Source organism: Somniosus microcephalus, unplaced genomic scaffold (assembly GCF_052327205.1).
Source record: "Somniosus microcephalus isolate GS21.2 unplaced genomic scaffold, FLI_Smic_1.0 unresolved_chr6, whole genome shotgun sequence".
Lineage (NCBI taxonomy): Eukaryota > Metazoa > Chordata > Chondrichthyes > Squaliformes > Somniosidae > Somniosus > Somniosus microcephalus.
Window position 1 is genome coordinate 48,487,771 of NW_028225184.1, and position 129,366 is coordinate 48,617,136.

General features: G+C 45.1%; 1 protein-coding gene across 1 annotated transcript; it reads left to right on the forward strand.

Annotated features, from left to right (window-relative positions):
• Window positions 1-10,291: 10,291 nt before the first annotated feature.
• LOC147087278 (putative G protein-coupled receptor 139) lies at window positions 10,292-113,214 on the forward strand. Its single transcript, XM_085978141.1, has 3 exons — window positions 10,292-10,376; window positions 17,365-17,461; window positions 112,251-113,214. Exons 1-3 carry the CDS (start codon window positions 10,292-10,294, stop codon window positions 113,182-113,184), a joined length of 1,116 nt encoding a protein of 371 aa, XP_085834267.1. The 3' UTR covers window positions 113,185-113,214.
• The last annotated feature ends 16,152 nt before the right edge of the window (window positions 113,215-129,366 follow it).

Below are 129,366 nucleotides of genomic sequence, written 5' to 3' on the forward strand. Positions count from 1 at the left end.
ATTTCAAAGCTGTCATATCATGTCGTGAATGGTAGTGAAAAATTGAGTCGTATCCACATAGCCCTGATGTCTCATTTTCAAGTATATATCCAATTACCTTTTGTAACTTACAGTTAAGAAAGAAAGAGAAAAATTGCATTTATGTAGCGTTTTTCAAGATCTTAGGATGTCCCAAAACGCTTTACAGCCAATGAAGTGCTTTTGAAGTGTAGCCACTGCTGCAGGAGACGTAGCAGCCAAATTGTGCACAGCAAGCTCTTACGAATAACAATGTGATAATGACCAGATAATCTCCTTTGGTGATGTTGATTGAGATAAATATTTGTCAGAGCACTGGGTTAACTCTGCTGCTCTGCTTCGATATGTTTCAGTGGGAGCTTTTACGTTCACCTTAGAGAACAGACGGCTCCTCGGTTTATCATCACATCCAAAAAACGTCCCTTCCGACAATGCACTGCTCCCTCAATACTGCCTCTTCAACACTGCAGCGATCCCTCAGCACTGCATTGCAGTGTTAGCCTCGATTTTTGTGTTCAATTCGCTGGAGTCGGACTTCAACCCACAACCTTCTGACTTTGAGTTGAGAGTGCTATGACCTGAGCCGACTGAATCTGATTCCACCAGACTTTCAGAGTTCATTCCAGATCATAAAAACTCACTGTGACCAAAGTTCTCTTTCTGCTCTCTGTTTCTTTCACCGATTAATTTTTTCTGTGTCCTTTTTGGTAATGACAAGGCAAGTAGTGGAAACAGTTTCTCCATGCTTACTGTATCAAAACCCCTCATCATTTTGAACACTATTCAAATCTCCCACTAAACCTCTCTGCTATAAGGAGAACAATCCGAGCATTTCTTGTCTCCCCACCCCCCACTCCCTAAGTAATTGAAATCCCTCATCCCTGGTGTCATTACGGTAAATTCTCCCCACACAAGTGGCGGACAATGACCACCTCCAACAAGAGGGAATCTAACCTCTTCCACTTGACAGTCAATGGCATTTCTACCATCGAGACCTGGGGAGGCTGAGTCATTGAATATATTTAGGGTGGAGAGAGACACATTTTTGAAGGATAAGGGAGTCAAGAGTTATTTGGAGCAGAAAATGAAGTGATGTTGAGACCAAGATCAGTTCAGCCAGGATTTCATTGAATGGCGGAGCAGGCTCGAGGGGCCAAATGACCCACTCCTGCTCCTACATCTTATATTCTTATGAATCCTCCAACATCAAAATCCTAGGAGTCGCCATTGAACAAAGACTCACTGGACCAGCCACATAAATGCCGTGGCTACTACAGCAGGTCAGAGGCTGGGAATTCTGCGGTGAGTAACTCCCCTGCTGACTCCCCAAATTATCTCAAACTCCTATAAGGCACAAGTCAAAAGTGTAATGCATTAATATCTGTAGACATAGGGATGACATGTGGGCAAGAACCTACTAATTACACTAACTTTATTAAACATTTCTCTATATTAAGGACAAGTACATATATTACGAATAACTGTCTGCAAAATAAGTAGGTTCTAAGGGGCCTTATTCAGTTCAATATTAGAACCTGTGAATGAACATTAATGGACTGATAATCTGTAAAGACAGATCTGATGGCAAATAAATTCAATCGGAATTTCGGAACTGATAGCGCCTGTTTTACAACACCGCCCGAGAGTAATTTCGAGGCACTTTTGTTTGCAGCGTTTGTTTCTTTAAAATGTCTGTGTGACTGGTCCTGTCTCTTTATAAAGCCTGTGTTTCTGGTCCTGTCTATTTAAAAAGCCTGTGTGACTGGTGCTGTCTCTTTAAAATGTCTGTGTGACTGGTCCTGTCTCTCTCTAAATCCTGTGTTTCTGGTCCTGTCTATTTAAAAAGCCTGTGGGACTGGTCCTGTCTCTTTAAAAAGCCTGTGTGACTGGTCCTGTCTCTTTATAAAGCCTGTGTGACTGCTCCTGTCTCTTTAAAAAGCCTGTTTGTCTGGTCCTGTCTCTTTAAAAAGCCTGTGCTTCTGGTCTTGTCTATTTAAAAAGCCTGTGTGACTGGTCCAGTCTCTTTATAAAGCCTGTGTGACTGGTCCTGTCTCTTTATAAAGCCTGTGTGACTGGTCCTGTCTCTTTATAAAGCCTGTGTGACTGGTCCTGTCTCTTTAAAAAGCCTGTGTGACTGGTCCTGTCATTTTCAAAAGACCGTTTGACTGGTTCGGTCTCTTTATAAAGCCTGTGTGTCTGGCCCTGTCTCTTCATAAATATTGTGTGACTGGTCCTGTCTCTTTATAAAGCCTGTGTGACGGGTCCTGCCTCTTTATAAAGCATGTGTGTCTGGTCCTGCCTCTTCATAAAGCCTGTGTGACTGGCCTTTCTCTATATAAAGCCTGTGTGACTGGTCCTGTCTCTTTATAAAGCCTGTGTGACTGGTCCTGTCTCTTTAAAAAGCCTGTGTGACTGGTCCTGTCTCTTTAAAATGTCTGTGTGACTTGTCCTGTCTCTTTAAAAAGCCTATGTGATTGCTCCTGTCTCTTTAAAATGTCGGTGTGACTGGTCCTGTCAATTTCAAAAGACTGTGTGACTGGTTCTGTCTCTTTAAAAAGCCTGTGTGTCTGGTCCTGTCTCTTTATAAAGCCTGTGTGACTGGTCCTGTCTCTTTATAAAGCCTGTGTGACTGGTCCTGTCTGTATAACAAGATTGTGAGACTGGTCCTGTCTCTATAATAAGACTGTGTGACTGGTCCTGTCTCTTTATAAAGCCTGCGTCTAGGGTCCTGTCTCTTTATAAAGCCTGTGTGTCTGGTCCTGTCTCTTTATAAAGCCTGTGTGTCTGGTCCTGTCTCTTTATAAAGCCTGTGTGTCTGGTCCAGTCTCTTTAAAAAGCCTGTGTGATTGGTCCTGTCAATTTGAAAAGACTGTGTGACTGGTTCGGTCTCTTTATAAAGCCTGTGTGCCTGGTCCTGTCTCTTTATAAACACTGTGTGACTGATCCTGTCTCTTTATAAAGCCAGTGTATCTGGTCCTGTCTCTTTATAAAGCCTGTGTGACTCGTCCTGTCTCTTTATAAAGCCAGTGTGACTGGCCCTGTCTCTTTATAAAGCCTGTGTGACTGGTCCTGTCTCTTTATGAAGCCTGTGTGACTGGTCCTGTCTCTTTATAAAGCAGGTGTGACTGGTCCTGTCTCTTTATAGAGCCTGTGTGACGGGTTCTGTCTCTTTACAAAGCCTTTGTGACTGGCCCTGCCTCTTTTAAAACCAGTGTGGCTGGTCCTGTCTCTTTATAAAGCCTGTGTGACTGGTCGTGTCTCTTTAACAAGCCTGTGTGACTGGTCCTGTCTCTTTAAAATGTCTGTGTGACTTGTCCTATCTCTTGAAAAAGCCTGTGTGATTGGTCCTGTCTCTTTAAAGTGTCGGTGTGACTGATCCTGTCAATTTCAAAAGACTGTGTGACTGGTTCGGTCTCTTTATAAAGCCTGTGTGTCTGGTCCTGTCTCTTTATAAAGCCTGTGTGACTGGTCCTGGCTATTTAAAAAGCCTGTGTGCCTGGTCCTGTCTCTTTACAAAGCCTGTGTGATTGGTCCTGTCTCTTTATAAAGCCTGTGTGATTGGTCCTGTCTCTTTACAAAGCCTGTGTGACTGGACTTGTCTCTTTATAAAGCCTGTGTGACTGGTCCTGTCTGTATAACAAGATTGTGAGACTGGTCCTGTCTCTTTATAAAGACCGTGTGACTGGTCCTGTCTCTTTAAAAAGCCTGTGTCTATGGTCCTGTCTCTTTATAAAGCCTGTGTGTCTGGTCCTGTCTCTTTATAAAGCCTGTGTGTCTGGTTCTGTCTCTTTATAAAGCCTGTGTGACTGGTCCTGTCTCTTTATAAAGCCTGTGTGACTGGCCCTGTCTCTTTATAAAGCCTGTGTGACTGGTCCTGTCTCTTTATAGAGCTGGTGTGACGGGTTCTGTCTCTTTATAAAGCCTGTTTGACTGATCCTGCCTCTTTAAAAAGCCAGTCTGTCTGGTCCAGTCTCTTTATAAAGCCTGTGTGACTGGTCCTGTCTCTTTACAAAGCCTGTGTGACTGGTCCGGTCTCTTTATAAAGCCTGTGTGACTGGTCCTGTCCCTTTATAAAGCCTGTGTGACTGGTCCTGTCTGTATAAAAAGACTGCGTGACTGGTCCTGCCTCTATAAATACCCTGTGTGACTGGTCCTGTCCCTTTATAAAGCCTGTGTGACTGGTCCTGTCTGTATAAAAAGACTGTGTGACTGGTCCTGCCTCTATAAATACCCTGTGAGACTGGTCCTGTCTCTTTAAAAAGACTGTGTGACTGGTCGTGTCTCTATATAAAGCCTGTGTATCTGGGCCTGTCCGTTTACAAAACCTGTGACTGGTCCTGTCTCTTTATAAAGCCTGTGTGACAGGTCCTGTCACTTTAAAATGTCTGTGTGACTGGTCTTGTCTCTTTAAAAAGTCTGTGTGACTGGTCCTGTCCCATAAAAGACTGTATGACTATTCCTGTCACTTTATAAAGCCTGTGTGACTGGTCTTGTCTCTTTCAAAAGACTGTGTGACTGGTCCTGTCTCTTTAAAAACACTGTGAAAATGTTCCTGTCTCTATAAAATGCCTGTGTGACTGCTCTTGGCTCTTTAAAAAGACTGTGTGATGGGTCCTGTCTCTATAAAAAGACTGTGTGACTAGTCCTGTTTCCATAAAAACTGTGTGACTGGTCCTGTCTCTTTAAAAAACCTGTGTGACTAGTCTTGTCCCCTTAAAAAGCTTGTGTGAGTGCTTCTGTGTCACTGGCTGTGGCTCTGCCCTCTTGTTTAGGTGTTCATTGAATTTAATCTTCTTAATTGGATAATATTCAATGATTTTGTTATTCACTGATGAACCCAGGTGAGGCCTGTGATCAGAGCGGGGCGGCAGCACAACTTGGCACACCCATTCTATGATTCTATGATGCTATGGTTGCTACTGCCTATACATTCTCAATTTGCCTATCCATCAAAAGGCGTCTGATAAAGTACCACACAGTACCAACATTGAAGCCAATGGGATTAAAAGTTCAGTGTCAACATGTCTTGTAAATTGGATTTAAAGCGACAGAAATCAGAGAGTAGTGTTAAATTAAATAACAACAGTAAAATGCTGGAAACACTCAGCAGGTCAGGCAGCATGGAGTGAGAGAGAAATAGTCAACATTTCGGGTCGAACCCTTCGTCAGAACTGGAAAATGATGGGAAGATAGATTTTAAGCAGGGGCAGGGAGGAGGGTCGGAAAGAACAAAGGGAATGTCGGTGATAGGATGGAAGGCAGGAGTGATTGACTGACAAAAGGGATGATGGTGCTAGGAAAAAGGAAAGGTAATGGGACAAGATAAGATACAAAATATAGCTCTAGACGATGTGCAAATGATGATTGCAGCAACATTAAAAGCTGCCATGTGAGCAAACAAGAGAAATAAATATAAAGAAATACAGGGTCCGCTTTAGAGTGTGAAATTGTTGAACTCGATGTTAAGTCCAGAAGGCTGTAAAGTGCCTAATAAAAAGAGGAGGTGCTGTTCCTCGAGCTTAAGTTGAACATCATTGGAATCGTGTAAGAGTCCGAGGATGGAGAGATCAGGGTGGGCGTGGAGCGGTGAATTAAAGTGGCAGGCGACAGGAAGCTCGGGGTCACCCTTACGGACTGAACGGAGGTGTTCGGCAAAGCAGTCACCCAATCTGTGTTTGGTCTCCCCAATGTAGAGGAGACCGCATCGTGAGCAGTGAATACCGTAAACTAAATTGTAAGAAGTACTATTAAATCGCTGCTTACACTGGAGGAATGTATAGGGCCCTGGACAGTTGGAGGGAGGAGATAAAAGGGCAGGTATTGCATCACCTGCGCTTTCATGGGAAGGTGCCCGGCAAAGGGGAAGGGGTGTTGTGTGTGATAGAGGAGTGGACCAGGGTGTCATGGAGGGTGTGGTCCCTTCGGAATGCCGAAAGGGGAGGTGAGGGGAAGATGTGTTTGGTGGTGGAATCACGCTGGAGGTGGCGGAAATGGAGGAGGATGATCCGCACAATGTGCAGCCTGGTGGGGTGAAAGCTGAGGGGAAGGGTCGCTCTGTCGTGCTTGTGGGAGGGAGGGGAAGGGGTGAGAGCAGAAGTGTGGGAAATGGACCGCTCACGGTCAAGGGCTGTGTCAACCACAGTAAGCTCAAGTAACAGCACCTCATCATTCTATTAGGCACTTTGCAGCCTTCTGGACCTAACATCGACTTCAACAATTTCAGACTATAAATTGGCCCCTGTATTTCTTGATATAGATTTTTTCCTTTTGTTTCCTCACAAGAAATCTGCTAATGTTGCAGCCTGCATCATTCACACATCATCTAGAGCCTCCTTTTGTTTCCTAACTTGTCCCATTTCCTCTCCTTTTGCCTTACACAATCATCCCTTTTGTAGGTCAATCTCTCCTGTCTTCCATCCGATCACAGACCTCCCCTTTGTTCCTTCTGCCCCTCCTCCCTGCCCCTGCTTAAAATATCTCTTCCTTAACTTTTTCCAGTTCTGTCGAAAGGTTCATCGTGAAGCGTTGATCCTGTTTCTCATTCGATGCAGACTGACCTGCTGAGTGTTTCCAGCATTTTCTATTGTTATTTCAGATTTCCAACATCTGCAGTATTTTGCTATTGTAATAGTGTCAAATGGTTGTTTTTCAGTAGCTGGGAAGCATACAGTGGTGTCCACCAGGGGTGCATGTTCGGACCACGGTTCTGTTATCTACATCAATGACAAAGATTTGGGTACACACCACAGAATTTCAAAGTTTGCAGATGTCAGGAAACGCATAAATGTTAATAAACGGTGAGAAGGGCAGTCAAATATTCAGGAGGGCACAGACAGTCTTGTGAAACGGGCAGAATAATGACAGATACAATTAAACACAGAAGGGTGAAGTGATACATTTTGGCAGGAATTATGAGCAGCGGCAATATAAACTAAACTGCACAATTTTAAAGCGAGTGCACGATCAGAGAGACCTGGGGTGTACTTATTCCAATCTTTGAGGGTGGCAGGACAATTTGCGACATGTGTTCATAAATGCAGGCTTTGGCTTTACAAACTGAGGGAAAGATAACAAAATTCTGGAAGAAAGGCTAACCTTTTCTAAATCACTGGTTAGGCCCCTGCTTTAATATTGTGTCCAGTTCTAAGAAACACACTTTAGCCAACAGTTCAAGGATTGGAGAAGGTGTCGAGGAGATTTACCCGAATGGTACCAAGGATATGGGATTTCAGTTACCAGGAGAGACTGGAGAAGCTGGGATTGTTCTTTTTTAGAGCAGCGAAGGTTAAGAATCATAGACCTTTACAGCACAGATGGAGGCCAATCAACCCATCGTGTTCACGATGGCTGCAAAAGAGCTATCCAGCCTAATGCCACTTTCTAGCTCTTGTTCCATAGCTTTGCAGCTGACAGCCCTTCAAGTGCATATCCAGGTACTATCCAATCTTCCTCTTAACTAAAATTCTCCAGTCCTGGCAACAATGTCGTAAATCTCCTCTGTAGCCTCTCCAGTGGAATCACATCGTTCCTGTAATGTGATGACCAGAACTGTAATGAATACTCTAGCTATTACCTAACTGGTGTTTTATACAATTCTTGCATAACCTCCCTTCTGTTATATTCTATGCATCGGTTAATAAAGCAAAGTATCCAGTATACATTCTTACCCACCCTGTTTAAATGGTCTGCTACTTTCAGAGATCTGTGGAGATGCGCTTCAAGGTCCCTCTGTTCCTTTACACTTCTCAGTATCCTACCATTTATTGTTGATTATCTTGTGCTATTAGACCTCCCCAAATGTATTACCTCTCACATATCCAAATTGAATTCCATTTGCCAAGTTTCTGCCCACCTGACCAGACCAATGATATCTTCCTGCCGGCTACAGCTTTCTTCCACACTATCAACAACACAGCCAATTTTTGTATTATCTGCAAACTTCTTAAAGGTGCGCCCTACATTGAAGTCTAAATCATTGATATATAACACAAAAAGTATGGGAGCCAGTACTGAGCTTTGTGTAACTCAACTGGAAACAGCCTTCGAGTCACAAAATCACCCGTCTACCATTACCCTTTGATTCCTGCCAATGAGCCAATATTTGTACCCAACTTGCCACATTCCTTTGGATGCCATGGGCTTTTATATTTTTGTCCAACCTGTCATTCGGGCTCTTGTCAAAGGCCTTGCTAATATCTATACAGACTACGGCAAATAGAATGCCCTCATCGACCCTCCTCGTTACTTCCTCGAAAAATTCAATCAAGTTACTCAACAAGACCCTCCCTTAACAAATCCATACTGACAGTCCTTGATTTTACCATGCCTTTCTAAATGCCGATTTATACTGACTGTCAGGTTTTTCCAATAATTTTTCCTGCACCGAATCCAGGCTGACTGGACTGTAATTGGTCTATCCCTTTCTCCCGTTTTAAACCACTGTAGAGAGTAAGAATTACTCCATTCCTCTGGCGGCATGCCAGTAGCCACAGAGGATTAGAAAATAATGGTCTGACCCTACACTGTTTCATCTGTTGCCGGTCTTAACAGTCTGTGAGACATTTCACCCGGGCCTGGAAATTATCTACTTTCAAAGCTGGTAAGCTGTTTTACATTTCTTCTTTCACTATATTTATATCATCTAATATTTCAGACTTCTCCTCCTTAACAACAATGTCAGCATTAGCCCTTCTGCTGTGAAGTCAGACACAATGTATTTATTAAGGATGAATCCCACGACTCCTGCCTCCACCTTTTTGGTCTCTAATAGCCCGTAATCTGTCTTCAGTTATCTTCATGATCTTTATTCATTGGTAAAACATCTCTGGGTTTTCCATGATTTTACTTGTCAATATCTTTGATGCCCTCTCTGTGCTTTCCTAATTTCATTATTTAATTGAAACCCTGCGATCTCTGTACTCCTCTGGGCTTTCTGTCTTATTTTGCTCCTGGATACAGTCAAACTCTTCCCTTTCCCCCTTATCCTGCCCTGTATGCCTCGTGACATCCAGGGGACTCTGGATTTGGGAGGCTCGCCCTGTTGCCATGAACCCTCACTAACTCCTCGTTGAATGCCTCCCACTGCTCAGGCACTGATTTCACGTCAAGTAGCAGTTTCCAGTTCACTTTTGCTAATCACATCTCAGCTTAGTAAAATTATCCTTTCCCCAACTGAGAACTTTTTCCTCGTCTATCCTTGTCCTTTTTCATAAAGGGAGATTCAGTACAGATGTTCAATATCATGAAGGGTTTTGATAGAGTAAGTAAGTCTGTTTCCAGTGGAAGAATGGTGGGTAAACAGAGGACACAGAATAAAAATATTTGGAAAGGAACCACAGGAGAGATGAGAAGAACTTTCTTTACGCAGTGAGTTGTTGTGATCTGAAATGCACTGTCTGAGAACGTGATTGAAGCAAATTCAGCAGCAACTTTTGAAAGGGAATTTGATATTTAGTTGAAGGGAAAGTGATTTACAGGGCTCTGGCTAAAGAGTAGGACTAATTAGATAGCACATTCAAAGTGACAGCAGGGACACGATGTGTCGAATGGCCTCTTTCTGTGCTGTACTATTCTAAGATACTATGAGCAAGAGACAGAGAGAGACAAGAGGGAGAGAGATAGAGTGAAGGATAGAAGTAAAAAATAGAGACAAAGACTGGGAGAGGTAGAGAGGGAAAGAAATTAAATTTTAAAGGGGAATTGGATAAATACTTGAAGGGGAGCACTTTGCAGGACTATGGGGAAAAGAGCAGGGAATGGGACTAATTGGAGGGGTGAGGCCATTGTTGGCGTTGAACACATGGATTAGAATATTAAAATCGAGGTATTGCCGGATCGGGAACCAATGTAGATCAGTGATCACAGGGGTGATGGGTGAACGGGACTTATGCTAGTTAGGATATGGGCAGCAGAGTTTTGGATGAGCCCTAGCTTATGGATGCTTGTAACTGGGAGGCCGGTTAGTGGAGCATTGGAATAGTCGAGTCAGGATTTAACACAGGCACAGATGAGGGTTTATGCAGTGGAAGCACGGAGACAGATGATATTATGGAGGTGGTAGTTGGCTGGTCTGGTGATTCATAGGATATCAAGTCGGAGCTCATCTCAGCTTCAAAGAGAATGGCAAGGTTGCGAACTGTCTGGTTCACCCTCAGACATTGGCCAGGGAAGGGGACTGAGTTGGTAGATAGAGGAAGGAGTTTATGGCGAGGACCGAAGAAAATGGCTTCTTTCTTCCCAAGATTTAAATAACAAAACAGTAATTCAGTAAAACATGGTTTACAGATCAAATTGCTGGATATGGAGAATTACCAGGGAGACCAACAGCAGCAAAGATGAGAGAGTAGCTTACAAGACCAGTAAGACAGTTGGCAAAGCTTTATAGAGTTAATAGCTGAATTCGGAGACTTACCTGGAATAATAGTCGCAGCAAGGAGAGAGTGTAAATGACATGAACATTAATACAGTAAAATATGGTTAATAGAATAGCTGGATAGAGAGACTTACCAGGAACAACAAAAGAAGCAAGGAGTGGATAGTAAATATATTGAATAACCTTAAGTGCCAACTGTATCCGAAATTCTAATGGTAGTCCATCAGAATATGCAGCAAGAATGTCAAACTCCCAAATAAAACTCCTGCCGATTGTTGTAACATTCCAATTTACTGCTCTCAGATTCTGACCCATTGTTGCAACATTCCAATATACTATTCTCAGATTCCGAGTCCCTCTCTGTGGAGCAGCGTGCTGATCACTGTTAGCGCTGGAGGTAATGCTCTCACTGGCACTATAGGATAACACATTGTAAGGAGACCCTTATTAATAGAAGAGGGAAACCCTGCACTGATAAAATTTGAGTCCACAGAGACTGGCATTCATTGCAGTCACTGAACAAACACCTTGAGTTAGCCCTTGGAGACTAACATTAATTACAATCACTGAACAAACAGCTTCAATTAACCCCTGTCCATCCCGCAATTCTTATACCACAGCAAAGTAGAACATTTCCCTGGCCCAGATGGGATGTATGAGAGTTGATGAGGGAAGGAACGGTGGAAATTGCGCAGGATCTGGCCAGAGTCTTTGAAGCCTCCTTGGATATGGGAGTGGTGCCAGAGGAATGGAGTGTTGCAAATGTTACACCTTGTTAAAAAAGGAGTGCGATGAACGCTTTTACTACAGGCCAGTCCCCCTTACATCGGTGGTGGGGAGCCTTCTAGAGGCCATACTCCTGGAGAAAATTAAATGACACTTGGAAAAATCATAGGATAATAAATGACAACCAACATAGATATGTTAACAGAGATGTGTCTGGCAAACCTGATTGAGTTATTTGATGAAGTAATGGAAATGGATGAAGGGTGTAGCGTGGTTGTTGTTGTGTATAAGGAATTTAAAAATGGGGTTGATAATGTGCCATTGAATAAAGTTGTTAGGACCAAAGGGGAAATGGTAGCGCTGATCTGACATTGGCTAATGGACTGAAAACAAGAGCAGTGGTGAAAAGCTCTTGTTCAGACTGGGAGGAAGTACACTGTTGCACCCTCCTGGCGTCGCTATTCGGACCACTGCTCTTTTTGATATATATTAATGATATAGACATATATATATATAAGAGCATAATTTGAACATTTGCCGATGAAACTGAGGGGATCGAATTAGGCTTCAGGAGGGCATAGATAGACTGGTGAAATTAGCAAACTGATTAAAGGTGTCACTGACAGCGCTAGTAAATGGCACTGACTCATCAGTAACCTGCTCACTGCAGCTGACTTTGCATTCCACCAGGACCACTGGGCTCCATGTCATTACAAACATGGACAAAGAGCTGAATTTCAGAGGCGAATTTAGAGTGGCTGCCCTCGACATTAAGCCATAATTTGAACGAATGTCGCATTAAGGAGCCCTCCTAAAACTGAAGTCAGTGGGAATCACGGGGAAATCTCTCCACTGGCTGGAGTCATACATATCAAAAAGGAAGATGGTTGTGATTGTTGTTGGTCAATAATCTCAGCCCCTGGACATCACTGCTGGAGTTCCTCAGGGCATTGTTCTCGTCCAACCATCTTCAGCTGCTTCATTAATGATCTTCCTTCCATCACCAGGTCAGAAGTGGGGATGTTTGCTGATGACTGCACAGTGTTTAGTTCCATTCGGAAATCCTTAGATGATGAAGCATTCCATGCCCGCATGCAACAAGACCTGGCCGAATTTCAGGCTTGTGCTGAAAGGTGGCAAGTGACACAAACATCGCACAAGTGCCAGGCAATGACTACCTCTAACAAGCGAGAGTCTAGCGACTGCCGCTTGACAATCAATGCCATCACCATCGCCAATTCCACCTCCATCAATATACTGGAGGTCACCATTCACCAGAAAATTAACTGGACCAGCTGCATAAATATTGTGGCTACAAGAGCAGGACAGATGTTGGTATTCTGAAGCGAGTGTCTCAGCTCCTGCCTCCCCAAATACTTTCCAACATCTACAAGGCACAAGTAAGGAGTGTGTTGGAATACTCTCCACTTGCCTGAAAGAGTTCAGCTCCAACAACACTCAAGAAGCTCGATGCCATTCAGGACAAAGCAGCCCACTTCCTCGGCACCCCATCCACCACCTTAAACGTCCACTCCCTCCACCACCAGCCTATCGTGGCTGCAGTGTTTACCATCTAAAATAAGCACTGCAGCAACTCGCTCAGGTTTCTTCCCAGCACTTCACAAATCCGTGAACTCTTCCACCTAGAAGGACAAGGGCAGGAGTCGCATATGAACCCCAGCAACTACAAGTTCCCCTCCAACGCACATGCCATCTTGACTTGGAAAAATATTGCCGTTTCTTCATCATCGCTCGGTCAGAATTCTGCAAATCCCTCTAACAGCACTGTGGGAGTACCTTCATGGACTGGAGCTGTTCAAGAATGCTGCTCACCACAAGCTTCCAAATGGCAAAGAGGGATAGGCAATCAATGCTGGCCATGCCAGCTGTGGCCACATCCCATGAAGGATTTAAAATAATTTAAAAATGTCAGAAGGCTGATTAAAATTAATGTAGAGGAGTGAGAAAGATAAACCTGGAGGGAAAATTATGAGAGGCAATATAAACTAAACTGTACAATTTTAAAGGGGGTGCAGGAAAAGAGAGACATGGAAGTTTACATACACAAGCCTTAGAAGATGGCAGGACAAGGTGATACGTTTTTAATAAAGCGCATTGGCTCCTTAGTATTCTAAACCGAGGCAGACAACAATAGCAACAAAGTTATGCTGAATCTTTATAAATCACTGGTTAGGCCCCGGCTGGAGTATTGTGTTCAATTCTGGTCACGATGGAGACTTGCCATGGCGCCTCCCAACGGTTCAATAGCAACACACAGCACTGACCCGTGAAGGAACTGCCTGAGGAACCCAGAGAGCAGCGAGACACACAACATTCCGGTGTAAACAGACAGAGAATATTAATAACAGGATTGATAAAACCAAACAGTGTATCTGGGTTTAAATCTTAAGAATGTGAAGCATGGAGAATGGCAACCATTTAAGTTTAAACTGCTGCCCCGGCAGTTACAGCACGATTAGATACAGAATAAGTTCCATCTACACTGTCCCAACAAATATTCACAGGGCAGGTACAGCACGCGATAGATGCAGTGTAAAGCTGCCACTACAATGTCCCGTCAAACACTCCCAAGGCAGGTACAACACGGGTTAGATACAGAGTAAAGCTCCCTCTACACTGTCCCATCAAACACCCACAGGGCAGGTACAGCACAGGTTAGATACAGAGTAAATTTCCCTCCACACTGTCCCATCAAACACTCCCAGCACAGGTACTGCACAGATTGGATACAGAGAAAATCTCCCTCTCCACACTCCCATCAAACACTCCCAGGGCGGGTACAGCACAGGTTAGATACAGAGTAAAGCTCCCACTACACTGTCCCATCAAACACTCCCAGGGCAGGTACAGCACGGGTTAGATACAGATTAAAGCTCCCATTACACTGTCCCATCAAACACTCCCAGGGCGGGTACAGCACATGTTAGATACAGATTAAAGCTCCCACTACACTGTCCCATCAAACACTCCCAGGGCGGGTACAGCACATGTTAGATACAGAGTAAAACCTACAGTACACTGTCCTATCAAAAGCTCCCAGGGCAGGTACAGCACAGATTAGATACAGAGTAATGCTCCCTCTACACTCTCCCATCAAGCACTCCCAGCGTAGGTAACGCACAGATTAGATAGAGAGTAAAACTCGCTCTACACTCTCCCATCAAACACTCCCAGGGCAGGTACAGCACGGGTTAGATACAGAGTAAAGCTCCCTCTACACTGTCCCATCAAACGCTCCCAGGGCAGGTACAGCACGGGTTAGATACAGAGTATAGCTCCCTCTACACTGTCCCATTAAACACTCCCAGGGCAGGTACAGCACGGGTTAGATACAGAGTATTGCTCCCTCGACACTTTCCCATCCTCTGAGTGGGGCTCAGTACCACTGCCGATATGAGGTCGGGTAACACAGCAGGCCGGGGATGGGGCATGGGCTTTTCCTACTCTGTGTGTGGGGCTCAATACCACACCGGGTGTGTGATCAGGTAAACTCAGCACAGAACGGGGACGGAGCCTGTGCCTTTCCCAATGGTCACTGCATCCCCTCTCTCAGTGAAGCCGCTCCCTGGGATGCTCTGCTCAAGTCTCTGATATGGATCAGTTTTGAGATATCAATTCCTGTTTCTGTCGTCCCAGTGTATTTAAAGTAATCAATTTTCTTCCTGGAACAACTCATTTGATTTTCCAACAAATGGCTTCTGTTTTGCTGTCAACAGCTCAGCTCTGTGCTATTATTGGAGATAAAAAAAAGTGTGATCACACCCAGTATTTAAGCACATTCTGTCAAAGGATAATTAACTGCTCAAATGACCACAGCACATCGGAATTTACAGAACAAAGAGAGAGTCACATCTCCCTCTGTCTATAATCTGCTACGCACTCTTGTTTGTCTGCTATCATCTCTTTCTTCACTATCTCTGTCACCCCCTCTCTCTCCCTATCTATATCTAATAAACGTGCCTATCTCTCTATTTCCATCTATCTCTCTTCTATCCCTATAACCCTCCCTCTCGCCCTATCTGTATCTAATAATCTCTCCTCTCTCGATCAGCATCCGTCTCTCCTCTATATCTGTCATCCCTCTCTCTTCCTATCTATATCTAATAATATTTCTTCTCTCTAGACCTATCTATATCTCCTCTATCCCTATCACACTTCTACTTATCTATATCTAATAATCTCTCCTCTCTCGATCACCATCCATCGCTCCTCTATATCTGTCAACCGATCTCTCTCCCTATCTAGTAAGATTATAAGCACATAAGGACATACAAAATAAGAGCAGGAGTAGGCCATACGGCCAGTCGAGCCTTCTTGACCATTCAATAAGGTCATGGCAGATCATCGACCTCAACTCCACTCTACCGCCGGATCTTCATGTCCATTGATTCCGCTAGTATTTAAAAATCAAACTATCTCAGCCTTGAATATACTCAGAGGCCCAGCATCAGCCCACTGGGGCAGAACATTCCAAAGATTCACAACCCTCTGAGTGAGATATTCCTCCTCATCTCGATCTTAAATGGTCTGCCCCTTATCCTGAGACTATGCCCGCTACTTCTAGACACTCCAGCCAGGGGATGCAACGTCTCAGCGCCTAACCCTGTCATTCCTTCCAGAATCCTCTATATTTCAATGAGATCACCTCTCATTCTTCTACACTCCAGAGAGTATCGGCCCATTCTACACAATCTCTCGTCATAGAACAGCCCTCTCATCCCAGGATCTCTCCGCTCTCTATCACCATCTATATCTCCTCTATCTCTGTCAACCTATTTCTCTCTTTCTATATCTAATAATCTCTCCCCTCTGTCTCTCCATATATCTCTCTCTGTTTCTGTCAATCTGTCCCTCATCCTCACTCTGTCTGTCGCACCCTCTCTCTCTCTCTGTTGCACCCTGTCTCTCTGTTGTCTGTCTCTCTCTCAGTCTCTATTACTCTTTCTCAGACTCTTTGATTCTAACTCTCTGTCTGTCTCTCTAACTTTCTGTTTCTCTCCGTCTCTCTAACTGTCTCTTCCTCTCTCTGTCGCTGCCTCTTTCTCTGCTTCTCCCTCTCTCTCTGTCTCTCTGGGTCTTTCTCTCTTTGTCTCTCTTTCTTTAGCTCTCTCTCTCTGTCCATCTGACTATAGGTCTCTCTGACTATCTCTCTCTCTCTCTCTCTATCGCTATCTCTCTCTCTCTCCCTCTGTCCCTCTCTGTCTCTGGTAGTCTATTACTCAGCACATAATCTCTGTTTATATGTCTGTATCTGTCTCGTTTTGTCTCCCCATCTCACTCTTTCATTCTTGTCTCGGATTCTGGCTCTCTCAGCATCTCTGTGTCGCTCGATCTTGTCTGCCCAGTCCTCTTTAGCTCTGCCTACCTCTAACACTATTTCTATTCCTCTCTCTTACAGTCTGTCTATGTCACTCTCCGGTTTTCACTCTCATTATGCGTCTCTCTTTCCCTCTGTCTCTTTCCACCTGTATCTCGGTCGGTATCTCCCCATCTCTCCTTGTCTTCCCATCTCTATGTCTCTCCTTCTCTGTCTCTCTTTATCTCGATCTTTCGCTCCCCCATCCTCTCTATCTCTCAACCTCCCCTGTCTCTCCCCATATCAGTCTGGCTCTGTTCACCTCTCTACCTCTCTCTCCCTGTCTCCTTCACTCTCTCAGTCCCACTCTTTATTCCTCTATCGCTCTTTATCTATTACTTTATCTATGTCTCGCACACTGCGTATTTCCTCTATTCTCACCCCGGCTGCCTCTCTCTCCCATTCTCTATCTCACTCTCCCTATTGTCATAGTGAAGGAGGAGATAGTTGAGATATTGGATGGGATAAAAATTGCCAAACAGGAGCTACTAGGAAGGCTGACTGTACTTAAAGCAGATAAGTCACCAGGACTGGACGGGACACATTATAGGAAGCTGAGGGAAATAAAGGTGGAAATTGCGGAGGTACTGTGGCCATAATCTTTCAATCCTCCTGGGATACATGGGTGGTGCCAGACGGCTGGAGATTTGCAAATGTTACACCCGTGTTCAAAAAAGGGTGTAAGGATAAAGCAGCAACTACAGGCCAGTCAGTTTAATCCCGGTAGTGGGTAAGATTTCAGAAACAGTAAACAGGGATAAAATGAACAATCACTTTCACAAGTGTGGATTAATTAAGGGAAGCCAGCACGGATTTGTTAAAAACATTTTGTGTTTAACCAACTTGATTGAAATTTCTGATTAATTAACAGACAAGGATGATGAGGGCAATGCAGTTGACGTGGTGTACGTGGATTTCATAAAGGCTTTGATAAAGGGTGCAAGTGTAAACCCAGCAATTAAAGGCATGTCAGTTTAATCTCGGTAGTGGGGAAGCTTTTAGGAACAATAAACAGGAATATAATGAACAGTCACTTGGACAAGTGTAGATTAATTAAGGGAAGCCAGCACGGATTTTTTAAAGACAAATCTTGCGAAACCAATGTGTTTGAATTTTCTGATGAAGTAAAAGACAGGGTTGATGAGGGCAATGCGGTTGACTTGGTTTACATGGATTTTGATAAGGTGCCACATAATAGGCTTGGCAGCAAATTTGAAGCCCATGGGCTAAAAGGGACAGCGGCAACAAGGATACAAATTTGGCAAAGTGACATGAAGCAGAGAATAGTGGTGAATGGCTGTTCTTCTGACTGGAGGTGTTCCCCAGGGGGTCGGTACTAGGACCACTGCTTTTCATGATAGAGAGAGAAAATATGCTGTCGGATTGGCAGACAGAGAGAAAAATGCTGTCGGATTGGCAGACAGAGAGAAAAGATGACGTCGGATTGGCAGACAGAGAGAAAAGATGCTGTCGGATTGGCAGTAGAGAGGGAAAAGATGCTGTCGGATTGTCAGAGAGAGAGAGAAAAATGCTGTCGGATTGGCAGACAGAGAGAAAAGATGATGTCGGATTGGCAGACAGAGAGAAAAGATGCTGTCGGATTGGCAGTGGAGAGGGAAAAGATGCTGTCGGATTGTCAGAGAGAGAGAGAAAAGATGCTGTCGGATTGGCAGACAGAGAGAGAAAATATGCTGTCGGATTGGCACACAGTGAGAAAAGATGCTGTCGGATTGGCAGACAGAGAGAAAAGATGCTGTCGGATTGGCAGACAGAGAGAGAAAAGATGCTGTCGAATTGGCAGACAGAGAGAGAAAAGATGCTGTCGAATTGGCAGACAGAGAGCGAAAAGATGCTGTCGAATTGGCAGACAGAGAGCGAAAAGATGCTGTCGGATTGGCAGACAGAGAGAGAAAAGATGCTGTCGGATTGGCAGACAGGGAGGGAAAAAATGCTGTCGGATTGGCAGACAGGGTGAGAAAAGATGCTGTCGGACTGGCAGACAGAGAGAGAAAAGATGTTCTCGGTTTGGCAGACAGGGAGAGAAAAGATGCTGTCTGATTGGCAGACAGGGAGAGAAAAGATGCTGTTGGATTGGCAGAAAGGAAAATAAAAGATGCTGTCGGACTGGCAGACAGAGAGAAAAAATGCTGTCAGATTGGCAGACAGAGAGAGAAAAAATGCTGCCAGATTGGCAGACAGAGGGAGAAAAGATGCTGTCGGATTGGCAGACAGGGTGAGAAAAGATGCTGTCGAATTGGTAGACAGAGAGAAAAGTTGCTGTCGGATTGGCAGACAGAGAGAAAAGATGCTGCCGGATTGGCAGAAAGAGTGAGAAAAGATGCTGTCGGATTGGCAGAAAGAGAGAGAAAAGATGCTGACGGATTGGCAGACAGAGAGAGAAAAGATGCTTTTGGATTGGCCGACAGAGAGAAAAGATGCTGTCGGATTGGCAGACAGAGAGGGAAAAGATTCTGTTGGATTGGCAGAGAGAGAGAGTAAAGCTGCTTTCGGATTGGCAGACAGAGAGAGAAAAGATGCTGTCGGATTGGCAGACAGAGAGAGAATAAATGCTGTCGGATTCGCTGATAGAGAGAGAAAATATGCTGTCGGATTGGCAGACAGATGGAGAAAAGATGCTGTCGGATTGGCAGACAGGGTGAGAAAAGATGCTGTCGAATTGGTAGACAGAGACAGAAAAGATGCTGTCGGATTGGTAGACAGAGAGAAAAGATGCAGTCGGATTGGTCGACAGAGAGAGAAAAGATGCTGTCGGATTTGCAGACAGAGAGAGAGAAGATGCTGTCGGATTGGCAGACAGAGAGTGAAAAGATGCTGTCGGATTGGCAGACAGAGAGAGAAAAGATGCTGTCGGATTGGCAGACAGAGAGAGAAAAGATGATGTCGGATTGGCAGACAGAGAGAGAAAAGATGCTGACGGATTGGCAGACAGAGAAAAAAATGCTGTCGGATTGGCAGAGAGAAAGAGTAAAGCTGCTGTCGGATTGGCAGACATAGAGAGAAGATGCTGTCGGATTGGCAGACAGAGAGAGAAAAGATGCTGTCGGATTGGCAGGCGGAGAGAGAAAAGATGCTGTCGGATTGGCAGACAGAGGGAAAAGATGCTGTCGGATTGTCAGACAGAGAGAAAAGATGCTGTCGGATTGGCAGACAGATAGAAAAGCTGCTGTCGGAATGGCAGATAGAGAGAGAAATGATGCTGTCGGAGTGGCAGACAGGGCGAGAAAAATGCTGTCGGATTGGCAGACAGAGAAAAGATGCTGTGGAATTGGCAGACAGAGAGAGATAAGGTACTATCGGATTGTCAGACAGAGAGAGAAAAAATGCTGTCGGATTGGTAGTCAGAGATTAAAGATGCTGTCGGATTGGCAGACAGAGTGAGAAAAGATGCTGTCGGATTGGCAGACAGGGAGGGAAAAAATGCTGTCGGATTGGCAGACAGGGTGAGAAAAGATGCTGTCGGACTGGCAGACAGAGAGAGAAAAGATGTTCTCGGTTTGGCAGACAGGGAGAGAAAAGATGCTGTCTGATTGGCAGACAGGGAGAGAAAAGATGCTGTTGGATTGGCAGAAAGGAAAATAAAAGATGCTGTCGGACTGGCAGACAGAGAGAAAAAATGCTGTCAGATTGGCAGACAGAGAGAGAAAAAATGCTGCCAGATTGGCAGACAGAGGGAGAAAAGATGCTGTCGGATTGGCAGACAGGGTGAGAAAAGATGCTGTCGAATTGGTAGACAGAGAGAAAAGTTGCTGTCGGATTGGCAGACAGAGAGAAAAGATGCTGTCGGATTGGCAGAAAGAGTGAGAAAAGATGCTGTCGGATTGGCAGACAGAGAGAGAAAAGATGCTGACGGATTGGCAGACAGAGAGAGAAAAGATGCTTTTGGATTGGCCGACAGAGAGAAAAGATGCTGTCGGATTGGCAGACAGAGAGGGAAAAGATTCTGTTGGATTGGCAGAGAGAGAGAGTAAAGCTGCTTTCGGATTGGCAGACAGAGAGAGAAAAGATGCTGTCGGATTGGCAGACAGAGAGAGAATAAATGCTGTCGGATTCGCTGATAGAGAGAGAAAATATGCTGTCGGATTGGCAGACAGATGGAGAAAAGATGCTGTCGGATTGGCAGACAGGGTGAGAAAAGATGCTGTCGAATTGGTAGACAGAGACAGAAAAGATGCTGTCGGATTGGTAGACAGAGAGAAAAGATGCAGTCGGATTGGTCGACAGAGAGAGAAAAGATGCTGTCGGATTTGCAGACAGAGAGAGAGAAGATGCTGTCGGATTGGCAGACAGAGAGTGAAAAGATGCTGTCGGATTGGCAGACAGAGAGAGAAAAGATGCTGTCGGATTGGCAGACAGAGAGAGAAAAGATGATGTCGGATTGGCAGACAGAGAGAGAAAAGATGCTGACGGATTGGCAGACAGAGAAAAAAATGCTGTCGGATTGGCAGAGAGAAAGAGTAAAGCTGCTGTCGGATTGGCAGACATAGAGAGAAGATGCTGTCGGATTGGCAGACAGAGAGAGAAAAGATGCTGTCGGATTGGCAGGCGGAGAGAGAAAAGATGCTGTCGGATTGGCAGACAGAGGGAAAAGATGCTGTCGGATTGTCAGACAGAGAGAAAAGATGCTGTCGGATTGGCAGACAGATAGAAAAGATGCTGTCGGAATGGCAGATAGAGAGAGAAATGATGCTGTCGGATTGGCAGACAGGGCGAGAAAAATGCTGTCGGATTGGCAGACAGAGAAAAGATGCTGTGGAATTGGCAGACAGAGAGAGATAAGGTACTATCGGATTGTCAGACAGAGAGAGAAAAAATGCTGTCGGATTGGTAGTCAGAGATTAAAGATGCTGTCGGATTGGCAGACAGAGTGAGAAAAGATGCTGTCGGATTGGCAGAGAGTGAGAGAAAAGATGCTGTCGGATTGGCAGACAGAGAGAGAAAAGATGCTGTCGGATTCACAGACAGAGAGGGAAAAGACGCTGTCGGATTGGCAGACAGAGTGAGAAAATATGCTGTCGGATTGGCAGACAGAGAGAAAAGATACTGTCGGATTGGCAGACAGAGAGAGAAAAGATGCTGTCGGATTGTCAGAGAGAGAGAAAAATGATGCTGTCGGATTGGCAGACAGAGAGAGAAAAGATGCTGTCGGATTGCAGACAGAGTGAGAAAAGATGCTGTCGGATTGTCAGACAGAGAGAGAAAAGATGCTGTCTGATTTGCAGACAGGGTGAGAAAAGATGCTGTCGAATTGGTAGACAGAGAGAAAAGATGCTGTCGGATTGGCAGACAGAGAGAAAAGATGCTGTCGGATTGGCAGACAGAGTGAGAAAAGATGCTGTCGAATTGGCAGACAGAGAGAGAAAAGATGCTGACGGATTGGCAGACAGAGAGAGAAAAGATGCTGTCGGATTGGCAGACAGAGAGGGAAAAGATTCTGTTGGATTGGCAGAGAGAGAGAGTAAAGCTGCTTTCGGATTAGCAGACAGAGAGAGAAAAGATGCTGTCGGATTGGCAGACACAGAGAGAAAAAATGCTGTCGGATTCGCTGACAGAGAGAGAAAATATGCTGTCGGATTGGCAGACAGATGGAGAAAAGATGCTGTCGGATTGGCAGACAGGGTGAGAAAAGATGCTGTCGAATTGGTAGACAGAGACAGAAAAGATGCTGTCGGATTGGTAGACAGAGAGAGAGAAGATGCTGTCGGATTGGCAGACAGAAAGTGAAAAGATGCTGTCGGATTAGCAGACAGAGAGAGAAAAGATGCTGTCGGATTGGCAGAGAGAGAGAGAAAAGGTGCTGTCGGATTGGCAGACAGAGAGAGAAAAGATGCTGTCGGATTGGCAGACAGAAAGTGAAAAGATGCTGTCGGATTAGCAGACAGAGAGAGAAAAGATGATGTCGGATTGGCAGACAGAGAGAGAAAAAATGCGGTCGGATTGGCAGACAGAGAAAAAAATGCTGTCGGATTGGCAGAGAGAGAGAGTAAAGCTGCTGTCGGATTGGCAGACATAGAGAGAAGATGCTGTCTGATTGGCAGACAGAGAGAGAAAAGATGCTGTCGGATTGGCAGGCGGAGAGAGAAAAGATGCTGTCGGATTGGCAGACAGAGGGAAAAGATGCTGTCGGATTGTCAGACAGAGAGAAAAGATGCTGTTGGATTGGCAGACAGATAGAAAAGATGCTGTCGGAATGGCAGATAGAGAGAGAAATGATGCTGTCGGATTGGCAAAGAGAGAGACAAAAGATGCTGTCGGATTGGCAGACAGGGCGAGAAAAATGCTGTCGGATTGCCAGACAGAGAAATGATGCTGTCGAATTGGCAGACAGAGAGAGATAAGGTACTATCGGATTGTCAGACAGAGTGAGAAAAGATGCTGTCGGATTGGCAGAGAGTGAGAGAAAAGATGCTGTCGGATTGGCAGACAGAGAGAGAAAAGATGCTGTCGGATTCACAGACAGAGAGTGAAAAGACGCTGTCGGATTGGCAGACAGAGTGAGAAAATATGCTGTCGGATTGGCAGACAGAGAGAAAAGATGCTGGCGGATTGCCAGACAGAGATTAAAGATGCTGTCGGATTGTCAGAGAGAGAGAAAAATGATGCTGTCGGATTGGCAGACAGAGAGAGAAAAGATGCTGTCGGATTGGCAGACAGAGTGAGAAAAGATGCTGTCGGATTGGCAGACAGAGAGAGAAAAGATGCTGTCGGATTGGCAGACAGGGTGAGAGAAGATGCTGTCGAATTGGTAGACAGAGAGAAAAGATGCTGTCGGATTGGCAGACAGAGGGAAAAGATTCTGTCGGATTGGCAGAGAGAGAGAGTAAAGCTGCTGTCAGATTGGCAGACAGAGAGAGAAAAGTTGCTGTCGGATTTGCAGACAGAGAGAGAAAAGATGCTGTCGAATTGGCAGACAGAGAGAGAAAAGATGCTGTCGAATTGGCAGACAGAGAGCGAAAAGATGCTGTCGAATTGGCAGACAGAGAGCGAAAAGATGCTGTCGGATTGGCAGACAGAGAGAGAAAAGATGCTGTCGGATTGGCAGACAGGGAGGGCAAAAATGCTGTCGGATTGGCAGACAGGGTGAGAAAAGATGCTGTCGGACTGGCAGACAGAGAGAGAAAAGATGTTCTCGGTTTGGCAGACAGGGAGAGAAAAGATGCTGTCTGATTGGCAGACAGGGAGAGAAAAGATGCTGTTGGATTGGCAGAAAGGAAAATAAAAGATGCTGTCGGACTGGCAGACAGAGAGAAAAAATGCTGTCAGATTGGCAGACAGAGAGAGAAAAAATGCTGCCAGATTGGCAGACAGAGGGAGAAAAGATGCTGTCGGATTGGCAGACAGGGTGAGAAAAGATGCTGTCGAATTGGTAGACAGAGAGAAAAGATGCTGTCGGATTGGCAGACAGAGAGAAAAGATGCTGTCGGATTGGCAGAAAGAGTGAGAAAAGATGCTGTCGGATTGGCAGACAGAGAGAGAAAAGATGCTGACGGATTGGCAGACAGAGAGAGAAAAGATGCTTTTGGATTGGCCGACAGAGAGAAAAGATGCTGTCGGATTGGCAGACAGAGAGGAAAAAGATTCTGTTGGATTGGCAGAGAGAGAGAGTAAAGCTGCTTTCGGATTGGCAGACAGAGAGAGAAAAGATGCTGTCGGATTGGCAGACAGATGGAGAAAAGATGCTGTCGGATTGGCAGACAGGGTGAGAAAAGATGCTGTCGAATTGGTAGACAGAGAGAGAAAAGATGCAGTCGGATTGGTAGACAGAGAGAGAAAAGATGCTGTCGGATTTGCAGACAGAGAGAGAGAAGATGCTGTCGGATTGGCAGACAGAGAGTGAAAAGATGCTGTCGGATTGGCAGACAGAGAGAGAAAAGATGCTGTCGGATTGGCAGACAGAGAGAGAAAAGATGATGTCGGATTGGCAGACAGAGAGAGAAAAGAAGCTGTCGGATTGGCAGACAGAGAAAAAAATGCTGTCGGATTGGCAGAGAGAAAGAGTAAAGCTGCTGTCGGATTGGCAGACATAGAGAGAAGATGCTGTCGGATTGGCAGGCAGAGAGAGAGAAGATGCTGTCGGATTGGCAGACAGAGAGAAAAGATGCTGTCGGATTGGCAGACAGATAGAAAAGATGCTGTCGGAATGGCAGATAGAGAGAGAAATGATGCTGTTGGATTGGCAGAGAGAGAGAGAAAAATGCTGTCGGATTGGCAGACAGAGACAAAAGAAGCTGTCGGATTGGCAGACAGGGCGAGAAAAATGCTGTCGGATTGGCAGACAGAGAAAAGATGCTGTCGAATTCGCAAACAGAGAGAGATAAGGTACCATCGGATTTTCAGACAGAGAGAGAAAAAATGCTGTCGGTTTGGTAGACAGAGTGAGAAAAGATGCTGTCGGATTGGCAGAGAGTGAGAGAAAAGATGCTGTCGGATTGGCAGACAGAGAGAGAAAAGATGCTGTCGGATTCACAGACAGAGAGGGAAAAGACGCTGTCGGATTGGCAGACAGAGTGAGAAAATATGCTGTCGGATTGTCAGAGAGAGAGAAAAATGATGCTGTCGGATTGGCAGATAGAGAGAAAAGATACTGTCGGATTGGCAGACAGAGAGAGAAAAGATGCTGTCGGATTGTCAGAGAGAGAGAAAAATTATGCTGTCGGATTGGCAGACAGAGAGAGAAAAGATGCTGTCGGATTGGCAGACAGAGTGAGAAAAGATGCTGTCGGATTGGCAGACAGAGAGAGAAAAGATGCTGTCGGATTGGCAGACAGGGTGAGAAAAGATGCTGTCGAATTGTTAGACAGAGAGAAAAGATGCTGTCGGATTGGCAGACAGAGAGAAAAGATGCTGTCGGATTGGCAGACAGAGTGTGAAAAGATGCTGTCGGATTGGCAGACAGAGAGAGAAAAGATGCTGACGGATTGGCAGACAGAGAGAGAAAAGATGCTTTTGGATTGGCCGACAGAGAGAAAAGATGCTGTCGGATTGGCAGACAGAGAGGGAAAAGATTCTGTTGGATTGGCAGAGAGAGAGAGTAAAGCTGCTTTCGGATTAGCAGACAGAGAGAAAAAAGATGCTGTCGGATTGGCAGACAGAGAGAGAAAAAATGCTGTCGGATTCGCTGACAGAGAGAGAAAACATGCTGTCGGATTGGCAGACAGATGGAGAAAATATGCTGTCGGATTGGCAGACAGATGGAGAAAAGATGCTGTCGGATTGGCAGACAGGGTGAGAAAAGATGCTGTCGAATTGGTAGACAGAGACAGAAAAGATGCTGTCGGATTTGTAGACAGAGAGAGAAAAGATGCAGTCGGATTGGTAGACAGAGAGAGAAAAGATGCTGTCGGATTTGCAGACAGAGAGAGAGAAGATGCTGTCGGATTGGCAGACAGAGAGTGAAAAGATGCTGTCGGATTGGCAGACAGAGAGAGAAAAGATGCTGTCGGATTGGCAGACAGAGAGAGAAAAGATGATGTCGGATTGGCAGACAGAGAGAGAAAAGATGCGGTCGGATTGGCAGACAGAGAAAAAAATGCTGTCGGATTGGCAGAGAGAGAGAGTAAAGCTGCTGTCGGATTGGCAGACATAGAGAGAAGATGCTGTCGGATTGGCAGACAGAGAGAGAAAAGATGCTGTCGGATTGGCAGGCGGAGAGAGAAAAGATGCTGTCGGATTGGCAGACAGAGGGAAAAGATGCTGTCGGATTGTCAGACAGAGAGAAAAGATGCTGTTGGATTGGCAGACAGATAGAAAAGATGCTGTCGGAATGGCAGATAGAGAGAGAAATGATGCTGTCGGATTGGCAGAGAGAGAGAGAAAAATGCTGTCGGATTGGCAGACAGAGACAAAAGATGCTGTCGGATTGGCAGACAGGGCGAGAAAAATGCTGTCGGATTGCCAGACAGAGAAAAGATGCTGTCGAATTGGCAGACAGAGAGAGATAAGGTACTATCGGATTGTCAGACAGAGTGAGAAAAGATGCTGTCGGATTGGCAGAGAGTGAGAGAAAAGATGCTGTCGGATTGGCAGACAGAGAGAGGAAAGATGCTGTCGGATTCACAGACAGAGAGTGAAAAGACGCTGACGGATTGGCAGACAGAGTGAGAAAATATGCTGTCGGATTGGCAGACAGAGAGAAAAGATGCTGTCGGATTGGCAGACAGAGAGAGAAAAGATGCTGTCGGATTGTCAGAGAGAGAGAAAAATGATGCTGTCGGATTGGCAGACAGAGAGAGAAAAGATGCTGTCGGATTGGCAGACAGAGTGAGAAAAGATGCTGTCGGATTGGCAGACAGAGAGAGAAAAGATGCTGTCGGATTTGCAGACAGAGAGAAATGAGGCTATCGGATTGGCAGACAGAGAGAGAAAAGATGCTGTCGGATTGGCAGACAGAGTGAGAAAAGATGCTGTCGGATTGGCAGACAGCGAGAGAAAAGATGCTGTCGGATTGGCAGACAGGGGGAGAAAAGATACTGTCGGATTGGCAGACAGTGAGAGAAAAGATGATGTCGGATTGGCAGACAGAGAGAGAAAAGATGCTGTCGGATAGGCAGACAGAGAGAGAAAAGATGCTGTCGGATTGGCAGACAGAGAGAGAAAAGATGCTGTCGGATTGGCAGACAGAGAGAGAAAAGATGCTTTCGGATTGGCCGACAGAGAGAGAAAAGATGCTGTCGGATAGGCAGACAGAGAGAGAAAAGATGCTGTCGGATTGGCAGACAGAGAGAGTAATGCTGCTGTCGGATTTGCAGACAGAGAGAGAAGATGCTGTCGGATTGGCAGACAGAGAGAAAAGATGCTGTCGGATTGGCAGACAGGGAGAGAAAAGATGCTGTCGGATTGTCAGACAGAGAGAGAAAAGATGCGGTCGAATTGGCAGACAGAGGTAGAAAAGATGCTGTCGGATTGGCAGATAGAGAGAGAAATGATGCTGTCGGATTGGCATACAGAGAGAGAAAAGATGCAGTCGGATTGGCAGACAGAGGGAGAAAAATGCTGTCGGATTGGCAGACAGAGAGCGAAAAGATGCTGTCGGATTGGCAGACAGGGTGAGAAAAATGCTGTCGGATTGGTAGACAGAGACAGAAAAGATGCTGTCGGATTTGTAGACAGAGAGAGAAAAGATGCAGTCGGATTGGTAGACAGAGAGAGAAAAGATGCTGTCGGATTTGCAGACAGAGAGAGAGAAGATGCTGTCGGATTGGCAGACAGAGAGTGAAAAGATGCTGTCGGATTGGCAGACAGAGAGAGAAAAGATGCTGTCGGATTGGCAGACAGAGAGAGAAAAGATGATGTCGGATTGGCAGACAGAGAGAGAAAAGATGCGGTCGGATTGGCAGACAGAGAAAAAAATGCTGTCGGATTGGCAGAGAGAGGGAGTAAAGCTGCTGTCGGATTGGCAGACATAGAGAGAAGATGCTGTCGGATTGGCAGACAGAGAGAGAAAAGATGCTGTCGGATTGGCAGGCGGAGAGAGAAAAGATGCTGTCGGATTGGCAGACAGAGGGAAAAGATGCTGTCGGATTGTCAGACAGAGAGAAAAGATGCTGTTGGATTGGCAGACAGATAGAAAAGATGCTGTCGGAATGGCAGATAGAGAGAGAAATGATGCTGTCGGATTGGCAGAGAGAGAGAGAAAAATGCTGTCGGATTGGCAGACAGAGACAAAAGATGCTGTCGGATTGGCAGACAGGGCGAGAAAAATGCTGTCGGATTGCCAGACAGAGAAAAGATGCTGTCGAATTGGCAGACAGAGAGAGATAAGGTACTATCGGATTGTCAGACAGAGTGAGAAAAGATGCTGTCGGATTGGCAGAGAGTGAGAGAAAAGATGCTGTCGGATTGGCAGACAGAGAGAGGAAAGATGCTGTCGGATTCACAGACAGAGAGTGAAAAGACGCTGACGGATTGGCAGACAGAGTGAGAAAATATGCTGTCGGATTGGCAGACAGAGAGAAAAGATGCTGTCGGATTGGCAGACAGAGAGAGAAAAGATGCTGTCGGATTGTCAGAGAGAGAGAAAAATGATGCTGTCGGATTGGCAGACAGAGAGAGAAAAGATGCTGTCGGATTGGCAGACAGAGTGAGAAAAGATGCTGTCGGATTGGCAGACAGAGAGAGAAAAGATGCTGTCGGATTGGCAGACAGGGTGGGAAAAGATGCTGTCGAATTGGTAGACAGAGAGAAAAGATGCTGTCGGATTGGCAGACAGAGAGAAAAGATGCTGTCGGATTGGCAGACAGAGTGAGAAAAGATGCTGTCGGATTGGCAGTCAGAGAGAGAAAAGATGCTGACGGATTGGCAGACAGAGAGAGAAAAGATGCTTTTGGATTGGCCGACAGAGAGAAAAGATGCTGTCGGATTGGCAGACAGAGAGGGAAAAGATTCTGTTGGATTGGCAGAGAGAGAGAGTAAAGCTGCTTTCGGATTGGCAGACAGAGAGAGAAAAGATGCTGTCGGATTGGCAGACAGAGAGAGAAAAAATGCTGTCGGATTCGCTGACAGAGAGAGAAAATATGCTGTCGGATTGGCAGACAGATGGAGAAAAGATGCTGTCGGATTGGCAGACAGGGTGAGAAAAGATGCTGTCGAATTGGTAGACAGAGACAGAAAAGATGCTGTCGGATTGGTAGACAGAGAGAGAAAAGATGCAGTCGGATTGGTAGACAGAGAGAGAAAAGATGCTGTCGGATTTGCAGACAGAGAGAGAGAAGATGCTGTCAGATTGGCAGGCAGAGAGTGAAAAGATGCTGTCGGATTGGCAGACAGAGAGAGAAAAGATGCTGTCCGATTGGCAGACAGAGAGAGAAAAGATGATGTCGGATTGGCAGACAGAGAGAGAAAAGATGCTGTCGGATTGGCAGACAGAGAAAAAAATGCTGTCGGATTGACAGAGAGAGAGAGTAAAGCTGCTGTCGGATTGGCAGACATAGAGAAAAGATGCTGTCGGATTGGCAGACAGAGAGAGAAAAGATGCTGTCGGATTCGCAGGCGGAGAGAGAAAAGGTGCTGTCGGATTGGCAGACAGAGGGAAAAGATGCTGTCGGATTGTCAGACAGAGAGAAAAGATGCTGTCGGATTGGCAGACAGATAGAAAAGATGCTGTCGGAATGGCAGATAGAGAGAGAAATGATGCTGTCGGATTGGCAGAGAGAGAGAGAAAAATGCTGTCGGATTGGCAGACAGAGACAAAAGATGCTGTCGGATTGGCAGACAGGGCGAGAAAAATGCTGTCGGATTGGCAGACAGAGAAAAGATGCTGTCGAATTGGCAGACAGAGAGAGATAAGGTACTATCGGACTGTCAGACAGAGAGAGAAAAAATGCTGTCGGATTGGTAGTCAGAAATTAAAGATGCTGTCGGATTGGCAGACAGAGTGAGAAAAGATGCTGTCGGATTGGCAGAGAGTGAGAGAAATGATGCTGTCGGATTGGCAGACAGAGAGAGAAAAGATGCTGTCGGATTCACAGACAGAGAGGGAAAAGACGCTGTCGGATTGGCAGACAGAGTGAGAAAATATGCTGTCGGATTGGCAGACAGAGAGAAAAGATGCTGTCGGATTGGCAGACAGAGAGAGAAAAGATGCTGTCGGATTGTCAGAGAGAGAGAAAAATGATGCTGTCGGATTGGGAGACAGAGAGAGAAAAGATGCTGTCGGATTGGCAGACAGAGTGAGAAAAGATGCTGTCGGATTGGCAGACAGAGAGAGAAAAGATGCTGTCGGATTTGCAGACAGAGAGAAATGAGGCTATCGGATTGGCAGACAGAGAGAGAAAAGATGCTGTCGGATTGGCAGACAGAGTGAGAAAAGATGCTGTCGGATTGGCAGACAGCGAGAGAAAAGATGCTGTCGGATTGGCAGACAGGGGGAGAAAAGATACTGTCGGATTGGCAGACAGTGAGAGAAAAGATGATGTCGGATTGGCAGACAGAGAGAGAAAAGATGCTGTCGGATAGGCAGACAGAGAGAGAAAAGATGCTGTCGGATTGGCAGACAGAGAGAGAAAAGATGCTGTCGGATTGGCAGACAGAGAGAGAAAAGATGCTTTCGGATTGGCCGACAGAGAGAGAAAAGATGCTGTCGGATAGGCAGACAGAGAGAGAAAAGATGCTGTCGGATTGGCAGACAGAGAGAGTAATGCTGCTGTCGGATTGGCAGACAGAGAGAGAAGATGCTGTCGGATTGGCAGACAGAGAGAAAAGATGCTGTCGGATTGGCAGACAGGGAGAGAAAAGATGCTGTCGGATTGTCAGACAGAGAGAGAAAAGATGCGGTCGAATTGGCAGACAGAGGTAGAAAAGATGCTGTCGGATTGGCAGATAGAGAGAGAAATGATGCTGTCGGATTGGCATACAGAGAGAGAAAAGATGCAGTCGGATTGGCAGACAGAGGGAGAAAAATGCTGTCGGATTGGCAGACAGAGAGCGAAAAGATGCTGTCGGATTGGCAGACAGGGTGAGAAAAATGCTGTCGGATTGGTAGACAGAGACAGAAAAGATGCTGTCGGATTTGTAGACAGAGAGAGAAAAGATGCAGTCGGATTGGTAGACAGAGAGAGAAAAGATGCTGTCGGATTTGCAGACAGAGAGAGAGAAGATGCTGTCGGATTGGCAGACAGAGAGTGAAAAGATGCTGTCGGATTGGCAGACAGAGAGAGAAAAGATGCTGTCGGATTGGCAGACAGAGAGAGAAAAGATGATGTCGGATTGGCAGACAGAGAGAGAAAAGATGCGGTCGGATTGGCAGACAGAGAAAAAAATGCTGTCGGATTGGCAGAGAGAGAGAGTAAAGCTGCTGTCGGATTGGCAGACATAGAGAGAAGATGCTGTCGGATTGGCAGACAGAGAGAGAAAAGATGCTGTCGGATTGGCAGGCGGAGAGAGAAAAGATGCTGTCGGATTGGCAGACAGAGGGAAAAGATGCTGTCGGATTGTCAGACAGAGAGAAAAGATGCTGTTGGATTGGCAGACAGATAGAAAAGATGCTGTTGGATTGGCAGACAGATAGAAAAGATGCTGTCGGAATGGCAGATAGAGAGAGAAATGATGCTGTCGGATTGGCAGAGAGAGAGAGAAAAATGCTGTCGGATTGGCAGACAGAGACAAAAGATGCTGTCGGATTGGCAGACAGGGCGAGAAAAATGCTGTCGGATTGCCAGACAGAGAAAAGATGCTGTCGAATTGGCAGACAGAGAGAGATAAGGTACTATCGGATTGTCAGACAGAGTGAGAAAAGATGCTGTCGGATTGGCAGAGAGTGAGAGAAAAGATGCTGTCGGATTGGCAGACAGAGAGAGGAAAGATGCTGTCGGATTCACAGACAGAGAGTGAAAAGACGCTGACGGATTGGCAGACAGAGTGAGAAAATATGCTGTCGGATTGGCAGACAGAGAGAAAAGATGCTGTCGGATTGGCAGACAGAGAGAGAAAAGATGCTGTCGGATTGTCAGAGAGAGAGAAAAATGATGCTGTCGGATTGGCAGACAGAGAGAGAAAAGATGCTGTCGGATTGGCAGACAGAGTGAGAAAAGATGCTGTCGGATTGGCAGACAGAGAGAGAAAAGATGCTGTCGGATTGGCAGACAGGGTGGGAAAAGATGCTGTCGAATTGGTAGACAGAGAGAAAAGATGCTGTCGGATTGGCAGACAGAGAGAAAAGATGCTGTCGGATTGGCAGACAGAGTGAGAAAAGATGCTGTCGGATTGGCAGTCAGAGAGAGAAAAGATGCTGACGGATTGGCAGACAGAGAGAGAAAAGATGCTTTTGGATTGGCCGACAGAGAGAAAAGATGCTGTCGGATTGGCAGACAGAGAGGGAAAAGATTCTGTTGGATTGGCAGAGAGAGAGAGTAAAGCTGCTTTCGGATTGGCAGACAGAGAGAGAAAAGATGCTGTCGGATTGGCAGACAGAGAGAGAAAAAATGCTGTCGGATTCGCTGACAGAGAGAGAAAATATGCTGTCGGATTGGCAGACAGATGGAGAAAAGATGCTGTCGGATTGGCAGACAGGGTGAGAAAAGATGCTGTCGAATTGGTAGACAGAGACAGAAAAGATGCTGTCGGATTGGTAGACAGAGAGAGAAAAGATGCAGTCGGATTGGTAGACAGAGAGAGAAAAGATGCTGTCGGATTTGCAGACAGAGAGAGAGAAGATGCTGTCAGATTGGCAGGCAGAGAGTGAAAAGATGCTGTCGGATTGGCAGACAGAGAGAGAAAAGATGCTGTCCGATTGGCAGACAGAGAGAGAAAAGATGATGTCGGATTGGCAGACAGAGAGAGAAAAGATGCTGTCGGATTGGCAGACAGAGAAAAAAATGCTGTCGGATTGACAGAGAGAGAGAGTAAAGCTGCTGTCGGATTGGCAGACATAGAGAAAAGATGCTGTCGGATTGGCAGACAGAGAGAGAAAAGATGCTGTCGGATTCGCAGGCGGAGAGAGAAAAGGTGCTGTCGGATTGGCAGACAGAGGGAAAAGATGCTGTCGGATTGTCAGACAGAGAGAAAAGATGCTGTCGGATTGGCAGACAGATAGAAAAGATGCTGTCGGAATGGCAGATAGAGAGAGAAATGATGCTGTCGGATTGGCAGAGAGAGAGAGAAAAATGCTGTCGGATTGGCAGACAGAGACAAAAGATGCTGTCGGATTGGCAGACAGGGCGAGAAAAATGCTGTCGGATTGGCAGACAGAGAAAAGATGCTGTCGAATTGGCAGACAGAGAGAGATAAGGTACTATCGGACTGTCAGACAGAGAGAGAAAAAATGCTGTCGGATTGGTAGTCAGAAATTAAAGATGCTGTCGGATTGGCAGACAGAGTGAGAAAAGATGCTGTCGGATTGGCAGAGAGTGAGAGAAATGATGCTGTCGGATTGGCAGACAGAGAGAGAAAAGATGCTGTCGGATTCACAGACAGAGAGGGAAAAGACGCTGTCGGATTGGCAGACAGAGTGAGAAAATATGCTGTCGGATTGGCAGACAGAGAGAAAAGATGCTGTCGGATTGGCAGACAGAGAGAGAAAAGATGCTGTCGGATTGTCAGAGAGAGAGAAAAATGATGCTGTCGGATTGGCAGACAGAGAGAGAAAAGATGCTGTCGGATTGGCAGACAGAGTGAGAAAAGATGCTGTCGGATTGGCAGACAGAGAGAGAAAAGATGCTGTCGGATTTGCAGACAGAGAGAAATGAGGCTATCGGATTGGCAGACAGAGAGAGAAAAGATGCTGTCGGATTGGCAGACAGAGTGAGAAAAGATGCTGTCGGATTGGCAGACAGCGAGAGAAAAGATGCTGTCGGATTGGCAGACAGGGGGAGAAAAGATACTGTCGGATTGGCAGACAGTGAGAGAAAAGATGATGTCGGATTGGCAGACAGAGAGAGAAAAGATGCTGTCGGATAGGCAGACAGAGAGAAAAAAGATGCTGTCGGATTGGCAGACAGAGAGAGAAAAGATGCTGTCGGATTGGCAGACAGAGAGAGAAAAGATGCTTTCGGATTGGCCGACAGAGAGAGAAAAGATGCTGTCGGATAGGCAGACAGAGAGAGAAAAGATGCTGTCGGATTGGCAGACAGAGAGAGTAATGCTGCTGTCGGATTGGCAGACAGAGAGAGAAGATGCTGTCGGATTGGCAGACAGAGAGAAAAGATGCTGTCGGATTGGCAGACAGGGAGAGAAAAGATGCTGTCGGATTGTCAGACAGAGAGAGAAAAGATGCGGTCGAATTGGCAGACAGAGGTAGAAAAGATGCTGTCGGATTGGCAGATAGAGAGAGAAATGATGCTGTCGGATTGGCATACAGAGAGAGAAAAGATGCAGTCGGATTGGCAGACAGAGGGAGAAAAATGCTGTCGGATTGGCAGACAGAGAGCGAAAAGATGCTGTCGGATTGGCAGACAGGGTGAGAAAAATGCTGTCGGATTGGTAGACAGAGACAGAAAAGATGCTGTCGGATTTGTAGACAGAGAGAGAAAAGATGCAGTCGGATTGGTAGACAGAGAGAGAAAAGATGCTGTCGGATTTGCAGACAGAGAGAGAGAAGATGCTGTCGGATTGGCAGACAGAGAGTGAAAAGATGCTGTCGGATTGGCAGACAGAGAGAGAAAAGATGCTGTCGGATTGGCAGACAGAGAGAGAAAAGATGATGTCGGATTGGCAGACAGAGAGAGAAAAGATGCGGTCGGATTGGCAGACAGAGAAAAAAATGCTGTCGGATTGGCAGAGAGAGAGAGTAAAGCTGCTGTCGGATTGGCAGACATAGAGAGAAGATGCTGTCGGATTGGCAGACAGAGAGAGAAAAGATGCTGTCGGATTGGCAGGCGGAGAGAGAAAAGATGCTGTCGGATTGGCAGACAGAGGGAAAAGATGCTGTCGGATTGTCAGACAGAGAGAAAAGATGCTGTTGGATTGGCAGACAGATAGAAAAGATGCTGTCGGAATGGCAGATAGAGAGAGAAATGATGCTGTCGGATTGGCAGAGAGAGAGAGAAAAATGCTGTCGGATTGGCAGACAGAGACAAAAGATGCTGTCCGATTGGCAGACAGGGCGAGAAAAATGCTGTCGGATTGCCAGACAGAGAAAAGATGCTGTCGAATTGGCAGACAGAGAGAGATAAGGTACTATCGGATTGTCAGACAGAGTGAGAAAAGATGCTGTCGGATTGGCAGAGAGTGAGAGAAAAGATGCTGTCGGATTGGCAGACAGAGAGAGGAAAGATGCTGTCGGATTCACAGACAGAGAGTGAAAAGACGCTGACGGATTGGCAGACAGAGTGCGAAAATATGCTGTCGGATTGGCAGACAGAGAGAAAAGATGCTGTCGGATTGGCAGACAGAGAGAGAAAAGATGCTGTCGGATTGTCAGAGAGAGAGAAAAATGATGCTGTCGGATTGGCAGACAGAGAGAGAAAAGATGCTGTCGGATTGGCAGACAGAGTGAGAAAAGATGCTGTCGGATTGGCAGACAGAGAGAGAAAAGATGCTGTCGGATTGGCAGACAGGGTGGGAAAAGATGCTGTCGAATTGGTAGACAGAGAGAAAAGATGCTGTCGGATTGGCAGACAGAGAGAAAAGATGCTGTCGGATTGGCAGACAGAGTGAGAAAAGATGCTGTCGGATTGGCAGTCAGAGAGAGAAAAGATGCTGACGGATTGGCAGACAGAGAGAGAAAAGATGCTTTTGGATTGGCCGACAGAGATAAAGATGCTGTCGGATTGGCAGACAGAGAGGGAAAAGATTCTGTTGGATTGGCAGAGAGAGAGAGTAAAGCTGCTTTCGGATTGGCAGACAGAGAGAGAAAAGATGCTGTCGGATTGGCAGACAGAGAGAGAAAAAATGCTGTCGGATTCGCTGACAGAGAGAGAAAATATGCTGTCGGATTGGCAGACAGATGGAGAAAAGATGCTGTCGGATTGGCAGACAGAGAGAGAAAAGATGCTGTCGGATTGGTAGACAGAGAGAGAAAAGATGCAGTCGGATTGGTAGACAGAGAGAGAAAAGATGCTGTCGGATTTGCAGACAGAGAGAGAGAAGATGCTGTCAGATTGGCAGACAGAGAGTGAAAAGATGCTGTCGGATTGGCAGACAGAGAGAGAAAAGATGCTGTCCGATTGGCAGACAGAGAGAGAAAAGATGATGTCGGATTGGCAGACAGAGAGAGAAAAGATGCTGTCGGATTGGCAGACAGAGAAAAAAATGCTGTCGGATTGACAGAGAGAGAGAGTAAAGCTGCTGTCGGATTGGCAGACATAGAGAAAAGATGCTGTCGGATTGGCAGACAGAGAGAGAAAAGATGCTGTCGGATTCGCAGGCGGAGAGAGAAAAGGTGCTGTCGGATTGGCAGACAGAGGGAAAAGATGCTGTCGGATTGTCAGACAGAGAGAAAAGATGCTGTCGGATTGGCAGACAGATAGAAAAGATGCTGTCGGAATGGCAGATAGAGAGAGAAATGATGCTGTCGGATTGGCAGAGAGAGAGAGAAAAATGCTGTCGGATTGGCAGACAGAGACAAAAGATGCTGTCGGATTGGCAGACAGGGCGAGAAAAATGCTGTCGGATTGGCAGACAGAGAAATGATGCTGTCGAATTGGCAGACAGAGAGAGATAAGGTAGTATCGGACTGTCAGACAGAGAGAGAAAAAATGCTGTCGGATTGGTAGTCAGAAATTAAAGATGCTGTCGGATTGGCAGACAGAGTGAGAAAAGATGCTGTCGGATTGGCAGAGAGTGAGAGAAAAGATGCTGTCGGATTGGCAGACAGAGAGAGAAAAGATGCTGTCGGATTCACAGACAGAGAGGGAAAAGACGCTGTCGGATTGGCAGACAGAGTGAGAAAATATGCTGTCGGATTGGCAGACAGAGAGAAAAGATGCTGTCGGATTGGCAGACAGAGAGAGAAAAGATGCTGTCGGATTGTCAGAGAGAGAGAAAAATGAGGCTATCGGATTGGCAGACAGAGAGAGAAAAGATGCTGTCGGATTGGCAGACAGAGTGAGAAAAGATGCTGTCGGATTGGCAGACAGCGAGAGAAAAGATGCTGTCGGATTGGCAGACAGGGGGAGAAAAGATACTGTCGGATTGGCAGACAGGGAGAGAAAAGATGATGTCGGATTGGCAGACAGAGAGAGAAAAGATGCTGTCGGATAGGCAGACAGAGAGAGAAAAGATGCTGTCGGATTGGCAGACAGAGAGAGAAAAGATGCTGTCGGATTGGCAGACAGAGAGAGAAAAGATGCTTTCGGATTGGCCGACAGAGAGAGAAAAGATGCTGTCGGATAGGCAGACAGAGAGAGAAAAGATGCTGTCGGATTGGCAGACAGAGAGAGTAATGCTGCTGTCGGATTGGCAGACAGAGAGAGAAGATGCTGTCGGATTGGCAGACAGAGAGAAAAGATGCTGTCGGATTGGCAGACAGGGAGAGAAAAGATGCTGTCGGATTGTCAGACAGAGAGAGAAAAGATGCGGTCGAATTGGCAGACAGAGGTAGAAAAGATGCTGTCGGATTGGCAGATAGAGAGAGAAATGATGCTGTCGGATTGGCATACAGAGAGAGAAAAGATGCAGTCGGATTGGCAGACAGAGGGAGAAAAATGCTGTCGGATTGGCAGACAGAGAGCGAAAAGATGCTGTCGGATTGGCAGACAGGGTGAGAAAAATGCTGTCGGATTGGTAGACAGAGACAGAAAAGATGCTGTCGGATTTGTAGACAGAGAGAGAAAAGATGCAGTCGGATTGGTAGACAGAGAGAGAAAAGATGCTGTCGGATTTGCAGACAGAGAGAGAGAAGATGCTGTCGGATTGGCAGACAGAGAGTGAAAAGATGCTGTCGGATTGGCAGACAGAGAGAGAAAAGATGCTGTCGGATTGGCAGACAGAGAGAGAAAAGATGATGTCGGATTGGCAGACAGAGAGAGAAAAGATGCGGTCGGATTGGCAGACAGAGAAAAAAATGCTGTCGGATTGGCAGAGAGAGAGAGTAAAGCTGCTGTCGGATTGGCAGACATAGAGAGAAGATGCTGTCGGATTGGCAGACAGAGAGAGAAAAGATGCTGTCGGATTGGCAGGCGGAGAGAGAAAAGATGCTGTCGGATTGGCAGACAGAGGGAAAAGATGCTGTCGGATTGTCAGACAGAGAGAAAAGATGCTGTTGGATTGGCAGACAGATAGAAAAGATGCTGTCGGAATGGCAGATAGAGAGAGAAATGATGCTGTCGGATTGGCAGAGAGAGAGAGAAAAATGCTGTCGGATTGGCAGACAGAGACAAAAGATGCTGTCGGATTGGCAGACAGGGCGAGAAAAATGCTGTCGGATTGCCAGACAGAGAAAACATGCTGTCGAATTGGCAGACAGAGAGAGATAAGGTACTATCGGATTGTCAGACAGAGTGAGAAAAGATGCTGTCGGATTGGCAGAGAGTGAGAGAAAAGATGCTGTCGGATTGGCAGACAGAGAGAGGAAAGATGCTGTCGGATTCACAGACAGAGAGTGAAAAGACGCTGACGGATTGGCAGACAGAGTGAGAAAATATGCTGTCGGATTGGCAGACAGAGAGAAAAGATGCTGTCGGATTGGCAGACAGAGAGAGAAAAGATGCTGTCGGATTGTCAGAGAGAGAGAAAAATGATGCTGTCGGATTGGCAGACAGAGAGAGAAAAGATGCTGTCGGATTGGCAGACAGAGTGAGAAAAGATGCTGTCGGATTGGCAGACAGAGAGAGAAAAGATGCTGTCGGATTGGCAGACAGGGTGGGAAAAGATGCTGTCGAATTGGTAGACAGAGAGAAAAGATGCTGTCGGATTGGCAGACAGAGAGAAAAGATGCTGTCGGATTGGCAGACAGAGTGAGAAAAGATGCTGTCGGATTGGCAGTCAGAGAGAGAAAAGATGCTGACGGATTGGCAGACAGAGAGAGAAAAGATGCTTTTGGATTGGCCGAAAGAGAGAAAAGATGCTGTCGGATTGGCAGACAGAGAGGGAAAAGATTCTGTTGGATTGGCAGAGAGAGAGAGTAAAGCTGCTTTCGGATTGGCAGACAGAGAGAGAAAAGATGCTGTCGGATTGGCAGACAGAGAGAGAAAAAATGCTGTCGGATTCGCTGACAGAGAGAGAAAATATGCTGTCGGATTGGCAGACAGATGGAGAAAAGATGCTGTCGGATTGGCAGACAGGGTGAGAAAAGATGCTGTCGAATTGGTCGACAGAGACAGAAAAGATGCTGTCGGATTGGTAGACAGAGAGAGAAAAGATGCAGTCGGATTGGTAGACAGAGAGAGAAAAGATGCTGTCGGATTTGCAGACAGAGAGAGAGAAGATGCTGTCAGATTGGCAGACAGAGAGTGAAAAGATGCTGTCGGATTGGCAGACAGAGAGAGAAAAGATGCTGTCCGATTGGCAGACAGAGAGAGAAAAGATGATGTCGGATTGGCAGACAGAGAGAGAAAAGATGCTGTCGGATTGGCAGACAGAGAAAAAAATGCTGTCGGATTGACAGAGAGAGAGAGTAAAGCTGCTGTCGGATTGGCAGACATAGAGAAAAGATGCTGTCGGATTGGCAGACAGAGAGAGAAAAGATGCTGTCGGATTCGCAGGCGGAGAGAGAAAAGGTGCTGTCGGATTGGCAGACAGAGGGAAAAGATGCTGTCGGATTGTCAGACAGAGAGAAAAGATGCTGTCGGATTGGCAGACAGATAGAAAAGATGCTGTCGGAATGGCAGATAGAGAGAGAAATGATGCTGTCGGATTGGCAGAGAGAGAGAGAAAAATGCTGTCGGATTGGCAGACAGAGACAAAAGATGCTGTCGGATTGGCAGACAGGGCGGGAAAAATGCTGTCGGATTGGCAGACAGAGAAAAGATGCTGTCGAATTGGCAGACAGAGAGAGATAAGGTACTATCGGACTGTCAGACAGAGAGAGAAAAAATGCTGTCGGATTGGTAGTCAGAAATTAAAGATGCTGTCGGATTGGCAGACAGAGTGAGAAAAGATGCTGTCGGATTGGCAGAGAGTGAGAGAAAAGATGCTGTCGGATTGGCAGACAGAGAGAGAAAAGATGCTGTCGGATTCACAGACAGAGAGGGAAAAGACGCTGTCGGATTGGCAGACAGAGTGAGAAAATATGCTGTCGGATTGGCAGACAGAGAGAAAAGATGCTGTCGGATTGGCAGACAGAGAGAGAAAAGATGCTGTCGGATTGTCAGAGAGAGAGAAAAATGATGCTGTCGGATTGGCAGACAGAGAGAGAAAAGATGCTGTCGGATTGGCAGACAGAGTGAGAAAAGATGCTGTCGGATTGGCAGACAGAGAGAGAAAAGATGCTGTCGGATTTGCAGACAGAGAGAAATGAGGCTATCGGATTGGCAGACAGAGAGAGAAAAGATGCTGTCGGATTGGCAGACAGAGTGAGAAAAGATGCTGTCGGATTGGCAGACAGCGAGAGAAAAGATGCTGTCGGATTGGCAGACAGGGGGAGAAAAGATACTGTCGGATTGGCAGACAGTGAGAGAAAAGATGATGTCGGATTGGCAGACAGAGAGAGAAAAGATGCTGTCGGATAGGCAGACAGAGAGAGAAAAGATGCTGTCGGATTGGCAGACAGAGAGAGAAAAGATGCTGTCGGATTGGCAGACAGAGAGAGAAAAGATGCTTTCGGATTGGCCGACAGAGAGAGAAAAGATGCTGTCGGATAGGCAGACAGAGAGAGAAAAGATGCTGTCGGATTGGCAGACAGAGAGAGTAATGCTGCTGTCGGATTGGCAGACAGAGAGAGAAGATGCTGTCGGATTGGCAGACAGAGAGAAAAGATGCTGTCGGATTGGCAGACAGGGAGAGAAAAGATGCTGTCGGATTGTCAGACAGAGAGAGAAAAGATGCGGTCGAATTGGCAGACAGAGGTAGAAAAGATGCTGTCGGATTGGCAGATAGAGAGAGAAATGATGCTGTCGGATTGGCATACAGAGAGAGAAAAGATGCAGTCGGATTGGCAGACAGAGGGAGAAAAATGCTGTCGGATTGGCAGACAGAGAGCGAAAAGATGCTGTCGGATTGGCAGACAGGGTGAGAAAAATGCTGTCGGATTGCTAGAAAGAGACAGAAAAGATGCTGTCGGATTTGTAGACAGAGAGAGAAAAGATGCAGTCGGATTGGTAGACAGAGAGAGAAAAGATGCTGTCGGATTTGCAGACAGAGAGAGAGAAGATGCTGTCGGATTGGCAGACAGAGAGTGAAAAGATGCTGTCGGAATAGCAGACAGAGAGAGAAAAGATGCTGTCGGATTGGCAGACAGAGAGAGAAAAGATGATGTCGGATTGGCAGACAGAGAGAGAAAAGATGCGGTCGGATTGGCAGACAGAGAAAAAAATGCTGTCGGATTGGCAGAGAGAGAGAGTAAAGCTGCTGTCGGATTGGCAGACATAGAGAGAAGATGCTGTCGGATTGGCAGACAGAGAGAGAAAAGATGCTGTCGGATTGGCAGGCGGAGAGAGAAAAGATGCTGTCGGATTGGCAGACAGAGGGAAAAGATGCTGTCGGATTGTCAGACAGAGAGAAAAGATGCTGTTGGATTGGCAGACAGATAGAAAAGATGCTGTCGGAATGGCAGATAGAGAGAGAAATGATGCTGTCGGATTGGCAGAGAGAGAGAGAAAAATGCTGTCGGATTGGCAGCCAGAGACAAAAGATGCTGTCGGATTGGCAGACAGGGCGAGAAAAATGCTGTCGGATTGCCAGACAGAGAAAAGATGCTGTCGAATTGGCAGACAGAGAGAGATAAGGTACTATCGGATTGTCAGACAGAGTGAGAAAAGATGCTGTCGGATTGGCAGAGAGTGAGAGAAAAGATGCTGTCGGATTGGCAGACAGAGAGAGGAAAGATGCTGTCGGATTCACAGACAGAGAGTGAAAAGACGCTGACGGATTGGCAGACAGAGTGAGAAAATATGCTGTCGGATTGGCAGACAGAGAGAAAAGATGCTGTCGGATTGGCAGACAGAGAGAGAAAAGATGCTGTCGGATTGTCAGAGAGAGAGAAAAATGATGCTGTCGGATTGGCAGACAGAGAGAGAAAAGATGCTGTCGGATTGGCAGACAGAGTGAGAAAAGATGCTGTCGGATTGGCAGACAGAGAGAGAAAAGATGCTGTCGGATTGGCAGACAGGGTGGGAAAAGATGCTGTCGAATTGGTAGACAGAGAGAAAAGATGCTGTCGGATTGGCAGACAGAGAGAAAAGATGCTGTCGGATTGGCAGACAGAGTGAGAAAAGATGCTGTCGGATTGGCAGTCAGAGAGAGAAAAGATGCTGACGGATTGGCAGACAGAGAGAGAAAAGATGCTTTTGGATTGGCCGACAGAGAGAAAAGATGCTGTCGGATTGGCAGACAGAGAGGGAAAAGATTCTGTTGGATTGGCAGAGAGAGAGAGTAAAGCTGCTTTCGGATTGGCGGACAGAGAGAGAAAAGATGCTGTCGGATTGGCAGACAGAGAGAGAAAAAATGCTGTCGGATTCGCTGACAGAGAGAGAAAATATGCTGTCGGATTGGCAGACAGATGGAGAAAAGATGCTGTCGGATTGGCAGACAGGGTGAGAAAAGATGCTGTCGAATTGGTAGACAGAGACAGAAAAGATGCTGTCGGATTGGTAGACAGAGAGAGAAAAGATGCAGTCGGATTGGTAGACAGAGAGAGAAAAGATGCTGTCGGATTTGCAGACAGAGAGAGAGAAGATGCTGTCAGATTGGCAGACAGAGAGTGAAAAGATGCTGTCGGATTGGCAGACAGAGAGAGAAAAGATGCTGTCCGATTGGCAGACAGAGAGAGAAAAGATGATGTCGGATTGGCAGACAGAGAGAGAAAAGATGCTGTCGGATTGGCAGACAGAGAAAAAAATGCTGTCGGATTGACAGAGAGAGAGAGTAAAGCTGCTGTCGGATTGGCAGACATAGAGAAAAGATGCTGTCGGATTGGCAGACAGAGAGAGAAAAGATGCTGTCGGATTCGCAGGCGGAGAGAGAAAAGGTGCTGTCGGATTGGCAGACAGAGGGAAAAGATGCTGTCGGATTGTCAGACAGAGAGAAAAGATGCTGTCGGATTGGCAGACAGATAGAAAAGATGCTGTCGGAATGGCAGATAGAGAGAGAAATGATGCTGTCGGATTGGCAGAGAGAGAGAGAAAAATGCTGTCGGATTGGCAGACAGAGACAAAAGATGCTGTCGGATTGGCAGACAGGGCGAGAAAAATGCTGTCGGATTGGCAGAGAGTGAGAGAAAAGATGCTGTCGGATTGGCAGACAGAGAGAGAAAAGATGCTGTCGGATTCACAGACAGAGAGGGAAAAGACGCTGTCGGATTGGCAGACAGAGTGAGAAAATATGCTGTCGGATTGGCAGACAGAGAGAAAAGATGCTGTCGGATTGGCAGACAGAGAGAGAAAAGATGCTGTCGGATTGTCAGAGAGAGAGAAAAATGATGCTGTCGGATTGGCAGACAGAGAGAGAAAAGATGCTGTCGGATTGGCAGACAGAGTGAGAAAAGATGCTGTCGGATTGGCAGACAGAGAGAGAAAAGATGCTGTCGGATTTGCAGACAGAGAGAAATGAGGCTATCAGATTGGCAGACAGAGAGAGAAAAGATGCTGTCGGATTGGCAGACAGAGTGAGAAAAGATGCTGTCGGATTGGCAGACAGCGAGAGAAAAGATGCTGTCGGATTGGCAGACAGGGGGAGAAAAGATACTGTCGGATTGGCAGACAGTGAGAGAAAAGATGATGTCGGATTGGCAGACAGAGAGAGAAAAGATGCTGTCGGATAGGCAGACAGAGAGAGAAAAGATGCTGTCGGATTGGCAGACAGAGAGAGAAAAGATGCTGTCGGATTGGCAGACAGAGAGAGAAAAGATGCTTTCGGATTGGCAGACAGAGAGAGAAAAGATGCTGTCGGATAGGCAGACAGAGAGAGTAATGCTGCTGTCGGATTGGCAGACAGAGAGAGAAGATGCTGTCGGATTGGCAGACAGAGAGAAAAGATGCTGTCGGATTGGCAGACAGGGAGAGAAAAGATGCTGTCGGATTGTCAGACAGAGAGAGAAAAGATGCGGTCGAATTGGCAGACAGAGGTAGAAAAGATGCTGTCGGATTGGCAGATAGAGAGAGAAATGATGCTGTCGGATTGGCATACAGAGAGAGAAAAGATGCAGTCGGATTGGCAGACAGAGGGAGAAAAATGCTGTCGGATTGGCAGACAGAGAGCGAAAAGATGCTGTCGGATTGGCAGACAGGGTGAGAAAAATGCTGTCGGATTGGCAGACAGAGAGAAAAGATGCTGTCGAATTGGCAGACAGAGAGAGAAAAGATGCTGTCGGATTGGCAGACAGAGAGAAAAGATGCTGTCGGATTGGCAGACAGGGAGGGAAAAGATGCTGTCGGATTGGCAGACAGTGTGAGAAAAGATGCTGTCGGATTGGCAGACAGAGAGAGAAAAGATGCTCTCGGTTTGGCAGACGGAGAGAAAAGATGCTGTCTGATTGGCGGACAGGGAGAGAAAAGATGCTGTCGGAATGGCAGAAAGGAAAATAAAAGATGCTGTCGGATTGACAGGCAGAGAGGGAAAAGATGCTGTCGGATTGGCAGACAGAGAGAAAAGATGCTGTCGGATTGGAAGACAGGGAGGGAAAAGATGCTTTCGGATTGGCAGACAAAGAGAGAAAAGATACTGTTGGATTGGCAGACAGAGAAAAGATACTGTCGGATTGGCAGACAGAGAGAAAAGATGCTGTCGGATTGGAAGACAGGGAGGGAAAAGATGCTTTCGGATTGGCAGACAAAGAGAGAAAAGATACTGCTGGATTGGCAGACAGAGAAAAGATGCTGTCGGATTGGCAGACAGAGAGAGAAAAGATGCTGTCGGATTGGCAGACAGAGAGAGAAAAAATGCTGTCAGATTGGCAGACAGAGAGAGAAAAGATGCTGTCGGATTGGCAGACAGAGGGAGAAAAGATGCTGTCGGATTCGCAGACAGGGTGAGAAAAGATGCTGTCGAATTGGTAGACAGAGAGAGAAAAGATGCAGTCGGATTGGTAGACAGAGAGAGAAAAGATGCTGTCGGATTTGCAGACAGAGAGAGAAGATGCTGTCGGATTGGCAGGCAGAGTGAGAAAAGATGCTGTCGGATTGGCAGACAGAGAGAGAAAAGATGCTGTCGGATTGGCAGACAGGGTGAGAAAAGATGCTGTCGAATTGGTAGACAGAGAGAAAAGATGCTGTCGGATTGGCAGACAGAGAGAAAAAATGCTGTCGGATTGGCAGACAGAGTGAGAAAAGATGCTGTCGGATTGGCAGACAGAGAGAGAAAAGATGCTGACGGATTGGCAGAGAGAGAGAGAAAAGATGCTTTTGGATTGGCCGACAGAGAGAAAAGATGCTGTCGGATTGGCAGACAGAGAGGGAAAAGATTCTGTTGGATTGGCAGAGAGAGAGAGTAAAGCTGCTTTCGGATTAGCAGACAGAGAGAGAAAAGATGCTGTCGGATTGGCAGACAGAGAGAGAAAAAATGCTGTTGGATTCGCTGACAGAGAGAGAAAATATGCTGTCGGATTGGCAGACAGATGGAGAAAAGATGCTGTCGGATTGGCAGACAGGGTGAGAAAAGATGCTGTCGAATTGGTAGACAGAGACAGAAAAGATGCTGTCGGATTGGTAGACAGAGAGAGAAAAGGTGCAGTCGGATTGGTAGACAGAGAGAGAAAAGATGCTGTCGGATTTGCAGACAGAGAGAGAGAAGATGCTGTCGGATTGGCAGACAGAGAGTGAAAAGGTGCTGTCGGATTGGCAGACAGAGAGAGAAGATGCTGTCGGATTGGCAGGCGGAGAGAGAAAAGTTGCTGTTGGATTGGCAGACAGAGGGAAAAGATGCTGTCGGATTGTCAGACAGAGAGAAAAGATGCTGTCGGATTGGCAGACAGATAGAAAAGATGCTGTCGGAATGGCAGATAGAGAGAGAAATGATGCTGTCGGATTGGCAGAGAGAGAGAGAAAAATGATGCTGTCGGATTGGCAGACAGAGAGAGAAAAGATGCTGTCGGATTGGCAGACAGAGTGAGAAAAGATGCTGTCGGATTGGCAGACAGAGAGAGAAAAGATGCTGTCGGATTGGCAGACAGGGTGAGAAAAGATGCTGTCGAATTGTTAGACAGAGAGAAAAGATGCTGTCGGATTGGCAGACAGAGAGAAAAGATGCTGTCGGATTGGCAGACAGAGTGAGAAAAGATGCTGTCGGATTGGCAGACAGAGAGAGAAAAGATGCTGACGGATTGGCAGACAGAGAGAGAAAAGATGCTTTTGGATTGGCCGACAGAGAGAAAAGATGCTGTCGGATTGGCAGACAGAGAGGGGAAAGATTCTGTTGGATTGGCAGAGAGAGAGAGTACAGCTGCTTTCGGATTAGCAGACAGAGAGAAAAAAGATGCTGTCGGATTGGCAGACAGAGAGAGAAAAAATGCTGTCGGATTCGCTGACAGAGAGAGAAAATATGCTGTCGGATTGGCAGACAGATGGAGAAAAGATGCTGTCGGATTGGCAGACAGGGTGAGAAAAGATGCTGTCGAATTGGTAGACAGAGACAGAAAAGATGCTGTCGGATTTGTAGACAGAGAGAGAAAAGATGCAGTCGGATTGGTAGACAGAGAGAGAAAAGATGCTGTCGGATTTGCAGACAGAGAGAGAGAAGATGCTGTCGGATTGGCAGACAGAGAGTGAAAAGATGCTGTCGGATTGGCAGACAGAGAGAGAAAAGATGCTGTCGGATTGGCAGACAGAGAGAGAAAAGATGATGTCGGATTGGCAGACAGAGAGAGAAAAGATGCTGTCGGATTGGCAGACAGAGAAAAAAATGCTGTCGGATTGGCAGAGAGAGAGAGTAAAGCTGCTGTCGGATTGGCAGACATAGAGAGAAGATGCTGTCGGATTGGCAGACAGAGAGAGAAAAGATGCTGTCGGATTGGCAGGCGGAGAGAGAAAAGATGCTGTCGGATTGGCAGACAGAGGGAAAAGATGCTGTCGGATTGTCAGACAGAGAGAAAAGATGCTGTTGGATTGGCAGACAGATAGAAAAGATGCTGTCGGAATGGCAGATAGAGAGAGAAATGATGCTGTCGGATTGGCAGAGAGAGAGAGAAAAGATGCTGTCGGATTGGCAGACAGAGAGAAAAGATGCTGTCCGATTGGCAGACAGGGCGAGAAAAATGCTGTCGGATTGCCAGACAGAGAAAAGATGCTGTCGAATTGGCAGACAGAGAGAGATAAGGTACTATCGGATTGTCAGACAGAGTGAGAAAAGATGCTGTCGGATTGGCAGAGAGTGAGAGAAAAGATGCTGTCGGATTGGCAGACAGAGAGAGGAAAGATGCTGTCGGATTCACAGACAGAGAGTGAAAAGACGCTGACGGATTGGCAGACAGAGTGAGAAAATATGCTGTCGGATTGGCAGACAGAGAGAAAAGATGCTGTCGGATTGGCAGACAGAGAGAGAAAAGATGCTGTCGGATTGTCAGAGAGAGAGAAAAATGATGCTGTCGGATTGGCAGACAGAGAGAGAAAAGATGCTGTCGGATTGGCAGACAGGGTGAGAAAAGATGCTGTCGGATTGGCAGACAGAGAGAGAAAAGATGCTGTCGGATTGGCAGACAGGGTGGGAAAAGATGCTGTCGAATTGGTAGACAGAGAGAAAAGATGCTGTCGGATTGGCAGACAGAGAGAAAAGATGCTGTCGGATTGGCAGACAGAGTGAGAAAAGATGCTGTCGGATTGGCAGTCAGAGAGAGAAAAGATGCTGACGGATTGGCAGACAGAGAGAGAAAAGATGCTTTTGGATTGGCCGACAGAGAGAAAAGATGCTGTCGGATTGGCAGACAGAGAGGGAAAAGATTCTGTTGGATTGGCAGAGAGAGAGAGTAAAGCTGCTTTCGGATTGGCAGACAGAGAGAGAAAAGATGCTGTCGGATTGGCAGACAGAGAGAGAAAAAATGCTGTCGGATTCGCAGACAGAGAGAGAAAAGATGCGGTCGAATTGGCAGACAGAGGTAGAAAAGATGCTGTCGGATTGGCAGACAGAGAGAGAAGATGCTGTCGGATTGGCAGGCAGAGTGAGAAAAGATGCTGTCGGATTGGCAGACAGAGAGAGAAAAGATGCTGTCGGATTGGCAGACAGGGTGAGAAAAGATGCTGTCGAATTGGTAGACAGAGAGAAAAGATGCTGTCGGATTGGCAGACAGAGAGAAAAAATGCTGTCGGATTGGCAGACAGAGTGAGAAAAGATGCTGTCGGATTGGCAGACAGAGAGAGAAAAGATGCTGACGGATTGGCAGAGAGAGAGAGAAAAGATGCTTTTGGATTGGCCGACAGAGAGAAAAGATGCTGTCGGATTGGCAGACAGAGAGGGAAAAGATTCTGTTGGATTGGCAGAGAGAGAGAGTAAAGCTGCTTTCGGATTAGCAGACAGAGAGAGAAAAGATGCTGTCGGATTGGCAGACAGAGAGAGAAAAAATGCTGTTGGATTCGCTGACAGAGAGAGAAAATATGCTGTCGGATTGGCAGACAGATGGAGAAAAGATGCTGTCGGATTGGCAGACAGGGTGAGAAAAGATGCTGTCGAATTGGTAGACAGAGACAGAAAAGATGCTGTCGGATTGGTAGACAGAGAGAGAAAAGGTGCAGTCGGATTGGTAGACAGAGAGAGAAAAGATGCTGTCGGATTTGCAGACAGAGAGAGAGAAGATGCTGTCGGATTGGCAGACAGAGAGTGAAAAGGTGCTGTCGGATTGGCAGACAGAGAGAGAAAAGATGCTTTCGGATTGGCAGACAGAGAGAGAAAAGATGATGTCGGATTGGCAAACAGAGAGAGAAAAGATGCTGTCGGATTGTCAGAGAGAGAGAGTAAAGCTGCTGTCGGATTGGCAGACATAGAGAGAAGATGCTGTCGGATTGGCAGACAGAGAGAGAAAAGATGCTGTCGGATTGGCAGGCGGAGAGAGAAAAGTTGCTGTTGGATTGGCAGACAGAGGGAAAAGATGCTGTCGGATTGTCAGACAGAGAGAAAAGATGCTGTCGGATTGGCAGACAGATAGAAAAGATGCTGTCGGAATGGCAGATAGAGAGAGAAATGATGCTGTCGGATTGGCAGAGAGAGAGAGAAAAATGCTGTCGGATTGGCAGACAGAGACAAAAGATGCTGTCGGATTGGCAGACAGGGCGAGAAAAATGCTGTCGGATTGGCAGACAGAGAAAAGATGCTGTCGAATTGGCAGACAGAGAGAGATAAGGTACTATTGGATTGTCAGACAGAGAGAGAAAAAATGCTGTCGGATTGGTAGTCAGAGATTAAAGATGCTGTCGGATTGGCAGAAAGAGTGAGAAAAGATGCTGTCGGATTGGCAGAGAGAGAGAGAAAAGATGCGGTCGAATTGGCAGACAGAGGTAGAAAAGATGCTGTCGGATTGGCAGATAGAGAGAGAAATGATGCTGTCGGATTGGCATACAGAGAGAGAAAAGATGCAGTCGGATTGGCAGACAGAGGGAGAAAAATGCTGTCGGATTGGCAGACAGAGAGAGAAAAAATGCTGTCGGATTGGCAGACAGAGTGAGAAAAGATGCTGTCGGATTGGCAGACAGAGAGAGAAAAGATGCTGACGGATTGGCAGAGAGAGAGAGAAAAGATGCTTTTGGATTGGCCGACAGAGAGAAAAGATGCTGTCGGATTGGCAGACAGAGAGGGAAAAGATTCTGTTGGATTGGCAGAGAGAGAGAGTAAAGCTGCTTTCGGATTAGCAGACAGAGAGAGAAAAGATGCTGTCGGATTGGCAGACAGAGAGAGAAAAAATGCTGTTGGATTCGCTGACAGAGAGAGAAAATATGCTGTCGGATTGGCAGACAGATGGAGAAAAGATGCTGTCGGATTGGCAGACAGGGTGAGAAAAGATGCTGTCGAATTGGTAGACAGAGACAGAAAAGATGCTGTCGGATTGGTAGACAGAGAGAGAAAAGGTGCAGTCGGATTGGTAGACAGAGAGAGAAAAGATGCTGTCGGATTTGCAGACAGAGAGAGAGAAGATGCTGTCGGATTGGCAGACAGAGAGTGAAAAGGTGCTGTCGGATTGGCAGACAGAGAGAGAAAAGATGCTTTCGGATTGGCAGACAGAGAGAGAAAAGATGATGTCGGATTGGCAAACAGAGAGAGAAAAGATGCTGTCGGATTGTCAGAGAGAGAGAGTAAAGCTGCTGTCGGATTGGCAGACATAGAGAGAAGATGCTGTCGGATTGGCAGACAGAGAGAGAAAAGATGCTGTCGGATTGGCAGGCGGAGAGAGAAAAGTTGCTGTTGGATTGGCAGACAGAGGGAAAAGATGCTGTCGGATTGTCAGACAGAGAGAAAAGATGCTGTCGGATTGGCAGACAGATAGAAAAGATGCTGTCGGAATGGCAGATAGAGAGAGAAATGATGCTGTCGGATTGGCAGAGAGAGAGAGAAAAATGCTGTCGGATTGGCAGACAGAGACAAAAGATGCTGTCGGATTGGCAGACAGGGCGAGAAAAATGCTGTCGGATTGGCAGACAGAGAAAAGATGCTGTCGAATTGGCAGACAGAGAGAGATAAGGTACTATTGGATTGTCAGACAGAGAGAGAAAAAATGCTGTCGGATTGGTAGTCAGAGATTAAAGATGCTGTCGGATTGGCAGAAAGAGTGAGAAAAGATGCTGTCGGATTGGCAGAGAGTGAGAGAAAAGATGCTGTCGGATTGGCAGACAGAGAGAGAAAAGATGCGGTCGAATTGGCAGACAGAGGTAGAAAAGATGCTGTCGGATTGGCAGATAGAGAGAGAAATGATGCTGTCGGATTGGCATACAGAGAGAGAAAAGATGCAGTCGGATTGGCAGACAGAGGGAGAAAAATGCTGTCGGATTGGCAGACAGAGAGCGAAAAGATGCTGTCGGATTGGCAGACAGGGTGAGAAAAATGCTGTCGGATTGGCAGACAGAGAGAAAAGATGCTGTCGAATTGGCAGACAGGGAGAGAAAAGATGCTGTCGGATTGGCAGACAGAGAGAAAAGATGCTGTCGGATTGGCAGACAGGGAGGGAAAAGATGCTGTCGGATTGGCAGACAGGGTGAGAAAAGATGCTGTCGGATTGGCAGACAGAGAGAGAAAAGATGCTCTCGGTTTGGCAGACGGAGAGAAAAGATGCTGTCTGATTGGCGGACAGGGAGAGAAAAGATGCTGTCGGAATGGCAGAAAGGAAAATAAAAGATGCTGTCGGATTGACAGGCAGAGAGGGAAAAGATGCTGTCGGATTGGCAGACAGAGAGAAAAGATGCTGTCGGATTGGAAGACAGGGAGGGAAAAGATGCTTTCGGATTGGCAGACAACGAGAGAAAAGATACTGTTGGATTGGCAGACAGAGAAAAGATACTGTCGGATTGGCAGACAGAGAGAAAAGATGCTGTCGGATTGGAAGACAGGGAGGGAAAAGATGCTTTCGGATTGGCAGACAAAGAGAGAAAAGATACTGTTGGATTGGCAGACAGAGAAAAGATGCTGTCGGATTGGCAGACAGAGAGAGAAAAGATGCTGTCGGATTGGCAGACAGAGAGAGAAAAAATGCTGTCAGATTGGCAGACAGAGAGAGAAAAGATGCTGTCGGATTGGCAGACAGAGGGAGAAAAGATGCTGTCGGATTCGCAGACAGGGTGAGAAAAGATGCTGTCGAATTGGTAGACAGAGAGAGAAAAGATGCAGTCGGATTGGTAGACAGAGAGAGAAAAGATGCTGTCGGATTTGCAGACAGAGAGAGAAGATGCTGTCGGATTGGCAGGCAGAGTGAGAAAAGATGCTGTCGGATTGGCAGACAGAGAGAGAAAAGATGCTGTCGGATTGGCAGACAGGGTGAGAAAAGATGCTGTCGAATTGGTAGACAGAGAGAAAAGATGCTGTCGGATTGGCAGACAGAGAGAAAAAATGCTGTCGGATTGGCAGACAGAGTGAGAAAAGATGCTGTCGGATTGGCAGACAGAGAGAGAAAAGATGCTGACGGATTGGCAGAGAGAGAGAGAAAAGATGCTTTTGGATTGGCCGACAGAGAGAAAAGATGCTGTCGGATTGGCAGACAGAGAGGGAAAAGATTCTGTTGGATTGGCAGAGAGAGAGAGTAAAGCTGCTTTCGGATTAGCAGACAGAGAGAGAAAAGATGCTGTCGGATTGGCAGACAGAGAGAGAAAAAATGCTGTTGGATTCGCTGACAGAGAGAGAAAATATGCTGTCGGATTGGCAGACAGATGGAGAAAAGATGCTGTCGGATTGGCAGACAGGGTGAGAAAAGATGCTGTCGAATTGGTAGACAGAGACAGAAAAGATGCTGTCGGATTGGTAGACAGAGAGAGAAGATGCTGTCGGATTGGCAGACAGAGAGTGAAAAGGTGCTGTCGGATTGGCAGACAGAGAGAGAAAAGATGCTTTCGGATTGGCAGACAGAGAGAGAAAAGATGATGTCGGATTGGCAAACAGAGAGAGAAAAGATGCTGTCGGATTGTCAGAGAGAGAGAGTAAAGCTGCTGTCGGATTGGCAGACATAGAGAGAAGATGCTGTCGGATTGGCAGACAGAGAGAGAAAAGATGCTGTCGGATTGGCAGGCGGAGAGAGAAAAGTTGCTGTTGGATTGGCAGACAGAGGGAAAAGATGCTGTCGGATTGTCAGACAGAGAGAAAAGATGCTGTCGGATTGGCAGACAGATAGAAAAGATGCTGTCGGAATGGCAGATAGAGAGAGAAATGATGCTGTCGGATTGGCAGAGAGAGAGAGAAAAATGCTGTCGGATTGGCAGACAGAGACAAAAGATGCTGTCGGATTGGCAGACAGGGCGAGAAAAATGCTGTCGGATTGGCAGACAGAGAAAAGATGCTGTCGAATTGGCAGACAGAGAGAGATAAGGTACTATTGGATTGTCAGACAGAGAGAGAAAAAATGCTGTCGGATTGGTAGTCAGAGATTAAAGATGCTGTCGGATTGGCAGACAGAGTGAGAAAAGATGCTGTCGGATTGGCAGAGAGTGAGAGAAAAGATGCTGTCGGATTGGCAGACAGAGAGAGAAAAGATGCTGTCAGATTCACAGACAGAGAGTGAAAAGACGCTGTCGGATTGGCAGACAGAGTGAGAAAATATGCTGTCGGATTGGCAGACAGAGAGAAAAGATGCTGTAGGATTGGCAGACAGAGAGAGAAAAGATGCTGTCGGATTGTCAGAGAGAGAGAAAAATGATGCTGTCGGATTCGCAGACAGAGAGAGTAAAGATGCTGTCGGATTGGCAGACAGAGTGAGAAAAGATGCTGTCGGATTGGCAGAGAGAGAGAGAAAAGATGCTGTCGGATTGGCAGACAGGTTGAGAAAAGATGCTGTCGAATTGGTCGACAGAGAGAAAAGATGCTGTCGGATTGGCAGACAGAGAGAAAAGATGCTGTCGGATTGGCAGACAGAGTGAGAAAAGATGCTGTCGGATTGGCAGTCAGAGAGAGAAAAGATGCTGACGGATTGGCAGACAAAGAGAGAAAAGATGCTTTTGGATTGGCCGACAGAGAGAAAAGATGCTGTCGGATTGGCAGACAGAGAGGGAAAAGATGCTGTCGGATTGGCAGACAGAGAGAGAAAAGATGCTGTCGGATTGGCAGACAGAGAGAGAAAAAATGCTGTCGGATTCGCTGACAGAGAGAGAAAATATGCTGTCGGATTGGCAGACAGATGGAGAAAAGATGCTGTCGGATTGGCAGACAGGGTGAGAAAAGATGCTGTCGAATTGGTAGACAGAGACAGAAAAGATGCTGTCGGATTGGTAGACAGAGAGAGAAAAGATGCAGTCGGATTGGTAGACAGAGAGAGAAAAGATGCTGTCGGATTTGCAGACAGAGAGAGAGAAGATGCTGTCGGATTGGCAGACAGAGAGTGAAAAGATGCTGTCGGATTGGCAGACAGAGAGAGAAAAGATGCTGTCGGATTGGCAGACAGAGAGAGAAAAGATGATGTCGGATTGGCAGACAGAGAGAGAAAAGATGCTGTCGGATTGGCAGACAGAGAGAGACAAGGTGCTGTCGGATTGGCAGACAGAGGGAAAAGATGCTGTCGGATTGGCAGGCGGAGAGAGACAAGGTGCTGTCGGATTGGCAGACAGAGGGAAAAGATGCTGTCGGATTGTCAGACAGAGAGATAAGATGCTGTCGGATTGGCAGACAGAAAGAAAAGATGCTGTCGGAATGGCAGATAGAGAAAGAAATGATGCTGTCGGATTGGCAGAGAGAGAGAGAGAAAAATGCTGTCGGATTGGCAGACAGAGAAAAGATGCTGTCGAATTGGCAGACAGGGCGAGATAATGTACTATCGGATTGTCAGACAGAGAGAGAAAAAATGCTGTCGGATTGGTAGTCAGAGATTAAAGATGCTGTCGGATTGGCAGAGAGTGAGAGAAAAGATGCTGTCGGATTGGCAGACAGAGAGAGAAAAGATGCTGTCGGATTCACAGACAGAGAGGGAAAAGACGCTGTCGGATTGGCAGACAGAGTGAGAAAATATGCTGTCGGATTGGCAGACGGAGAGAAAAGATGCTGTCGGATTGGCAGACAGAGAGAGAAAAGATGCTGTCGGAATGTCAGAGAGAGAGAAAAATGATGCTGTCGGATTGGCAGACAGAGAGAGAAAAGATGCTGTCGGATTGGCAGACAGAGTGAGAAAAGATGCTGTCGGATTGGCAGACAGAGAGAGAAAAGATGCTGTCGGATTTGCAGACAGAGAGAAATGATGCTTTCGGATTGGCAGTAGAGAGAGAAAAGATGCTGTCGGATTGTCAGAGAGAGAGAGAAGAGATGCTGTCGGATTGACAGACAGAGAGAGAAAAGATGCTGTCGGATTGGCAGACAGAGAGAAATGAGGCTATCGGATTGGCAGACAGAGAGAGAAAAGAAGCTGTCGGATTGGCAGACAGAGTGAGAAAAGATGCTGTCGGATTGGCAGACAGCGAGAGAAAAGATGCTGTCGGATTGGCAGACAGGGGGAGAAAAGATACTGTCGGATTGGCAGACAGTGAGAGAAAAGATGATGTCGGATTGGCAGACAGAGAGAGAAAAGATGCTGTCGGATAGGCAGACAGAGAGAGAAAAGATGCTGTCGGATTGGCAGACAGAGAGAGAAAAGATGCTGTCGGATTGGCAGACAGAGAGAGAAAAGATGCTTTCGGATTGGCCGACATAGAGAGAAAAGATGCTGTCGGATAGGCAGACAGAGAGAGAAAAGATGCTGTCGGATTGGCAGACAGAGAGAGTAAAGCTGCTGTCGGATTGGCAGACAGAGAGAGAAGATGCTGTCGGATTGGCAGACAGAGAGAAAAGATGCTGTCTGATTGGCAGACAGGGAGAAAAAAGATGCTGTCGGATTGTCAGACAGAGAGAGAAAAGATGCGGTCGAATTGGCAGAGAGATGGTAGAAAAGATGCTGTCAGATTGGCAGATAGAGAGAGAAATGATGCTGTCGGATTGGCATACAGAGAGAGAAAAGATGCAGTCGGATTGGCAGACAGGGTGAGAAAAATGCTGTCGGATTGGCAGACAGAGAGGAAAGATGCTGTCGAATTGGCAGACAGAGAGAGAAAAGATGCTGTCGGATTGGCAGACAGAGAGAGAAAAGATGCTGTCGGATTGGCAGGCGGAGAGAGAAAAGTTGCTGTCGGATTGGCAGACAGAGGGAAAAGATGCTGTCGGATTGTCAGACAGAGAGAAAAGATGCTGTCGGATTGGCAGACAGATAGAAAAGATGCTGTCGGAATGGCAGATAGAGAGAGAAATGATGCTGTCGGATTGGCAGAGAGAGAGAGAAAAATGCTGTCGGATTGGCAGACAGAGACAAAAGATGCTGTCGGATTGGCAGACAGGGCGAGAAAAATGCTGTCGGATTGGCAGACAGAGAAAAGATGCTGTCGAATTGGCAGACAGAGAGAGATAAGGTACTATTGGATTGTCAGACAGAGAGAGAAAAAATGCTGTCGGATTGGTAGTCAGAGATTAAAGATGCTGTCGGATTGGCAGACAGAGTGAGAAAAGATGCTGTCGGATTGGCAGAGAGTGAGAGAAAAGATGCTGTCGGATTGGCAGACAGAGAGAGAAAAGATGCTGTCAGATTCACAGACAGAGAGGGAAAAGACGCTGTCGGATTGGCAGACAGAGTGAGAAAATATGCTGTCGGATTGGCAGACAGAGAGAAAAGATGCTGTCGGATTGGCAGACAGAGAGAGAAAAGATGCTGTCGGATTGTCAGAGAGAGAGATAAATGATGCTGTCGGATTGGCAGACAGAGAGAGAAAAGATGCTGACGGATTGTCAGAGAGAGAGAGAAAAGATGCTGTCGGATTGGCAGACAGAGAGAGACAAGGTGCTGTCGGATTGGCAGACAGAGGGAAAAGATGCTGTCGGATTGGCAGGCGGAGAGAGACAAGGTGCTGTCGGATTGGCAGACAGAGGGAAAAGATGCTGTCGGATTGTCAGACAGAGAGAAAAGATGCTGTCGGATTGGCAGACAGATAGAAAGGATGCTGTCGGAATGGCAGATAGAGAAAGAAATGATGCTGTCGGATTGGCAGAGAGAGAGAGAAAAATGCTGTCGGATTGGCAGACAGAGACAAAAGATGCTGTCGGATTGGCAGACAGGGCGAGAAAATTGCTGTCGGTTTGGCAGACAGAGAAAAGATGCTGTCGAATTGGCAGACAGAGAGAGATAAGGTACTATCGGATTGTCAGACAGAGAGAGAAAAAATGCTGTCGGATTGGTAGTCAGAAATTAAAGATGCTGTCGGATTGGCAGACAGAGTGAGAAAAGATGCTGTCGGATTGGCAGAGAGTGAGAGAAAAGATGCTGTCGAATTGGCAGACAGAGAGAGAAAAGATGCTGTCGGATTCACAGACAGAGAGGGAAAAGACGCTGTCGGATTGGCAGACAGAGTGAGAAAATATGCTGTCGGATTGGCAGACGGAGAGAAAAGATGCTGTCGGATTGGCAGACAGAGAGAGAAAAGATGCTGTCGGAATGTCAGAGAGAGAGAAAAATGATGCTGTCGGATTGGCAGACAGAGAGAGAAAAGATGCTGTCGGATTGGCAGACAGAGTGAGAAAAGATGCTGTCGGATTGGCAGACAGAGAGAGAAAAGATGCTGTCGGATTTGCAGACAGATAGAAATGATGCTTTCGGATTGGCAGTAGAGAGAGAAAAGATGCTGTCGGATTGTCAGAGAGAGAGAAAAGATGCTGTCGGATTGACAGACAGAGAGAAAAGAAGCTGTCGGATTGGCAGACAGAGTGAAATGAGGCTATCGGATTGGCAGACAGAGAGAGAAAAGATGCTGTCGGATTAGCAGACAGAGTGAGAAAAGATGCTGTAGGATTGGCAGACAGCGAGAGAAAAGATGCTGTCGGATTGGCAGACAGGGGGAGAAAAGATACTGTCGGATTGGCAGACAGTGAGAGAAAAGATGATGTCGGATTGGCAGACAGAGAGAGAAAAGATGCTGTCGGATAGGCAGACAGAGAGAGAAAAGATGCTGTCGGATTGGCAGACAGAGAGATAAAAGATGCTGTCGGATTGGCAGACAGAGAGAGAAAAGATGCTTTCGGATTGGCCGACAGAGAGAGAAATGATGCTGTCGGATAGGCAGACAGAGAGAGAAAAGATGCTGTCGGATTGGCAGACAGAGAGAGTAAAGCTGCTGTCGGATTGGCAGACAGAGAGAGAAGATGCTGTCGGATTGGCAGACAGAGAGAAAAGATGCTGTCTGATTGGCAGACAGGGAGAAAAAAGATGCTGTCGGATTGTCAGACAGAGAGAGAAAAGATGCGGTCGAATTGGCAGACAGAGGTAGAAAAGATGCTGTCGGATTGGCAGATAGAGAGAGAAATGATGCTGTCGGATTGGCATACAGAGAGAGAAAAGATGCAGTCGGATTGGCAGACAGGGAGAAAAATGCTGTCGGATTGGCAGACAGAGAGAGAAAAGATGCTGTCGGATTGGCAGACAGGGTGAGAAAAATGCTGTCGGATTGGCAGACAGAGAGAAAAGATGCTGTCGAATTGGCAGACAGAGAGAAAAGATGCTGTCGGATTGGCAGACAGAGAGAAAAGATGCTGTCGGATTGGCAGACAGGGAGGGAAAAGATGCTGTCGGATTGGCAGACAGGGTGAGAAAAGATGCTGTCGGATTGGCAGACAGAGAGAGAAAAGATGCTCTCGGTTTGGCAGACGGAGAGAAAAGATGCTGTCTGATTGGTGGACAGGGAGAGAAATGATGCTGTCGGATTGGCAGAATGGAAAATAAAAGATGCTGTCGGATTGACAGGCAGAGAGGGAAAAGATGCTGTCGGATTGGCAGACAGAGAGAAAAGATGCTGTCGGATTGGAAGACAGGGAGGGAAAAGATGCTTTCGGATTGGCAGACAAAGAGAGAAATGATACTGTTGGATTGGCAGACAGAGAAAAGATACTGTCGGATTGGCAGACAGAGAGAGATAATGTACTATCGGATTGTCAGACAGAGAGAGAAAAAATGCTGTCGGATTGGTAGTCAGAGATTAAAGATGCTGTCGGATTGGCAGAGAGTGAGAGAAAAGATGCTGTCGGATTGGCAGACAGAGAGAGAAAAGATGCTGTCGGATTCACAGACAGAGAGGGAAAAGACGCTGTCGGATTGGCAGACAGAGTGAGAAAATATGCTGTCGGATTGGCAGACGGAGAGAAAAGATGCTGTCGGATTGGCAGACAGAGAGAGAAAAGATGCTGTCGGAATGTCAGAGAGAGAGAAAAATGATGCTGTCGGATTGGCAGACAGAGAGAGAAAAGATGCTGTCGGATTGGCAGACAGAGTGAGAAAAGATGCTGTCGGATTGGCAGACAGAGAGAGAAAAGATGCTGTCGGATTTGCAGACAGAGAGAAATGATGCTTTCGGATTGGCAGTAGAGAGAGAAAAGATGCTGTCGGATTGTCAGAGAGAGAGAGAAAAGATGCTGTCGGATTGACAGACAGAGAGAGAAAAGATGCTGTCGGATTGGCAGACAGAGAGAAATGAGGCTATCGGATTGGCAGACAGAGAGAGAAAAGATGCTGTCGGATTGGCAGACAGAGTGAGAAAAGATGCTGTCGGATTGGCAGACAGCGAGAGAAAAGATGCTGTCGGATTGGCAGACAGGGGGAGAAAAGATACTGTCGGATTGGCAGACAGTGAGAGAAAAGATGATGTCGGATTGGCAGACAGAGAGAGAAAAGATGCTGTCGGATAGGCAGACAGAGAGAGAAAAGATGCTGTCGGATTGGCAGACAGAGAGAGAAAAGATGCTGTCGGATTGGCAGACAGAGAGAGAAAAGATGCTTTCGGATTGGCCGACAGAGAGAGAAAAGATGCTGTCGGATAGGCAGACAGAGAGAGAAAAGATGCTGTCGGATTGGCAGACAGAGAGAGTAAAGCTGCTGTCGGATTGGCAGACAGAGAGAGAAGATGCTGTCGGATTGGCAGACAGAGAGAAAAGATGCTGTCGGATTGGCAGACAGGGAGAGAAAAGATGCTCTCGGTTTGGCAGACAGGGAGAGAAAAGATGCTGTCGGATTGGCAGATAGAGAGAGAAATGATGCTGTCGGATTCACAGTGGGTCAGTTACTGTGTGCTCTGTCTGGTTGTGGTCAGTGGCCCAGTTTATGTGTGTTCGGACAATTTGTGGTCAGTGGGATGTAAAGGAATTATGTGGACTTAATAGGAGTGGTTTACCAGATTCTGAAACAGTTTCTACTTTGGCTGCTGTTGCCTCTAGGATTCAGAAGTGTTATTTTTGTGGGAACGTCCGGCACCCTCGTCTGAAGTGTCCTGTTCGGGAGGCTGTGTGCAGTAAATGCGGCAAGAGAGGTCATTACGCACGTGTTTGTAAATCAATTGCCTCTTTTGCGACTATTCAGCCTTTAGATAGGGTGTTTATTGCATCAGTTTCTGCTGCCTTTGCTCATGGCCTAAACAAAGCTATAGTTACGGCCCAAGTTAATGGGTTAGAAGTGAAGGCCCTTATAGATACTGGAGTACCGAGAGTTTTATAAGTCTTCAGTTTGCGAAGGAGAAGCGTTTGAAAATTTCGCCTGTTACTTATCAGGTGTGTATGGCGCAGATGACTCTCACTTCACAAGTAGCTGGTTGTTGCCTTGTGAAATTAATTATTCTAGGTAATACGTATACTGATATATGCCTATCTGTTTTGCCTAATCTTTGTGCGGATGTTTTGATTGGTCATGATGTGCTTCAATTACACGAGTCTCTCAGTCTTTCTTTTGGAGGAACTAAGCCACCTTTATCTATTTGTGGATTAACTTCTTTATCTATTTCTCCATTCTCACTTTTTTCCAATATGATGCCGGATTGTAAGCCAATTGCTACCAAGTCAAGAAGGTATAGCAGTCAGGATAAATAATTTATTAATTCTGAAGTTCAACGTCATTTATTGGAAGGAATCATTGAACCAAGTTGTTCACCCTGGCGGGCACAGGTGGTTGTCACCACTAACGAGAGACATAAGAAACGAATGGTGATAGACTACTCTCAACCTATTAACAGGTATACTCAATTAGATACGCACCCTTTGCCTAAGATTGATGAGCTTATCAACAAAGTATCTCAGTATAAGGTTTTTAGCACTATTGACCTAAAGAGTGCTTATCATCAGATTCCTATCGTTAAGAGGGATCAACCATATACGGCCTTTGAGGCTGGCAGAAAGCTGTATCAATTTTGCCGTGTACCATTTGGTGTTACTAATGGTGTTGCCTGTTTTCAACGGGCAATGGATGCTTTTATAAGTGATAACTCTCTATCTGACACCTTTTCATATTTAGATGACATCACGGTGTGTGGCAAATCAAGGGTGGAGCATGATTCTAATTTAGAAAGATTCCTTCAAGCTGCGGAAAAAGTTGGTTTAACTTTCAATAAAGAAAAGTGCATCTTTTTGACCACTGAGGTAAATCTACTGGGGTGTATTATCTCGGGAAACATGATTAAACCAGATCCAGAACGCCTGCGACCATTGATTGATTTACCTTTTCCTACTAATTCTAAAGCATTGCAACGAGTTGTTGGACTGTTTTCTTATTATTCTAATTGGATTGCAAACTTTCCGCAGAAGATCCGGCCCCTTATTCGGGTTACGACATAACCTCTATCATGTGAGGCCAGGACATGTTTTGATAATTTCAAAAAGGATATCCTTGGAGCAGTTGTGCATTCTATTGATGAGCAGGTGCCCTTTGTGATTGAGACGGACGCTTCCGATTTTGCAATTGGGGCTAATCTGAACCAAAATGGAAAACCTGTGGCCTTTTTCTCACGTACTTTGAACAATAGTGAGAAAAGACACTCCTCAATAGAGAAAGAGGCGTATGCAATAGTAGAAGCACTGCGTAACTGGAGACATTATTTATCGGGGCGACATTTTACATTGGTAACTGATCAAAAATCTGTGTCTTTTATGTTTGATGTCAAACATTTTGGAAAGATCAAGAATGATAATATAATGAGGTGGAGGATTGAGTTGGCATGTTACCATTTTGATATAGTTTACTGTCCGGGGAAGGATAATGTTGCTGCTGATGCGCTGTCAAGGGCTTATTGTTCTGTGACTCACGGAGATACGCTTATTAATCTTCATAATGCTTTATGCCATCCTGGTGTTACGAGGGTGATACAGTTCGTACGCAGTAAGAATTTGCCCTTTTCCATTGAAGACGTCAAGCGGATGATTTCATCATGTTCTATCTGTGCTCGGTTTAAACCGAATTTCTTTAAGCCTCAACGAAGTCATCTTATAAAGGCTACTTCTCCTTTTGAACGTTTGAGCGTTGATTTTAAGGGGCCTCTTCCTTCAACGACTCAGAATCGATATATATTTACTGTTGTGGATGAGTTTTCAAGGTTCCATTTTGCTTTTCCTTGCGCAGATGTATCAGCTGCTACAGTTATCAAATGTCTGACTCAAATTTTGTCATTTTTGGGATGCCTGCGTATATCCATTCGGATCAGGGAAGTTCTTTTATGCCTTCCCAGTTGAAGGAATGCCTCCAGAGTCGGGGAATCTCTACGAGTCGGACTACCCCGTATAATCCCCAGGGTAATGGACAGTGCGAACGATATAATGGGGTGATCTGGAAGGCAGTTATGTTGGCTTTGACATCCCGGAACATTAAGAATACACAGTGGGAAATGTTATTGCCTGATGCCCTGCATTCCATTAGATCATTGCTTTCAACGGCTCCTAATGTGACCCCCCATGAAAGGCTCTTTAACTATCTGCGGAGATCTACTACGGGATATTCGGTACCTTCAGGGCTTACTATGCAGGGACCTGTGTTGCTTCGACGCCATGTTAGATTGTCAAAATATGATACTTTAGTGGAGGAGGTGGAGCTGTTGGAGGCAAATTCCCAATATGCTCATATTCGATTCCAAGATGGGAAAGAAAGTACGGTTTCAATTAAAGACTTGGCTCATTGTGGTGGCCAGCCCTCTTCTGAGGATATTAACAATAGTCATGATTCAGTTAATGTGGATGTCGTCACAGATACTACGAATATTTCCAATCCTATTGCAGATAATTATAACTCTATTAGTCAGCCCTCAATGGATGTTCATGACCGTCCCAGTTTACATTCTGATGGGATTTCCAATCCGGAAACCGTTGATAATCGGGATATGGATAGCCTTCCTGCAGAAGATACCTCCGTGTCTCCTGGTGTGGGAGGGCAAGGAATTTCACCAAGGTTAAGAAGGTCGACACGAACAAGATATCCGGTCGGCCGATTGAAAATGGACTTTTAAAATAATTTGATAGTAATGTTTTAAAATTGTTGAAATATTATATTTGTATTGTTTTAGTTATAAATGATTAATTATAAATTGTAAAGGCTACCTAGGTTGGAGTATGTTTTAAAAGGAGGGGTGAATGTGGTGATTATTCTTGTTTTGTAAGAAGCATTGCAATTGGTTGCCTGTTTCCTGCCTTGAGATATATGCTGTAAACTCATTGGTAGTTGATGTCATGTGATTTGTGGTGGCCATCTTAAATTCAGTTCTCTACAGCCTTGGTTGGGACTGGGTGTTGAAGATGTGCTGCTGGGTTTTTAAGGTTAAAAAAGCCTACATTTAGATAGGCAAATCTACTCTTTATTTCACTGACCCACTGACATCAACCTGACCGAACACACAGAAACTGACCCACTGAAAACAACCTGACCAAACACACAAAATCTGACGCACTTACCACATCCTGACCGAGCACGCAGAAACTGACACACTGACCACAAGCTGACCGAACAAACAGAAACTGAACCACTGACCACAAACTTTCCGAAAATAAAGAAACTGACGCACTGACCACAACCAGACCGAACACACAGAAACAGACCCAATGACCACAACCTGACTGAGCATACAGAAACTGACCCACTGTCCACAACCTGACCGAACACACAGAAACTGACCCACTGACCACAACCTCACCGAACACACAGAAACTGACCCACTGACCACAGCCTGACCAAACACACAGAAGCTGACCCACTTTCCACAACCTGACCAAACACACAAAATCTGACGCTCTTACCACATCCTGACTGAACAAACAGAAACTGACCGACTTACCACAAAACTTTCCGAAAACAAAGAAACTGACCCGCTGACCACAACCTGACCGAGCACACAGTAAGTGACCCAATGAACACAACCTGACCGAACACACAGAAACTGACCCGCTGACCAGAATCTGACCGGAAACGGAGAAATTCACCCACTGCACACAACCTAACTGATCACACAGGAACTGACCCACTGACCACAAACTGAAAAAACACACAGAAACGGATCCACTGACCAGAAAGTGAACGAACACACAGAAACTGACATGTTGACCACAACCTGACCGAACACACAGAATCTGACCCCCTAACAACAACCTGACCGAACACTCAGAAACTGACCCACAGACCACAACCTGACCGTACACACAGAAACTGACCCACTGACCACAGCCTGAGCGAAAGCACAGAAACTGTCCCACTGACCACAACCTGAACAAACACAAATAAATAACCCACTGACCAAAATCTGACCGAACACACACATACTGACCCACTGACCACAAGTCGACCGAGCACAAAGAAACTGACCCATTGAATACAACCTGACCGAGCACACAGTAACTGACAGACTGAACAAAAGCTGACCAAGCACATAGAAACGGACCCACTGGCCACAACCTGTCCGAACACATAGAACCTGATCCACAGAATACAACCAGACAGAACACACTGATACTGACCCAGTGACCGCAGCCAGACCGATCACACAGTAACTGATCCACTGACCACAACCTGTCCGAACACACAGAAACTGAACCACTGACCACAAGGTGAACGAGCACACATAAACTGACCCATTGATCACAACCTGACCAAACACACAGAATATGACCCAGTGTCCAAAATCTGACCAAACACACATAAACTGACCCACTGCCCACAACGTGACTGAACACACAGGAACTGACGCATTGAAAACAAACTGACTGAACACATAGAAACTGACCAACTGACCACAACCTAACTGAACACACAGAAGCTGACCCACTGACCACAACCTGACAGAAAACACAGAAACTGACCACTGACCAGAAATTCACCGAGCCCACAGAAATTGAACCACTGACCACAACCTGACCGAACACACAGAAACTGACCCACTGAACACAACCTGACCGAGCACACAGAAACTGACCACTGACCACAAACTGACCGAACACACAGAAGCAGACGCAATGACCACAACCTGACCGAGCACACAGAAACTGACAGACTGACCACAAGCTGACCGAACAAACAGAAACTGACCCAATAACCACACACTTTCCGGAAACAAAGGAACTGACCCACTGACCACAACCTGACCAAACGCACAGAAACTGACCCACTGAAGTCAACCTGACCAAACACACCGAAACTGACCCACAGACCACAATCTGACCGAAAACACAGAAACTGACACACTGAACACCAGCTGAACGAACGCACAGAAACTGACCCACTGACCCCAAACTCTCCGAATTCACAGAATCTGTCCCACTGACCACAACCTGAACATACACACAGGCCCGAACAAAAAGAAACAGACACACTGAACATCAGCTGAACGATCACACAGAAACAGACACACTGACTACAATCTCTCTGAAAACAAAGTAACTGACCCACTGACCACAACCTGACCAAACCATCAGAAACTGACCAACTGACCAGCAGCTGTCCGAATACACAGAAACTGTACCAATGACCACAACCTGACTGAACACACAGAAACTGACCCACTGAACACAGCATCTCCGAGCACACATAAACTGACCCACTGACAACAAGCAGTACGAGCACACAGAAACTGATCCAGTGAACACAACCTGACCGAACACACAGAAACCGATACAATGACCACAACATGACCGAACCACCAGAAACTGACCCACTGACCACCAGTTGTCCGAATACACATAAACTGAACCAACAACCACATCCTGACTGAACACACAGAAACTGACCCACTGAACACATCCTGACCTAACACAAAGAAACTGACCCACTGACCACAACCTGAGCACACTCAGAGAAACTGACCCAATGACCACAACCTTTCCGAACACACAGAAACTGATCCACTGACCACAACCAGACTGAACATGCAGAAGCTGAACCACTGACCACAATCTGACCGAACGCACAATAACTGATCAACTGACCACAATCTGACTGAACACACTGAAACTGACCCACTGACCAAAAGCTGACCGAACACATAGCAACTGACCCACTGACTACAGACTGACAGAATAAAAAGAAAATGACCCACTTACCAAAAGCTGACCGAACACACAGAAATTGACCCAATGAAAACAACCTGACCGATCACACAGAAACTGACCCACGGACTACAACCTGATCGAGCACACATAAACTGACAAACTGAACACAAATAGACCGAGGACACAGCAACTGATTCAATGAACACAACCTGACCGAACACACAGAAACTGACCCACTGATCACAACCTGAGCAAAGACACAGAAACTGACGCACTGACCACAACCTGTCCGAAATCACAGGAACTGACCCACTGACCGTAAACAGAACGAGCACACAGTAAGTAACCCAATGAACACAACATGATCGAACACACAGAAACTGACCCGCTGACCAGAAGATGAGTGTAAAGAGATAAATTGACCCACTGAACACAACCTAACTGATCACACAGAAACTGACCAACTGACCAAAAACCGAACAAACACACAGAAACTGATGCACTGACCACAAACTGAACGAACACACAGAAACTGACCCACTGACCACAGCCTGAGCGAATGCACAGAAACTGTCCCACTGGCCACAACCTGAACAAAGACAAATAAATAACCCACTGACCACAATCTCACCGAACACAAATAAACTTACCCATGACCACAACCTGAACAAACACACAGAAACTGACTCATTGAACACAAACTGCCAAACACGGAGAAACTGACCCACAGACTACAACCAGACCGAACACACAGAAGCTGCCCCACTGACCACAACCTGAGCGAACACACACAAACTGATGCACTGACCACAAGTCGACCGAGCACAAAGTATCTGAGCCGTTGACCGCAACCTGACCGAGCACACAGTAACTGACAGACTGAACACAACCTGAACGAGCATTCAGAAACAGACCCACTGACCACTACCTGTCTGAACACATAGAAACTGACCCACAGACAACAAGCAGACAGAACACAGTGATACTGACCACTGACCACAACCTGACCGATCACACAGTAACTGATCCACTGACCACAACCTGTCCAAACACACAGAAACGGAACCACTGACCACAAACTGAGCGAGAAAACAGAAACTGAACTACAGACCACAACCGGACCGAACACACTGAAGCTGACCCACTTACCACAACCTGACCGAACACACACGAACTGACCCACTGACCACAAGGTGAACGAGCACACACAACCTGATGCAGCACACAGACACTGACCCACTTACCACAAACTGACCGATCACACAGTAACAGATCCACTGACCACAACCTATCCGAACACACAGAAACTGAACCACTGACCACAACCTGACAGAACACACAGAAACTGAACCACTGACCACAACCTGTCCGAACACACAGAAACTGACCCACTGAACACAACATGATCGAACACACAAAAACTGACTCACTGATGTCAACCTGACTGAACACACAGAAACTGACCCACTGACCACACCCTATCCGAACATGCAGAAACTGATCCACTGACCATAAAATGATAGAACACACAGAAACCACACACTGGCCACAAACTCTCCGAAAACACAGACACTGACACACGGACCGCAAATTGACTGAACAAACAGAAAGTGAACCACTGACCACAAACTGTCCGATAACACAGAAACTGACCCAATGACCACAACCTGAACGAACACACAGAAACTGAGCCACTGACCACAACCTGAACGAACACACAGAAACTGACCCACTGACCACAACCTGACCGAACACTCAGAAACTGAACCACTGGGCACAAACTGAACAAACACAAACACACTGACCCACTGACCACAATCTATCCGATCACACAGAAACAGAACTACTGACCACAACCTGACCGAACACACAGAAACTGAACCACTGAACATAACATGATAGAACACACAGAAACTGATCCACTGACCACAAACTCTCCAAAAACAAAGAACCTGACCCACTGACAGCAACGTGTCCGAACACACAGAAACTGACCCACTCAACAGAATCTGACTGAACACTCAGAAACTGATACACTGAACACAACCTGAACGAACATACAGAAACTGACACACTGACCACAACCTGACTGAAAAAACAGAAACTGAATCACTGACCACAAAATGTCCGAAAACACAGAACTGACAAAATGACCACAATCTGACCGAAAACACAGAAACTGACCCACTGACCACAAACTGTCCACACACAAAGAAAATTACCAGCTGACCACAAACTGTCCGAACACACAGAAACTGATCCACTACCCACAAAATAGACCGAGCACACAGTAACTGACCCACTGAACACAACCTGACCGAACACACAGAAACTGATCCGCTGATCAGAAGCTGACCTAAAACACAGAAATTGACCCACTGAGCACAACCTAAATGAACACGCAGAAGCTGAACAACTGACCATAACATGCCCGAACACCCAGAAACTTATCCACTGACCACAAACTCTCCAAAAACAAAGAACCTGACCCACTGACAGCAATGTTTCCGAACACGCAGAAACTGACCCACTCAACACAATCTGTCTGAACACACAGAAACTGACCCACTGACCACTACCTGACCGAGCACGCAGTAACTGACCCACTGACAACAACCTGTCCGAAAACACAGAAACTGACCCACTGACCACAACCAGACCGAACACACAGAAACTGATCCACTGAACACAACCTGAATGAACATACAGAAACTGACACACTGACCACAACCTGACTGAAAAAACAGAAACTGAACCACTGACCACAAAATGTCCGAAAACACAGAATTGACACAATGACCACAACCTGACTGAACACACAGAAACTGACCCACTGAACACAACCTGACCAGACACAAAGAAACTGACCCACTGACCACAACCTGACCGAGCACACAATAACTGATGCGCTGAACACAACCTGAGCAAACACACAAAAACTGACCCACTGACCACAACCTGACTGAACACACAGTAATTGACCGACTAAACACAGCATCTCCGAGCACACATGAACTGACCCACTGACCACATGCAGTACGAGTACACAGAAACTGATGCAGTGAACACAACCTGACCGAACACACAGAAACTGATACAATGACCACAACATGACCGATCCACCAGAAACTGACCCACTGACCACCAGTTGTCCGAATACACAGAAACTGAACCAATAACCACATCCTGACTGAACACACAGAAACTGACCCACTGAGCACATCAGGACCTAACACATAGAAACTGACCCACTGACCACAACCTGACCACACTCAGAGAAACTGACTCAATGACCACAACCTTTCCAAAGACACAGAAACTGACCCACTGACCACAACCAGACTGAACATGCAGAAGCTGAACCACTGACCACAATCTGACCGAACACACAATAACTGATCCACTGACCACCATCTGACTGAACACACAGAAACTGACCAACTGACCAAAAGCTGACCGAACACATAGAAACTGACCCACTGACCACAGCCTGAGCGAAAGCACAGAAACTTTCCCACTGACCACGACCTGACCGAACACACACAAACTGACACACTGTCCAAAAGCTGACCGAACACAGTGAAACTGACCCACTGGCCACAGCCTGAACAAACACACAGAAACTGACCCAATGACCACATCCTGTCCAAACACGCAGAAACTGACACAAAGACTACAAACATACCAAACACACAGAAGCTGACACACTGACCACAACCTGACTGAACACTAACAAACTGACACACTGACCACAAGGTGAACGAGCACACATAAACTGACCCATTGAGCACAACCTGACCGGTCACACAGTAACTGACCCACTGACCAAACCTGACCGATCACACAGTAACTAATCCACTGACCACAACTTGACCGAACACACAGAAACTGAACCACTGACATTAACATGACAGATCACACAGAAACTGAACCACTGATGACGAACTCTCCGAAAACAAAGAAACTGACCCACTAACCACAACCTGTCCAAACACACAGAAAATGACCCACTCAACAGAATGTGTCCGAACACACAGAAACTTACCCACAGACCACAACCTGCCCGAGCACACAGTAACTGACCCACTGAACACAAACTGACCGAACACACAAAAATTGACCCACTAACAACAACCTGACTGAACACACAGAAACTGGCCCACTGACCACAAATTGTCCGAACACACAGAAACTGGCCCACTGACCACAACCAGACCGAGCACACAGTAACTGATCCACTGAACACAACGAGGCCAAACACAAAGACACTGACCCACTGACCATGCTTATCGGCACACACAGAAACTGACCCACTGACCACAACCTGAACGAACACACAGAAACTGACCCACTGACCACAACCTGAACGAACACACAGAAACTGACCCACTGACCACAACCTGACCGAACAATCAGAAACTGAACCACTGATCACAAACTGACCAAACACAAACACACTGACCAACTGACCACAATCTATCCGATCACAAAGAAACAGAACTACTGACCACAACCTGACCGAACACACAGAAACTGACCCACTGACCACAAACTCTCCAAAAACAAAGAACCTGACCCACTGACAGCAACGTGTCCGAACACACAGAAACTGACCCACTCAACACAATCTGTCTGAACACACAGAAACTGACCCACTGACCACTACCTGACCGAGCACGCAGTAACTGACCCACTGACCACAACCTGTCCGAAAACACAGAAACTGACCCACTGACCACAACCAGACCGAACGCACAGAAACTGATCCACTGAATACAACCTGAACGAACATACAGAAACTGACACACTGACCACAACATGACTGAAAAAACAGAAACTGAACCAGTGACCACAAAATGTCCGAAAACACAGAACTGACACAATGACCACAACCTGACTGAACACACAGAAGCTGACCCACTGAACACAACCTGACCAGACACAAAGAAACTGACCCACTGACCACAACCTGACCGAGCACACAATAACTGATGCACTGAACACAACCTGAGCAAACACACAAAAACTGACCCACTGACCACAACCTGACTGAACACAGAGTAATTGACCGACTAAACACAGCATCTCCGAGCACACATAAACTGACCCACTGACCACAAGCAGTACGAGCACACAGAAACTGATGCAGTGAACACAACCTGACCGAACACACAGAAACTGATACAATGACCACAAAATGACCGAACCACCAGAAACTGACCCACTGACCACCAGTTGTCCGAATACACAGAAACTGAACCAACAACCACATCCTGACTGAACACACAGAAACTGACCCAATGAACACATCAAGACCTAACACAAAGAAACTGACCCACTGATCACAACCTTACCACACTCAGAGAAACTGACACAATGACCACAACCTTTCCGAACACACAGAAACTGACCCACTGACCACAAACAGACTGAACATGCAGAAGCTGAACCACTGACCACAATCTGACCGAACACACAATAACTGATCCACTGACCACCATCTGACTGAACACACAGAAACTGACCAACTGACCAAAAGCTGACCGAACACATAGAAACTGACCCACTGACCACAGCCTGAGCGAAAGCACAGAAACTTTCCCACTGACCACAACCTGACCGAACACACAGCAACTGACCCACTGTCCAAAAGCTGACCGAACACAGTGAAACTGACCCACTGGCCACAGCCTGAATAAACACACAGAAATTGACCCAATGACCACATCCTGTCCAAACACGCAGAAACTGACACAAAGACTACAAACATACCAAACACACAGAAGCTGATACACTGACCACAACCTGACTGAACACTAACAAACTGACACACTGACCACAAGGTGAACGAGCACACATAAACTGACCCATTGAGCACAACCTGACCGGTCACACAGTAACTGACCCACTGACCAAACCTGACCGATCACACAGTAACTAATCCACTGACCACAACCTGACCGAACACACAGAAACTGAACCACTGACATTAACATGACAGATCACACAGAAACTGAACCACTGATGACGAACTCTCCGAAAACAAAGAAACTGACCCACTGACCACAACCTGTCCAAACACACAGAAAATGACCCACTCAACAGAATGTGTCCGAACACACAGAAACTTACCCACAGACCACAACCTGCCCGAGCACACAGTAACTGACCCACTGAACACAAACTGACCGAACACACAAAAATTGACCCACTGACAACAACCTGACTGAACACACAGAAACTGGCCCACTGACCACAAATTGTCCGAACACACAGAAACTGGCCCACTGACCACAACCAGACCGAGCACACAGTAACTGATCCACTGAACACAACGAGGCCAAACACAAAGACACTGACCCACTGACCATGCTTATCGGCACACACAGAAACTGACACACTGACCACAACCTGAACGAACACACAGAAACTGACCCACTGACCACAACCTGAACGAACACACAGAAACTGACCCACTGACCACAACCTGACCGAACAATCAGAAACTGAACCACTGACCACAAACTGACCAAACACAAACACACTGACCAACTGATCACAATCTATCCGATCACAAAGAAACAGAACTACTGACCACAACCTGACCGAACACACAGAAACTGAACCACTGAACATAACATGATAGAACACACAGAAACTGACCCACTGACAACAAACTCTCCAAAAACAAAGAACCTGACCCACTGACAGCAACGTGTCCGAACACACAGAAACTGACCCACTCAACACAATCTGTCTGAACACACAGAAACTGACCCACTGACCACTACCTGACCGAGCACGCAGTAACTGACCCACTGACCACAACCTGTCCGAAAACACAGAAACTGACCCACTGACCACAACCAGACCGAACGCACAGAAACTGATCCACTGAATACAACCTGAACGAACATACAGAAACTGACACACTGACCACAACATGACTGAAAAAACAGAAACTGAACCACTGACCACAAAATGTCCGAAAACACAGAACTGACACAATGACCACAATCTGACCGAAAACACAGAAACTGACCCACTGACCACAACATGTCCACACACAAAGAAAATTACCAGCTGACCACAAACTGTCCGAACACACAGAAACTGATCCACTACCCACAAAATAGACCGAGCACACAGTAACTGACCCACTGAACACAACCTGACCGAACACACAGAAACTGATCCGCTGATCAGAAGCTGACCGAAAACACAGAAATTGACCCACTGAACACAACCTGAATGAAGACACAGAAGCTGAACAACTGACCACAACATGCCCGAACACACAGAAACTGATCCACTGACCACAAACTCTCCAAAAACAAAGAACCTGACCCACTGACAGCAACGTTTCCGAACACGCAGAAACTGACCCACTCAACACAATCTGTCTGAACACACAGAAACTGACCCACTGACCACTACCTGACCGAGCACGCAGTAACTGACCCACTGACAACAACCTGTCCGAAAACACAGAAACTGACCCACTGACCACAACCAGACCGAACACACAGAAACTGATCCACTGAACACAGCCTGAACGAACATACAGAAACTGACACACTGACCACAACCTGACTGAACACACAGAAACTGACCCACTGAACACAACCTGACCAGACACAAAGACACTGACCCACTGACCACAACCTGACCGAGCACACAATAACTGATGCACTGAACACAACCTGAGCAAACACACAAAAACTGACCCACTGACCACAACCTGACTGAACACACAGTAATTGACCGACTAAACACAGCATCTCCGAGCACACATAAAGTGTCCCACTGACCACAAGCAGTACGAGCACACAGAAACTGATGCAGTGAACACAACCTGACCGAACACGCAGAAACTGATACAATGACCATAACATGACCGAACCAACAGAAACTGACCCACTGACCACCAGTTGTCCGAATACACAGAAACTGAACCAATAACCACATCCTGACTGAACACACAGAAACTGACCCACTGAACACATCAAGACCTAACACAAAGATACTGACCCACTGACCACAACATGACCACACTCAGAGAAACTGACCCAATGACCACAACCTTACCGAACATACAGAAACTGACCCACTGACCACAACCAGACCGAACATGCTTATCGGAACACACAGAAACTGACCCACTGACCACAACCTGTCCGAAAAGACAGTAACTGACCCACTGACCACAAACTGACCAAGCACACAGGAACTTACCAGCTGACCACAACCTGACCGAACACACAGAAACTGACACACTGACCACAACCTGTCCGAAAACACAGAAATTGACACACTGACCTCAAAAAGACAGAGCACACAGTAATTGACCAATGAACACAACCTGACCGAACACACAGAAACTGATCCACAGACCACAACATGACAGAGCACAAAGAAACTGACCCACTTACCAAAAGCTGACCGAACACACAGAAATTGACCCAATGAAAACAACCTGACCGATCACACAGAAACTGACCCACAGACTACAACCAGACCGAGCACACATAAACTGACCAACTGAACACAAATAGACCGAGGACACAGCAACTGATTCAATGAACACAACCTGACCGAACACACAGAAACTGACCCACTGATCACAACCTGAGCAAAGACACAGAAACTGACGCACTGACCACAACCTGTCCGAAATCACAGGAACTGACCCACTGACCGTAAACAGAACGAGCACACAATAAGTAACCCAATGAACACAACATGATTGAACACACAGAAACTGACCCACAGACCAGAAGATGAGCGTAAAGAGGTAAAATTGACCCACTGAACACAATCTAACTGAGCACACAGAAACTGACCAACTGACCAAAAACCAAACAAACAGACCGAAACTGATGCACTGACCACAAACTGAACGAACACACAGAAACTGATCCACTGACCACAGCCTGAGCGAATGCACAGAAACTGTCCCACTGACCACAACCTGAACAAAGAAAAATAAAAAACCCACTGACCACAATCTCAACGAACACAAAGAAACTTACCCATGACCACTACCTGAACAAACACACAGAAACTGACTCATTGAACACAAACTGCCAAACACGCAGAAACTGACCCACAGACTACAACCAGACCGAACACACAGAAGCTGCCCCAGTGACCATAACCTGACCGAACACACACAAACTGACGCACTGACCACAAGTCGACCGAGCACAAAGTATCTGAGCCATTGACCACAACCTGACCGAGCACACAGTAACTGACAGACTGAACACAACCTGAACGAGCATTCAGAAACAGACCCACTGACCACAACTTGTCTGAACACATAGAAACTGACCCACAGACAACAACCAGACAGAACACACTGATACTGACCACTGACCACAACCTGACCGATCACACAGTAACTGATCCACTGACCACAACCTGTCCAAACACACAGAAACGGAACCACTGACCACAAACTGAGCGAGAAAACAGAAACTGAACTACTGACCACAACCTGACCGAACACACAGAAGCTGACCCACTTACCACAACCTGACCGAACACACACGAACTGACCCACTGACCACTAGGTGAACGAGCACACACAACCTGATGGAGCACACAGACACTGACCCACTTACTACAAACTGACCGATCACACAGTAACAGATCCACTGACCACAACCTATCCGGACACACAGAAACTGAACCATTGTCCACAACCTGACAGAACACACAGAAACTGAACCACTGACCATAACATGACAGAACACACAGAAACTGACCGACTGACGACCAGCTCTCCGAAAACAAAGAAAATGAACCACTGACCACAACCTGTCCGAACACACAGCAACTGACCCACTGAACACAACATGACCGAACACACAAAAACTGACTCACTGATGTCAACCTGACTGAACACAAAGAAGCTGACCCACTGACCACACCTTACCCGAACACACAGAAACTGATCCACTGCCCATAACATGATAGAACGCACAGAAACCACACACTGGCCACAAACTCTCCGAAAACACAGACACTGACACACTGACTACAAATTGACTGAACAAACAGAAAGTGAACCAGTGACCACAAACTGCCCGATAACACAGAAACTGACCCAATGACCACAACCTGAACGAACACACAGAAACTGACCTACTGACCACAACCTGAACGAACACACAGAGACTGACCCACTGACCACAACCTGACCGAACAATCAGAAACTGAACCACTGACCACAAACTGACCAAACACAAACACACTGACCCACTGACCACAATCTATCCGATCACACAGAAACAGAACTACTGACCACAACCTGACCAAACACACAGAAACTGAACCACTGAACATAACATGATAGAACACACAGAAACTGACCCACTGACCACAAACTCTCCAAAAACAAGGAACCTGACCCACTGACAGCAACGTGTCCGAACACACAGAAACTGACCCACTCAACACAATCTGTCTGAACACACAGAAACTGACCCACTGACCACTACCTGACCGAGCACGCTGCAACTGACCCACTGACCACAACCTGTCCGAAAATACAGAAACTGACCCACTGACAACAACCAGAAGGAACACACAGAAACTGATCCACTGAACACAACCTGAACGAACATACAGAAACTGACATACTGACCACAACCTGACTGAAAAAACTGAAACTGAACCACTGACCACAAAATGTCCGAAAGCACAGAACTGACACAATGACCACAATCTGACCGAACACACAGAAACTGACCCACTGACCACAACCTGTCCACAGACAGAGAAACTTACCAGCTGACCACAACCTGTCCGAACACACAGAAACTGATCCACTACCCACAAAATAGAGCGAGCACACAGTAACTGACCCACTGAACACAACCTGACCGAACACACAGAAAATGTTCCGCTGATCAGAAGCTGACCGAAAGCACTGAAATTGACCCACTGAACACAACCTGAATGAACACGCAGAAGCTGAACAACTGACCACAACATGCCCGAACACTCAGAAACTGATCCACTGACCACAACCTAACTGAACACACAGAAACTGACCCACTGACCAAAAGCTGAACGAACACACAGACACTGACCCACTGACCACAAACTTCCCGAACACACAGAAGCTGACCCACTAAACAGAACCTGACCAAAGACACAGAAACTGACCCGCTGACCAGAAGCTGACAGGAAACACAGAAATTGACCCACTGAACACACCCTGACCGATCACACAGAAACGGACACACTGTCCAGAGACTGGATGAACATACAGAGAATCACATGTTGACCACAACCTGACAGAACACACAGAATCTGACCCACTGACAACAACCTGACTGAACGCACAGAAACTGACCCACTGACCACAACCTGAACAAACACACAGAAACTGACCCACTGACTACAACTGACCGAACACACAGAAACTGAACCACTGACCACAACTTGAGGAAACACGCAGAATCTGACACAATGATCACAACCTGTCCGAACACGCTGAGGCTGAGAGACTGAAACAAAACTTACTGAGCACACAGAAACTGACCCACTGACCACTAACTGTCCGAACACATAGAAACTGACCCACAGACTACAACCAGACAGAACACACAGATATTGACCCACTGACCACAAACTGACGGATCACAAAGTAACTGATCTACTGACCACAACCTTTCCAGACAAACAGAAACTGAACCACTGACCACAAACTGAGCAAGAACACAGAAACTGAACCATCGACCACAACATGACCGAACACACAGAAACTGAACCACTGACCTCAACCTAAGCGAGCACACAGTAACTGACCCACTGAACAGTAATTGACCGAACACACAAAAATGACCCAATGACCACAACCTGACTGAACACACAGAAACTGACCCACTGACCACAAACTGTCCGAAAACACAGAAACTGACCCACTGACCACATCCTGACCAAACACAAACAAACTGACCCACTGACCACAAGCTGACTAAACACACAGAAACGTACCAGCTGACCACAACCTGACCGAACACACAGATACTGAACAACTGACCACAACCTGTCTGGAAACACATAAACTGACCCACTGACCACCAAAAGACCGAGCACACAGTAACTGACCCACTGAACACAACCTGACGGAACACAAAGAAACTGACCTACTGACCATAAGCTGCCTGAACGCACATAAACTGACTCACTGAACACAACCTGACCGATCACGCAGAAAGTGACCCATTGACAACAACCTGATCAAACACGCAGAAACGGACCCACTGACCACAACCTTCCCGAACACACAGAAACTGACCCATAGATCAAAACCATACCGAGGACACGTTAAATGATCCAGTGAACACAACGTGACCGAACACACAGAAATTGACCCACTGAACACAACCTGACTTAAGACACAGAAACTGAGCCTCTGGCAACATCCTGTCCGAAAACACAGGATATGTCCCACTGACCACAACCAGACTGACCACACAGTTAGTGACCCAATGAACGCAACCTGACCGAACACACAGAAACAGACCCGCTGACCAGAAGCTGAATGGAAACACAGAAATTGACCCACTGAACACAACCTGACGGATCACAAAGAAACTGACACACTGACCAGAAACTGAACAAACACACAGAAGCTGACATGTTGACCACAGCCTGACCGAACACACTGAATATGACCCATTGACAACAATCTGACCAAACACACAAAAACTGACCCACAGTCCACAACCTGACCGAACACAGAGAAACTGACCCACTGACCACATCCTGACCGAAAGCACAGAAACTGTCCCACTGAACACAACCTTAACAAACACACAGAAACTGACCCACTGACTACAAAATGACCAAAATCACAGAAACTGACCCACTGACCACAACGTGAGCAAACACACAGAAACTGTCCCATGAGCACAACCTGTCTGAACACGCAGAGACTGACAAACTGAACACAAACAGACCGAGCACACAGAAAGTGATGCACTGACCACAACCTGAACGACCACATTTAAAATGACGCACTGACTACGAAATGACCGAACACACAGAAACTGACCCATTGAACACAACCTGAAAAAACACACAGAAACTGACACAATGACCACAACCTGTCCGAACACGCAGAGACTGACCCACTGAGCACAACATGTCTGTTCACACAGTAACTAATCTACTGAGCACAACCTGTCCGAACACACAGAAACTAAACCACTGACCACAAACTGAGCGAGAAAACAGAAACTGAACCATTGACCAAAACATGACCGAACACACAGTAACTGAACCACTGACCACAACCTGACCGAGCACACAGTAACTGATCCAATGAAAACAAACTGAACGAACACACAATAACTGACCGACTGACCACAACCTGACTGAACACACAGGAGCTGACCCACTGAACACAAAATGTCCGAACACACAGAAACTGACCCACTCAAAAGAATCTGTCCGAACGTACAGAAACTAACCCACTGACCACTACCTGACTGAGCACACAGTAACTGACCCACTGAACACAACATGACTGGACACACAAAATCTGAACCCGCTGACCACAAACTGTCCAAACACACAGAAACTGACCCACTGACCACAACCAGATGGAGCACACACAAACTGATCCACAGAACACAACCTGAACAAACACACAGAAACTTGCCAGCTGACGACAACCTGACCGAACACATAGAAACTGAAACAATGACCACAACCTGTCCACACACACAGAAACTGACCCACTAAGCACAACCTGTCCGAACACACAGAAACTGACCCACTGACCACAACCTGACCAAACACACAGACACGTACCAGCTGACCACAACCTGACCGAACACACATGGAACTGACCCACTGACCAGAAGCTGACCAAAAACACAGAAGTTGACCCACTGACCAAACCTGACTCAACACCCAGAAGATGAACCACTGACCACAACCTGACCGAACACCCGGACACTGATCCAGTGACCACAACCTTACTGAACACACAGAAACTGATCCAGTGACCAAAAGGAAAACGAGCACACAGAAACTGAACCACTGACCACAACTTGACCGAACGTGCAGAAACTGACCCAGTGACAACAACCTTCCCGAACACACAGAAACTGACACATAGATCACAACCAGACCGAGGACACAGGAACTGATCCAGTGAACACAACGGGACCGAACACACAGAAACTAACACAGTGAACACAACCTCACCAAGGACACAGAAACTGAGCCACTGACAACAACCTGTGCGAAAACATAGGAACTGGCCCACTGACCACAACCAAACCGAGCACACAGTAAGTGACCCAATGACCATAACCTGACCGATCACACAGAAACGGACACACTGACCAGAAACTTAATGAACACACTGAAACTGACATGTTGACCACAACCTGACCGAATACACAGAATCTGAGCCACTGACAACAACCTGACCGAATACTCAAAAACTGACCCACAGACCACAACCTGACCGAACACACAGAAACTGGCCCACTGACCAAAAACTGAACAAACACACAGGAACTGACCCACTGACCACAACCTGACCGAACTCTCAGAAACTGATCCACTGAACACAACCTGACTGAACACACAGAAATTGATCCACTGACAACACCCTGACCAATCACACAGAAACTGACCCACTGACCACAACGTGACCGAACACACAGAAACTGACCCACTGACTACAAACTGACGGAACACACATATTCTGAACCAATGACCACAATTTGAACAAGCACACAGAAACTGACCCAATGACCACAACCTGTCCGAACACGCAGAGACTGGCAGACTGAACACACCCTGTCCGAACACAGAAACTGACCCTCAGACTACAACCAGACAGAACACACAGATACTGATCCACTGACCACAACCTGACTGATCACACAGTAACTGATCTACTGACCACAACCTCTCCGAACACACAGAAACTGAACCACTGACGACAAACTGAGCAAGAACACAGAAACTGAACCATTGACCACAACCTGACCGAACACACAGAAGCTGAACTACTGACCACAACCTGACCGAACACCCGGAAACTGATCCACTGACCACAACCTTACTGAACACACAGAAACTGATCCAGTGACCAAAAGGTGAACGAACACACAGAAACTGACCCACTGAACACAACCTGCCCGATCACACAGAGACTGACCCACTGACCACAACTTGACCGAACACGCAGAAACTGACCCACTGACAGCAACCTTCCCGAACACACAGAAACTGACACATAGATCATAACGAGACCGAGGACACAGGAACTGATTCAGTGAACACAACGTGACCGAACACACAGAAACAAACACACTGAACACAACCTTACCAAGGACACAGAAACTGAGCCACTGACAACAACCTGTGCGAAAACACAGGAACTGACCCACTAACCACAACCAGACCGAGCACACAGTAAGTGACCCAACGATCATAACCTGACCGAACACACAGACACTGACCCGCTGATCAGAAGCTGACTGATCTCTCAGAAACTGATCCACTGAACACAACCTGACTGAACACACAGAAATTGACCCACTGACAGCAACCTGACCGATCACACAGAAACTGACCCATTGACCACAACCTGACGGAACACACAGAAACTGTCCCACTGACCACAAACTGAACAAACATACATAAACTGACCCACTGACAACTAACTGACCAAACACACAGATTCTGAACCACTGACCACAACATGAACAAACACACGGAAACTGAAACAATGACCACAACCTGTCCGAACACGCAGAGACTGACAGACTGAACACAACCTGACTGAGCACACAGAAACTGACCCACTGACAACAACCTGTCCGAACACAGAAACTGACCCTCAGACTACAACCAGACAGAACACACAGATACTGATCCACTGACCACTACCTGACTGATCACACAGTAACTGATATACTGACCACAACCTGTCCGAACACACAGTAACTGAACCACTGACGACAAATTGAGCGAGAACACAGAAACTGAACCATTGACCACAACCTGACCAAACACACAGAGGCTGAATTACTGACCACAACCTGACTGAGCACGCAGTAACTGACCCACTGAACACAAACTGACCGATCACACAAAAACTGACCCACTGACCACAATTGACTGAACATACAGAAACTGACCCACTGACCACAAACTGTCCGAACACACAGAAACTGACCCACTGACCACAAAAAGATGGAGCACACAGTAACTGATGCACTGAACACATCGTGACCGAACACACAGAATCTGACACACTGACCACAACCTGACTGTACAAACAGAAACTGAACCACTGACCACAAACTGTCCGAGCACACAGAAACTGACCCACTGACCACAACCTGACCAAACACACAGAAACGTACCAGCTGACCACAACCTGACCGAACACACAGAAACTGACCCACTGACCACAACCTATCCGAAAACACAGAAACTGACCCACTTACCACAAAATGACTTAGCACACAGTAACTGACCCACTGAACACAACCTGACCGAACACATATATATTGACCCGCTGACCAGAAGCTGAACGAAAATAAAGAAATTGACCCACTGAACAAAACCTGACTGAACACGCAGAAGCTGAAACAATGACCACAACCTGACCGAAAACCAGAAACTGATCCACAGAGCACAACCTGACTCAACACAAAGAAACTGACCCACTGACAAAAAGCTGACCGAACACACATAAACTGACCCACTGAACACAATCTGACCAATCACAGAGAAACTGACCCACTGACCACAACCTGACCGAAAATACAGAAACTGACCCATTGACGGCAAACTTTCCGAACACACAGAAACTGACCCACAGACCACAACCTGACCGAGGACACAGTAACTGATCCACTGAACACAAATTGACAGAAAACATAGTAACTGGCCCACTGACCACAACTTGACCAAAGACACAGTAACTGACCCAATGAACACAACCTGACCGAACACGCAGAAACTGACCCGCTAACAAGGAGCTGACCGATAACACGCTGAAGCTGAACAATTGACCACAAACAGACCGAACACCCAGAATCTGATCCATTGACCACAACCTGACTGAGATCACAGAGACCGACCCACTGACCAGAAGCTGACCGAACACAGAGAAACTGACCCACTGAACACAAGGTGACCGAACACACAGAAACTAACCCACTGAAAACAACATGAACAAAGACACAGAAACTAAGCCACTGACTAGAACCTGTCCGAAATCACAGGAACTGACCCACTGATCACAACCAGACCGAGCACAGTGTAATTGACCCAATGAACACAACCTGACCGAACACACCAAAACTGACCCGCTGACCAGAAGCTGACTGGAAACACAGAAATTGGCCCACTGAACACAACCTGACCGATCACACAGAAACGGACACACTGATCTAAACTGAATGAACAGACAGAAACTCAAATGTTGAACACAACCTGAACAAACACACAGAAACAGACCCACTGACTACAAACTGACCGAACAGACAGAAACTGAACCACTGACCACAACCTGAACAAACACACAGAAACTGATCCACTGACCACAACCTCTCCGAACACGCAGAGACTGACAGACTGAACACAACCTGACTGAGCACACAGAAACTGACCCACAGACCACAACCTGTACGAACACATAGAAACTGACCCTCAGACTACAACCACCTCTCCGCACACACAGTAACTGACCCACTGACCACAATCTGTCAGAACACACAGAAACTGACCCACTGACCACATCCTGACCAAACACACAGAAACTGATCCACTGACCACAACCTGACTGAACACAAAGAAACTGACCCACTGTCCAAAAGCTGAAAGAACACACAGAAACTGACCCACTGACCACAACCTGAGCAAAGACACAGTAACTGACCCACTGAACACAACCTGACCGAACACACAGAAACTGACCCGCTGAACAGAAGCTGACTGAAAACACAGAAATTGACCCACTGACAAAACATGACTGAACACGCAGAAGCTGAACCACTGAGCAGAACCTGAACGAACAGCCAGAAACTGATCCACTGACCAAAACCTGTCAGAACGCACAGAAACTGACCCACTAACCAAAAGCTGACCGAACACACAGAAACTGACCCACTGAACACAAAATGAACAAACACATAGAAACTGACCCACTGACTACAAACTGACGGAACACAGAATAACTGAACGACTGACAACAACCTGACTGAACACACAGAAACTGACCCACTGACCACAAACTGTGCGAACACACAGAAACTGACCCACTGAACACAACCAGACCGAGGACAGAGTAACTGATCCATTGAAAACAACATGTCCGAACACAAAGAAATCAGTGGTGTACATTTAAGGAGTTATTTTGCAACTTCCAAAAAACTGAGAAGAAAAGGGTGTAAAAGAAAAGAGAGCCATCCGTGGCTAAGTAAAGAAATCAAGGATAGTATTCGACTAAAAACAAGGGCAAATAAGGTAGCCAAATCTAGTGGGAGGATAGAGGATTGGGAAAACTTTAAAAGACAGCAAAAAATTCCAAAATGATTGATTAAGAAAGGGAAGATAGATTATGAAAGTAAATTAGCAAAAAATATAAAAACAGATAGTAAAAGATTTTATAGTTATATAAAAAAAAAGGGTGGCTAAAGTAAATTTTGGTCCCTTAGAGGATGAGACCGGGAAATTAATGGTGGGAAATATGGAGATGGCAAAAACACTGAATGAGTATTTTGTATCAGTCTTTACAGTAGAAGACACTAAGAATATCCCAACACTGGAAAAACAGGGGGCTATAGGGGGGGAGGAGCTAAACACGATCAAACTCACGAAGGAAGTGGTACTCGGTAGAATAATGGGACTCAAGGCGGATAAATCACCTGGACCGGATGGCATACATCCTAGGGTCTTGAGGGAAGTGGCGGTATGGATTGTGGATGCATTGGTAATAATTTTCCAAAACTCCCTGGACTCGGCAAAGGTCCTGGCAGACTGGAAAACTGCTAATGTAACACCGTTATTTAAAAAGGGCAGTAGACAGAAGGCTGGAAACTATAGACCGGTTAGCCTAACATCTCTGGTAGGTAAAATTTTGGAGTCCATTATTAAGGAGACAGTAACAGGACATTTGGATAATCATAATTTAATAGGACAATGTCAGCATGGTTTTATGAAGGGGAAGTCATGTTTGACAAATTTGCTGGAGTTCTTTGAGGAAGTAACATATAGGGTGGATAAAGGGGAACCAGTGGACATAGTGTATTTAGACTTCCAAAAGGCATTTGACAAGGTGCCACACAAAAGATTATTGCTTAAGATAAAAAATCACTGGATTGGGGGTAATATTCTGGCATGGATAGAGGATTGGCTATCTAACAGAAGGCAGAGAGTTGGGATAAATGTTCATTCTCAGACAGGCAATCAGTAACTAGTGGTGTTCTGCAGTGGTCAGTGCTGGGTCCCCAACTCTTTACAATCTATATTGACGATTTGGAGGAGGGGACCGAGAGTAACATATCAAAGTTTGCAGATGATACTAAGATGGGGGGGAAAGTAGTGAGTGAGGAGGACATAAATAAACTGCAAGGTGACATAGACAGGCTAAGTAAGTGGGCAGAGATTTGGCTGATGGAATACAATACTAGAAAGTGTGAGGTTATGCACTTTGGCTGGAAAAATCGTAGAGCAAGTTATTATCTTAATGGCAAGAAACTGGAAAGTACTGAAGTACAAAGGGATCCGGGGGTCCTGGTGCACGAAACTCAAAAGGTTAGTATACAGGCGCAGCAAATGATTAATAAGGCCAATGGAATGTTGGCTTTCATTGCTCGGGTGATAGAATATAAAAATAGGGAGGTATTGCTTCAGTTGTACAAGGTATTGGTGAGACAGCACCTGGAATACTGCATACAGTTTTGGTGTCCATACTTAAGTAAAGACATACTTGCTCTCGAGTCAGTGCAAAGAAGGTTCACTCGGTTAATCCCGGGGATGAAGGGATGGACATATGAAGAGAGGTTGAGTAGATTGGGACTCTACTCATTGGAGCTCAGAAGAATGAGAGGCGATCTTATTGTAACATATAAGGTTGTGAAGGTGTTCGATCGGGTGGATGCGGGGAGGATGTTCCCGATGATGGGTGAAACAAAACTAGGGGGCTTAGACTTATAACAAGGGGCTGCTCTTTCAAAACTACTGTGATGAGGAGGAACTACTTCACTCAGAGTGTGGTAGGTCCATGGAATATGCTGCCCCAAAAAGCTGTAGAAGCTACATCATTACATAAATTTAAAAAAGAAATAGACAGTTTCCTCGAAGTAAAGGGAATTACGGGTTACGGGGAGCGGGCAGGAATTTGGACAAGTCTAGGTTCGGATCAGACATGGCCCTATTGGTAGCAGAGCGGGTCATGGGCCGTGTAGCCAGATCCTGCTCATATTTCGTGTATCTAATTCTGTAAGATTCAGGAGATGGTTCTGTGATAGTAGATTGGCTGTTAGGATCAGATCAGCCATGACCTTATTGAATGGCGGAGCAGGCTCGAGGGGCCGATTGGCCTATGCCTGCTCGTATTTCTTATGTTCTTATATTCTTATTAAGAGAGTTGGAACAGTTTGGGCCTATACTTATTGGAGGTTAGAAGATTCAGAGAGGATCTTATTGAAATTTATAAGATTTTTAAGGGTCTTGACAAGGTAGATACAGAGAGAAATCTGAAACTAGGGGGCATACCTTCAGAATATGGGGGCACACGTTTAAATCGGAAATGGGGAGGAATTTGGTCCCTCATAGGGACGTGATTCTTTGGAGTTATCTTCCCCAGAGATCTGTGGAGGCTGGGTCATTGAATATATTTAAGTTGGAGTTAGACAGATGGTTGAAAGGTAAGGGAGTCAATGGTTATGGAGAACGGGCAGGAAAGTGGATTCGAGGCCAAGATCAGATTAGCAGTTATCTTATTATATGACAGAGCAGGCTCGAGGGGCCAAATCACCTACTCCTGCTCCTGCGGCTTATGTTCTTATGATGATATGTAACTCACTCCGTGCCCAACATTGCGAGCACTCGCCTGGAGTCTCAGCTGATTGTGTTTATAAAAACTTCAGTGTAATTCACTCCAAGCCCGGCACTGTGAGCTCTCCCTTGGTGTGTCAGCTCCCTGTGTTTATAAACACTTCAGTATGATTCACTCCGTGTCCAACACTGTGAGCTCTCCCCTGGTGTGTCAGCTCACTGTGTTACTAAACACTTCAGTGTAATTCACTCCGTGCCCAACATTGTGAACTCGCTCTTCGTGTGTCAGCTGACTGTGTTTCTAAACACTTCAGTGTAATTCACTCCGTGCCCAACATTGTGAACTCTCTCTTGGTGTGTCAGCACACTGTGTTTCTAAACACTTAGTGTAATTCACTCCGTGCCCAACATTGTGAGCTCTCCCCTGCTGTGTCAGCTCACTGTGTTTATAAACATTTCAGTGTATTTCACCACCTCTCCAACCAATTGAGCTTTACCAAGGTGTGTCAGCTCACTGCGTTTAGAAAGTCTTCAGTGTAATTCACTCCGTGTCCAGCACTGCGATCTCTCCCCTGGTATGTCAGCTCTCTTTTTTTATAAAAACTTAAGTGTAATTCACTGAAAGTCCGATACATTGAGCTTTCCATTGGTGTGTCAGATCACTGTGTTTATAAACACTTCAGTGTAACTCACTCCGTGTCCCACACTGTGAGCTCTCCTTTAGTGTGTCAGCTCCCTGTGTTTATAAACACTTCAGTATGATTCACTCCGTGTCCAACACTGTGAGCTCTCCACTGGTGTGTCAGCTCACTGTGTTTCTAAACACTTCAGTTTAATTCACACCGTGCCCAACATTGTGAACTCTCTCTTGGTGTGTCAGCTGACTGTGTTTCTAAACACTTCAGTGTAATTCACTCCGTGCCCAACATTGTGAACTCTCTCTTGGTGTGTCAGCACGCTGTGTTTCTAAACACTTAGTGTAATTCACTCCGTGCCCAACATTGTGAGCTCTCCCCTGGTGTGTCAGCTCACTGTGTTTATAAACATTTCAGTGTATTTCACCCCCTCTCCAACCAATTGAACTTTACCCAGGTGTGTCAGCTCACTGTGTTAAAAACACTTCAGTGTAATTCACTCCGTGTCCAGCACTGGGATCTCTCCCCTGGTATGTCAGATCTCTGTTTTTATAAACACTTCAGTGTAATTCACTCAAAGTCCGACACATTGAGCTTTCCATTGGTGTGTCAGATCACTGTGTTTATAAACACTTCAGTTTAACTCACTCCGTGTCCCACACTGTGAGCTCTCCTTTAGTGTGTCAGCTCCCTATGTTTATAAACACTTCAGTATGATTCACTCCGTGTCCAACACTGTGAGCTCTCCACTGGTGTGTCAGCTCACTGTGTTTCTAAACACTTCAGTTTAATTCACACCGTGCCCAACATTGTGAACTCTCTCTTGGTGTGTCAGCTGACTGTGTTTCTAAACACTTCAGTGTAATTCACTCCGTGCCCAACATTGTGAACTCTCTCTTGGTGTGTCAGCACGCTGTGTTTCTAAACACTTAGTGTAATTCACTCCGTGCCCAACATTGTGAGCTCTCCCCTGGTGTGTCAGCTCACTGTGTTTATAAACATTTTAGTGTATTTCACCCCCTCTCCAACCAATTGAACTTTACCCAGGTGTGTCAGCTCACTGTGTTAAAAACACTTCAGTGTAATTCACTCCGTGTCCAGCACTGGGATCTCTCCCCTGGTATGTCAGCTCTCTGTTTTTATAAACACTTCAGTGTAATTCACTCAAAGTCCGACACATTGAGCTTTCCATTGGTGTGTCAGATCACTGTGTTTATAAACACTTCAGTGTAATTCACTCCGTGTCCCACACTGTGAGCTCTACCCTGGTGTGTCAGATCACTGTATTCATAAACACTTCAGTGCAACTCACTCCATGTCCCACACTGTGAGTTCTCCTCTGGTGTGTCAGCACACTGTGTTTGTAAACAATTCAGTGTAATTCACTCCGTGTCCCACACTGTGAGCTCTCCTCTGGTGTGTCAGCTCACAGTGTTTATAAACACTTCAGTATAATTCACCCTGTGTCCTACACCGTGAGCTCTCCCCTGGTTTGTCAGCCACCTGTGTTTATAAACTCTTCAGTGTAATTCCCTTCGTGTCTGACACTGTTAGCTATCCTCCGGTGCGTAAGCTCTCTGTGTTTATAAACACTTCAGTGTAAATCACTCCGTGTCCGACACTGTGAGCTCTCCCCTGATGTGTCAGCTCACTGTGTTTATGAACACATCAGTGTCATTCACTTCACGTCCGACACTGTTAGCTATCCCCTGGTGTGCCAGCGCCATGTTTTAATAAACACCTCAGTGTAATTCACTCCGTGTCCAACAATGTAAGCTCTCCCCTGGTGTGTCAGCTCACTATGTTTATAAACACTTCAGTGTAATTCACTCCATGTCCAACACTGTAAGCTCTCCCATGGTGTGTCAGCTCACTGTGTTTATCAACATCTCAGTGAAGGCAACAGTGCATGGTAGCGATAGGGGTAATGATAGCCAAAATTTGACAGAGAGGTACAGAGTGTATACACATAAGAGAGCATTAGAAAGAGGGGTCCGAGTAGGGAAAAATAGTTAATAGACATCATTAACAACTCTATATCTGAAAGCAAGCAGCATTCGTAACAAGATAGATGAGTTGGCAGCACCAATAGAAGTAACTGAGTTTGATCGGACAGCCTTTAGACAGACGTGGTTGCAATGTGACTAAGGCTGGGAACTGAATATTCAGGGGGTTTTGCCATTTCGTAACGATAGGCAGAAAGGAAAACGAGCTCTCTTAATAAGGGTTAACTTCAGTGCGGTATTGAGAAATTAAATTGGCCTGCAAGATCAAGATGTAGAATCAATTAGGGTAGAGATAAGAAATAATAATCGTAAGAAGTCACCGGTGGGAATGGTCTCCAGCCCCGCAAAACAGTAACCACACGGTAGGGCAGAGTATACATCGAGAAATAATAGAAGTTTGTAACAAAGGTAGGGTAATCATCATGGGAGATTTTAATCTTCATATTGATTGGACAAAGCAAAATGGCGAAGGTAGACTTCAGGAAGTGTTCTTAAAGACTAAATGGGATGGTTTCTTGGAACAATATGTTATGGATCCAGCCAGGGAGAAGAGTATTTTACATCTGGTAATTTGTAACGAGGCTTGATTAGTTAATGATCTCGAAGTGAAGGATACTCTTGGGAAGAGTGATCAAAGCATGGTAGCATTTCAAATTCAGTTTGAGGGTGCAAAAGTTAGCTGTCAATCTAGTGTCTGAACATAAACACAGGTAATTACTAAGGTATGAAGGCAAATCTGGTTAAAGAGGACTGGAAAAAACATGTTAGAGTGTAAAACTGTAGAAAAGCAATGGTAATCATTTAAGGAGACATTTCATAACTCTCAGTAAAGATATTTACCTGTGTGAAAGAAATACTGTAAGGGAAGGATGAACAATTCGTGGCAAACTAAGGATGTAAAGCATGGTATCAATTTGGAAAAAAAAAGTATGTCAAAAGTTGCAAAAAATAGTGAAAGGCCAGGAGATTGAAATGATTAAAAAACCCAGCAAAGGACAACTAAAAAAATGGTAAAGGGAGAGAAGATAGCTTATGAGATTAAGTTAGCAAGAAATATAAAAACAGAGAGTAAGAGTTTCTACACGTATATAATAATGTAAAGCGACTAGCTACAGTAAACGTTGGTCCCCTAGAGGATGAGTCTGGGGAACTAATAATAGGAAACAGGGATATGGCGGATATTTTGACCAAATATTTTGTATTGGTCTTCATGGTAGAAGGCATTTGAAGCATGCCAATAATGGATAATCAAAGGGCTACTGGAGTGCGGGGTGGAAACTTGAAACAATGACTGTCACTTGACAGAATGTACTGAGCAATCTAATGGGACAAAAGGTCGACAATTTCCCTGGTCACGATGGCCTGCATCCCAGTGCCTTAAAAGATGTGGCTGCAGAGATAGTGGATGCATTGGGTGTAAATTACGATAGATCCCTGGATTCTGGAGAGGTCCCAGCCGACTGGAAATCCACAAATATAACGCCCCTATTTAAGGCTGGAAGTAGACAGAATGCAGGGAATTTTCGACCTGTTTGCCTAGCTTCTGTCATTGGGAAAATGCTAGAGTGCATCATTAAGGACATGGTAGCAGGAGAGTTAGAAAATTTAGAGTATAGCCAAGCAGAGTTAGCTTAGTTTTATGAAAGGGAAATCATTTTTGCCAATTTTCTGGAGTTCTTTGAGGATGTAACGAGCAGGATGGATAAAGGGGAACCAGTAGAGATCGTGTATATGGATTTCCAGAAGGTATTCGATAAGGTGTCACATATAATGTTTCTACACAGGACTAGACAGACTAGATGCAGGAAGGATGCTCCCGATGGCCGGGAAGTCCAGAACCAGGGGCCACAGTCTAAGGATAAGGGGTAAGCCATTTAGGACAGAGATGAGGAGGAATTTCTTCACTCAGAGAGTGGTGAACATGTGGAATACTCTATCACAGAAGGCAGTGGAGGCCAATTCATTAAATACATTCAAGAAGGAGTTAGGTATATTTCTTAAGGCTAAAGGGATCAAGGGATATTGGGAGAAGGCAGGGACAGGCTACTGAAGCTGTATGATCAGCCATGATCTCCTTCAATGGCAGAGGAGGCTCGAGTGGCCAAAGGCCTACTCCTGCTCCTATCTTCTATGTTTCTATGTTTACACATGTTAAGAGCTGATGGGGTTGGGAGTGATATATTAGTATGATGGATAGAGGATTGGCTAACAAACATATAACAAAGAGTAGATGTAAATTGGACAATTTCAGATTGGCAATCTTTAACTAGTGCAGTGCCGCAGGGATTGGTGCTGGGGCCTCAACTACTTACAATCTATATTAGTGACTTGGTTGAAGGGACTGAATGTAATGTGGCAAAGTTTGCCGAAGTTAGAAACATAGGTGGGAAAGGAATTTGCGTGGAGGACACAAAGCATCTCCAAATGTATATAGATAGGCTAAGTAAGTGGGCAAACATCTGGCAGGTGGGGTACTGCGAGGTTATCCGCATTGGTAGTAAAAATTAAAAAGCAAATTATTATTTAAATGGGGAGAGATTACAGAATGCTGAGGTACAGATGGATCTGGGGGTCTTTGTACATGAATCACAAACAGTTATCATGCAGGTATAGCAAATAGTTAGGAAGGTGACATGTGAAAACTACTAGGCACTTGGTCTAAGCATTAAACAAAGCTTCAATCAACTGTTTTACAACATGGAGGTCTAGTTCTGTCCTTCACTAGATCCTGATAAGAATTGTGTGGAGATGCCGGAGTTGGACTAGGGTGGACAAATGTAAGAAGTCACACAACACCAGGTTATAGTCCAACAGCTTTATTTAAAATCACAAGCATTCAGAGCGCTGCTCCTTCTTCAGGTGAAGTGGAGAAATGCATAAAGACACAGCTTATATAGTCAGAGAATCATGTCAGATTTTTACAGGTAACCTTTCCAAATGCCATTTATCACACCTCGGCAGAGAGATAATCACAGCAGTCAAAGGTGTGAATGGTGTCCAAATAGGTCAGTCAGGGAAACATTACATCAAAGAACAATGAGGTGGGGTCACAAGGGGTCAAATATTGCAGATGCTGGGGTCTGTATGAAAAACAAAAAAACTGAGAAAAAACATTTTTTTGGCTGGATATCACAGCAGGTCCGGCCGCATACAGAGCCCAGCATCTGCAATATTTGACCCCTTGTGACCCCACCTCATTGTTCTTTGATGTAATGTTTCCCTGACTGACCTGTTTGGACACCATTCACACCTTTGACTGCTGTGATTATCTCTCTGCCGAGGTGTGATAAATGGCAGTTGGAAAGGTTACCTGTAAACATCTGACATGATTCTCTGACTATATAAGCTGTGTCTTTATGCATTTCTCCACTTCACCTGAAGAAGGAGCAGCGCTCCGAAAGCTTGTGACTTCAAATAAAGCTGTTGGACTATAACCTGGTGTTGTGTGACTTCTTACACTGATAAGAATGTCCTGCGCAAGCTGGGCCCGTGCCCGAGTATTTATACCCTCCCTGGACAGCGCCACCCACATGCCGCTCAACATTATTTCATAAAACTTTATTTCATGAATGACTGATTCATTTCAGAAGGCAAATGGAATGTTGGCCTTTATTGCAAGGGGGCTGGAGTATAAAAGGAGGGAAGTCCTTCTACAAATGTGCAGGGCGTTGATGAGACCACACCTAGAGTACTGCGTACAGTTTTGGTCTACTTATTTAAGGAAGAATATACTTGCATTGGAGACAGTTCAAAGAAGGTTCACGAGGTTGATTCAGGAGATGAAGGGATTGTCTCATGAAGATAGTTGGAACAGGTTGGGCCTATACTCATTGGAGTTTAGAAGCATGTGAGAGGATCTGATTGATAATTATAAGATTCTGAATGGTCTTGACACGGTAGATGCAGAGACGATGTTTCCCCCAGTAGGCGAATCTGAAACTAGGGGGCATAATTTCAGAATATGGGGGCACACGTTTAAATCGGAAATGGGGAGGAATTTGTTCCATCAGAGGGACATGAATATTTGGAGTTCTCTTCCCCAGAGATCTGTGGAGGCTGGGACATTGAATATATTTAAGTTGGAGTTAGACAGATGTTTGAAAGGTAAGGGAGTCAATGGTTATGGAGAACGGGCAGGGAAGTGGAGTCCAGGCCAAGATCAGATTAGCAATTATCTTATTATATGGCGGAGCAGGTTCGAGGGGCCAAATCACCTACTCCTGCTCCTGCGCCTTATGTTCTTATGATGTTATGTAATTCACTCCATGCCCAAAATTGCGAGCACTCCCCTGGTGTGTCAGCTGACTGTGTTTATAAACAATTCTGCATAATTCACTCCGTGTCCATCACTGTGAGCTCTCCCCTGCTGTGTCAGCTGACTGTGTTTATAAACACGTCAATATAATTCACTCCTTGCCCAATATTGTGAGCTCTCCCCTGGTGTTTCAGCTCACTGTGTTTATAAACACTTCAGTGTAATTCTCTCTATGTCCGACACTGTGAGCTTTCCCCTGGTGTGTCAGCTCTCTGTGTTTATAAATACACTTCAGGAAGGTTGGGAAAGCACTAGAGACGGTGCAGAGTAGAATTACCAGATGCTTTGTGCATTGAGTGCTGTTGGAGTTTTGCTAAGTGGGAGAAAAATCATTTAAGTGTATTTTGTGAATTTTAGTGTGTTAAGAAGTCAATTATTTGAAGTAAGTTTAATTTTTTAAGGGTTTTTTAAACTCTTGGGCAGTTTAAACAGGAAGTAGAATCCGGGTATAAAAGTGGAGGGGCTAGTGCGGTGCACGGAGTGCTTTTTGCATTGAGTGCTGTTGGAGTTTTGCTAAGTGGGAGAAAAATCATTTAAGTGTATTTTGTGAATTTTAGTGTGTTAAGAAGTCAATTATTTGAAGTAAGTTTAATTTTTTAAGGGTTTTTTAAACTCTTGGGCAGTTTAAACAGGAAGTAGAATCCGGGTATAAAAGGGGAGGGGCTAGTGCGGTGCACGGAGTGCTTTGTGCATTGAGTGCTGTTGGAGTTTTGCTAAGTGGGAGAGTTCGGATAAGTGGGAGGTGAGGGTGTGTTTTTTGCTCTGTTTTGTTCCCCACTCCCAGGCTTAGACATCACTGCGGAGGCGGAGCAGCGAGACGAGTCAACCAAACAGGCTCCACAGACAGTATTCAAGGAGGAGGTTGGTGATCAGCTGGTTGCTTGGTTTTCTTCCTTCTCTTCTCTTTCATACCTTTAAGTTGGTAAGTTCTATTGAATAGTGGTGTGATATTATCATATATATCCGGGCAGGGTCTTCATAACTAATAATAAGAAATTTAATTAATTATATAGAATGGAGCAGGTGATGTGTTACTGTTGCGAGATGTGGGAGCCAGTGAACCCCATTGAGGCTAACGGTGCTTACATCTGCGACAAGTGTTTGCTGCTAGAGGAACTCAAGTTCCATGTTATGGAGCTTGAGACCGAGCTTCGGACACTGCGACACATCAGGGAGGGGGAGAAGTTCCTAGACTCTATGTTTCAGGAGATGGTCACACCTATGAAGTTAATTACTGCAGATGTAGTCCGTGGTCAGGGACAGGACGGTGTGACTACGAGTGAGGAAGGTACAGGGATCCAGGATGTAATGTTGAAGGAGACGCAGCCCTTGTTCCTGTCCAGCAGGATCGAGGTTCTTACTCCCTGTGAGGGCGGGAGCGGGGACTGCAGGGAGGATGAGCAACCTGGCCACAGCACCGTGGTACAGGGGGCCATTCAAGTGGAGGGAGTATAAAGAAATGTTGTAGTGGTAGGGGATAGTATCATTAGGGGGATAGATAGGGTTCTCTGCAGTCAAGAGCGGGAGTCCCGAAGGCTGTGTTGCCTGCCTGGTGCCAGGGTTAAGGACATCTCTTCTGGGCTGGAAAGAAACTTGCAGTGGGAGGGGGAGGATCCAGTTGTCGTGGTCCATGTTGGTACAAACGACGTAGATAGGACAAGGAAGACGGTTCTGTTAAAGGAGTATGAGCAGCTAGGGGTCAAATTAAAAAACAGAACCTCAAGGGTAATAATCTCTGGGTTATTACCTGAGCCACGAGCGAATTTGGCTAGGATAAATAAAATTAAAGAGTTAAATGCGTGGCTCAAAGACTGGTGTGGGAGAAATGGGTTTTGCTTCTTGGGACACTGGCACCAGTACTGGGACAGGAGGGAGCTGTTCTGTTGGGACGGACTCCACTTGGCCAGTGCTGGGACTAGAGTCCTGGCGAATCATATAACTAGGGCTGTAGAGAGGGCTTTAAACTAATTAGTGGGGGGGAGGTTTCTAGAGAGCAAATCATAGAAATGACAACAGAGAAGGTCATAGACTTAGGTAGCAGTGGGGGAATTAAAAAACAGAATGTGTCAGGAAGGGACAGAAGGTATGGAGTAAAAAGTAAAGTACTAAAAAGGGAAAAAACAGGAACTAAGTGTTACAAAACATATTTGAAAGTTCTTTATCTGAATGCACGTAGCATTCGCAACAAAATGAATGAGTTAACGGCACAAATAATGACATATGGGTATGATCTTGTGGCCATTACAGAAACATGGCTGCAGGGTGACCATGACTGAGAATTAAACATACCAGGTTATTTAACAATCAGGAAGGACAGGCAGGAAGGGAGAGGAGGTGGGGTGGCTATGTTATTAAAGGAAGGAATCACTATAATACAGAGAAATGATATTGGGTCAAAGGAGCAGGATAGTGAAACAGTTTGGGTGGAGGTAAGGAATAATAAGGGGAAAAAAACACTAGTGGGTGTAGTCTATAGGCCTCCGAACAGTTGCAACTCTGTTGGACGGAGTATTAATCAGGAAATAGTTGAGGCTTGTAATAAGGGAACAGCTATAATTATGGGGGATTTAATTATCATATTAACTGGACAATTCAAATTGGGCAGAGCAGCCTTGAGGAAGAGTTCATTGAGTGTATTAGGGATGGGTTTCTTGAGCAGTATGTAACTGAACCGACCAGGGGGCAAGCAACCTTAGATTTGGTCCTGTGTAATGAGACAGGATTAATTAAAAATGTCCTAGTAAAGGATCCCCTTGGAATGAGTGACCATAACATGGTTGAGTTCCATATTCAATTAGAGGGTGAGAAGGTTGGATCTCAAACAAGCGTGCTGAGCTTGAATAAAGGAGACTATGAAGGTGTGAGAGCGGAATTAATTAGAGTGGACTGGGAAAATAGATTAAAGGGTAAGACGGTACATGACCAGTGGTGTACATTTAAGGAGTTATTTTACAACTTCCAAGAAAAATATATTCCACTGAGGAAAAAAGGGTGTAAAAGAAAAGATAGCCATCCGTGGCTAAGTAAAGTAATTAAGGATAGTATCCGACTAAAAACAAGAGCATATAAGGTAGCCAAATCTAGTGGGAGGATGGAAGATTGGGAAGTCTTTAAAAGACAGCAAAAAATAACAAAAAGATTGATTAAGAAAGGGAAGATAGATTATGAAAGTAAATTAGCAAAAAATATAAAAACAGACAGTAAAAGTTTCTATAGTTATATAAAAAGAAAAAGGGTGGCTAAAGTAAATGTTGGTCCCTTAGAGGATGAGACCGGGAAATTAATGGTGGGAAACATGGAGATGGCAAAAACACTGAACAATTATTTTGTATCAGTCTTTACAGTAGAGGACACTAAGAATATCCCAACACTGGACAAACAGGGGGCTCTAGGGGGGGAGGAACTAAATACAATTAAAATCACTAAGGAAGTGGTACTTGGTAAAATAATGGGACTCAAGGCGGATAAATCCCCTGGACCTGATGGCTTGCATCCCAGGGTCTTGAGGGAAGTAGCGGTAGGGATTGTGGATGCATTGGTAATAATTTTCCAAAACTCACTGGACTCAGCAAAGGTCCCGGCAGATTGGAAAACTGCTAATGTAACACTATTATTTAAAAAGGGTAGTAGGCAGAAGGCTGGAAACTATAGACCTGTTAGCCTAACATCTGTGGTTGGTAAAATGTTAGAGTCCATTATTAAGGAGACAGTAACGGGACATTTGGATAAACATAATTTAATAGGGCAAACTCAGCATGGTTTCATGAAGGGGAAGTCATGTTTAACAAATTTGCTTGAGTTTTTTGAGGAAGTAACATACAGGGTGGATAAAGGGGAACCAGTGGACGTAGTGTATTTAGACTTCCAAAAGGCATTTGACAAGGTGCCACACAAAAGATTATTGCTCAAGATAAAAAATCACGGGATTGGGGGTAATATTCTGGCATGGGTGGAGGATTGGCTCTCTAACAGAAAGCAGAGAGTTGGGATAAATGGTTCGTTCTCAGATTGGCAACCAGTAACTAGTGGTGTTCCGCAGGGGTCAGTGCTGGGTCCCCAACTCTTTACAATCTACATTAACGATTTGGAGGAGGGGACCGAGTGTAACATATCAAAGTTTGCAGATGATACAAAGATGGGACGGAAAGTAGTGAGTGAGGAGGACATAAAAAACCTGCAAAGGGACATAGACAGGCTAAGTAAGTGGGCAGAGATTTGGCAGATGGAATACAATACTGGAAAGTGTGAGGTTATGCACTTTGGCAGGAAAAATCATAGAGCAAGTTATTATCTTAATGGCAAGAAACTGGAAAGTACTGTAGTACAAAGGGATCTGGGGGTCCTGGTGCACGAAACTCAAAAAGTTAGTATGCAGGTGCAGCAAGTGATCAAGAAGGCCAATGGAATGTTGGCTTTTATTGCTAGGGGGTTGGAATATAAAAACAGGGAGGTATTGCTGCAGTTGTACAAGATATTGGTGAGGCCGCACCTGGAATACTGCATACAGTTTTGGTGTCCATACTTAAGAAAAGACATACTTGCTCTCGAGTCAGTACAAAGAAGGTTCACTCGGTTAATCCCGGGGATGAGGGGGTGGTCATATGAGGAGAGGCTGAGTAGATTGGGACTCTACTCATTGGAGTTCAGAAGAATGAGAGGCGATCTTATTGAAACATATAAGATTGTGAAGGGGCTTGATCGGTTGGATGCGGTGAGGATGTTCCCAATAATGGGTGAAACTAGAACTAGGGGGCATAATCTTAAAATAAGGGGCTGCTCATTCAAAACTGAGATGAGGAGAAACTTCTTCACTCAGAGGGTGGTAGGTATGTGGAATTGCTGCCCCAGAAAGCTGTGGAAGCTACATCATTAAATAAATTTAAAACAGAAATAGATAGTTTCCTAGAAGTAAAGGGAATAAAGGGTTATGGGGAGCGGGCAGGAAATTGGACATGAGTCTGGGTTCGGAATGGTCATGGCCCTGTGGGTAGTGGAGTGGGCCGAGGGGCCGTGTAGCCTTGTTCTGCTCCTACTGTGTTCTAATTCTGTTAGATTTCAGGAGATGGTTTTATTCCTGTTCCTGGCTGGGGTGGAGATCGCCTTTACAGAAGGTAAGTACTGTAGAAAATATAGGGACAGAGTGATCTCCTGGAAGAATTTCGATCGCCTAGATGAGTCGGAGAGGAATTTCCCAGATTTTTTTCTCCCAAATTGGCCATTGGGTCTTTATCTGGTTTTTCGCCTCTCCCGGGAGATCACATGGGTTCGGGTGGATGCAGAGTGATAGAAGATTTGAGGTTAGGATCAGATCAGCCATGATCTTATTGAATGGTGGAGCGGGCTCGAGGGGCCGATTGCCCTACTCCTGCTCCTATTTCTTATGTTCTTATGTTCTTAATTGTTCCGGGTTTAGGGGATCTTAGCTGCAACGACAGATTGGAGAATCTAGATTTGTTTTTATTTGAGCAAAGGAGGCTGAGGAGTGATTTGACAGAAGTGTACAAGTTTTTGTCGGGCTGGATAGGCAAGGCGGGGAAAGGTTGTTGCCACCAGTTGATAGAACTAGGGCTACGGGACGCAGATTTAATTTGTTGGGCAATAGATACAGTGGTTATGTGAGGAACAGCTATTTTACACAGCGAGTGGTGAGTACCTGGAACTCGCTGCTGATGGAAGTGGTGGAAGCGGAGACACTCAATGTTTTCAAGGGGAGCCTGAATAGGCACTTGAGGGAAATAAACTTGCAGGGCTACGGGGATAGAGCGGGGGAATGGGACCGACAGGATTTCCTGCAGAGAGTCTGCATGGACACTATCGGCCGAATGTCCTCCTTCTTTACCGTTATGATTCGATGACACTATGACTATAACTATTGATTGCATTGCTAAATCAGCCTTTTTTACCAATTTGGTTTATGCTTCCCTTGTCCAACTCTTCCAATTTCGATTACATATTTATTTTTAATTTCCTTTTCCATACCATCAATTATCTCCCAATCGGCCTAGTCACGTCTTATCGAAGTTGGTAATTCCAGATTCCTCCATTATTTCCTCAATAACCAGGGCTTCCACATTGGGGATCACCCTTGTGGCTGTTCCCTGCACTGCCTCAAGTATTTGAATATATCCCTTGTGTCTCGGTGAATAAAGGTGGACAGATTTCTTAAGCTTCTGACTGAGCCGAGCTCCACACAATAAAATAATTAATTTCACTGACTTGTACACTATTGCGTTGGATATGTAGTTGAATATGTTATTGATTTTTTGATTGCTGTTTTGCAATGGTAATCCTTGTTGAGTATGCAATCTAATTAGAATCCAAAGGGTATTTCTGCTTTAGCCTCAGCTCAACAAACACTATTCAAATAGTATATGGACGTCCCATTCACCTTACGATGTGTAGTATGTAACGAGATTCAGCATAAAATCACACCGACCGTTATTATCCCTCCCGAAGCTTTTGCCCAAAACGTTGTGTTGTTTCTGAGCTGTGATCTCCGCCAACTGAAACTCCCGAAAATATCTGCAAGACTGACAAATTTACATTGAGTTTCATAGGTTTTATTTTTGAAGTAAATTTGCAATGAAAGCTATCTCAGCACCGATCAATAGCAACCCCACTCAGTAATTTGCCAACCTGGTATAACGCCTGTAACATTTACCAGATGAATTCTACTATTACACCTGTTTGTTATCCATTTGAGGAAAGATATTATTCCAATGTTTGACGTGTCACTTTGCTATTTTTATTCCCATAACTGTATTAACCTGGGAGTAAAGTGGCTGACGCAACCTGTTTGTTCAAATGACTGTAACTAACATCAGTTGCCCGGGGACAGAACTGTTCACTGGAGATTTCCCTGCTGTATAAATAAAGGCTGCCTTCAATGTATCACATCACACTTTCCACCGGGCCTGCTGTGTCCATCACTACAGGGATCATCGCTTCTCACACTAAATGGAAGTCCTGATACTTCAGCAGATAATCGCCATTTACTATCCTATTCTCGCAGCTGTTGGTGTTCCTGGTGAGTGGTGAAGAAAGACATGAATCTGATAAAAAATCTCTTAACTACAAAGCTTCTCGTGCTGCGTGTCTGGCAAAATGTGCTTTTCTTATTCTCTGGGTAGCACAGTTATCTGAGGTTTGCTGTCAGATTAACCCGAATGTTCCCTGCTTAATTAACGTGGTTTCTTCCTTCACACTGCAGTCTCCAGTGATGATACCATGCTTCTTCTAAAAAGAATGGCATGCAATCTGGGTTCCGGATTAAAGGACACTAAAACATTGAGAAATAGGGTCGTCTGACTTAAATCTGCAACACTTTAATAACTAAATAGAAATTAATCATGCTGCTATGCTCGCTTTCTCCAAAAGTCACTTTCAACTAATAAAGAATGTATTTATTGATGTTCAGTGGTGTTTCTGTATTGGAAAGAAGGGATGCACTACCCAATAACATTATTTCTATTTCAGTGATATTTCTTTTGACTGTTATACAGCGAAAACTTCAGGAATGTTTTCCAGCACAACAAGTTGTAAATGTTAAAGGAATTTCAGTGACTGTGTTTATTTATCTATTGAAGCAATATTCATTCATATATTTACCTTGAGCAATTCTGCGGATCTCACTATTCAGTTCAGTCCAGTGTTGCTCTATATTTCCTGATATGGTGTTTTACTTTCACACTTTCTTTAATGTATAACTGAATTGCCTTGGGAAGTATACGGTCCGATTTTACATCTTGTCAACTACCTGTCCCTCAGTGATAAACATAAATTGCCACTTTAGAAAGTGGGATTGCTGATTACAAAAGTATTATTAAATTATACGTTAAATTGTAAAATTCTTTACAATATGTATATTTTTAGCTGGTCCTTGATACCAGCTGCCAATATTTAATTCAGAAAGTTGCCTGTTGAAGTTTCACTCTGCTATATAAACTTGCAAGAAACTGACATTTCCTTTCGTTGGTGCTGCATTGTCAAGGGTGAGGAACCACGTTTCCCCTTTTAAACCAGGATCCTTTGCAGGAGGGACTGCTCTCCAAGTTTTCCCCTTTTTGTGGCCAGTGTGCCTACTTTAAACCAGCGCCACCGAAAAATGTGTTCATTGGATCTTGCTCGGTTGCTGCTTCAGCTACAACAAACGGGGCAGCGCTTCAGACCTTCATGGGCGCTTTGGGATTTTATCAGAAGCCATGTCAAAGTGCTAATCTCTGTTTATATTGTGAATCGCACATTCCTGCTGAACAGATGTGGAAGTAGAAATACAAATACATTCTTTAACAGCAATAGGGTTAATCAAAGTAGGCCCATTACAAGAGTGAACCCCAGGAAACTGAAACGTATGGCTGCTGAACCTGATATAATTATCACACTACAAATCAACAGGAGTTCAAAAATAGGTTGAATTTTGAAAGAACAGTGAGTAGTTCAGAGCATAATTCATTGGAGATTGCAGTATTTAATTTGGTTGATAATTCAGTGGATAATCGAGTGCTTACTTCTTTGTATAAGATAATGTGTCATTCGCTTGATAGTTGTGTGGTTAATACATTGAATATTTCAGAGTTGAATACTATAGATAACTAAAAGATAATTATTTGTATGTTTCAGTGTTTAATTCGATGGATAATTGTGTGGATAATTTTTTGGATATTTCATAGTTCAATTCGGTGGATAATTGAGAGGATAATACTTTTGATATTTCAGTGTTTAAGTCGATGGATAATTGAGAGGATAATACTTTGGATATTTCAGTATTTAATTCGATGGATAATTGAGCTGGTAATTCTTTAGATATTTCAGTGTTTATTCGGAGGATAATTGTGTGGATAATTATTTGGATATTTCAGTGTTTAATTCGATAGAAACTTGAGAGGATAATTATTGGATATTTCAGTGTTTAATTCTATAGAATATTGAGTGGTTAATCTTTAGGATATTGCAGTGCTTAATTCGATAAATAATTGAGTGGATAAATATTTGGATTGTTTAAATCGGTGGATAAATGAGTGGATTTTTCTTTCCATATATTTATATTACATTCACTAGATAATTGAGTGCATAATTCAGTTGGGAATTCTGTTGATAATTCAGTGCTTAATTCGGTGGATAATTTAATAAATAATTATTTTGATGATTCGGTTGATAGTCGTTTGGAAAATTCTTTGTCTATTTCAATACTTAATTCGGTTGATATTTGAATCGATGTTTTCGATGACAATTATTTGACTCCTTCAGTGTTTCATGCGCTGGATAATTCAGTAGGTAATTATTTTATAATTTAGGGGATAAATATATATGAAATCCATTCGAATGAATTTCTCGAAATTGCAGAACCAATGAAAGTTCTGTGGACATATCTGCTTGTCGTTCACATAATATTACTTCTCACTTTTCTAATTTAATCCCACTTTAAATCAAACTCAATTTTTCTTTGGTCTAACAACAGAAACCGCTGGAAAAGAATTTTCCAAACGACTATCAACCGAATCATCAATATAATTATTTATTAAATTATCCACCGAATTAAGCACTGAATTATCAACAGAATTCCCAACTGAATTATGCACTCAATTATCTAGTGAATGTAATATAGATATATGGAAAGAAAAGGCAAGGCAACATCCGTGGAGAGAGAAATAGATTCAACATTTCAGGTCGATACCCTTCATCAGAACTGAGAAAGAAAGGCAGGAAATGAGATAGATTAAAAGGCCATTTGGTGGATGGGAAATGGGGGAGGGGATGAAAGAACAAAAGCGAAGTGAAGAAACATTAGGAGGTATTCAAGACGAGACGAGGTGGTAATAGGACAAGTGAAGAGACTAAAGATGGCTCTAGATGAAGTGTGAAATGCGCTGGCAGAATAAGAGACAGCTAGCATGTGGGAGAGAAAAAGGGGGAAGGCACAATCAAAGGCGTGGATTAAAAATATATAGAAAATTAATAGAGGCCGAGATTGTGATGTGAATTTGTTGAACTCGATATTGAGTCCGGGAGGCTGTAAACTGCCTATTCGGATGTCGAGGTTTCTGTTGTTATTTCGGATTTCCAGCATCAGCAATATTTTGCTATCGTTTTAATTCAGCCTGGTGGCGTAGTCTGGGGGGAGGTAGGGAATTCTGCTTCGAATTATCGCGTGCTTTATCGGCAGTTATTAAAACGTTGCTAAGATAAGTCTCTGTGGTCAACATCAGCAACATATTTGATATCAGACAGACAGCAGTGCGGAGCCTAGGCCCAGCACCATATTCAGATCCTCCCCACAGGTGAATGTAAAAGGTTTCTCGGCTTCTATGTATGAAAACACGCCTATCCTCGTATCCGTGCCCAATATCTGCTCCTGGCTTCCCTCCAGAGAGCGCTATTCATGTCCTCTTGCTGCATCCTTACTATTATTGGGTCCACCTCTAACTATATCACAATGATTCAGCACTATCAACAACTCATTACTTCTTTCTCACTTATCTACCGTACAGCAAGCCCGATTTTAAACTGGAGGAAACACGTGTTCCAATTGTACCTTCTTCCTGCCACGTCCCCATTGCAGCTTTACACCTTCCGGTCCCCAATTCTCCTTCCCCAGGTGCAGTACTCATTGCACCATCACCATGCCGAGTCCCTAATGCAATTTCACCTACCCATACCCCATGTACCTTCCTCCTGCCCTATTTCCATTGTACCTACACCCCGCAGGTTCCCCTTACATAGAATGGGATAACTTACAATTTTACAGCATAGAAACAGGCCATTCTGCCCAACAGATTAATGTTCCACACGAGCCATTTCCGGCATTTCCTCATCTCACTCCACTAACATATCATTCTATTAATTTTTGACTCCTATAGTTATCCAACTGCCACTTACATGCATCTTTGCAAAGTTCTGCAAATACTGCATGGCATAGAGTCATAGAGCCATAACGGCAACAGAGGAGGCCAGTCGGCTCATCGAGTGCGTGCCAGTTCTCTGTAGAGCAAGTCCGTCATTCCCATTCCCATCGGGGGTTGTCTTATGAAGAACATTTGAGCAGGTTGGGCCGATACTCATTGGAGTTTAGAATATTGAGGAATGATCTTATTGAAACTTATAATGACCCAGAAATTCGGGTCACCACGGTTGAGTACGCACGGGGTACTCGCCCGTGGGCCCAATCGAAGTGCCGTTTTCGTGTGTGCACTGCACATGCGCGGGAAAGCAGAACTTCCATTCCCCTGAAAGATGGGGTTAAGAGGTGGAACGCGTGCGTGGGAGAGGCAGCGCGTGCACATTTAACTTACTATTTTTTCCAGGTTTCTCCAGAAGATAAGTCTCCAGAAATTAGACATGTAAAGTGCAGTCCTCAGGCCTGCTTTTAAAAAGGTAAGTGGTGCATTAATCAATGTTATAACATTTTTTCCACAGGTTTATTATTTTTAAATACTTCAAAGAAAGGTAAGCTTATTTTTAGCCCCGTTAGAAAATGTAATTAATTTTTTCAAAAATTTAAATTATTGTTTAAAATAGTTATTTCATGTAATTTATAGTTATTTTAAAAATGCAATGTTTTTTTTAAATTTATTTGAAATTTTAGTGACGTTTTGGGGCTTATAGTATTTATAGGATTGACAGCTCTTCCTGTCAAACTTATGAATGAAGCATTCCCTGCTACCATTGGCTCTCCATGGCCCACGTGATCCCAGGGGGTTGACTCGAACTAACTGCGCCCCTGGGATACACAAGCACTGCACGCCGGCAGTTGGAGGAGGCACAGGATCGGAATACCACGCAGGCCCACATCTCAACGGCCGGCATGCTAGGTAAGTGCACGTCAGAGGCTTGCACCCGCGGGAAGCCACCGAACCGAATTTCTGGGCCAATATTCTAAGTGGGCTTGACAGGGTAGATGCACAGATAATGTTTCCTCGCGTGGGGGAATCTAGAACAAGGGTGGAATAGTTTCAAATTGGAGATGAGGAGGCATTTCTTCTCTCAGCGGGTCGTGAACCTTTGGAATTCTCTCCGTCAGACAGCTGTGGATGTTGGGTCATTGAATATATTCAAGGTGGAGATAGACAGAATTTTGAATTATAGGGGAATCAAGGGTTATGGGGAGCGGGCAGGGAATTGGATTCGAGGCCAAGATCAGATCAGTCATAGCCTTAATGAATTTTAACGAGTTCCACTTTCTAATATTTTATGCACTTTCTCCAGTGCTTCTATCCTCTTATTGGGCTAAGCAGATCATAACTGTTCACAGCACTCTAAGTGTGGTCTCTCCAAGGTTCAATATAAGTTTAACACATCTCCTCTGTTATTGCTTTCCATTCCTCTAGATATGAACTCCGTTGCTTTGACTGTACGCTTAATGGCTTCTTTCATCTCTTTGTGAATTTGTAGCCCTAAATTCCTTATTTTATCCCACCATTTGGACTCTTATTTTCCAAGTCTCATGTGCCCTACTTATTCCACCTACCAAAATACACAACCTCACATTATATTTACTGAAAATCAGTTATCATTTTCTCTCCATGATTCCATTTTGTTAATAACTTCCTGAATTTTGTCGCAAACATCCGCAGTGTTAACTATACCCCATAATTTGGTGTCATCCACAAATGTTGATATTATATTTCTGATTCCCAAGTCCTACCCACTACTGTAAATTGTAACCAATAGTGACCCCTGTGGAACACCACTTCCCACATTTCCCCAGTCTGAGCAACTACCTTTAACATCTACTCTCTGTTTTCTATTGAGCAGCCAGTTTTCTATCCATTCGGCCACTTTTCCACTGAGTCTACAGGCTCGTACCTTAGTCACGAGTCTACTATGGCGGTGGAAGCTCTTATAAATGTCTATTTATATTATATTCACTACCTTACCATTATCTACTCTGCTAGTTTTTCAAATAACGCAGTACGGTTGGTCAAGTAGGAGCTTCCCGTTTGAAATCCGTGCTAACTAGACTTTATTATGTTTCGGTTTCAAGAGAAATTTCTTTTTTATGTTTGAGCGAAGATTACTATACCTTTCCTCTCACCCTTGTTAAGCGCATTGGATGAAAGTTCTAAGAATGTTTACATATATTTATATACAGTGCCTCTGCTGTCTCTTCCTTAGCTTTGACTGTGAGTGGAAATAGTCCTTCCAGACACGGGATTTATCCTCTATACATATGTTTAGTTTATCATAAGAACATAAGAAAAAGTTGCAGGACTAGTCCATTAGGCCCCTCGAGCCTGCTCCAACATTCACTGAGTTCTTGGCTGATCTTCTTCCTCAATTCCATGCATCGGCCTTATCGTCATATCGCTTGATGGCCTTACTAGTCTGAAATCTATCGACTCCTGTTTTTAATACGCCCAGTGACTGAGCCTCCACTTCCCTCTAGGGCAGACAATTCCAAAGATTCTCCACCCTCTGTGTGACGAAATGTCCTCTCATCTCAGTCCTGAATGGCCTTCCCTTTACCCTGAGGCTGTGCCCCAGGTCCTAGACTCCCCAGCCAAGGGATACATTCTCCCAGCATCCACCCTATCAAGCCCTGAAATCATTTTGTATGCTTCAATGAGATGCCTTCTCATTTTTCTAAATTCAAGCAAACACAGGCCTAGTTTACTCAATATCTTCTCATGCGACCGTCCTGCCATCCCAGGAATCAATCTCGTTAACCTTCCTTGCACTCCCTGTATGGCAATTATATCCTCCCTTAGGTAAGCAGAACAAAATTGTACACAATACTCCAGGTGCGGTCTCACTAATGCCCTATATAATTGGAGTAAGGCGTCTTTACTCCTGTACGCAAATCGTTTTATAACGAAGGCCAGCATACCATTTGCCTTCCTAATAGCTTGCTGCAACTGCACATTCATTTCAGTGACACATGTACAAGGATACCCAAGTCCCTTTGAGCATCTACATTCCCCAATCTTTCACCACTTAGGAAATACTCTGCCTGTCTGATTTTTCTACCTTCAAATTTATCCACATTTAATCCATCTGCCCTGTTCTCGCCCTCTCACTGAACCTGTCGAGAGCCCCTTGAAGCCTCTTCACATCCTCTTCGCAACAGACACTGCCACCTAGCTTTGTGACATCAGTAAAATCTGGAAATGTGACATTTAGTCCCCTCATTTAAAACATTGACATAGAACGTGAATAGCTGGGGCCTAAGCACTGTCCTTGCGGTACCACTCTAGGCACAGCCTGCCATCCTGAAAAATACACGTTTTTCCCTACTCTTTGTTTTCTGTCTGTTAACCAATTCTTAATCAAGGCTAGTATATTTCCCCCAATTCCATGTGTCCAAATTTTGGTCACCAACCTCTTGTGTGTGACCTTATCGAAGCCTTCTGAAAATCCAAATACAACACATCAACCAATTCTCCTTTGCCTGCTGCATTAGTTCCATCCTAAAAGAACTCCAATAAGTTTGTTAAACAGTATTTTCCTTTCATAAATCCATGTTGACTCTGCCCAATCTTACTATTCGTTTCTAAGTGCCCAGTTATTGCATCCTTTATAATATATTCCAGCATTTTCCCAACGACTGATGTGAGCCTAACAGGTCTGTAGTTCCCAGTATTCGCTCTCCGCACTTTCTTAAATAGAGGGGATACATTTGCTATCCTCAAACCTGCAGGAACCGTTCCTGAATCTATAAAATTTTGGAAGATGAAAAGCAATGCGTCCACTATCCCAATGGCCACCTCTTGCAAAACCCTGGGATGCAGGTCACCCATTCCTTGAGATTTATCGAATTTTAGTCCCATTAATTTTGCTACTACTGTTTTTTTTTACTAAAAATAATTTCTTAAAAATCCTTATTCTCGCCACAGCTTTCGTTTTCTCGTATTTATGGGAGATTTGTTGTGTCTTACTTCGTGAAGACAGAAACAAAGTATTTATTTAATTTCTCTCCCAATTCCTCATTCCCCATTATAAATTCTCCCGTCTCTGACTGTAAAAGACCTACATTTACTTTCGCCAGACTTTGCCTTTTTACATACCTAGAGAAGCATTTACAATCCGGTTTTACATTTTTGGCTAGTTTGTGCTCATATTACAGTTTCATTTTCTTTATCAAATTTTGGTCACCCATTGCAGATTTCTAAAAAATCCCAATTCTCAGGCTGACCCCTTTTTCTGGCAACTTTTTAAGCTTCCACCTTTGACTCAATACTAGTTCATTTTATTTTGTTTGCCTTGGTTGGATCACTCCTCCTTTTGGGTTTTTATGCCATAGAGAAATATATGTTTTTTTTCAAAATATGCATTATTACCTTGAATGTTAGCGATTGTATTTCCACCTTCATACCTTTTAGTATATTCTCCCAATCTACCATGCTCAACTTGTCCCACATTCCCTTGTAGTTTCCGTTGTTGAGACTGAAGAATTTAGTTTCAGATTGGACGACATCACTCTCAAACGTATTACAATTCAATCATATTATGGTCATTTGTCAGTAAAGGACACTTCAACACAAGATTATTGATTAGCCCTTTCTCATTAACAGTACCAGATCCAGCAGAGTCTGTTCCCTGGTTGGTTCCTCCAAATATCGATCGAGGAAACCATCTTGCATGCATTCCAAGAATTCGTCCTTCACACCATTAGTGGTTTTTGATTTGTCCAGTCTATATGTACATTAAAGTCAACCATGATTACTGTATTGCCCGTGTTACATGCACTTCTAATCGAAGACCTCGCTCCTGTCTATCTTAGAAGCCTTGGTATGCATTTTGAATTCCTCGGATAATTTCACGCCCACCATGTTTGTGGCCCTGGTAAAAACTGAGGTAAAAGAACTGTTCAATTTATTTCATTTCACTGCTTTTATTTTAGAGTTTATCCTGTCCATTCCTAAGTGGCCATATCCCTATTTTCCTATTCCTATGCTTATAGAATTCTGAAATATTTATTTTTATATTGATTGATAATTTAATTTTGTAATTCGACATTGATTTCCTAATTGTATATTGGCTTATTTCCTAACATCGTGTTGGCATTTGCCTTCCTCTCCTTTATTGTCTCTGTAATGTACTCAATGTATACCTTTAGTTATTATTTTCTCTTTAATCAGGCTCACTTTGTACTGGCACTTGACCTTCACCCCACAGTCCCAATTTCACCTTCACTCTGCTCAGTCAACGTTGCACCTTCACCCAGCCAGTTCCCCATTGCATCTTCACCCAGCCTGTTCCCCATTGCACATTCACCCCGCCGACTTCCATTGAACGTTCAGCCTGCCCAGTCCCTATTGCACCTTCACCACGCCCGATCCCCATTGCACCTTCAGCTCGCCCAGTCACCATTGCACCTTCACGCAGTCCGTTCTCGATTGCACGTTCACCCAGCCTGTACCGCATTGCACCTTCACCCTGTCCACTTCCAGAGAAAAATCAGACTGTCGAGTCCCTATTGCACCTTCACCCAGCCCGATCCCCATTGCACCTTTGCCTAGTCCGTGCCCCACTGCACGTTCACCTAGCCCCTTCCCCATTGCACCTCCAACCCGCCCACGTCCATTGAACATTCACCCTGCCCAGACTCTCTTGCAACTTCACATCGCCCAGTTTCCATTGCACCTTCATCTAGACTGTTCTCCATTGCAGCTCCACTGCACATCATCCATTGGATATTCACCATGGCCACTTCCACTGAATATTTACACTGCTCAGTCCCTATGGCACCTTCATCCCGCCCAGTTTAATTTGCAAATTCGCCCAGCCCACTTCCATTGCACCTTCAGCCTGCCCAGTCCCTATTACACCTTCACCGCGCCCAGTCCATATTGCTTTTGTAGTGGAAGGCACGGTCGCCAATGGTGGATCGATTGAAATCCAGGATTCCCAAGAGGCCAGAATTGGAGGAGGGCAGAAATCTCAGATGATTGTAGGGCTGGAAGAAGTTACAGAGATAGGGAGGGGCGAGGCCAGGGTGAGATTTGAAAGCAAGAATGAGAATATTAAAATTTAGACTTTGATGAACCGGGAGCAATTGTAGATCAGCGACCTCAGGGGGTGCTGGGTGAACGGGCCTTGCTGCGAGTTGGGATACAGGCATCAGAGTTTTGGATGAGCTCAAGCTTAATGAGGTTGGAAGATGATAGTGTTGCCAGGAGGGATTTGGAGTAATCAATCCTAGAGGCCACCGCAGCATGTATGAGTGGTTCAGCAGCAGTTGAGCTGAGGCAGTGGCTGAGTCGGGTGATGTTACGGAGGTGGAAGTAGGCAGTCTTTGTGATGGAGAAGATATGTGGTCGGAAGCTCAACTCGGGGTCAATTACAATGCCAAGGTTGTGCACGGTCTGGTCCAGCCTCATAAATTTGCCAGGGCGGGATGTAGTCTTTGGCTGGGAATGGAGTTTAAAGCAGGGACGAATACAATGACTTCGGTCTTCCCGATAATATGTTGCAGTAAATTTTTCCTCATCCAATCTGACAAGCGGTGTGACAAAATGGGGACAAGTGCCGTGTTGGGAGAGGTGGTGGTGAGATGGAGCTGGGTGTCCCCGGCGTGCCTTTGAACAAGACGTTGTGTTTACAGATGATATCGCTGATGAGTAGCATGTAGATGATGATAAGATGGGGCCAGAGGTAACAGTGTTGGAGCGAGCACAGAAGCCGTTGCAGGCTATGGTTATATAGATAAGAATAGAGCCAGGCGTTTGCAGTCCCACCCAGCTGGATGACGCTGGAGAGGCGTTGGAGGTGGTTTGTCCAGACAAAGGCATGAGACAGGTCGGAAAGGAAGAGAGGGAATAGCTTACCACAGACACAGTTACATAGAATACAAATTCGGACTTTGGTAAGGGCGATTTAGAAGTCGGGCAGGGGGCGATAGCTGATATGACGTGGTCCAAAATGGAATTCTGTGAAAGATGGGCACGGACTTGGGAGGAGACAGCACGAACAAGGACATGGTAATGAAAGGGATGTTGGAGATAGGGCGGTACTTGGCAAGGACACAGGCTTCAAGGATAGTTTTTGAGCAGTTGTTCATGACAGCATGTTTGAAGGGGAGGGGAGAGTATGTGAGGAGAGAGAACCATTAACAATATCAGCTAACATGCGGGCCAGGAAGTGAAGTTGGGTGGTCAGCAGTTTGGTGGGAATAGGAGCAAGTGAGCAGCAGGTGGGTCCCATAGACAAGTTGAGCTCGTAGAGGGCATGAGGGGAGCTAGGAGAGAAATTGGAGAAAGATGCGACTTCAGCGATGGAGCAGATTGGAAGCAACAGAGCACACATGATATCCCATTCATCAGTGCAATAGCAACCTGAAACTTCACTCAAAATAACTGTAATAACGATGGATATAAAGTGTGTCTGAGTGGAAACAAATCTCACTGATCTGTGTATCTCTTGCAGTTAACTTGGCGGCGATTGTGATCCTGTCCCGAGGAAAGTGCGGTCTCTCCAAATGTATCACTCGCTACCTGGTGGCCATGGCAACGGCCGATCTCCTGGTAGTTTGTTCGAATGTAATATTAAGCTGCATTGTTGAAATTTATTTCCCAGTTTCAATCTTGACAATTACCCCCGTGTGCTGTCTCAATACAGTCTTGCTTTGTGCAGCCACGGCGACCTCTGTCTGGTTCACAGTGGTTTTCACCTTCGATCGATTTGTGGCCATTTGTTGTCCGAAGCTGAAAACAAAATATTGCACCGAGAAAACTGCGGCTGTTGTTATCGGGGTAGTGAGTGCACTGGGTTGTTTAATAAACATTCCCTGGTACTTTGTATTTGACCCTGAATATATAATGGAGAACGTACCCCGGGGTTGTGTCTGGAAAGCAGCCTTTTTTACTGCACCCGCCTGGGCAGCGTTTGACATCTTTAATCTTACGTTAATCCCCTGTGTCCCATTCGTTCTGATTTTGTTGCTCAATGTTCTCACCGCTAGACACATTTTAATGTCCAGTCGAGTCCGCAGGGGACTCCGGGGCCTCAGCAATGGAGAGAATCACAAGGACCCAGAGATGGAGAACCGAAGGAAATCCATCGTTTTGCTGTTCAGTATATCGGGCAGTTTTATTTTGCTATGGACGACCATTGTTGTTTATTCTCTATCTCTCCGTACAACCATCATTCAGTATGATTATGATAATGACATTGAATCGGTGGGATTCATGCTTCAGGTTCTCAATTGCTGCACAAACACATTTATTTATGTGCTGACCCAGGGTAAATTCAGAGAGGAGCTAAAGAGTGGGGTAAACTATCCACTGCATTTACTTGCAAAATTATTTAAATAATAGAAATAGCTGATGTCTATCCATACAATGTTTATCGGCCATTGCAATAAAGATCAAAACCTGTTTAATGGATCAATTGATATTGGTACAACATTTTAAGCAAAGTTGCAAATCCAAGGTTACTGTAATATATTCTCCTTAACAAACTGTGTTATGTAACGTCACATGTATGATTATAATATTAAATGTTTTCCTGTTATTAACTGTGAAAATTAAAATAAATGCTGACTGAACATGCCCAGGTGATTATTAATGTTACACAGGATGATTGATTGGCTGGATTTAGGGCCAGTTGGAAGGATGATGCAGCATCGTGTATCATTGGAGCAACTGTTCCCATCAGAAGGGAACTGTCGCACATCATCACCTGAATCATCTGTATCTAACACAATATAAATGTAACTTTCAATCAACGGGAAATACCCAGATTGTCTCTTCTCAGCTAAATTTACCTCAACGGCTGATGTACTGCCTAAACGGACCTGAAAATCCTTCACCACCACTCAGCGTCACTCCCCCAGTAACCAGCCTGCTTCTCCTCAGAAAACCTTCATTAAATATTGAGACCGGACGTATTCGCACCCCCTCAGCAGTACTCGTCTGTGGGTGACATCGCTGATGCTGCGACAGCTGAAAGAGCCAAGATAACCAATTCATTTCTGTAGTTAGGGCTACTGCGGGCATCGAAACATAAATTTAAATAATATTAAATTCATGGGTTGCTCGCGGCAATCTGGAAACGTATCGCCCATTTTCCATTTTCTCTCCAATGTAAGGAGGTCCAAGAATGTCATGACCCAGCTCCACAGAGGGTGACCTTGCTAGTGATTGCTATTTCCAGCAAGTTGTTCATGCGGGAATAATTTTACAGACCTTACCAGGCCAGCCAAATAAACTGGACACAAGTATGGCCCGTAAGAGTGCCGTGTAAATAGCATGATTGACAATTGGAGCCACTTTCCTCTCACTGCATCAAACAATATCTGAAATTTACTGTGATACGGCGTTCCACAATATCTTAGACATTTCATTCAGCAGCAATTCTTATTGTCCTAAGATCTGAACACTCTAAGACGCAGTTGAAGGCTCTTGTGACAGATATTCCCTTACCAATGTATGATTTCACCCAATCAATGAAAGCGGTATGAAACCACAGTTGGAACATGTATGGTTTTGGATCAGTTTCACTCGAGCAACTTTATTCTAACATGGGAACTAGCCTACAAGCAAAGACAAGGAAAAATTAACCTCAACCCCCATGGGTTCTGCTGTAACTACTCACCCACCAACTAATATTCCTGTACGATAACACCTAATTCTCTCTGAAATTCAACATTTAATATTTTGTCACCCGTTAAATGTATTCTGTTTTTCTATTCTTTATACCAAAGTGAATAACCTCACATTTGCTCACATTTTAGTACATCTGACAATTTATTGTACAAACACGCAAACTGTGTATATCCCTTTGCAGGATCTGTGTATCCCCCTCACAATTGACTTTCCCACCTAGCTTTGCATCGGCATCAAATTGAATACTTTACAATAGGTTCCTTCATGTAAATCATTATTTATGATTGTATATATTTGTGGTCCAAGCACTAACCCTTGCGGCACCCCACTAATAAGAGCCTGCCAACCGCAAAATGACCCGTTTTTCCCTTCTCTCTGTTTTCTGCCCGTTATCCAATCCTCTAACCATGCCAGTGTTTTACACCAACCTAATAAGCCTTTATCTTCCATAACCATTTGTAAGTGGCACCTTGTGGAATGCTTTTTGGAAATCCAAATAATCTACATCCAGATAACCTGCTTCCTCTTCATCTACCCTTCTAGTTGCATCTCAATATTCTCCAATAAATTTCCTTAACACGATTTCCCTTTCAAAAAACCATGTTGACTCTGCCTAAACATATTATGATTTTCTAAGTGCCCTGTTATCTCATCCTCAATAATGGTAAGCGAAAAAGTTATAAGCGTGATAGTTTTGAACAAATGCATATGGTTCGACTGGATCTGATTAAGCCTGTAAACAGAAAACTGAATTTTGAGGCATTTGGCTCCCTCAAGTAAAACAGCAACTTTGAGTTGTAAGCATTTTTAAGTGTAATTTGAACGACTATTCAGTTGTACATTCAGGTACAGCAAACAATTAGAAAGGTAAATGGCATGTTTGCCTTTAGTGCAATGGGGTCGAGTACAAGAGTAAGGAATTCTTACTACAATTGTATTACAGGGCTTTTGTGAGACCTCACCTGGAGTACTGCGCACGGGGTTGGTCTATTTAATACAGAAAGGGTATACTTGCCTTCAAGGCAGTGCAATGGCGGTTTAATAGATTGATCCATGCGATGGGAGGAATGTACTAAGGGGAGAGTTCAGTAGATTGGGCCTGAACTCTGTGTGGCAAGATGGATGCGGCGATGCTACTGACGCGGAATTAGGTGAACTTTGTTATAGAGTGACTATTGTGTATAACGCAGAACCTATGATCAGAGAGGTGCTGAGGGTCATTGGCAGCTAACGCCCATTGTAGGGATTGATATTGGTGATTAGGATACAATATTTGTGGCTGCGACTAAAGATGATGCATTTAGCCATGCCAATGTTTGTTTAGAGAAAATTATGGCTCATCCAAAACAGGATATTGGAAATGTAGTCCGACATCAAAGGGGGGGAGGAGTGGGTGGCGATAGAGGGGACACAGGATTAAAACTGGTTTCGTCAACGTACATGTAAAAGCTGATCACATATTTGGGAATGAAAGTTTCAATGGGAAGCAGGAGGATGAGGAAGAAGAGAGGGCTGGCATACGGAGAGTTAGAAAATAAACAACAATGGGCGTCCATAATAATATATAACAGCCAGATATACTGAAGAGCAAAACGATGGATTTCCTCCGATTTTCCATTTCTGGATCTTTGTTCAACTGATTGCAGCGCGTAGAGAGGCAGAGGTAACACGGTAAAGAAAGTAAACACTGCAAGAGACGAATCAATATAGGTAAAGATGCAAAGAGTAAGTGATGTAGATGCTGAAATGGATAGTGAAACAAGAGAGAAAGAAGAATAGAGAGACAGAGCGAGAGAGGGAGAAATTATTGGGCAGACATACTGAGAAGGCAGAAAGAGAAACCGGCAAAAGATAAGATGGAGGAAAATAGAAAGAAAACAATATAATGAGGGAAATTACATGGACGAAAGCCATAAACAGTAAAGGCACATGTATATAAATTAAGAAAGCAGCACACATTCAGCACAACTTAAGAGAAAGATAGGAGTTTGTGAGCAAGAGGAAGCTGCGAGAAATTGTTGTACAAATGGAGACAGAAACTGAGAGAGGTAGAGGAAAGTTAAACAGGAATAATTGTCACACAGGGGAGTTATCAGCTTACATTCCCACTAATTTCTCCAGCTCTATTATTTTTACTATTACTAAGTTCCTTTAATTCCTCCTTATCACTATACACTTGGTTCCCTCGCTTTTCTGGAAAGTTAACTGTGTCCTCTTCCATGAAGACAGAACCAAAGTATTTGTTTAATTGCACTGCCATTTCCTTGTTCTCCATTATAATGACTCCCATTTCTGAATGTAAGTGACGTACATTTGTCTTCACTAATCTTTCTCTTTTTACAGACTTGCAGAAGTTTTACAATCCACCTTTATGTTCGTTGCAAGTTTACTCTCATACTATATTTTTCCCCTCTTAATCAATCTCTTGACACATTTTTGCTGAACTCTAAACTGCTTCCAATCCTCAGGCTTGCTAGATTTTCTGGCAACTTTATATGACTTCACTTTGGATTTAATAGAATCCTTCATATCTTTTGTAAGCCATGGCTGTGCCTCTTTTCCTTTTGTGCTTTTGCACCAGAAAGGAATGTATATCAGCTGCAATGTCACTGTTTTCTGGTTGAGGGTCAGATGTCGTTGTAATGGCATTAATAGAGTAATACATAGAGTTACACAGCACAGAAAGAGGCCCTTCAGCCCATCATGTCCGTGCCGGTCATCAAGCCCTGTCTATAATAATCCCATTTTCCAGCACCTGGTCCATAGCCTTGTATGCTATGGCGTTTCACGTGCTCATCTAAACGTTTCTTGAATGTTTAGAGTTCCTGCATCTACCAGTCTTTCAGGCAGTGATTTCCAGATTTCAACCAACCAGTGGGTGAAAATATTTTTCCTCAAATCCCCTCTGAACCTCCTGCCACTTACCCTAAATCTATGCATGCTGGTTAACGACCACTCTAATAAGGGGGAACGTTGTTTTATATCAACCTTATCTATGCCCCTCATAATTTTGTACACATCAACATGTCCCCCTCAGCCTTCTCTGCTCTAACGAAAACAATGCCAGCCTGTCCAATGTCTCTTCATAGCTGAAGCTCTCCAGTCGAGGTAACATCCTGGTGAATCTCCTCTGCAACCTCTCCAATGCAGTCACATCCTTCCTATAGTGTGGTGACCAGAACTGCACATAGTATTCCAGCTGTGGCCGAACCAGCGTAAAGCTCCTTCATAACCTCCCTGCTCTTATAGTCTATGCCTTGGCTAATGAAGGCAAGTAACCCATATGCCATTTTAAAAACCTTATCTAACTGTCCTGCTGCCTTCAGGGATGCACCATATACATGCACACCAAGGTCCATCTCATCCTCTGTTCTTCCTAGGGTCCTACCATTCATTGTGTATTCCCATGCCTTATTATTATTCTCAAAATGCATCACCTCACACGTTTCAGCGATAAATTCCATTTGCCACTGTTCTGCCCATCTAACCAACCCGCCTATATCGTCGTGTAGCCTGAGGCTTCCCTCCTCACTATTTACAACTCCACCAATTTTCGTTTCATTTGCGAACTTAATGATCATACCTCCTACCTTCATATCTTAATCATTAATGTAAACAACAAATAGCAAAGTACCCAGCGCCAATCCCTGCAGTGCACCACTGGATACAGGCTTCCAGTCGCAAAAACAACCTTAGACCATCATCGACTGTCTCCTGCCACTAATCCAATTTTGGATGCAATGTGCCAAATCACCCTGGATCCCATGGTCTCTTATCTTCTTGAGCATTCTCCCATGTGGGACATTTTCAACAGCCTTGCTGAAGTTCATGTAGACTACATCAACTACACTACCCTCATTCACACACCTAGTCACACCCTCGATAAATGCAATCAAATTGTTAGACATGATCTCCCCCTGACAAAGCAATGCTGACTATCCTTGATTAACCCTTACCTCTCCAATTGGAGAATAATTCTGTCCCTCAGAATTTATTCCAGTAATTACCCGACCACTGATGTTGGGCTCACTGGCCTGTAATTCCCTGGTTTATCCATACTAACTTCCTTGAACAATGGTTCTACGTCAGCTGTTCTCCAGTCCTCTGGCACCTCCCCTGTGGCCAGAGAGGTTCTGACCATTTATATCAGACCCCCTGCAATCTCCTCCCTTTACTCACACAGCAGCCTGGAATACATCGCGTCAGGGCCTGGGGATTTATCCACTTTTATGTCTGCTTAAATGGCTAGCACCTCCTCCCTCTGAATACTCATTTGTTCAAGTATATCACAATCCCCCTGCCTAATTTCTATGCCTACATCACCCTTCTCCATAGTGAACACAGATGCAAAATATTCATTTAAAACCACAACTACATCTTCCGGCTCTCTACACAGATTGCCACTTTGGTCCCTAATGGGCCCTACTCTTTACCTGGTTATCCTCTTCCATTTAATATACTTATAAAAACACCTTGGGATTTTCCATTATTTTGCCCGCCAGTGTTTTTTCATGCCCCCTCTTTGCTCTCCTTATTTCTTTTTAAAGTAGGCCCCTGTCTTTTCTATACTCCTCTAGAGCTTCCACTTTTTTAGTCCTTTGTACCCACCAAAAGCCCCCCTTAATTCCTAATCCATTCATATATATCGCTTGACAGCCAGGATTCATTTGGCTTTTTGAACCCACCCTTGACCTTTACAGGAACACGTTGGCGTTGTACTCTCCTTATTTCCTTTCTGAAAGACTCCCATTCCTCTGATGTGGATTGTCCTACAAGTAGCTGATATCAGTCCACTTTGGCCAGATCCTGCCTTTTCATATAAAAATCGGCCTTCCCCCAATTTATAATCTTTATTTCCGGTCCATGTTTCTGCTTTTCCATGACTACCTTGAATCTCACCGAATTATGGAAACTGTCACCAAAATGCTCTCCTACTAACACTTCTACCACTTGCCCGGCTACATTCCCTAGATTTAGGTCCAGTTACCGCCCCCTCTCTTGGTGGACTTTCTACATGCTGGCTGAAAAAGCTCTCCTGGATGCACATAAAGAATTCCGCCCCTCTAAGCCTTTCACAGTCGGTCTATCCCAGTTAATATTGGGTAAGCTGAAATCCCCTACTATTATTGCCCTAATATTTCTACACTTCTCTGATATTTGCCTACATATCTGTTCCTCTATCTCCCCCTGATTGTTTGGGGGCCTATAGTACACTCCCAGCAAAGTGCTGGCACCATTCTCGTTTGTAAGTTCTACCCATATGGCCACATTAGAGGAACCTGCTAAGATATCATCCCTCCATACAGCAGTAATTGACTCCTTGATTAATATTATGACAAGCGCGCCTCTTTTACACACCCCTCTGTCTCGCCAGAAAATTCTATACCCCGGAATATTGAGCTGCCAGTCCTGCCCCTCCCTCAACCTTGTCTCTGTGATAGCAACAATTTCCTACCCCCATGGTTGCACCAACACCTTCAATTTAGCTGCCTTACTCGCAAGACTCCTCGCCTTAATACAAATGACACCCAGCCTTTACATACACCCTTGTGCCATTACATATTTGCTCTGCCTTACAGGATGACTTGTTTTTTCCTCTATATTTGGCTGTGCAGCAACCCCTTCTATAGCTGCACTCCGTATCCCATCCTTCTGTCAAGTTATTTTAAACCACCCCCCCAACAGTACTAGCAAGCTTCCCCACAAGGATTTTGGTCCCGTTCCGGTTCAGGAGCATCCCTTCCGACTTGTTCAGGTCCCACCTTCCGCAGAAGCAGACCCAGTGATCAAGGAAACTTAAGCCCTCCCTCCTGCACCAACTCTTTAGCCACACATTCATCAGCTCTATCCTCCTATTCCTATACTCACTAGCACTTGGCACCGGGAGAAATCCAGAGATTACAAACTTTGAGGTCCTGCTTTTAATCTGCTACCTAGCTCCCTAAGTTCTTATTGCAGTACCTCATCCCTCTTTCTATCCATGTCCTTGGTACCAATGTGAACCATGGCTTCCGATTTTCACCCTCCCCCTCAAGAATGCCCTACAGCCGTTCAGTGATATCATTGACCCTGGCAGCAGGGAGGCAAAATACCATCCCGGAGTCACGTCTGCAGCCACATAAATATTTATCTGTTCCCCATACGTTCGAATGACCTATCAGTATTGCTCACCAAATCTTTTTCCTCCCCATCTGTGCAGCTGAGCCACTGCTAGTGCCACGGACTTGGCTCTTGCTGCATTCCCGAAGAACAATCTCCCCCACCAGTATCCAAAGCAGAAAATATGTTGGTGAGGGAGATGGACCCAAGGGACTCCTGCACTACCTTCCTAGTTCTTTTACTCTGTCTGGCGGTCACCCATTCCCTGTCTGCCTGTGCACTGTTTATCTGCGGTGTGACCACCTCGTTAAACATGTTATCCACGAAGATCTCAGCTTTGCGGATGCTCCGCAGTGACCCCAGCCACAGCTCCAGATCCGAAAGGCGGATTTCGACTAGCTGCAGATGGAGACACTTCCTGCACACATGTTCGCCCTGGCACAGGAGGAGCACTCCACACTGCCGAGCTGCCCTGCCATGCCCTACTCTTAATTTACTCCCTTTACTTTCTTTAAATTAAAGAATAATGGCCCAGTAATTCGGGTCCCAACACGTGAGTATGGACGGAGTACCCACGCGTGGACCCGATGGAAGTGCCAGTTTCTTTCATGCATAGCGCATGCATGGGAAACCGGCATTTCCGGACCTCTGAACGAACGTGTGCACAAGGGAGTCTCTGCGTGCACTTTGCACTTACGTTTTTTTTTACAGATTTTTCCGTGCGGGTAAGTCTTTAGATTTTAGAAATGTAAAAATTGGGCATAAGGACTGCATTTCAAAAGGTAAGTGGTCCAATAATTAAAGTTAGAATTTTTTTTCCACAATTTTATTATTTTAGTAGAATTTGCAGTAAGGTAAGTGTATTTTTGGACCAGATATCGTGAAAAAAAATGTTTTCCGAAATTTGAATAATTGTTTAAAATAGTTTTTTAATGTTATTAATAGTTCATTTAATTAGTGGGATTTTTTTAACTTTTATTTTAAGTTTAAGTACTGTTTTGGGCGCCCGGAGTTTTCATGAGTTTGACAGTTCTTACTATCAAACTCATGAATGAACTTTTGCAACCTCCGATTAGTTGCCCAGTACTCACGTGATCCCAGCTGGCTCATCGAAATAACTACGTCGCTGGATCACGCTAGCACAGCGCGCCGGGACCTGGACCGGGCCACAGACGCTTCCACTCAGGCCGAGGTCTGAAATGTCGGCATGCTAGGTAAGTGTAGGTCGGGGGCTTGCACCCGCGGGAAGCCCCCGACCCTAATTTCTGGGCCATTAATTACACTAGGGACCTTATATTATTTAAAAACTACTTATTCTAATCTATAGACCTTACTTTTACTTTAACGACTGGAATGTACATATAGTCACCAGGTCCTACTTAGCAATCAGCTCCTTCCATGGTTGTGAGGTCATTTTAGTGGTTTCGCAGTTGTTGTTTGACTGCTCCTGCTCTCGAGCTCGTTACTTGGTGTAAAGTAAGAACCAATTCCTACAGGGTGAAAAGTTAGGAAAAGCAAAGGCGAAGCAAGGGAACTCCTCCTCCCACTCCTCACCTAACTCCCTGATTCACTCAACTCGCACGACTCTGTTTAAAACGCAGTCAGTTCAAAATCGCACTGCACAGCCTGTTTTTAGATGTGAATTAACTTAATTGTATAAACAATTTGTTCTAAATTAACCTCATACCTACACAGTCATAAGGACATTTCTGTGGCCGATTATCTCCGTTCGGGAGCATGCGGCATTGAATCCTTAAAGCAATCGTTTCAAACATAGTCATAGAATCATAACGGCACAGATGGAGGTCATTCGGCCCATTGCGTCCTTGCCGGCTGTCTATAGAGAAATCCAGTCAGTGCTATTCCCCCGCTCTTACCCCGTAGCCCTGCAACTTTAATTCCCTCAAGTGCCTATCCAGTCTCCGTTAGAAAAATTTGAGTGTCTCCACTTCCAGCCTCTTCTAACGGCAGCGACTTCCAGATCGTCACCACTCGCTCAATCAAAACGTTTTTCCGCACATCCCACCTGTATCTTTTGCCCAAAAGGTTAAATCTGTGTCCCCTAGTCATTGTAACATCAGCTGTTGGGAAGAGCCTTTCCCCGTGTAGCCAAGGCAAACCTGTCATAATCACCTCTATCAAGTCACACCTCAACCTCCTTTGCTGTAATGATAAAAATCCAGCTTCTCCAACCTGTCCTTGTAACTAAGATCCCCCATCACCGTTAAATCTCCTCTGCACCCTCTCAAGTGTCTTCACATCCTTCTGAGAAACATACAAACAAATAAACATAGAAGGTAGGAGCGGGAGTAGGACATACGGCCCCTCGAGCCTGTCCCACCATTTAATGAGATCATGGCTGATCATCCAAATTCAGAACCTGGTCCCTGCATTCTGTGATATCCCTTGATCCCTTTAGCCTTAAGAAATATATCTAGCTCCTTCTTGAATATATTTAATAATTTGGCCACATCTGCCTTCTCTGGTAGAGAATTCCACAGGTTTACCACTCTCTGGGTGAAGAAATTCCTCCTCATCTCAGTCCTAAATGGCTTACCCCTTATCCTTAGACTGTAAACCCTGGTTCTGGACTCCTGCACCAACGGGACCACCCTTCCTGCATCTCGTCTGTCTAGTCCTGTTAGAATTCTATAAGTTTCAATGGATCCCCCCTTATTATTCGAAACTCCAGCGAATATAAGCCTCATTGATCCAATCTCTATTCATACGTCATTCCTGCCATCCCAGGTATCAGTCTGGTGAATCTTTGCTGCACTCCCTCCATGGCAAGAACATCCTTCCTCAGATAAGGCGACGGAAACTGCACACATTACTCAAGGTATGGTCTCACCAAGGCCCTGTACAACTGCAGCAAGGCATCCTTACTCCTTTACTCGAATCCTCTCGCTGTGAAGGCCAACATACCAGTTGCCTTCTTAACCGCCTGCTGCACCTGCATGCTTACCTTCAGCGACTGGTGCACAAGGACACCCAGGTCTCCTTGTACTTCCCCTTTTCCGAATCTGTTGCCTTTCAGATAATAATCTGTCTTCCTGTTTTTGTCACCAATGTTGATAACCTCACATTTACCCACATTGTACTGCATCTGCCATGCATCTGCCCAATCACCCAACCTGTCCATATCATACTGGAGTTTCTCTGCATCCTCCTCAGAGCACACTCCCCCACCCAGCTTTGTGTCGTCTGCAAACGTGCAGATATTACAGCTAGTTCCCTCGGCTAGATCATTAATGTATATTGTGAACAGCTGTGGTCCTAGCACCGATCCATGTGGTACCCGACTAATCACTGCCTGCCACTGGGAAAAAGACACGTTTATTCCAACTCTTTGCTTCCTGTCTGTCAACCGGTTCTCTATTCAATTCAATACATTCCCCCCAATGCCATGTGCTTTAAATTAGCAAGCTGATCTCTTATGCGGGACCTTATCGAAAGCCTTCTGTTAGTCCAAATGCACCACATCCACTGGTTCTCCCTTATATATTCTACTGGATACATCCGCAAAAAATTCCAGTAGATTATTCAAGCATGATTAACCTTTTGTAAACCCATGTTGACTTTGTCCGATCCTGTCACTATTTTACAAGTGCTCTGCTATTACATCTTTTATAATGGACTCTAGCATTTTCCCCAATACCGATGTCAGGCTTACCGATCTATAATTCCCCGTTTTCTCGCTACCACCTTTCTTATAGTGGGGTTAATTTAGCTGCCATCCAATCTATGGGGACTATTCCAGTGTCTATAGAATTTTGGAAGATGACTAGCAATGCATCTACTATTTCTAGGGCCACTCTGTAAGTTGCCTAGGATGTAGATTATCCAGCCCTGGGGATTTATCGGCCTTCAATGCCGTCAATTTCCCTAACACAATTTCCCTAAAAATACTGATTTCATTGAATTCCACCCTCTCATTCAAACCTATGTTCCCCGACATCTCTGGAAGGTTATTTGTGTCCTCCTTTGTGAAGACAGAACCAAAGTATGTATTTAATTGTTTTGCCATTTCTTTGTTCCCCAGTATAAATTCCACTGATTCTGAGTGCAAGGGACCTACGCTTGACTTCACCAATCTTTTGCCCTTCACATATCTATAAAGACTTTTCCAGTACGTTTTGATGTTCCCTGCAAGCTTACTCTCATATTATATTTTCCGCCTATTAATTAATCCCTTTGTCTGCCTCATAACATCGTAGTTTCCTTTATTTAAATTCAGGACTCTAGTCTCTGATTCAACTATTTCACTCTCCACCTTAATGAAGAATTCTATCATATTATGATCGCTCCTCCCCAGGGGGCCGGACACAACACCATTGCTAATTAATCCGTTCTCATTACGTAATACCCAGTCTAAGATGGTCTGATCTCTAGTTGTTTCCTCGACAAATTTGTCCAGGAAACCATCCCGTATACAGTCTACTATTTCCTCGTCCACAGTATTGTTACTAATTTGGTTAGCCCAATCTAAGTGTAGATTAAATTCACCCATGATAACTGCTGTGCCCTTATTGCACGCTTCTCTAATTTCCCGTTTAATGTCAGCCCCAAACTCAGTATTAATTTTTGGGTGTTTGTATACAACTCCCACTATCTTTTTCTGCCCCTAGGTAAGTGTCAGCTCTAACCCTACGGGTACCACATAATTAGTGCTAATACCCATCCTTGCTATTGTGTTAATCTCCTCTTTTAAATGTGGTGACCACAACTGAACGCAATACTCCCGTTATGGCATAACCAGTGCTTTATAAACGTTCATCATAACTTCAGTACTTTTGTACTCAATACCTTTATTTATGAAGCCCAATATCCCATATGCTTTGCTAACCACACTCCTAATATATCCTGCCACCTTCAGGGACGTATGCACATTAATTCCCAGGTCCCTCTCTCCCTGCACACTCTTTAAAACTGTGCCATGAAGTGTATATTGCCCCTTCCTGTTATTTCTACCAAAATGCATCACCTCATACTTCTCTGTATTAAATTCCATCTGCCACTTGTCTTCCCATTTTGCTAGCCTGTCTATGTCCTGTTGCAGTCTATTGGTATTTACCCCACTGTTTGTCACCCACCCCCAAGTTTGGTGTCATCAGCAATTTTAGAAATTCTACTCTGTATACAAATATGCAGGTCATTTAAACATTTCAAAAAAGCAGTGGCCCCAACACAGACACTTGCGAAACACCACTGTCTACGATTCTCCAGTCTGCAAGGCAACCATTTACCACAACACGATGTTTTCTGTCCTTAAGCCAATTCCATATCTAACTTGCCTATTCCATGTGGCGCAATGTTGGTACCCAGCCTTCTAAGTGGTAATTTGTCAAATGCCTTCCTAAAATCCATGTAGACAACATCCATTGCATTCCCTTCATCAATCCGCCCTGTTACTTTAGCAGAAATTTGAATTGAATTAGTCAAACACGATCTGCCTTTTACAAATTCGTGGTGGCTCTACTTCACTAATTTAAAGCTCCCAAGTGCCCGTTAATTTTTCCCTTGATTACAGTGCACTTGCTCGGCACCCCATCCACTAGATTAAACATCCACTTTTCATGAGGGCAGCAAGTTGTTCCAACATCTGAGGCTCCAGCAGCATTGAATTGGCCCGGAGCTGCTCTTCATCAACCCGGACTCCTCAACATCTCAGCTCACAGCAGCCGCTGGCTGACGGGATCGTGTGTATTCACAATGCAGAGCGAGCAGTCACAGCTCTTGTTCCTGTTTGACTCCCTGTCGTTCTTCCACCTCACTTTCTGTTTCAGACATCGGATTTTGGTCTGGTCACAAAACCTTCACAATTGCTGCTTTGCTGTAGTTTCTTTTAATGTTTACAGGGGAGATGAGCAGAAACTTAACGAAAGGAAGTCGGCAGCAGCATCTGAACAGTTTGCTCCAGATCTCGGTAACACCTCGTAGGGAGCTACAGGGTTACAACGGGATTAGTCTGATTGATAGTGGACTGACTAAAGGGAACTGATGTGAGATAGAGAACGAGGATCCTCAGAAACTGATCCAAGTCAACAAGTGCAATGTACATGCTATATGTGAGGATAAGCATTCAGACTGTCAGTGAAAACTTTTGTTCTCCTTACCTAAGGGAAAATACACGTGCCTTAGAGGGAGTGCAAACACAGGTTCACCAGACTGATTGCTGGGATAGGGGGATTGTACTATTAATATATGTTGAGTAGACTAGGCCTATATTCTCTCGAAACATATACAATTCTTACAGGGCTCGACAGGCTAGATGCAGCGAGAATGTTTCATTTGGCTGCTGTGTATAGAACCAGCGCTCACAGTTTGAGAATAAGGGGATGGCCATTTAAGACTGGGAAGAGGAGAAATTTCTTCACTCAGACGGTGGTGTATCTTTGCAATTAATCACCCCAGGGGACTGTGGATGCTCAATCCTTGAGTAAATTCAAGACAGAGATCGATATAATTTTGGATATTAAAGGAATTGATGGAATTGGGATAGTGCAGGAAAGTGGAGTTGGGGTGGAAGATGAACCATGATCTTATTCAATGGAGGAGCAGGCTCGTGGGTCCAAATGGCCTACTCCTGCTCCTATTTCTTATATGTTCTTAGAAGGATAGTTATGGGACAAATAGTGGGCTGTGGGATTAAATTGGATTGTTCGTTCAAAGAGACGGCACTCTCACAACGGAGCCAAATGCCCCTGTTGTGATGTAAGATTCTATGATTATATGTTGTTATCTCTTCATAATGATAAAGGCCTCTCTGAGGTCTCCTCTTAGTCTCCTTTTTCCCTGAGGGAGGAGCCTAAGGAGTCCCCATGTCTTCCTGCTCAATGCCCCTTTCACACTTCTGTGCTGAGCCCTGGTTTCTTCTCTTCACCCACAGTTGTATTAGGTGCACATATTCAGTACATACTTGGAGCAAAAAAGGAGCTTATTTTAAGTCCAGCAAATGAATGTTGGCATTGAGAAAGTAAGGAACTCAGTCCTTCTATCCTTGATATCATTAGCTTGGTGCCCCGGACATGTAGCTCAGTGGTATGCGAGCCTAAGTTGCATCTCCAAGCATTTTCTTTAACCACAGTTGCTGAATGTTGCTTTATGAGGGCAGCAGGTTACAACAGCTGAGGCTCCAGAAACATTCAGTGGGCCGAAACTGCTCTTCACCCACAGTCACAGACTGGCCAGATTGTGTGACGTCACAATGCTGAGCGAGCAGCCACAGCTCTCGTTCCTGTTTGACGCCCTGTGGTTCTTCCATCTCACTTGCTGATTCAAAGATCGGATGTCAGCTTGGAAACTAAACCTTGGTCATTGCATTTATGCCACAGACCTGTTTTTGAAATATTCAAAGAGGAGCAGAAACCTTGAGAACAGAAAAGTATTTAAAAGCTGTGAGTCATCAGTATCGCTGGGCAGCTGGCTCTCTGTCAGAGAAAATAGAGATTATATTTTCATAATTACAGTCATAATGTGCTTGGAGAGACTAAAAATTATAACACGTGACCTTGATACATTCAAAGCATGCGCTCTACCACTGAGCTACATCCACACTGACAGCTAAGCACGCAAACCTTGGACAGAGAGAGGAGCGCTGCTGTCCAAGGGCTGCTGTTTGCTTCTTTGAGCGCCTCTCCCACAGACTCATCACCTCCAAACATTTAATTATATCGGAGCAGGAGTTAATCTCAGGCTCCCAGAAACAGCTCAGTTCAATGGGTAGTGCCTGAATATGTGATGGTGTCCACGGTGAGCGAGCAGCCCCTCTTGTTCCTCATTGGCTGCCGATGATTGGTCCTCCCACTTTCTGAATCACAGTTCATATTTCAGCCCAATCTTCAGTTCTCACTTTTACAAAGCGCTGACCGCTGGTCCACACAACGTTTGTAATTTTATCTTTGGGAGCTAGTGTATCATGAGCGATATAGGTTTACCCACCCGTTAGTGGAGATGTGTGGACGTGAAAGAGGGCGGAAAGTATGTTTTGTGGGGGCTTTAGTAAGGGCAAGGTATTTCCATTCTTTTAAAGTCGAAAGAAAAAATAAAGTCTTCCATTTCACGAACTCAGGAAACACTGTAGAGCAAATGAAGTATGTTTGAGGAGCAATCACTGTTGCAATGTCAGAAATGCGGCATCCAATTTGTGCACAGCAATGTCCCACGAAGTGCAATGCGAGGAACAGTACCTCATCTTCCGATTAGGCACTTTGCAGCCTTCCGGACGCAATATCGAGTTCAACAATTTCAGATCATAACCTCGTCCCCTATTACTTTTTTACTTATAATTTTTTCCACCCGTTTGTTTTGGGTCTTCCTTCCCACCCGCATTTCCTTCTGTTTCTCCCTCTCACCTGGCAGCTGTCTCTTGCCTGCTAGTTCACTTCACACCTAATCTCAGCTGTCTTTTGTCTCCACCGGCCTATAACCATCTCGTTTGCTTTCGAATACCTTTTATTGTCCCTGTTACTTCTTTTGTCGATCGCAGTCCTGCCTTCGATCGATTTTATTTTCTTTCCAATTTTGAAAAATGGTTCCGACCCGAAACGTCAACTCAAATTTCTCTCCACGGATGTTGCCTGAACTGCTGAGTTTTTCCAGCATTTTCTATTGTTTTGAGGTGGAGATGATTTGTTTTAGTGATGTTGGTTGAGAGACAAACATTGTCCAGAACACAGGGGAGAACGCCCCTGCGCATTATCGAATAGTGCCATTGGATACTTTATGCCTACTTGAGAAAGTAAGTGGGGACTCGGTTTAACGTCTCAGCCATTTTTATCTCCTTATCGG

What these genes read in the sequence shown, in the direction of transcription:
- LOC147087278 (XM_085978141.1), top strand. Translation starts at nt 10,292, where the DNA reads ATGGTTTACAGATCAAATTGCTGGATATGGAGAATTACCAGGGAGACC. An exon ending in GAGAGTAGCTTACAAGACCA is followed by an intron (nt 10,377 to 17,364) that starts GTAAGACAGTTG and finishes ATTAATTAACAG; the next exon opens with ACAAGGATGATGAGGGCAAT. An exon ending in AACCCAGCAATTAAAGGCAT is followed by an intron (nt 17,462 to 112,250) that starts GTCAGTTTAATC and finishes ATGGATATAAAG; the next exon opens with TGTGTCTGAGTGGAAACAAA.